At 42.1% G+C, this 124,269-nt stretch overlaps 3 protein-coding genes across 6 annotated transcripts; 2 read left to right on the forward strand and 1 right to left on the reverse strand.

Moving 5' to 3' along the window:
- Nucleotides 1-15,919: 15,919 nt before the first annotated feature.
- On the forward strand, nt 15,920-99,472 carry LOC6507232 (frizzled). Of its 3 annotated transcripts, none has more exons than XM_001956389.4 (5): nt 15,920-17,279; nt 42,935-43,054; nt 49,478-49,672; nt 49,988-50,213; nt 97,840-99,472. In XM_001956389.4, the coding sequence occupies exons 1-5, from the start codon at nt 16,608-16,610 to the stop codon at nt 98,370-98,372; spliced, it is 1,746 nt and encodes a 581-aa protein (XP_001956425.3). In that variant the 5' UTR covers nt 15,920-16,607; the 3' UTR covers nt 98,373-99,472. The 3 variants fall into 3 exon arrangements, with proteins under 3 accessions (XP_001956425.3, XP_044571029.1, XP_032309747.1); XM_044715094.1 differs by lacking the exon at nt 97,840-99,472 and adding an exon at nt 77,729-77,751; XM_032453856.2 differs by lacking the exon at nt 97,840-99,472 and adding an exon at nt 64,594-66,112.
- LOC26513754 (histidine-rich glycoprotein) lies at nt 62,042-62,550 on the forward strand. Its single transcript, XM_014910043.3, has one exon. The coding sequence runs from the start codon at nt 62,144-62,146 to the stop codon at nt 62,429-62,431; it is 288 nt and encodes a 95-aa protein (XP_014765529.1). The 5' UTR covers nt 62,042-62,143; the 3' UTR covers nt 62,432-62,550.
- Nucleotides 99,473-112,246: 12,774 nt separating the features above from the next.
- LOC26515365 lies at nt 112,247-113,907 on the reverse strand. 2 transcript variants are annotated; one of them, XM_032454454.1, is made up of 3 exons: nt 112,892-112,972; nt 112,613-112,841; nt 112,247-112,560 (listed from the first exon to the last, which is right to left on the reverse strand). In XM_032454454.1, exons 1-3 carry the CDS (start codon nt 112,955-112,957, stop codon nt 112,286-112,288), a joined length of 570 nt encoding a protein of 189 aa, XP_032310345.1. In that variant the 5' UTR covers nt 112,958-112,972; the 3' UTR covers nt 112,247-112,285. The 2 variants fall into 2 exon arrangements, 1 of the variants encoding a protein (XP_032310345.1); XR_006507011.1 differs by adding an exon at nt 113,495-113,907 and having other exon boundaries at nt 112,613-113,441.
- Nucleotides 113,908-124,269: the final 10,362 nt, after the last annotated feature.

The raw sequence follows: 124,269 nt of genomic DNA on the forward strand, positions 1-124,269 counted from the left end.
GATTCGGCAATTTCCATTTCGTACCGCAACTAATTTCAACTTTATTATTCGAGCTCGATTCGGGCAATGGTCAAAGGAGTCAAAGGCAATAAATCACTCATACGACAAGTGTGCCGGCGACAAAAAGCGAACTCTCCAAGCGGCGGGATGGAAAGGCGGAAGGGAAAGGGAAATGTCGCACAAGCGTTGTTGGAGAAATTTTCATGGCTGGCTTGCTGTGCGAAGGTCTCGACTTTCTCCTGACTAGGTGGGTTTTACTTTTATTTTACTCTTGGCCAATTTCTCGCTTATTTACGCAGTCGACATGTGCAACACGTGCGCTGACAAATCATCAATGGATTGGAATCATCAGTAGGTACATAGAGGCGATATACCCTTTTCCAGGCAGATAATTCAACACCTGAAACGAAAGCCAGGTTGAAATAATTTATTGACATATTTTGCCTGCCACACACTCGGCTACTTGGCTTTGATTTCAACCCCCTCTCTATTTCATGCCCAGGCGAGCGGAAGCACCCTGTATGCTGGCGTTCAATCACCCGAACACTGAGAGAGAAATATAAGGATTATACCATGAATTACACAATATATGACACATTTTTTAATTTGGATAATTTTGTATTGTGTAGTAAGGAAAGCTCTATTATCTAAAAGGCATTGTCCTTATTTCCGATTTGGCTTTATCGCTGCCTTAACACTTCGCTGCTCTTACATAGATGCGGATGCTTTTGTTGCTCGTATTACACTCACTTAGGAGCAATTATGGCTAATGTCTCAATTAAGCGGCAGTTATGAAAATTATTGACTCCAGTGCACTCCACTCCAGTCCATTCCAGCCCAGGCCAGCCTGGGCAGCCAACTCACGGCGTTAACCTTTCCAGCTTCATGGCTTATTTGCGGAGGCAATTGCGGCTAATAGGTTAAGTGCAACTTTCTGCCACAGCCTTAGTCCTCAGCTGATTAGTGATTAGACGATGTTGCCCCAAGGTGTTGCAGTTGCTGATGATGGTCACTAACCCGGAGACTGGCTTGGATTTCATTTACTTGGCAGTAGAAAAATCTAAAAATAAAAGCCATGCTCGTTGATGGAAATTTAATGGCACTTGAAAGACTTGGCGTGATTTAACCCAAAGGCAATAGTGTCGGAGAAAATTGGTTTTGAAATTTTCCTCAGAAAGCTCAAGCAACGAAATAATTTTTAGATCTAAAAGGAAACAAGAGAAGCCCATTTACTATTCATCTGATATGAATTCGTTGCTAAGATATTTCCAATAAAGCATTCCTCTTTCAATTCAATTTTTCAATCTATTCCCATTTTCCATAATTTAACCCCTCCCGGCCAGAGAGTTTACTGGATAACAGCTTTATTTAACTGGCACTCAATTCATGTTAACTCATTGTACAGATGTTCCTTATGGACCCGACCGGGGTATACGTTTTCCGAAAAATAAAAGAAATCAAGTTGTACAATTTACAGGTTTCTGCCGCATCATGAGATGAGTTCCTCTCACCTTCCATCTCCTTTATGGCCGTAATGTTCGCGGTGATCTATTCAAATTTCATAACATGTGTCAAAGTCAAAGCGAGAGGCAGTTAAAGTTGCCTTGGCTACTCGGTAATACTTGGTGGTACCCCCTGCCAGCTTGTTGCCACTTTTTTTCCTCTCTCCCAGCAGAGGTAATAAGATATGCTTAGCTTTCCTACACAGTCAGGTATTTTATATTTGATTCTATTTTATAAAATAAATTTAAAAAGAGTCTTTAAACCAAAAAAAAAAGACATCCAAGAAGCTTGTAAAAAGTTTAAAGATATTTTCTTTAAAGGAGACATTATTTTCTCGGTGCATTCCTGCCTCGCATTCTCACTGATTGTGATTGGGATGCCTGCAGTGCGGACTTTGGCTACCGTTGGAGTCGCTTAGTTTCTGGTTCTTTTCTTTGCCTGTCTTGGTAAAAAATTTGCCTTAAATTTAATTTTTTTATTCGCTTTTCGGTTAGCCCGCTCATTCATGCTGCCAGGCTGTCTCAAAGCTCCGTTATGGTGTTGAAACCAGTTGGCCCAGTCGCTCCGGCTCCGGCTCCCTAGTCTTACTCCCAGTTGGCAGCTTAAGGTGAGCCGAATAGTCGGGGGGATTACTTAATTATGAAGTGACTTCGGATCCCCATCGGACGCGGGACTCCAACGGGGGAAAGAAACGAGTGGACGAAACGACAGTGACAATGAATAGGATATCTCCTTCGGCTGGAACTTCCTCTTTATCCCCATGTTGGCACTAAAACTTTATTATTTGTTGGTTTCGTACAATTTTTTAAAAGTAAGGTGGGCTTAAAAGAGCGTCTCTTCAATAATATGTATATTTTCTACAAAATAAATAAAATAAACTGTTTTAAATATATAAAGTTTGTAGATTAAATTCAAGTTAGTGATTAAATTCTATAGCACTGTTTAAAATCCTCAAAACATGTTTATTTATGTCGTATTATCCTTCCCAAAGAGTATACCCTTTTCACCCAACTTTGTATAGTTTTTACTTGAATTCCCCATTATTTTTGTCTGCACTTTTTGGGTCTTTGCATTTGTTTTAAGCTTATCAGCTAGTACAAGTATGAAGCACCAAAAAATTGCTGTAAGCTTCGCAAAAAATATGTCATTGACAGACACTTAAAGCTGCTTAGTGGCGTTTCCAGATAGCTGCAACAAAAAAGTTTGTGCTTTGCATAATTTTTGTGGCCCCCGCCACCCACGACTGTAGAACTTGTAACTTTTCCTTTGTGGATTATTTGCATAGAATGCTTAAAGTCCAACGTAAGCGTCAGCTGCTGACAGTGGCAAGTGGCCGGGAATTTCAATTCGCTTTAATTAGATAATTTGTACAGGCCGAGCCGGAGAAGTAGCCTGTCATCTATATTATGCACACAAATATATATCCCCCAGTCCATGGTCAGGTGGGGCCACCATGCCACACCTGGGAGTCCGCGAATTTGCATTGCTAAGCACTTGCAAACATTTCATTATGCAGCTTAGCGAAATATCTAATGCAGCCCAAGGGCGAAACGAATTTCTCTTACACAAGTAATGAATGCAAAAAAGAAAGGAGAAAGCCCTCAGCCAAAGTGCTTTCGGGTTATGGGTTATGAATTCTTTAGCAGACCTAGTTCAAAAGGAGTAAGGACCAAAGCCATGTCATGGTTAGTCCTACTTGACACTAATTAAATAATTGAAAACTACTAAATAAATACTAAACATGCATTTTGAACCTAATTAAATACTCTAATATAAATAAATAATTATATGAATCATAATTAATATACCAATCACATAAACGATTTGTTAAAATACTTGTGCAAAGTATTTCAGGATTGAAAGGATAATAAAGGAAATGCCAATTAATGTCGGATTAATGCGATAGTTAACATGAAAGCAAAATAAAATATTTATACTGATTTTTTACTCTAGTCACCCTTGAGACCACTCCTCTAAAGAGATTACTAGATATTTTTCTATTTTTCCACCATTTTGATGTCACTCCAGTCTTGCATTCTCCACAATCCCATTTGCCATTGTTTCACCCCCTTGGGGGGCACTTACATTGAAAAATTATAACGCAAAGTATTTTCAATTTAGAAAATAAGCAGAAAATGACATGCCATGCATTTTTCTCATTCTTCTCCCACTTTTCCTGCCACTTTCCCCCAATGACCATTTGACCATTTTTTTATTGCACTTCTCCAGTCGTTTTTTATTTTTTTGTTGTGGATTTTTTCTGTCCTTCGTTTTCAGCTTTCAGCATTCTGCATTTTTATTTAAGTTGGCCTTAAAACAATTTTATGACACCGTAAGTACAAAACAAATAAATTCCCTGGTCACTGGCGAGGACCGCACGTACCGCTCCTTCCTCTAATGCCCACTGCATTCATCATCCGACCCGTTGGCCCAGTCCCGCCCATCCTGAAACAAAAGCAAGAATATGATAAATAAAAGCAACGCGGACGAGCAAAAAAATATGGAAAATGCGAAGGACTCAGGGTAACATGCAACAGCAGCAGTAGCGAAAGTAGCCACTTGCTACTTGCAACAGCTGCCCCCGCTCTTGATCTGCAATCAGAAAAAATGAGAAGAAAAATGGCGCAAAATTCCGGGTAATTTGAAGAAGACTATGAGAATATTGAATATTCTTTGTGAATTAAAAAAACTGTCTTTGAAGAATCTAGTAATATTAATAATGAGGTAATTAAATTAAATAAGTTTAAGAGTCTTAACTTAAGAAGAAATTATTCATTTTTAGGTTGAAGTGTTACACTTTTGAAAAAAAATAAAAACTATCTTTGCGGAAAATTAGCATTCTGTTTGTGGTTGCAAACTGGGGATTACCTACCAGGATCCACATTCCCCACAAAGGACAGCACGCCGATCCCTAATACCAGAAATCTCCAGCTCCAAAGTGAAGCAAAAACAATAAAAAACGAGCTCCGCTTGGGACTTCATAGCGCAAATAAGTATGTGTGCTTTTGGGTTGATTTATGTGGTCTGCGCCGAAAGGAGCATCCCACGCAAGCCCACAGGGATATATGCACCGTATAGTCTATATCCCCACATCTGCAGGCTGCACTTACTCGCTCGGTGCCAGATTTCGGTTTCTGTCCTGCGGTGGTGTTCCACTGCCATCCACTGCCACCCGCCACCACCCGCCACCACCCGCCACCACCCGCGAAAAACTTTTAGTATTACAACGCTCTGCGAAAATGCGTTCAACGATTTTCCCGCCACTGCTGCTCTGTATCTGTCTCCCTCGGATCTTCTCCTTCTGTTTTTCCTTTTGGCTTTTATACTTTCTTTTTCATTTTTTTTTAATAAAACACGCAGCAATAAAATTCCAGCTGTGTTTACGTGATTGGAAAACGATTTTCCATAGCGGCAGGCATGAAAAATTTTTCTCAAAATATAAAAAAAAAGAGAAAAATCGAAGAAGAAAATCGGTGAAATTTGTTTTTTTAAAGTCTGGACAAAATGGTGTGAAAAATGCAACGACAAAAAAATATACACCAAAATATTTTCATATTTTTATTACGAGGATTAAAAAGATATTGCGACTGCTGTCTGGTTGTCCAAGTAACTGTGAACTGGGTGGCAGGGACAGGGATACATAAATGTACATATATAGGTATGGGCCTCCCAACCTATAGCCATGCATTCTTAATGACCTTGTAAGTTTTATGAGCACGCTGAGAGCGAGCAGTCAATAAATTTTCATTACCTTAATTCATGTTTTATGCACGCCAAAGTTGAAGTACCAGTCGAAGTTGCTTGAGCTTCCCTCAATCGGGAGTTTTTCCCATCTATATATTAATATATATAGACAAAATTATATATAGAACAGAGTGTGCTATGGTGATGGTCGGTAGTCGGTGGTCAGCTCTTCGCCTCACATGTTAAATCCCAAAATTTATGATGCTGTGGTCAATTCGGAACATATGGCTCCTCGGACCTAGGACCTCGCTTCTGATTCCTTTTCTTCTAGCTGGTTGGCAGCTTTCAGCCATAAATTGCTGTGCTGGGGCGCAAAGAGCAAAAAAAAGGGTTACAAGTGGCTGGTTTTCGGGTCCGAGCTTAGGGGTTAGATTTGAGGGATTTTTATGGATAAAGTTGCCGTTGATTAGATTTCGGAATGTTTGGCCGAAGAACAACAGCTGGCTGGCAAATTATGGAAATCAAATCCAATTTTCTGGGGCTAATAAGATTTTTTGCGAATCTATTGTAAATAACAACACTTATTTATGAAGCATACTATGTAGTTTCATGTGTCAAGCACCGAACAAAAATTTATGGGTCCTGGTGCTTCGAAAAGGGCAGAACATCCTGCCATCCTGCCATGTGTGCCATTTATCATGTTTAATGCCTTTGAGTGATTATGGCAGAAGCTACCTGGCGATGCTCGACTAATATTTTAGCATCAGTCTCAAGCTGTGCCTATAACTCAGGCTAGACGAATTATTTACGCTCAGCCAGGAATTTCCCAGAGCCTGTGGAAAGCCAATGGGGGGGAAAATGAATTGCAAATTTAAAAGGGCTTAGGCTTACTCCCAAAAATGCAAAGTAACTGAACACCCGATATTTTGTCGCCAGTGTTGTCTGACAAATACTCCTTTACAGACACGTGTCTATCACATCGCTTCCTGCCAGTTTGTGCCGAGAACTTTGAGGCTTATTGAATTATCCGATTTGTGCATCAATTGCAGGTCTAATGCGAAAATAGATTGAAGCCAACAAGAGTTGCAACTGCAGACAGACTACAAATGCAAATGCAATCGAATGCTTTCACTGGAAACTCACCTGGCGCAGACAAAAGTTTATGGGGCAAGTTTGGCAATTCTTCTCAAATCAATCGATAAATGAAATGTAATCCCCATGCAGATGCAACTGTAGTTGCATTCGTGTTTTGTATAAATTGTAATGTGCGAGCAGGGCCAGCCCCCCATCCTTGCAACAGATGCAACGCGTTACAGAAAACTTTCTGCCATCCATTCAGTGAGTAAAAATTTGCATCACGCCAAAACTTTTGCTTACATGGATAAAAAAAAGAATGTAATATATAGGGTAATTTCGGGAAACTATTTTAGTTGTAGTTCCCTAAAAAAAATATTTTAAACTTTCCGACTAAAGCAATATATTTCAAATATTTAAAAAGGGAAAATTATTTCAGTCTTGAAAGTGAAACTAGGAAAGCTGTTCTCTCAGGCATTTCGTGGAAAATCAAAAAGGATTCCGCATTTTGTAAGGAAAATTGTTGGAGGAAAACGGAAAATACAAATCGAGTCGAGCAAAAATGTAGGTAGCAAATGCGGCACGTGACAACTGCAACTGTGAAAGTTTTTCCCGCCCCATGGCCCATGGATGGCTTGGCTCCCGCATCGCGTATACGACGTGTGGGGCACTGGGAAATCCCTCGTCGCTCAGCCAACCCCCTGCAGTCGCTTTTTCGCCTTCGCCTGCTTGTTGTCTATTGAGCAATATGTTTTATTTTTATCGCAAATTGGTTGAGTTGCAGGCCGAAAGGGAACGGTACGTGTATGGGGGCGGAGAAAGCCCGGAGAAAGTCTTGGTTTTTTATGTGCATTTAGTGTGTATTTTGGAAAATGGTGCGAGTCTCCGTCGCCGTCGCCTTTGGGGACAAAGTAGTCGGGCCTAAAAAGCATCAAATGCTCAACTTGAGGCAATGTCTTTTTATTTAGCCGTAGGCCATTGACACGCACGGTGTAAAAAGAATTTGTCACTTGAGGGTTGGGCTGTGGTGGTTGTCTTTTGCCACTCAAAGTAGATTACCAGGGGAGTGTACTATATACACATATCTGGCCGGAATTTGTTGCCTTTCAGATAGTTTCGGCTAGGGAGTTGAGTTGCTTCTTCGGCTTCGGCTTCGGCTTGAGGCAAAATTTTAGTTAATACCAGAGCAATGAGGGGATGAAAGTGTCAGCAATATGTTTGCTAAAGTGGAGTGTTTGGATTATGAGCTTTAAAGGTTTAGATATTTATTTCTGGAATTAAAGTTTAAGATATCAGTTGTGATATCACCTTATTAAATTATAAAAACCTATAAACTTGGCCTAGTTTATCTACAGACCTTTGTCTGCCTTTTATTATGCTCATCAGCAATCGTGTTCGAGGCATTCAAATCCTAAACGAAACATTCCTTGGTTTCTCATCCAACCTGACTAAATTGTGGCCCACGCACACACGTCAGTGGATAAAGACCCAATAGCCTAGATATTGGCTGCTCCTGAACAGGGTCTCACGTCGCATTTGAGCCTTTAGGGGTAGGGACGGGCAGAACGATGTCAATGCTAGTTATAGCCCTGAATCGCAGTCGCAATCGGAGCTTGTCGTATTTTCAGCCTGTTTATATATATATTACATACACATATCGGAGGAATTTTTCCAATTTTCCTGATGGCATTTTAGGTGACACAGAGGGACGGACGGCTTCTTGGAGGAGTCATCTCTTTGGTCTGGCTCCTTTTTGTATTTTTTACAGCCTGCCTGGGGTCCTGGCTGTGATAAGCATCAGACAGTAGTCAAAAGGAGTGGAGGAGCAGCGGGAGGCTGCTCCAAAATTGATGGCACATTAAATTGGGCCACCAGAACATGACAACATCGGAGTCTATCAATGCAACATGGCAACAGACACATGGCCATGTCAATGGCTCAATAATGGAATGGGCTTTTTATTGTCCCTCTGGCGGGGGAGCTGGCGAGAAAGGCTAAAAGGGCGGAGGAAGTGTCAAGTAGTTACTTTCAATCCGGCCATATCGTACGGGAAAAACTCAATTTTCTGGCTCATAAATATTTGTTTAAACTCAAGCTCTCTGATTCCCATTTTTCGCCCTCCATCAAATTTTTGTTTACCATTTTTTTTCTACCCATTTCTGTACCCACTCCGATACTCCTTTTTGAGGGCCAACGTCGGGGAGTTTTTATTTTCCGTTTATTGATTTATAATGTTTGCAAAATATAAAAATATTTTCCGCATCAAAATGCTTTGCATATTTTTTCCTCCCACACATATTTGCACTCGTTTCATTTCACTTTGAGATGGAATTGGATTGGTTTGATTGATGGCCGGCATATTAACATATGTATTGCCCTATTTTTTTTAACTTACTCGCTTGCTTTTATTTTTGTCGCTTTGTTTATTATTAAATATTGTTTATTCATGCGCTTTCCCCCGCTGGCCAGGTCCAGGTTCGCTTTTTTGTTATTGTTTTTATATCGACAAGTCAATTTGTAGCCAAAGGGAAATATTTATGTGCAATTAAATATAATTCGTTTTCAATGACTGATTTATGGCTGATTAATAGTCCGGCTCACCTACTTATTTTGATGGAAAATTGTCAATTGAAAAACAGCAATCAATTGGGATTATGGATTATGTGTGATGATAGTTTGGAATGGAATGCTTAAAATATTAAGAGTGATTTAAGTTCTATGTTTAACATGGAAGCTTGTTTTAATTTTTTATTTTTAATATTTTCTAGCTATAATGGAATAATTGGGAGAAAAGAACTACCATTTTCTATTCAACTGAAACGCTTACTTTGTTTTTTAATTACCTCAGTTTTTCCACTTGGCCAATTAATGCTCACTTTTGGACAAATTTCCCAGTAGCTTTGAAGCCATTTTCCTCACAACCCACCCTTGGACCCACAACTAACTTGGTTTGAAGGAAAATTGCATTGTTTACTTTAAATGTGGCCAACAGGGCGGTGGAGGGAATTAAAAGTGGCTGGAAATACGTTTCCCCAGCCGGCTTGACGTTTCCTTGGAATTTCGTATTTGCAGCTTCATTTTGGGCTTTGTTTTTTGTTGCTGCCTCATGGTTGTTGGCCAAAACTGAAAATCCCCAAACAAGCCAAAATCATTAGCAACAAAATTGCAGTCTTTTCCCTCCCCGCTCCGGCTCGCCCATGCGAACTTAACATTTTAATTTAATTTTCGCACAACCAACAGCAACAAAAAAAGTGTACAATTTTTTCCAACTTCGTCTCTGTTGACATTGGATTGTTTTTTGTGTTTCCTGTTTGTTGTTGCTGTTGTTGTTGGCTGGTCGTGCCCCTAGAGATTGGTGGGCGGGGCAGAGGGATGTCTCCTGTACTGGATATTCCTTTGTTTTTGGCTCTCTGTCTCTGGTTTTGGCCGCTTTTTTGTTGGCTGATTTCGGCTTGCATGTCTCGTCCTCGTCCTCGTCCTCGTCCTGTGGCGAATCCTTTTTCGCTGGTTGTCACAATCACGAAAATCCGGGAGGAACACGGAGATCCTTTCTTTTCCTCGCCCCGGCACTGCCTTTAATGCGCATTTGACATGCAAATTTATTTAATTTTCTGCTCCAAATGTTAAGGCTACACCCGCCCCTTCATATATCACCCCCGCTCGGCTGCCACCATAATTTCCCTGTTGCGCTTTTAATTACGCAACAAATTCCTGGATAGCCATGCCACCTATAGCTGCCCCTTGGGAAGCTTACCTCATCCAAGGTGACACTGGAAAAAAATATAATACCTTACGTTATGATTTATTTTCAAGCTTCTCAATATATAGATACTTTTAAGATACTCATTTTTAAAATACAAAAAAAATACAATCTATAAAAAATAAAAGAGTAGAAAATTTTTCGTGTAGGCAGGAAATGCCGGAACACCCCCTCCCTCTTTTCTAGCAGCTTCCGCCTTGTTTCCACCCCGCTTTATCACCTTCCTTTCGCCTCCTTTCGTCCTGTTTAGGTATTTACGCCGCAACACACACATAAGGAAACTTTCCGCCGGATGCGGAAGTGTGTTTATGTCTGTGTGCGTATGACGGCAGCGGTTTTGCATCGCCTTCTTAACTCACCTCAATATTTTTTGCACCCTTGCCTCAAAGCCTCAAAGCCTCCTAGCCTCCACCTCCCACAAACCGCTCTTTATGCCGCAAAAGTTGCCAGACGCCAAAGCCAGACGGAAAAAGCGAACTGAACCCCAAAACGCGTCTCATGTTGCAGGGCTACCCCAGAAATATTTCGAGCTTGTTATGATTATGCCCTAACCTACGTGGGGACGGCCAGGAGAGTCCTTTGGTAGCCAAAGCCCAAAGGAATTACGAGGCCTACTCATAAAAATAAGTATTAGATATGGAAATTTTCAAAAAGAGTTATGGATCTAGTTCGGCTTACATTTAAATTAATATTTAAGAGGCATATGTTCCGCAATTCCAACATTTGATAAATGGTTTAAGAAAGTAATTTGTAGGAAAAAAGAGTATCCCTCTGATGGCTAGTTACCCAATTCGACCTCTACTGTTTACACTCTTCACTTGGCTGAGTGCTTCCGTTTAGAGGATAACTTCAGGTCGAATTTCCTGGGGTTCCCCTTGCAGCATTCCTCGAGTCGCCGTTTGATGTTTAGGTGGGCCACGTGGCGTATGAGCAACGCAACCCTTGGCCAAGGTCCGACCCTTTTGTTTGCCTCCTCCCCCCCACACGTTTCGGCCATCAGGTGGCGTTAATTTCGCAGTCAGCACACGTCCTGACCCTTTGCCCAAAGTTCCTGCCATCGACTTTTTCTGCTGCTAGTTTTGTGTTTTTGGTCTGGCCATTTTTCCAGACGATATGTTGCCGCCGCCATATTTAATTTGTTGCAAGTTGCCACAACCTTAAATGGGGGGAGGAGGTGGTGATGACCAGGGTCGCCGGCCTGGCTTCCGCTTTACAAACTAACTTTTTCTTTTTAACCCGTTTTTTGTTGTTGGCCCTTTTGCCGAGGTGGCAAATGCATCACAACAACGGAATCTCTCTCTCGGCCATAAATTAGTCGTGTGGCAAATTCTCAGCAGAGGGCCATAAAAAAAAAGTGGCAGGAGATTTCGGGCCTTTTCTGTTTACGAGGCAAATGAGTTTAATCTAATTGAAGTGGGCGGGCTCAGGTTTGGGTCCCTGATTTGGGTCTAGGGTCCGGCTTGGGTCAGTTGTGTTAATTGGTCGAGGGAAATGCTAATCAAATTGGCTCAGAATGCATTCAAAGTGGCGGAAATCTTAAATTTTCCCCGGAGAGAGATTTCGTTTAGTTGGATTTCGCTCAGAAGCGAGTTCAAGTTATCCCCAATCCCTCAAACTCTTTAAGGTTAAAATTTAGTCTGGTTCATAACACCCACAACAATGTGTTCAATTAAAGGGTTAAAATCAAATGGGGAGTGGAGCAAGATGGTATGCTCCACTGGATGCCAGCCAAATGAAATAAAGCCAAACCGAACCACATCGCCCAGCCAACCGAAAACTCTGTAACGCCCAATTAACCAGCTTGTCGACAACTCGGCAGTACAGCTTCCACCATCGCTGGCAGCTCCATTCTGCAACACTCCATTTTGCCCCATCCACAGCCCCACTAAACTCCTGGCAAACTCATCGAGGATGTTCTCGCCTTGCATGCAAATCAAATGCAGTTCAAAGTTGAAAATGGGCCGACGAACAACAGGCGAAAAATCTTTGACTCCCACAGCAAAAGTTGATCAAATCTTCGCAGCCACTAGCCCCTGCTCCCTCGCCGGCCAGAGTCGTAAGCCAAATCGCATAAATAACGCCCTGGGCCCAGGGCCCAAAACCCCCACAAGACCCCCGCCAAGCCGCCACCACCACTGTCCGTTAGTTGTCCAATGGAGAGGAGAATATCGCGTAGGTGGGAACCGCACTCACATTTCCATAGCCATTTCTCCAGGCACTGAGAGAAATTATATAAGATATTAGGATATTATTAGGATTATTCAATAGTTAGTTATTTACTTAAAGTATACTTAAAGAACAACTATCTATCATCATGAAACTACAATTAAAAAACTAAAAAAATATTCTCAGTGTCTGAGTTGCCACGCCCACGTCAGGGCACATTTATCACGCATACGCAGCGTATGCTGGTTAGCCAGTTTCGCTTCCCGGGGGGGCGGAAAAGCGGCCAGGCGAGATTGCATTGCCGGCCGCCCAGCGAATTGCAAATTTCCGCAGCCCAAAAGCAAACGCTCGGCCCGAAACCACGGCGGCAGTCAAGGGGCAGCCTTAACCAAATAGAACCGCAGCGAACTCCGGCATTTCTGACCCCCAGCCGCAGGCACAGGGCGTGGGACTAGGGGTGCGGGGTGTGCAATTAATTATTCGCGCGGTCGGATAGGTCATAAAGATGGTGGCAGCGTTGGGGAACAACTTCTGAGGTTAGAAGGTGGCTGTCTGTCGGCAAGAATTGCACCATAACTCACGCCTCGACAAATCAAATGTGGCAGGAAGTGTTTCTTTTGTAGTTTGGGGCAATATTTAAAGCAATTTTGATTGGAAATTCTTGCGAAATGAAACGAGAAACATGGTCTTGGAGGAAAACAGATTTGTTTAGGTGATCTCATCTAAAATTTCAATTATTTTTAGCAATGCCAGGAGAAGTAGGACTTACATTTTTGGGGATTTTTCTATGGGAAATAGATCCCTTTGGAAATACCGCTGTGTCATGCAACAGTCTGGGGGCATTGAACTTAATGAGATTCCGGTTTTCCCTTTGATTGATTGCAGCAAGCGATGCGAGGACTGACCCACGTCCACGTCCACGTCCACCTAAAAAAAAAAGGAGCACTCCCCCACTATCCGGAATTCGTTGGCAATTTTTCATAAAATTTAATTGAGCTTTTGCCCCACGGCTGTTGGTAAGTAAATAAATGTTTTATTTATGAGAAGAGTCTGGACAGTTGGCATGGCGGAAAGCGGCGGAAAAACGAAGGAAAAACCAGCGAAATTCCGCTTCAGGCACTTGTGATTGCCCAAAATGGCAACAAATGATCTGTAAAAATCCGAGACCAAACACTGTAAAGTTTTAATCAAGAGATACACTTGAGGGGCTTTTTCCAGGGGCTTTTACATCTAATTAGAGGGTAGTGAGCCAGCCACCCCCTACAGTGGAAAGTTGACATTTTACGAAAGTTTTCGGCTGCCACGTGACCTTTCTGGGGTTAAAAGTGAGGTTTTCTGCAGTGGGGTTTCCACTAATGTGACTTGAGACTTGAGTTCTGGGTGGTATGAGTGTGGAAGCTCTGGGGGTCAGACGAAAAGTAAATACTTGTATTTTTCTATGTAAGTAACTGAAAACCCTTTTTATGGCTTAGGGCCAAGTCCCTTTTGCATTAGCACACATGAGGGTCCTCGGGGCAGGGGGGCTTGTTTATTTTCTGGCTTGGCATCCGAAACATGACTGAACTTCTGCGGATTGATTTGTTTATCCCTTGTATTTTGTTGGCTACAAATGAGATGTTTTTTCTCTCTGGCCTGATGGGGCCAAAAGTCTCTATAATCACATGCTTGAGGAGCTCCTGAAGAAGGAAAAACGAAAGCCACTCTAATCACTTTGATTGAAAGGGGAAATTAGGGAAACAGAGCTCAGCCTTGGCTGCAATAAAATATTAAAGATTTTTCCAGCTCTAGCTTAAAGCAGGAATTTAATTTAAAGGAATTAGCATATTCTCTATTATGTTTAATTAGTCCGTTTAAGGAATATTAGTAGAACCTTTTATTATCTGTCATTAAAGAAAATTAACAGGAAGAGGTGAGAAAGAGGAAGCATCAAATTCAATTTTACTTTCCCTTATCTCTGCAAGTTCATCTGCATTCCTATAATTATTTTTCTGCTTATTCCATTTTTTAATTACATTAAATTACATATTCCGAAAACAACAACAACAGCAACAAACACTTTCTAACAAGTGGGGGAGCGCGGGAGAGAGCGTCAAAACGTCAAAGTTCGTTCACTTGTAAACATAAAAGAGCGGCAACTGAGAAACGGCAACACACACAGATACAAAGACAAGACACAGATACAACGACAAGAGAACAAGCGGGAAACGGAAACCGAGTGAGCAACAACAATGGAGCCTGGCTTACACTGGAAATAATTTAAAAAATAATTTAAATAATATATGATAAAAATATGTCTGTCAATAATTTAATATGTATGTTAATCTTATTTAAATATAATATATAATAAAAAATATTTTTTAAAATTATCACGATTTCAATTTCTTTCAGTGCACTTGAAGTCCAAGGAAGAATCAGGGGAAAGAGAAGAAAAAAAGGCTTTTTATGTGGCGCAACTTTGGCGCTTTTTATTAAACAAGCCGACGAAGTGTAGAGGCAGAGCGAAGAAACGCCAAGCGAGGAGCTAGGGGGGGGGGGGGGGGGGGGGGGGGGGGGCTGGAGACCCAGCATAATGGGGAGCACCGCCGAGAGAAGACCGAAGAGCGAAGAGCTTAGAATGAGCATTGCCGGCTAAACCGGTAACACTTGTTTACCAGCGAGAGGGAGAGCCAAGTGGGTGCATGGCTCCACAAAAAAGAGAGGCATAAGCAGCGCAAGAGAGGAAGAATGAAGGCCCGATCGGACAGAAGGGTTCCACAGGTGACAAAGACAAAAGACAGGGGGGGCTCCTCTAATGTCATCATTATTGTCAATATAACAAGTTTATTGACTGGCCCCCTCCCAGGGGTGGGGCGGGACAAACAAAGGGTCATTAGAGAAATGCCAGGCATAGGTTCCTAAAGTCATGCTAAAGCGCAGATTAAACGCAAGTTAATGGCTTAATTAACTCTTGGACAAAAAAAGTCAGTGAGGCAAAACATAGATAAAGATAAATGATAAATGCAAGTGCGCAGAGAAATGCTAGGCGATAAAAATTGTCGCTGAAATCAAGGAAATTAATGCGTGCAAGTATGCGGGGGGGGGTTCTCGAGGGGGACTAGGAGGAACTAGAGAGTAATTGCCTTGCTCCGATAGAGGGCTAATGTGTTCTAACGGCATTACCGAGAGACATAAACTCACATTAAGAAGAAGAACAATGCGACAATTAACGGATCTAGATCAATAATATATAAGAGATAAGATATAAGAGAAGATTTTAAAATCCTAAGTTTAAACCCACTTAACTCTTCAATCGAAATTCCTTAAAAAAATATCAAATTATCTAGTCCTTGGAAAACCTTTGGCATCAAAAGCGCTTTTATCCCTATTTATAGCATAATCATTTTAAATTCTAATTAATTTTATCGTCCCACTGCTAACCATTTGTTGATATTTAGACTCTTTTTTTTTCCTCTAATCAACAGGAGGCCGAGAGGTCCTCGAAAGAGGTAGCGGGAGAGACCTACCGCCCGCCAGCATCCAAAACAAATGGTCTAACAACCCTGTCTTTGAATCCTCTCTTGCTCTCGCGCTCTCTCCGCTCTCGCGCTGAATACGGCTGTGGGGGTAAATTCAAGGTCGCCCCCCAGCTGTGGCATACAAGTAGACTGTTATGCCATGGCTGAAGAGAGTGTGAGAGAGAGTGTCCATATTCAGCGTATGGCTAGCCGAGAGTATCTCAGTTTCTCTGAGCGTGGTATCTCAGGACGGGTTTGTCAGTTTCTCAGTTTGTCAGTTTCTCAGCGAAGTCCATGCCGTGCGGGTGTGCTCGCGGATAGTATTGTTGGAAGTCCGGGTCCGTTTTCGAGTTTTGACGTAAACCCCGTGCTATTAAGGGTCTCCGATTCGGTTTACGGTTATATTCGCGCGATATTCCGAGGAAGTGATAACACTAATTGTTTACCGCTAGCCAACAGCGGGATAATCAAAGATTATTTTCGAAAAAAAAAGGCGGTAAAATAAGAGGTCTCTCATAAAAATCGGAAAGCCGGTCCATAAACCGTAGAGAGTCCGAAACAAAAGCCAAACAAACAAGAGATATCAATACAATGTCTCGAAAAATAATAATGCCCCCTCTGTGAAAATAATAGTAATTACCAAACAAGCAAAAAACCAGAAAAAACAAGCTTAAATATTTATTGTTTGTTCATAAAGTTAAATATTTGCCGCCGGCAAATGCCTAAAAAGGTGTCAAGTGTGTCGTGGGAGTGCGAAGGTTGAATATTGAGATCAAATAAGTGAAATAAATAACGAAAAGTTGCCTAAAAAGCCTAAAAGTGAGTCCTAAGATGTGCGGGTTTTAGAGGACGAGGGAAAGGATATCCGAAAATCAACAGAAACCGACTTAGATTTCACTACCAAAAAGGTTCAAATTGAATCCAAAATGTGGCTGCAGATCCTGTTCATTCTGCCCACTCTGATCCAGGGAGTCCAGCGCTACGATCAGAGTCCCCTGGACGCCGGTCCCTACTACCGGAGCGGCGGCGGGCTGATGTCCAGCTCCGGTAGCGAACTGGACGGCCTGCCCCACCACAACCGCTGCGAACCGATCACCATCTCGATCTGCAAGAACATACCCTACAACATGACCATCATGCCGAACCTCATCGGACACACCAAGCAGGAGGAGGCCGGCCTGGAGGTCCACCAGTTCGCTCCGCTCGTCAAGATCGGCTGCAGCGACGATCTCCAGCTCTTCCTCTGTTCCCTCTACGTGCCGGTCTGCACCATCCTGGAACGGCCCATCCCACCCTGCCGCTCCCTCTGCGAGTCGGCCCGCGTCTGCGAGAAACTGATGAAGACCTACAACTTCAACTGGCCGGAGAACCTCGAGTGCTCCAAGTTTCCGGTCCACGGCGGCGAGGACTTGTGTGTGGCGGAGAACACCACCTCGGCGGCCTCGACGGCTGCCACGCCCACTCGCAGTGTCACCAAGGTCACCACCCGGAAGCACCAGACCGGAGTGGAGAGTCCCCATCGGAATATTGGATTCGTGTGCCCCGTCCAGTTGAAGACGCCGCTAGGAATGGGCTACGAACTAAAAGTTGGCGGAAAGGTTGGTTTTCTTAACAGAATGGGATGGGAAGTTAAATTAATTTTAAGTTTAATAAAAATTGGAAATAAAAAGAATCGAAAATTACTTTATTTTTTTATGATTTCTAAAGGGGAAAGTGCAGATACAAATACTATTATTTTCTCAGAATAGATACAAAGTATGGTTTCGCAATTTTTGGGAAGATAATCTGTTCCTGGCCACCTCATGTGGGTCATCGAGTTTTTTATGTCTTCATTTGAACTCCAGACTCAATTTGTAGAGCAGAGAGCTGGCAGAGAAAAAAACATATCCTGTTGCGCCGAGAAAAACAATTTCCAACCACCAGAGCAAACAGCAGGAGGTCCTGGCCAGGTCCTACCGAGCGGCAAGTCGAGAGGGGCCCCAGCCCGCATTCTACCTGCCACAAAAGATGGCCAGGTAGATCGGTTCTTTGGCTTCTCAGTTGAGAACCCGTAGCTGGCGTAGCGGAAAGGTAAACCAGTTTTTTACTCTTTCTCAAAGTTGTGTAATTTGTAATGCCTGCTTATAGATATCCCCACCAAAAAAAAAAAAGGAGAGTAACAAGATACGAAGAATGTTTAATAAGTTGAACTGCAACCCGGGGTCAGCCTGTTGCATTTTCACGTTCTTTAATTAATTATCCGCCCGTTTCTTTCTCAGCGGCGGTTTATCAACAGATTTTCAGACAGATTTCAGATTTTTCGAGATCTGGGTTCTGCTGCCCATCATCCGAGTGATTTTCCACAATTTCGTGTTTGTTTTGGATGAGTAATGATTGGAAATGGGTTTCCAATGTTCCTCCTTACAATCCTCTCTGTCTTTTTATTTTTTTGGCTATTTTTAGCCGTCTTACTCGCTTGTTTATTTGCTGCCATGTGAAGAGCGCATTAAATACTTTGAGGCAGGATAATTCACACTCAGTCTCTGTCTGGTATCTGGCGGATACATGTGTATCTTTCAGCTACTTGGGCTCTGTGCGATTCTGGCTGCTGTTTTTTTTTCTCGCCATTCCCTGATTGGTCTCGTTTTTCCCCGACTGGCTGTGTGTGTCATCAGCCCCCTCCTGTTACTTGCCACAACTGCCTGCCCCCAGCTTCATCATCGCTGTCAGCATCTTTGGTTGTGCCACAGACCCCCGTGCTTAAATGCCTTTCGAGAGCTGCGTGCGAAATTTAGCAGCTTGTTTGCTTGGGATTGCATTTGGGCCAAAACACGAGTGGCTTTGGATGTATCTGTATCTGTTGGTGGTGCTCTTAAGGGCCAGATACATTAGACCAGTGATGGTCTTGAAATAATACCATTATTAAGTATAATTATGAGGCAACTGAAGCCTTCAGGTACTGGTTATGGCACTTACTTTATTAAAATCTAAAATGTAAAGTAAATTTTTCGATTGGCTTGTCAATCAAAACCCTCTTTTCTCCTCCGGATTTCCACAAAACAAAACTCTGACATGGAAAATACTTAATTCGGGAAATCAATTACCCAAACCAGACGAAAGGGTTGTCCTAGGACCTAGTCCTAGTCTTTGCCGAAGGGCCTGACAGCTCCCAACCCTTCTCCTTGGCCTTGGCCTTTTCTTGCCCGGAAAAGCGGGCCAGGAAAATCTGTTCTCGGCTGGCGATGAAACCGAGTGGAAAGCCAGCAGTCATAAGGGGGCACAATCAATTACGGAATCGTTCACACAATTAAAAGTCCTGGCTGGGGGTCTCTGTCTCCCTGTCTCCTGTATCCTGTCTCCTGTCTGAATGAATCAATTTGGGGCCTACAAATAATCCCTAAGCCGAAACCGACTCGCCCTGCGTCAAAAGCGTTCCAAATGAGGCTTTTAATGGTTTTACGATTTCCTGAACAATCCCCCGTCTCTGTTATCCTTTGCCCGAACTAAACTGTTGTCCTTTCGCGCTCTTTGATTAATTTATTTTCGGTTTCTATGGGTGGGGGAGTTGGGTTTCGGGTATTACTGACAGGGACATAATGGGGATTAGCGGGGGAGTAGTAGTATACACATTTAGCCATCAATCGGGCATTGGCCCCGGGTAATTTGTTTGTTCGAAAATGGCTTTGAAAGGATAGGATAGTGTTTGGAAAGGATATATGCCAACTGGAAGGGATACATACTAGAGGAAGGAGCGCGTGTGTTAAAGGGAATAGAATATTAAAGTTTAAGATACTATACTTTAAAAATATCTTCCCTGTTTAGTCAAGAATAGGTCTATTTCTAGTGGTGGTCCTTGTGGTCCTCCTGTCCTGTCATTGGCAGCTCATCGCCCTTAAATTCAGAGTCAAGTCCAGAGATAATCTCTCTCTCCTGGCCAGTTCGGGCCTGTAATTTATCCCTGCCATTGTCCTTAATATCTCTTGTTTCTGTCCTTTGCCATTAAAACTATAATCCACTTTATATTTCACGCTCGGGCTGGTCAATTTACAATCAATAAATGTTAAGCTGCTGACGATTATTTATTTATTTTTGCACGAATCGAGCACGGTGCCTGGAAAAATAGCAACAATAGCGCTTTCAACTCAATTAATTTGCTCGGGGCAGAGCATGTGAAGAGAAAATCTACTTCCGGCTACTTAAGCACAGACAAACATTGAAACCGGAAAACATAGAGTTCGGGGGGATGGGAGGAAGCTATCCTTACGTGCGGATGTCCTTGTAAATCCATAAAAATCACCAGAGAATGGAAAACAATTTCTCCTACACGCTTAACTTCCCTCAGCCGGACTGGACCGAGGCGATAAGATGAGTGAGGCAATGTCCTGCAGGACTACACTATTACTACATGAAGCCAAGTGGCAAACAAGAACGAAAGTATCAAGAAACTGAAAATATTTCCATTGATCCTATTGGGGACCGGAGACCCACACAGAAAATGCCTTGAGCCGGGGCTTGACTTCCCAACTCACAGATTGACAAACGTTGTGTCACAACATTGAACCGCCCACAGTACTATTTTGTTTTGGAAATATATATATTTTTCTGTTCGAATGGGAATTGGTAACGAAATGCTAATGCTGGCCTGGCCTGGCCTGGCTTTGACTTTCGGCTGACAGCGGCCAGTTAAATACGTTTAAATATTTAATTGCGGCCGGCCATTAAATGGCAGCACAAGCCATTTACCATTTGCTTTAATAACTTGGCCAACCGCGCCCCGAAAATCCAATTCACAACTCAGTTGACACCTCATTTTTACCCACACCACGGGCCAACTGATTTCAGTTTGCATTTTTAATTAAAAAAGTACCATTTGAAATGTGACATAGTTGCATAGTTGTGCGATTAAAGTAGGGATTTCATCATTCCCAGCTACGAAAAACAATGTGCTAAATAGGTTTCAGTTTAATAATATTCTAGGAATTAAAAACCAACTAAAATGATTCAGTTTTCCCTGTGTAACTCTCCGAAAAGTATCCCTTTTGTGAATTATTTTGTAAAACTTTTGCTAAACTCTATTCCTGTTCCTCCCGAAAATCCCTCCTTTGTTGGGTGAACTAGAGCATGAAACTCAAACACATATTCCCCCATATTGTTTGTCGTTTTTAATCAGAGAACTAACGCCCTCTTGCCAAACCTCGCCCATCTCCATCTTTTTGTTGGGTCCTTGCCACAGGATTCTTTCAATGAAGTGCCTTTCATTTGCACCTACGTGCACCGCAGTGCTCCACTTTCCAGCCACCAGGCCATACAAAATTTGACACAATTAAAAACAAAGGCAGAGCAGCCAGGCCCCAAAACAAATGTCAACCTCAGACAGAGAAATCCTTTTTTTCCTTTTTTTTTGGAATCTGGGCTCTCCATAGTTACTTGCTGTCTGTTTGGCTGTTTTGCATTGTTCTGTGAAGCGCTGCGCCATTTTGCGATGGCAAAAGGCATCTTACGGATACTTGGGATACATTATGCAGGCCGACTTGCTCCCCACATCTAAGCCGGGGAGTCTGTCTGATGAATTTATAATGCCCATTGTCTGTCTGCAGGAGGCCAGACAATGGCAAACAAAAGTAAAACGAAGTGGGCCCCTCCGATCCCCATAACTTCTGGGCAAATAAACAGAAATATTTGGGTATTCGGGCTCCGAACAAAGATGGCTGACTGACATACTAAGTGGTTCTCCGGTTCTCCGGACCCTCCTGCCCCCGGGGCAATAAACCTCAATATTTTTGAGATTGAAAATGAAATCCTTGGGGCAACTGGAAGTCAGTTAACACCTCACATGCCCAACAGCAAGACTTAATTAAAAACTGGCGAGCAAAGAGACAAAAACGAAGCCACGCAGGCGCACAAAGTCCGCAAATGGAAAAGGCTGCAAACGGGTTTCTTGGGGACAAAAAAAAATGAAATGAAACGGGCCAAACCGAAAAGGCAAATCATAAATTTTATGCTCCAACCGAGTGAAGAAAAGAGGAGCAGCAGCCTGTCCTGCTGGCGTGTGGGTCGATCCGGGTCTATATATAAGTGGCGTACACTGTTCCTATATGGTGTATATGCCGCATGGAGGCCAGAAAAGTTGTTAAAGGTTTATGGAGCATCTTATTTGGATGGTCGGATGGCAGCTGGAACCTTGGAGCAATCAAAGTGGGACTCATTAAGAGAGATCTGCCGGGGAGTAGCCATAAAGATAATGTCCTGCCGTAATCCTTTAAAGAATGTCCGCAATAAGTATTAAGAAATGTTCCAATAAAAAGGCAAATCTGTTAAGGGCAGGAAGTATAAAATAAATGTCCGAATACAAATTAAAAGTAATTTTTATCACAGTAACAGGGATTACTTTTCAGACTTTGATCGTTTGTGGCACATTAGGTTTTAAAACTTTATTTTCAGGATAAGTATTGTTTTGTAAGATACTACATCTCACCATAATCTGATTTAATCTCACAACAAACCTGTAAGATAATAATCTGCGAGCTACCTCTGAGAAAAACTTGTCTTGTCCAAATAGAGAAAGTTCTTCGCTCAAGCTGTCGTGTTGGAGGAAAAAAGTAAAACGATTCTGGAATTTCAAACAAGCAAAAATCATTCAATTAGCGTTAGGCCCGCCACCGCCACTGCCATTGGCCATTAGTTGGATATAATTTAGCTCCTCAGTTATGGCCATAATGCAGCTACTTAAACGCAACTCAAATGTGTGGGGGAGCCAGGGGAGCTGGGATGGCGGATGCTTTACTCAAAAATGCTGACAGTGGCTATTAATTAAAGTGCAGACACACCACACCACACACGGAACTGTGAGTGGATTTCGAGATCCAGATGAACAGCTGAAGACTGATGCGAGAAGCGATCGGGGGCTGGGCCGGCGGGAAGGGTTGGGTAGCGGTCTCCACGGCCATAACAAGACATTTGTAATCATCTTCAATCATAACGCAGACATTCAGGCATGCACACAGCCATCCAAAGTTATGTATCTGTATCTGTATCTGTATCTGTATCTGTATCTGTATCTGTGCCTGCCACTAATGAACCAACTTAAAATTGTCATAACTGTAAATCATCTCGGACTTGTGGGGCATAGATATGGTGTATATGTGGAGCAATCAGTTTAGGCCCTGAGGAAGACCATATAATGGTGGGCGATGGGTTTATGTAAAAAAAGTTTAATTGGATGAGACAAGAGTAACATCCATTCCACCTTTAAACAGAGTCCAGGAGATAAGCAGACTGATAAAGCCGAGAGTCGAGACCCAAAAGTGCCAGCTTGGTGATTGCCATGACGATGCTGATTATCATGCATATGTGGCTGAGAGAGCCAAGAGTCTTTTGGCCCGAACGGCAAAGGCCAAATGGTGGGCAGTTGTGCCTCGGCCCGACCGATGGCCCATCATTCGAAGCTGTGACTGATGTCCGGATCAATCATGCGACATTTGGCGGCACAAATTTGATTGTCGCGTTAATTACAATCGAGGAATGGGAACTGGAAATGGGACTCCACCCAAGGATGATGGAAAATCATCCTGATTTCCTCTCCTGACGAATTGCAATCCCGAAAATGATTTGTGATTTGTGATTTGCGTGGATTTATGTTTATGGCAAGGCCTGAATTGTGTTCCTTGCCTTTGTTGGCCATTATGCCAAATGAAATTTCCCTTTTTGACAAGTGGAAATGTTGTGTTTTCGTGTGTGTCTCTCCGTTGTTGCTATCGAGATTTGCGTGACGCGTCACAAAACTTCGATTGTTCCCCGAATGGCATGGGCAGGTCCTCTTTTGATTTATGTCGGAGCTATAAAAACTAGTTCCCATTGCCATAGATGGAACTGTTTTTATGTTTTTAGCTAAACGCTTCTTATCAGGCAAATTGGTTGATTGGCTGCCAGTCTGCCAGTCTGCCAGTCTGCCGGGCATGAGAGCTTTGCATGTTGATGAATTTTTGGCGTGTGCGTCGCCTAAATCGTGACCAAATTGTGTTAGGTTTATGTAGCCCGGGCTACGGATCCACGGTTTGTGCCATGTTTTTGTCGGCTAAAGAGCAGCCAAACACGATAGACTCGCTTCTCGCTTTTCGGGTGGAAATAAGTCAAATGTGGAATAAAATTTGGGGGGGAAACTGATGATGTGGGTCACGTCGACATGGAAAATTAAACAGGAATAAGTCAAGTTTCGTAGTTCCTGCCTTCTGATTAATTGAGAGGCGAAGGTAGCGACAGACACTTGTTTTCTTTGGCCAGCTAGGCCCCATCTCCAGGCCATTCAAATGAAATATTCAGATACAGCTGAGGCCTCAAAACTCAATCTCTGGCAATCAATTAGTGGCCTCTTCCTCCCTCCGAGAACAAGTGCGACAAAAACCATTTTTCATGCAATTAAGAGTCCAGCAGAGGCCTAGCTTTAATTGAATAACACGAACCAGAAGGATGGCAGAAGTAGCAAAAAATTGTCGTAAAAATCTTTCGGTCCAGCCCAGCCAGAGATGTCGATACTGGACAGTCCTGCTCCCTGCTCTCTACTGTCTGCCTTCTGACACGTGTCTCAAAGTAAGTTTAATTTAATTAAAATTTCTGTATTCACTGCGAGCGAGATTGGCAGAGGGACTGAGGCTGGGCACTGCAGATCATCTGCAGCACGCATCCCGGACAAGCAAACACAATCAGAGCACCTGCAGATACTGGCACAAGTTGCAGTTTCAGCACCCAAGCTACGGGACTCTCATCTCTGCCACAAAGATGCCTCAAGTGCGGTGGGATGAAAGAAAAAAATGCAAAGCCCGCATGACAACTTTCAAGAGTCCTTTAACAGGTTCTGGCTATTTCTTAAAAGGGGTGCTCTGTTTTACAATCTATATTATTCCAAGACATGGTTAGAGTATTAAGAATCCGGCTCTGCCTCTATGCCATCCTTCTAAAATCCTTCAATATTCAAAGTCTTGAACAAAGCTGGCCAGAACATATTCATTCTGTGGCCTTTGCTTGCTCAGCTCCAAAGCAAACAATCCAACAGAAGGCTGATTTTTTTGCCAACTTCCGTTTGCAGGCAGACTTGGACATATTTTTGTGGTCAGGTGGGGCTCCTGTTCCCACCACCACCACCACCTGTTCTCACCTGAGTTGCCCAGCATAACTAGCATTGCATGCCGGCCAAGTCTCCGGCCACCTGTCAGTGGATCGGGTGAAAATTGCTGGCCATGTCGGAGAGGCGAGGTCCTTATATGGACCTGGCATAACGCCTATGGCGATCGAACTATTACGAGAGCATTATTATAATGTCGAACCGAACCGAATCGGGCCATTAATAGCCTCCGTCTGTGGCTGCAAAACTTTTTCGTATGTGCTGTGCCAGTTTTTATGCGAAAAGATTTACAATTAAAGTTGGCGATTAAATTGTTGCGATAGCCTTGCCTCGATTATATTATTTATAGAGTGAAAGCCCCATACCCAGGCTCAAGTCCAGACTCTAGACTCCCAGTCAGACTTTGATTCAATCGATGACTATCTACAGCCGATCGATCTGCGCACATTTATCTTGGGCATTTGGCTTATAAGTGTAACTTTTAGTGCGTAATTTATGGCCACTGCACTGGCTGGAGAGTTTATCTTGAAAGGAAATTTGCTCGCCGATAAAACGATAAACGCTGAATGTTTCCTTCGCTTTTGGTGTTTACTGTTTTCGGCTCCGGTGTGTCAAAAGTGGGCTGGAGCAGAGAGCTGTGAGTTGGAAGTTGGGGTCTGGGAGGTGGACAGCTACTCGTATAGCCAGCAAATCAATTTGCCACGGCTAATATGGGTTAAACGCCATGATTCCTATTTTTTGCAATATCGAATTACAATCCCAGCCGATATTTAGCGCATTTATGTTCCGTTATAATGGTATGGCTCGAAATATGGGTATCCGCTTCGAAGGTGAAATGAATGCAAATTGCCGCTTTAATGGCTCTTGATGGTTGAAAATTGCTTTTTAGGTTCGGCTAGCACTTAATTTTGGGTGTTTAGGCGCTTTTTTTTGGCAGGGGGGGTGGCGATAGATGCGATTTTATTGTTGAGAAATAATGGCTTGAAGCTCGAAGCTTAGAGCCATGACGGAGTCTAGTCAGGAAGCATTTTCAACAAATCGGGAACCGCCAAGAGCTTCGAAGCAGATGAGCTTTGAATTTTAATATAATTTTCTGTTTTTTTCTAGTGTATCTTAGAAACTTCTTACCTCAGTTACTACTGTAGCTAGCTATAGTCTGACATCCAGATTAGATGCACTTAAGCACTCACTTGGGGGCCGAGCAGTAGTCACTAGTCCACTCCTTCGATAGCCACTTCCTGAGCCACTGCGGCAACCCCATCATTTATAACTGTCAACAGTTTTTGTGGCCCGAACGTGCCACGTAAATGTTGGAAAATATACGGCAAACAACGAAATACGTTAACTGAAAAAAGAAACCAACAACAAGTAATATTTAAGCCATCAGCGGAGTTGGCCTGGAGCCTGTGAGGCAATTGCCACTTGACTGGGACTTCGGGTCCACCCCTTCACCAAGCTCAGAGCCATTCCAACTGCAATCCTCGTCCTGGCCACATCGCTAGACAAACAAATTATGGTTACTGTCAATAGACGAGCTTTTCCAAGCCAGGCCCAGACAGTGGAGAAACAAAAAGGGGGCAAGTCGAAGGGGGATTGGCGGGAGATGCACCCACAGTTGCTGCCTCTTGGACATTTGACTGATGTGGCAGTGGAAGAAACGAATTTAGCTGCACTTTTTCTTCTTGGCCATTTTCCCCAGCCTCCCCCTCTGCCACTCCCTCCCCCAGTCCCTGTTTGACAAACTGTGAAAAGTGCCAGCGGGCAGTTTGGGGCAGCAGCCAAGAAATCAACAGGCAACAGACAACAGACAACCGGCAACCGGCAACTTGCAACTTGCAACTGGCAAGAGCAAATCACAGAGTGTGCAACATGTTGAACTCTCCCCGCCAATTGCAAATTCTAAGCCAACTCAATAATTGCCGTAAAGGCAAAAAAAATGCACAAAAATCCACTTTGTTTTTCTCAATTCTCTATTCAATTTATCTAAAATGTTTTTTATCCAACCAAGTTGATAGCCTCAGGTCGTGTTTCAGAGAGCTATTCAGGCCAACGAGTCTAATATGTCTGGCATTTATTTTTAGTTTTCATATCCTGCAGCAGATTTTATTTTTTTATTTATTTTTGTTTCATTTTTGGATTTCAGCAACAGTTTGATATTTTTGTTATTTTAGAGAGTGAATTTGGGGAATAAATAGGATTACAGCAGGACTATATAGGACTATTAACTTATTTTAAAAAATATTTTGGAAGTAAATATGTTTGAAACTATTTTTGTATAAAAGCTAACCTCTTTTTTTTCCCTCCTAAAAATTAATATACTTTTTTCCCAGTCTCTGCCAACAAAACTGCAATTTGCATTTGATGAATGGTTAGACAATGGACCAGAAGACCCGGAGTTAAGTGGAAATCGCAGTCTCTGCCTCTTGGAGCGTGTCCCCGAAAATAAAAGGCGTCAGTGCCAGAGGCACGCCCCTTTTGGCCCCCAGCCCACCTATTTTTCCGGCATGGAACTCCACTCTGTAACCCTCTGTATTCCATTCGTCGGCATAATTAAAAACGTGCTAAGCGTTTTAACGATGTCCGACAACTACGATGATGTTGATGATGATGGTCAGTGTGCCGTCTCTTTCCTCTGGGCTCCATTGTCTCTTTCTGAACCTTTCCCTTCCGTGGCCCTTCCTCTGGGGGTCTCCTTCACTGACTTTCTGACTTTTGTCTCTGGCCAGCGATGATATGCCAAAAAGCGCTTTATAGCCACGATATGCCATGGCCAGCAATAGAATAAATGTTCAATGCACTGCTTCCCTCTCTTTCACTATTGGATCTATCGTTTCTTTCTACATTATTTCTTGAGCTTTCATATTTTGTTTATTTTTTTAGTATTCTTTTTCCCCCTTTGTGTTTTTCTTTGCTATTCAATGATTTGAAAACTGAATTTCCAGTTTCAGATTTCTTTCGTCACTACACTGGGGAGAAAAGAGCCTAATATTATTTAGAAAAATATACTTCTTAAACCTCCTTTCTCCTTTTTAAATGATTTAATTTGTGGCATATATAGTATTCCTCCTCTCAAGTGTTTATGCCACCAGTTAGAGGTGGCAAGGCTGCAGGCTGTGGAGGGGCAAGTGCTCTAATGAGATGAGACTCGGACTCCGGAGTCAGCAAATGCTCTCAAGGCAGCTGGATTTTATTTTTTTAATTACGAAAATTGGATTTTTATGTACAGGAGGGCTCGGACTCGGGGAGGGGAAGCGAAACACTTGACATGTATGCGACGATGAGTGGCCAGCAGGTCGACATCCATTCCAGCTTTCAGCATTCAGTTCCAAATGAGAGTGTTGAGGTCTGGCTGGCCCCCGACTCGACCATTTGATTTTTTATCTCCGGTGGCTTAATTGAGTTGGCGGGGCGGTAAATTGTGGCGCTGCACCGACCACCTCCCCCTCTAATGAAATTAGGTTAAAGCGGTTGTAAATAGGTGAGCGAAGGAAAAACAGACGCCTGGGAAATGGATTCACGTTCTTTCTCCTTGCCCGTCTGAATAAGTGATTCCAGCATCCGTACTGTGGAGATGTAGGGTAAGTATGTGTACAAAATTATAGCCGAGCGACCTGCTTTAAAGTCCAATTCGCAATCCCTGGCACCTCCGGTTAAAACACCTTCAAAGTGAAAGCTCCGAGAATGCTCCACCGCAATTGTCGGTCATCGGGATTGTGGGGCGGACTGACTGAACGAGCTGGCTAAATGCTAATGATAGGATAGCTCCCAGATCGGAGGAGGGCAGTGGGCTTGGTTAGCAGATCGTAACTGGAATGGTATGAAAATCGTGATGAAATTCAGGGGTTTCTTGTAAACGAGAGAAAATTTCATAAACAGCTATGAGGAAATTGGAGTACATTTTGCAGATATCCTTTCTGACATTTCACCTGTTTCATAACAAATCGAATCCTTCAAAATTCTGGTAACTCTAAACGAGTCATGCTGGGCTGCGTCCTGTTTTTGGAAATCGAAAGGAATTGCCAGCCAATTGTTGCAACTTTAAAGCAGCCCGCACCAGCCAGCAGAACAAGCGGGGAGCTCTGTGTCGGGCAGTTTTTTTACCGCATATCATATCATGTTTCGTAACCAGGCGGCCAGACCACAGTGTGTGCTATGGTGATACGACCGAGTTGGCTGGGAATCCACAATCCACTCCTCTCCGAGGTAGTTGTCACCCTGCCAGTGACAACCACACGTAACTTTAGAGCCACTGCAGCTCATAATCTCGGCCTGTGAAAGACACAGAGAAGAGCTTGGAAGGCAAGGTATCCAAGGTGTGCCGCCACCACCATCACCACCACTACTTGTACACCTCTCTGGGATCCATCTTTATAATGAAACGTGTCAATTTACATGAAAATGATTTTTCCCATCTCCCCCAGCAAAGTGGCAACGTGTTCTTGAGCAACCCATTAGGGGCTTTCCTACCTCTCGCACCAGTGTGAGGCTGTGAGGCTTCCCTCCCTTCGGATTCACCTCCTTTAAGTGTTTTTTACGGCACGCTCGAACTTTTTATGGCTGCCTGCATCCTGTGATGAGACTGACTGACTGACTGGCGAGCTCTCCTCTTGTTTATTATTTAAAGCAAATTATCAAAATGCTTTTGCATATCGTAAAAAAGGGATTTTTATGTTGTACATCATTAAGCGTAATAATCTCGCCACTGCGATGCACTCGAGAGGGAGCGAGCCGCAAGGAGTGAGCACTTTTTATGGCTACTAATTTTTAAGCTGATTAAAAGCCATCAAAATGAAATCAGAAATCTTCTTGAGTGATTGTATCCCCTCCACAAGGTGTGCAGAATTTTGAGGAGATCCCAGTTCCAACCTGGCAATCGTAAAAAGTTTCAGACTTCTTGGGGTAGATGGCTGATAGTGGAAAAGGGTTAAAATAAAGCTCTACTATTAAGATATGTTTATACTAAAATTATGAATAAATATTTAAACTAACACTTATTATTTTTCTCTATCATTGCAGGTAAGACTCCCAAGCTTTTGAACCTCCAGCTTGGCCCATCATCGAGTGTGAGTTGCGAAATCCGTTCAGGCCAGAACCCATTCAACCCTAATTCAGGACACCATGAGCCAAGCCTTTGGCATCAGAACTGTCAGAAACTTTTGCCCAAAAGCCAATTGGCAGAAAGTTTCCTCGAGGGGCCTGGCCAGGACCCGAAAAGGGTCACCCATAAATACGCAAATAATTCGGCGAGCCAAGTGTCGGGCCACTCTGTTAGTTAGAATCCTAATAAAAACTTTTATAGAGTCTTACCTGTAAGTCCTTTAACTTGCCTCCTGTCAGCTCGTTTTGAGAGTTGTCCCCATTGGCAAAGTTTTCGCCTCCATTATCTGCAATGAGCCAGACGCACAATCATTATTTCTTTTCTCCCACCCAGCAATTACCAAAAACCAAAAATTCACTTCTAGTTGTCAAAAGTTGGACTCCTGCGTATATATTGTGTCAGATACTAAAGGTTTTGAATCTATGTGGGATTGTCTTCGGTTGAACAAGTTTCAAACAAACATTTTGTTGATTCTTTGTGAAAACTTCCCAGCACCCAGTATCCAGTATCCAGTTCCCAATTCGTAGTTATTTTTTTTGGAGATAGGCATTGTTGCAGGTGGTGCGAGAGTTTCTAGTTTCGAGAATTTTTGGCCGACAACGCAAAAATAAACTTTTTTTGTTCCTCTACTAATTTTTCCTACTGTTCTTTTTTTGGTGGGATGGCTTAATTTGCTTTTCATGGAATGAAATATCCAGAAACAAACAAAATTCGGTCTATCCTTTTTTTTCTGTTTTTATTTTACTGTGTTTTGTTATGCGAGCCATTGACTTTTATACATCCAGAGATCCAGAGAGATGGGAAACCCTAGCCCCGAACCCCATCGACTCTGGTACCAGAACAGAACAGAACAGAACAGAACCGAATTGAAGTTTCTTTCGCCCTCCACCACTGTGTTGTCGTTCTTCTGGCTGGCACTGTTCACGCTCAAGTGAAGCGATGTTGTTTTTAGCTATTGCCTATAAATTTTCCTGTGGTCGTCGGTCTACAGGGGAATGAATGGGATTTCGGGTTGAGTTAGTGTTTGCAGAAGGCACCCAGTATCCAGTCCAGTATCCAGGCAGCGGCAGCGTCATCGGTATCGGTATTTTTGGTGCCATTTTTGGAGCAGCCATCCGTTCATACATACATTCTTCTCCAGCTCGCTTTTTTTTCCGCCCCATCCCCCCAACACTCTGTGGGATTTCGCATTTATAGGTGCGATGGGTAACGCATTTCTGCATGCTCTGTACACCACCACCGCCCACGATATCCAGTGGCTGGATGGCTGGCTGGCTGGTAGCCTCCTAACCCTCGATCCCATGTGTTGACAAATGGCTTAAAGTTTTCGGTCATGGGTCGCGTCGGTGGTAAGCTGCCTTTAATTTGAGGCAATTTGGGGGAGACCAGGGAGATAACGCAGAACTAGAGTCGAAAAAGATTGGGGGGTTGGGGACTAGTTGGGACAAATAATGGGTTGTAAGAGACCTTCAGACTTACTATGAGAGACTGGGATAATATTGCATTGGATCTCATTTGGCAGACACTCCCAGCTGCGATTCTATGAATTCCATGAATTGATTGAACAATTAATCAGTCCCCCCAGATGCCTCAGATTTGTTTAAACACCCGCCTGTCCAAGTTAAAGCTCTGCATTTTTTCCAATGCCAATTTATTCATCGTCTATCAGTACTCTATCTTATTGAAAAGCAGAGCCCCTAAGCCCCGCCAGCGATGACTGATAAATGTGGCCCACGAGCAGCACTCACAATGGATTCAATGCCAAATGCTGAATCACTTCCCCAGGATCCCCGCTCCGGGGCGGGCCGGGCCGGGCCGCGCGGCACTTCCTGGATCAGGAGCGTAGGGCTGAAAAGCGTTTCCTGTCCAAGCGGCAGGTTGGGCCTTCATTAGCAGATAGTTTTCCATGGAGGCAGACCATTTTCCAGCAATTGAATATCCAGGGAGGCCGCACAAAGCATTTGAATGTTGGTCGGTCATCGCATTTTATTTTTTTATTTTTCCTCCTCTCGCCGTTGTTGATGTTCAAGCGGAAATTAATGAGACTGACAGGCTTTTGACGCAATTTGATGCCCCGCAGTGTCTGTTTTTATTTTCCTTTTTTTTTTCTTTTTAACATAAATATTGAAATCATTTATCAGCAGGCACAAAAGAAATTGTGGCTGGACCCGGGAATGGGTCACTGAGGAATGCGCGAAATCAATGAGCGATTGTGTGTCAGGTTCTTTACTCTTCCCTAACAATAAAGGGTATTTAAGCTAATACTTAAGGGATGATATTAACAAATTAGTTAAATAAATTTTTATATATGTTTATTAATTGATTAAAAGGGTCTAAGTAGCACCCCTAAGTTTCTACTTCTTAGTAAGAGTATCTAAAGTTCAACTCTTTTAAAAAATAGTTATCCCAGCTTTTTTTTCCCCTTTTGCTCTGACTCGGACTCTGCGCTATCGTCGTCGACAAAAAACACTCTCATAATAAATGAAAATAAATTCTGCATAAAAAGTCGGCGGCTTTATCTTAGTTTGGAGCTCTCGCCATGGGAGATGCATTGTCCGGCAGCGCGGGAATAAAAACTTTTTCGCAACAAACAACTTTTCAATGGTCATCGGCGCTGTAGTTGTAATGCGAATGCCAATGCGATTATACTGAGCCCGAAAATTAATCAAAGCATTTTGTATTAACTTCGGATCGCGTTCACTAAATTGAATCGGCTTAAAAGGTTCACGCTACTCACAGCGCAACTGAAGTGCTGTGTCGAAAACGAACTGGAAATGGGATTTAAGGCTTCATGTGCGAGCATTTTTTATGAAAAGTGGCGGGCTTTTTAAGAGATTTCCGTCACAAATTCCAGAAAGGCTAATTCATATTAGTGTTAAATGAAAATCCAATTAATCTTAAAGCATTATTCGAAAAGGTATTCTGTGGAATTGTTCACAGACCTCGGGTTAGTTCATCAATTTCGGACGGTCTGCCATTGAAACCCCTAGTTCCCATGTCGGAAGCGAGCAAACCCGCATGGATAATTAGACTAACCTCAGTGGAACTAGGCAGAGCGCTTAGAGAGAGAGAGGCGGGTAGTGGCCCAAAGAGAGAGAGGGGAGATGGCCCTCTTGATCTAGTGGATTCTGCTGGGCTGTCATCGTTGGGAACACGGTGGAAATAAATACGAAATCATTTGTATATTTCCCGGAGTTTCGTAGTTTGTGTTTGCAATGGTGAAACATTTATCGCTGTCGTTGGCCCCATTCCCCCCCTAGAGAAAGAGAGGGTAATAGTCGGGGGGAAAGAGATAGATAGGGACAGGGACAGGGACAGGGACAATGCGGATGCGGACATGGCAAATGGTCTGGCAGGAGAGATGAGTCCGATGATTCCCGATGAGCCTGCCGCTGAGCAGCTAAAAACTTCCCCATGGGCCAGTCGGTTTTGTTTAGACTGCAAACTGTGAGATAAATTGTGGTGTATCTGTATCTGAATCCAGGCGAGGTATATGCAGCCAAAAGCAAAGGTTTTCACTTTAAAAAGGATTGAGTATCATTTCTCATAGTTTTATGATTAAATATTAAAAATGTGAAACGTGACAAACAACAATCATTCCAGATACAGAGAACCACTATTCCATATCCATGAGATAACCTTTCAGTATCTGCTTGAGAAATATTTCCCAGTGTAGAACCCCCACTCCAAAGTTGATTACAAAGCGTTGGCCAGCGTACCGAGAAATGGAAATGCACCACTGCATCCACCAATCCTCCAATCCACTGGCTAACCCATCCTCAATCCCCTGCCCGTCCAAACGTCATCGTTTAAAGTGTTAAAATAAAAGCAAAGAAAGAGCCCTGGACCCTGTTCGGCGGGCCGGGATTTTGTGTGAAAAATTATGGCAGCTGACTGTGAAAAATTGTTGCAAATAGTTTTCAGTAAATGTTTTTCATTTCGCCCCTCCTCCCGGTGTCGATAGTGGCGGCTTTTAGTTAATGCGCACTCGACTTAGCCCAGCCGACGTCAAGAGGTTTCGGTTTATCGGCCCCGGAATGGGGAAGAATATGGAGTCGAGAGCTGGGAAGAGCTGGGGATTATGCAGCCCAGCATCGATGGGATCGATGTCAGTGGCCGGGATGAGAACAAGTGCCTCGCATTTCGAGTGCGAAAGGTTTTGTATCTGACAGTTTGCCGGTGCGTGAAAGAGGGAGAATCTGCAATTTTTGCAATTTGTACGTGATATGATAACCGAGGGTTATCTATCCTTGAAAACGGTGGCAGCAGGGAGCCCTAATCGAATTGATTGATTGCTTTTTTCCTTGTCTTTTATCCCAATCACAGAAAACAGAGTTTGGGATAAACGCTTTGAAATTCAATAAAGTCGAAATCGAAATTTGTAAAGCGAAGAGATTGGCTTACTACGTTTGAGGTTAGTATGATAGGGAAAGAGGAAAGTTTAGATATCATCAGTAATTAGGAAAGACTGCCATTCTGCTAAATGATACCCGAGCTGATGATTCTCCAGCCTCTGGCTAGAAGCTATGAAAGGCGCTCTCAAATACACGCCAATTTAGTAATAATTCCTGGCTTTGAGCAATGACATCTACACATCTCACTACATCTTATGTGAGTTCTCTCCCTTTTTAAAAAAAAATCATAGTCCAATCACGGTTTGATCTTCCATTTCCTAGACGCTTTGTCTCGGCACGAGTATTTCGTTGATGTAATTTGATGCGTTATTATTAAAATGATATATAATTTGCAGCATTAAATCCCCAGCTGACAGCCCGACTGGAGCTTTGTTGACTGTTCTCTGGTAGTACTGAGACTGGGACTGGTACTCTTTAGTCTCCATGGATCCCTGGCACCTGCCATAACTTGTTGTTCTTGTAATTATAATGCTGGATAGTGTCCAGGAGCGAGGGAAACCGGCTCGTCTCGAACGCCTTCGTCTAACTGTACGTGTAGCCTGGCATCTCGACCTGATCGCCATCCCCCTTTTCCCTCTCCGGTTGACCACTATCCCAGCCACCATTTCCATTCCCATACCAGACCGATAGGATCCCCCCACTGAGTAGTGGTATCCCCCATCTCCGTTCCATCTTTGATGTACGTGCATGTACTTCAGGAGCGTCCAGCGCACACTTTTTGCCGTTAGCCGCGTGGCTTGTGGCGTATCTGTATCTCGGATGTTGCATGCCACAGACGCCACATCGCCATCGCTGTTGGAATCATCACCGCCGCCGCCGCCGCCGTTGTCTGCGTCTTGAAATCGTAACAGTAACAGGCTTTATGCAAATTGTTGTAATATTTTGTGGGTTCTATGTTGACTTTTATTACACTGAAATAAAATCAATGGGTGTTTCAATAATCTTACACTGAAATAAGAGGTATACAGATTATAAAATTATCTTTTTTAGACAGTAAAATTCTTGGTTGTAATATTTATTATAGTTTTTTAGGGAGTTTATGTATTTTATTCCACCTGTAGACTCTTTCTCTTCAGGATTTTGTTCTTATTGCGTGTAACCAAAGATTCGGGGAGGGAGAGTGGCTTAATAGTGGGGGGTTAGGTGTGGTGTGGTGTGTGGCATGGGGCATGGGACATGGGGCATGTGCGGCTGGGAGGAGGATGGCACTTCAAATGGACCGTTGGCTGTTATGGGCTTATAGGCGACACTCCATGAAACCAAATTACCGTTTTGGTAGTTTGAATCTGACAAAGCTCATTGGGCATCTCACTTTATGGCCGGCTCCTTCCGCGGGGGGCCAGAGTGGACTATTTACAGTCAACTTTGATATATGGCTAATGATCGCAGTTAAGCTGGGGATTTGTCACAGATGGAAATCTGTGCGGGGGCGGAGTGCATGTCATAAAGGATGCTTTACTGGAGGACTAGGTAGCTAGGAGTAGGGAGTAATATTAGTCACATCTTCTCACTCGCAACTCTTATTTAAAATTTACAAATTCTGTCATTTAAAAGCCAGAATGATGGAATAAATAATCAAAGAATTTTGATAAATTTCCACCATTTTCATGGACAAATTGTCTCGAATATTTCTTAGTCATGCCTTGAGTATCATCGCCGTGGTCCGCCCATCCTCTCCCCCCAATAAGCGGCAGTCACGCCCACTTTAACACGGGTGTAGTAGGCCCCTCTACATCGTCGCCCTGGGATATCGCAGGCATATAAATTTCAAGAGCAGAGCCACCACAAATTTGTGGCCAGCAAACACGTTCCTCTCTATTAAATTTCATAAATTTATTAAATTATGCCCCACCGTCGGCCCAGAGCCGGAGACAGAGACAGAGCCAGAAAAACGAAGACAAAACAGAATACCCGATAAAGTGGCTTAAATATATAGAATGTGGAACAGAGACTGGTCTCTAAGAGCAAATATTGAATAGAAAAAAGGCCAAGAAAAGTCCCACCAACTGAGACGAGTGCAGTCTTCAAAAGTCTTTAAAGAAATGAGGGGGAAATGGGTTCCCTTTTCCACCCGCTCTGCTCATTAGTTGTTGTCATTTCCCGAGCTCCGACAGCCGGCTAAAAATTAATATGTCAAATTATGCACCAGACAGGAGTGGAAAATGATGGCAGTGGAGGGCAGTAGGAGGTGGCATCAGGGGAAAACCGAACCGAAGCGTGTCGAGACAGCATGCAAAGATGTTCTTGCCCCTCGCAGAGCACCTCCCACTTGTACCACTCACTACTCCAAAGTATTCCTCCGTTTGGCAATTAGAAAGAAGCGGCTGAAACGGCTGCCAAAATGTCAAACCGAAAATTTGCTGCGTTTGCGGCTGTCGCATGTCAGTGTCAGGGATAATGCAGGAGCTGGAGCGAAGGAGACGCCAAGGAGGAGACCAAGACCAGGTACAGGTTTTTGGAAGAAAGTGGGAATGTTCTCTCTCACTCTGGGTTCCACTTACTGGTGCCTGTCTCCTCGAGACTGCACCTGCTTCCAGCACTTCAATGGCTTTTAGCCTTCTCGGCAGGCTGCAACATTTTCTTGGCCAGAAATGCTGCTAAAAATACAGTTAGCAACTATTTTGGCAACAATGTTTTAGAACTTTTAATGGGAGATTTTTATCATTTTTTTATTACTACTTCTATTTGTAAATTGGTTTTAAGGTAATACCTATAGAACTCAACCAAAATTAAGTGAGAATCTATAACATATTTTGTAGAAAATATTTCTTAACTAAATGATAAATTATTCCGAAATCAACAGCCTCATTTTCCGCCTTTCCATCAAGTATTCAAGTATTCCTGGCAACTGTTTTCCCCACAAAAGCTTCAATTTGCATTTGACTTAATGCCCCCTGATGCTGACTGATGTTACTGGAGATCTGTTGAGACCCCTCCATGGTATAGCTCCCTAACCACCACTATATACATATCGGTTAACATGTTTAACGTGTATTTGAGGCCGTCAGTTGGTCAATGAGTGTCAACGTCACGTTGCCAGAGTTGCTCCACCCACTACCTACTACCCACCAGCCATCACCCATTCCCCTAAACACTCCACTTGACTGGGAGCTACGTGATGTGCATGGCCGATAAATATTTGTTATATACTTAAATCGGGGGAGAGCAATATCACCGGATATATATGCGTAAAAGTTTTGTGTGGGAAAAGCTTTAACTCGGGTTTAAGTTGGTTTTAAGTTGTAAGCATTTAGTTGACATTAACTGGGATTTGTGTGCTAGAGGGGGCCAAAAAGTTGGCGCTGCCGGAATTGTTTATCGGATGTGATAGCGAAGACTAAAATATGTCTTGCCCGCCAGCACAATGGGATTATTATGATAGATGGAGTGTTTGCAAATGATCCAGAAACAGAGCACAAGGCTTTGGGGTTTGTTAGAAATATTGATGGTAGTCCGATAAGAAATTAATTTCTATTTTTTTAAACATAAAATTATTAAAGAGGAGTATAGCAGTTCCCCTTATGATTACCTTGAATCCGAACGCGACTAAATTATGAATATTTCATGTAATTATTACGAAAATTATGGCCACTCACTGCAACAACCCCTTTTTTTAGTCAATGGCCAGTCACAGGGGCTACCACCTGTGGTCCTTTATAAATATTATATATTATATTCATACGAGCGACGCAACATGAAAAATTCCCTCGGCTTAACACCTTGCATGTGATGTCGTTTTGTTTTGTTTTTACGTGACTTGGCCCGGCTCTTGGACCTGAAATGACCCGACAACAATTCACATATCCCCGGGCCCCGAACCCCGAATCCAGTCCTGTGTCACCTTCTGAATGGGAATGGAGGGAAAAGTACGCAAAAATTTTAAAAACAGATGCTCATTATAAAATATCCATTAAAATTACATGGGCTGTAATCAGGGGCTGGGAGGGGGCTTGGCCAGAGGGCCAATGCCAAGGAGGATGCCAATGCCATTTAGTCCCAGCCCTGTCCTTTGGATCGCCCTGGCACACCTTCCACTTTTCCGTTTCTCTTTTAGGGCCGTCGCTTTCGGCATAATTTGCATGCAGTCAAGTGTAGGCCTTAACAGCAATTTCTGTTTGTCTCCTTGTGCTCTCCTTTATTTTTTTATTTTCTCGTAAGCATTTTATTCTGGTTGGCCCTGAAAGGGTTAAGCGCACAACAACAACAACAGCCACAGAAGGGGGGCGTTAACCCAAAAAGAGGAAATCGCGCCAAAAGTTGTTGGGCCTGCGGTCCCTAAAACCCCGGCTGTTACTCCTCCCCTATAACACGACCAACATATGGACGGGTCGACATTTTATAGCCTCCGGATCGGTTTCATTTTTTTGGCAGACCGCAAAACCCAACACAAAATACCAAGCACCAAAGGAAAAAAATTATTCAGACGGAGACCGAGGCCGAGGCTGAGGCCTAGAGAGGAGCTCAAAAACCTCCAATATCGAATCAAAGTCCTTAAATCCCTTTTTTCCCTTTTCTTTTTTTGGCTTTTAATAAAGTGTCGACATGTGTAATTTGTGAGCGGGAAAGGGGGGTTCATTTTTTGGGGTCTCCCCCAACCAATAATATTAATAAATTATGAGCAGGAATCTTTTTTATTTTTTGTATTTTCCGGCGGCCGCCTTTGTATTCAGCGGTCAGCAAAGAAATTGTGTGACTTTCAGGGAATTTGGTGTCGGACTCCGTTGACTCCTTTTTATGATTATTATTCCGGGTATTTCCGAACATTTGAACTCTTGACCCGAGTGAAAATTTGCTTGTCCTTCCTCATCTCACTTCCTTATTGAATTCAAATTGTTGTTTTTCTGTCCGGGTTCCTTGGTTTTTTTGTTTTTTCGTCCTGCCCGAAGGAGAGCCTGAACAACAAAGCAAAGGCCGATGAGTTGACAGCCAGGTCCTTGGGGACTCCGGTCGTCCTGCCTATATCCTCCTGTTCGAATCCACCCCCAGGACACTCGTCCGCCTATATCCGTCTCGTTTCATGCGCCGTTTGCTCTCTTTTTTCAGCCGCTGCCACTGTCTGTGGCCCTGTCTATTTTGACTTTAACAACGTCAGCAACACCCCCCGAAAGGCACACAACCAAACACAACATATACATACCGTCTGTATAGAGAGAATCATCATTAACGCTGTCCGAGGGTTGTCTGTTTCTGTTGCAAGTGGATGGAGAACCGGGGGAAGTCTGCAACTACGAACTAAAGTGCGTTTTGCCAGAGTTCCTCATAGGTCTAGGCCACACAGTGGTTCTCTACAATCTTTAAAGAGACTCTCTCTAATATATCCTTTCCATTTCCACTGACTTCCAGCCCACTGTTCCTTTGTGAATGACGTGCTCTGTGTTTCTGTTGTCTCATCTCTGGGAGTCGTAATAATTTGCAGCTTCCACCATCATCATCAACACGCCCCCAACTCAAGCATTCGGTGGTCCAGCTGGAAGAGTTCCTGGCTCCAGTCTGCAGTCCCCACTCTTCCATACCCTTTGGCCTTTCATAACTCGCGACGGGCATAAAATTTATCTATAATAAATTAAAAACTCCTTAAATGTTGGCAAAACTTGGTTTATGGCTCTGGCTCTTCTCCATCGCCCCGGCCTTAACCCTTGGCCAGTTTGTTCCTTTTATTCCACGCCATATCCCTTCTTTCCCGCCCATTTTTTGTTTGGTTTTATTTTTGGCCGCCAGCTTAAAAAAAAAATATAACAACTGAAACAAAATTTTCTATATTGTTTTGTTCCTGCAGTTGCCACTTTGTGAGGGCATTGCGAGAAAAGTACACAACTTCCAGATGCTTCCAGAAGACTAGAACATTTTAAAGAATATATTTTCTTGCTGTGTAAGAATTAAATAGTGGCTTGGGCTAAGGTGGACCACTAACTCTGGCCGGGCAGTTTAGACGCCTGTCCGACTTTGGCTTTTCGCTGCTGCTGATGGTCGGATGCTCACGCGGCCGGCATGAAAACTTATGTCGGCGGCCTTTGGGCGCAATTATTTATACATGCCTCATAAAAATCGCAAGACAATGGTGCCCCAGACTGTGGGGACCCAGACCAACAACAAAAAAACGAGTAAAGGGACAGAACCTACAACTACAATGCAGGAGCCTTTAGACTCCTTTTGTTGTTGCCAATGTTGCAACTGGTTGGGGAGCTCTTGAGGCATTTTCTTCTAAAAGGAGTCGCGGCTACAATTACCCATAGAATAGGCCGTATGTTTGATTTTGGTTTGGTAATAAAGATAGATCGATGGATCGGACACAGGATGTGATTGCCGATCCACCAAAGAGATAAAATATTAAGTGGAACGAGGCTGCTAAATATTATGACGATACGAGATGGCGAGATTGGACAAACAATTTAATTAGCCGTGGTTTAGTGACACGAAACTGTATTATTTTTATTCGTTTTTAGTCCCGCTTGAAATAACTTTCTGATGACTTCATAAAACTCAATCACAGTGGCCACCAAAATTGTTTAATCCAACTCCATTTACCGCCTTAGCCCGCTAAAGCCCCCGAAATTACCCTCATCTTTCTGCCACTGGCCATTCGGAATCCCTCAACATTAGTTCATTAAAATTAAAATTTAAATTTTCATCGCTGACTTGGCTTAAAGCTGGCTTAAGCTTGAGGAATAATTTCGGGTAAATGCTGTTGGCCAGGAATGAAAAAATGCGGCCGGCAATTTAGACCAGTTTACTGGCTCCTTTAGAAGCCCTGAGATGGAAAAAAAGCGCTGCTTTATGTTATTGTTGCGGATCTGTTTCTTTATGTGCCCCAAATATGCGTAAATATTGCCCCCGTCAACAGTTTGGTGCGTGTCATCCCATCCCAGCCACAATTTCTTATCGAAGGGAATCGTCTTCCCTCAAATATCCTCCCCAGCAGAAGCAGCAGAAAAACGCAATTTGCGCCGCTAACCTAACGATGATTGCCAAAAACGTCGAAAGAACTGGCAAGGATGTCTACCAGGGGGGAGGATTTTAAATTTTTAATGGGAATTTGAAATAAGGCCCAGACAGAGACAAGTCGGAGGTTGGCCAGGGAAGCAGGCAGACAACACTTTCGGGGCGAGTTTGTTCTTTGACAGAGAAACTGACGATTGCTGCGGGGACCTGGCCTCCGGATCTCCATTCTATTCTTTGCTCTGATGAGTCTGCACTAAAAGAAAGTTATATATTAAATGAAAAATATATAAAAATATGTTATATAAATATATAATAATATAAATATATATATATATAAATATATAAAAATTTTAATGTGGGTATTAATAGCCAAAAAATAGAGACAAACCTAAGCCATCTTTTGTCGAAAGTGGAATAGTAAATCTTATTAAGATTACCAATCGAATGGCTCTAAACACCACCGATTTAAGAATGTTTTTGGAATATATATAACCATTATCTGAACTAGTTTTAATTCCAGTGTCATACATATTTTCCTGACTGAAAAGTAAAGACAATGAGTAAAGTCCAGAGCTCTTCTTTATGGCCAAGTTTGAGCTCACTTCCAGAGACTCTCTGTGGCGATTTTTATGCGACCCCTTCCTTTGTTTTTTCCCGCCTTCCATGGGTTCTTTTGAGTGCGTGCGTGTTTTCCTATCTAAAATTCAAATCTCTTGTGGTTTACAATGCGCCAGAACTCAGAGCTCCCTTTGTATCCACTGTGGCTCATACCCCCGAGTTAGGAAACAACTCTGCAATTGCCGCAAACTGTCAGAAGTTGTGCCACAGTGGGACTTGCTTAGCCCAAAACTCATCCGGAGGTATGCTTTGGAGAGTGATGCGACCTATTAAGGATCTACTGTAGTTGTTTCAAGTGCGTTTGCATTGTTGCCGCACTTCGTAATGCAATTGTCGCCGCCGGGGGTTGATTTCGCCCCCGCTTTCTGGAGTTCAAGGTTGAGCTGGGTTTTCGGTTTCAAATATTGAGTTTAGAGAGATGTCCCTGCCGGGAAAATCTCATTAAACTGCAGTTATTGTTTGAGTCCGGACTCCGGAGCTTGTGCTCTGCAGGAGCACACTTGCCAGTGTCTACAAAGAGATTTTCGTTTAATGGTGGTTGTTCTAGGTCCCTGATGTGAACTCTGAGTATTTGTCGCCCTCAAGGCAGTCAGTGCTCAGCTCAGAAATTTATGCTAATTTGAAGTTGCCATCCGAGTTACTACCTATCTCTAATGGGATTTCGTCAGAGTGGGTTGTCGTGTTAGGGTTTCGAAAGGATTGGATCGATCAGCCCGGGAAAAAGAAGTCCCATCCCACCAATCTTCAATCAAATCATTGCATTCGTATAATCAGTTGGTTTCCTTTTAAATTGGCTTTTCATTGTAATCGATAATGTGCACAATACTCTTGAATTTATCAATCCCTTACCCAGGAGCTTATAACTCATATCCTCGCCCATTAATTTCCCCTATAAGCCCCTTTCCTTAATCCCCTTTAATTACAATTCTCAATCCAATTTGGCCCACATTTAATTTAAGCCTTATTAATTAATCGCCGCCTGTAAATGAATTTCCTCCTTTGTAGGCTTCTCATTTTTGTCTCCTTGCTCCACTCCTCCACTCCGACAATTGACTCATTTGGGTGTCCTTTGTATCTTATTTGCAGGATCTCCATGACTGCGGCGCTCCCTGCCACGCCATGTTCTTCCCGGAGCGGGAGAGGACCGTTCTGCGCTACTGGGTCGGATCCTGGGCAGCAGTCTGCGTTGCCAGTTGCCTTTTTACGGTAAGTGTCTAATACTAATTAATTAATTATTTCGGGTTTAGTTTCTTATCCTTCTTCTTCTTAAGGCGTTTAAATTATAAAAATATCAACAGATATGGAGGCTCTTTGCTGCTCAAGGTATTGAATATCCTTGAATGGCTGAGTGCTTCCATATTTTCCTTAGAGCTCTAAGGTAAACACCTTTCACGGTTACCAACGAGCGAGTCCTGCTCCTCCAGCAAGTCTATTATTCAGGGGATGGGGGGAAAGCGAGGACGAAGGCGTTGGCACTTTAGCAAATCCCTAGCATTGACATATTACCTGTCAGCGCATATTTTTCAATAAACTTGGCAAAACATATGCAGAAGCCATCTCGCACACTCACCCAAGTAAGGGTCCCAGGGCGCTCTTGGCAAGCAGGATATGTGTACCTTTGGCGAAGGCTCCTTCGCCAAGGACTCTCTGCCGTTCGCCTTGGCATGCGGCATACGGCATGTGCGAATGTGGCGAATGTGGGAGGACAAATGGCAGAACAAAAGTAAATTTCAAATATTATTAGAATTACCCTTTGATATTTCGGAATGTCCTGGCAAGCCATCCGCACGATGGCTCTCCCCGCACAATCCGACAATATTCGAATGCCTTCAGGATGGATGAGCTCTGAACTAATATTGGAAATAGTTTTCGCATTGTAATCCTTGCATTTCTGTGTGGGTCAAATCAAATTGAAGATGTGGCATGTGAGTGGGTTAAGCGTGCAAGGAAATCCTTAAAGGAATAAAGGATCACTTTGACAGACAGTGGGATAGGACTATTAAGGACTTCTATTAAATAATTCCCAACTCTAATATGTGCAATTTTCTCGTCTAGTCTCTTTAGCATAAAAATGTGCATAATTTACAGTCAGTTCCACCCCATCGCAACCCATAACCATAAATCAATCAATTGGCTTGTCTAATTATCTCATCTCCCTGGAACTATTCATCATGCGAAAGGTCCTGTCTCATTCCTTTACTTTCGGATATGGAAATCAACTTGTTAGTCGACCGTTTTCCCCCACCATCATGATGGCATCATGGCATTTTGTATCTGTTGGCTTTTTGTTTGGCTCGTGGATGAAATGACGGAAAAAATTTGAATAAAAAATCAATTTATGGGGCTGCCGTGGACCGAGCTTATGACAGGCTCTAATCAACAAGGAAAACAGGGAGTGGGGCAGAAAGGAATGTGCTGCCTGAACCATATCCTGTGCTTATAATTCCCAAGCAATCAAACGGGCGAAAAATGAAAGGAGAGGACGACCCGAAAAAGCACATCTATCAAAGCTGGAGAGGTCCTGACTGACACAAACACACACGTCATAAAGTTGTGCTACATCCATCAACCTATGAGGGAGAGGGGTAGTTCTATTTTTTTTTTTGTTGGATGGGAGGATCCTGTTCGGAAGGTGGCAGGCAGCCTCGGGGAAAAATTTCACTCACAGGACTTGATGTTTTGCATGCTGTTTCAGTGTCGTTCTCTCCATGTGTGTGCCATTGTGATAAATTTTTGTCATTGCATATAATTTGTCGCCCATTGTCAGGGCCAGATACGAGGGGGCGTGGCATATCAGTGCAACTCATAACAGCGAGGCAACAACAAATTGTATGCAAATTTCTAAATTGTTTCTCGAGGATGAACGGGCGAGGACTTTCATTTGGTAGCTCATTCTACTTACTTTTTACGATTATGATTATGTCCTCCGAGTGTTCTCAATCTCATTTTCATTTTCATTTTCATTTTCATCTGCTGGATTTTTGCATTTTTCACGCATTCATCAGTGGCATGTGTCTCGAAAACTTGAAACTACAATTTTAATGAAACAGAATTCATTTAATAATGGCCTTTTTGTTTAGTCCTGCTACTACTTTAATATGTTAGCCCACAAAGGCATTGTTGCTGCCTTGATAGCGTCCTTTCCAGTTCACACACATTCAATATGTGAATGGCTTTTATAGTCCTTTCTCTGGCACTGCCATTTTGCTCTGTTTATATGTATATGGATGTGAATAGTGCTCGATACAGTGCTCTCAATAAATTCGCCATGAAATGTGGGTTGTGTTTGCCCGTGCGGTTGTTTATTTTAATAAACTTTCTCTTTCACCCCATATGTGAATGTGTGGGGATAAAAAATTGCAATGCCATAGAAATATGTCATTGAGAATGACAAACGGATCATAAAAAAAATGTGACACACGAGAGCATTAGAAAATTGCAGTTGATACTTTTGGCCTGGATGGGCTGGGAAAATAAATACCTGAAAATATTTTCCACACACACTCTGGCACATGTTTGACTTTCTGCTTGAACGGCTTCGCTTCTATGTACTCTGTGCATATGGATTTTGCAGTTGACATTCAAGGGAATTTGCTTTTCAATAAATAAAGTGCTCTGCTAATTGAATGGAATGACTGAAATGAGACTCTAAAAGGCAAAATATTTTAAAAGCAATGATGAAGCTGGCCACAAGAATAATTTAACATTTGAATGAAATTGATGAACAAGACTTGCTTAGTAAATTGAATGCTTTATTTGGAATTTGAAAAACAATTTGTGACAAATTCTTTTCATTGCTGGAGGTGCAAGAATGTAAACTTCCGTCCAAGGTAAAGTTACTGAGGGGAGAAAGTAATCCCAACTTTTCCCCCAGCCAATTTTCTATGACAGCGCAAGTTTTTGCTCAGCTTACAGGTGACCTGGGGAAACCTTTAGGGCTTTTCATTTCAAGTAACAAGCAAAATTATAAACAAACACATTTTATTTCAATTTTCGCGAACTAAAACAAATATTTTTGCAGCCACGAACAAAACTTTTCGTGTGACAGGTAGAATTGTCAGGATAGGAAACTTATGGCTACATCTCCTCATGGAAAATGAGAAAACTGGGAGGTGGGAGGTCTGGCAGAGTGTGTGTGTGTGCCACATCAACTGTCAACAATCAACACCTTTTTCATTAAACGCATTAGATGAGATGAGACAATGAGTGAGTTCTGCCCCTGGCCCGCCATTTCCACTTTCCCACTTTCCCGCTTTCCCTCTGACTTGACATTTGTTTTCCAATGAAAAGCGAAAAGGGGAAATGACACGGCGTGTAGTGTGTGTGTGTGTGTTTGCTGAAAGAGCAAATAATCGTAGAGGAGGATGTTTCGGGTGTAGTCGTTGACTTTGATGACTTTTTCTTAATTACAAAACCTGCAGCAGTACAGAAACTCAAACAAAAATAGGAAAAATTGGAAATGGCAGTATGGAGGCAGAGAGAGGCACACCCTGGGGCAGAAACTGAAAGTTCACTGAGGCGCATATTTTGATAGTTGGGTCTGAAGATGATATGAGCAAATATGTCAGCTCATGCTGACTGCACTAACCCACAAATAAACAAATAAAAAATACATCCGAATTATACATAACCCATTTGAACTTTTTCCCTCGTTTCCCGACCAACAAACTTTTTTCGGTTTTCTTGTTTTGACAGTTGCCTTTTGTGGGGCGCCCCGCAAAGTTATTAATAGTTTTAAATATGCACAAAATATTTAATCATTGATATGCATAAAAAATGTTCCATAAACATCAGATGTCAGAAACAGCAAATACGAAACTTCACCGCAAACATTCGCCACAAAATTTATGCCGCAATCTCTGTCCAACCTGACTAAAATGTTTATGTTAATAGTTAGTTATTCTAATAGACGATCCACCTTCCAAAAAACTGAACACTGAACACTGAACACTGAAAACTGAAACTGAAAAAAGACCTGACCATTGTTGTTGTTTTCTTATGCAAATTTATGCCATTTTTGTGTACACTTTTTTTGTTTTTTTGTCTGTTTGTTAGTTGTGAGTTAAATCTAATTTATGCAAAATTCAAAAACTGCCAACCGCTGGCAAAGCTCTCAAAGCTTTTCTGTGGCTTTCAGTTTTCAACACTCCCGGAGCGCTGGAGCAGGAGGAGGAGGAGCAGCGCGGTTTTCGGGGACACTAGAGTGGGTGTAACCACTTTAGTTTTTGGGCTGATTTTAATGAACCGACTCTTCAGAATTTATGAGCGCTAAAAATTGAAATTACCTTTTTTTCATTGGCATGAAGGCGCGGCTCCAGTTAAGTAATTTATTCCAAGTTGCTTGACGAAGATGTTGGAAGGAAATTAAACCAGAGGCTTTAGAAATTCGGAAAAACTAGTCGAGAAAAGTTTCAAGGTGGAAAACTTACCTGAGGTCTGTAGTCTGTAGGAGAAGGTGTGGTTTTTTGTTAATTAATTGAAGTGACATTGGACTTTGATTAACTTTCATTTTAAGAAGGATATCACGATTTCAAGATCTGACGTTCAATTTAATTTTAAGGAATGATTTCCCAGCAGAAGCCTCAGTTTGTTTCTTACATCCAATGCTTGGCAAGCTCTTCTACATTTCCTGCCACAAGTGCCACTCAAACTTAGCGCATCTCCTATGCGAATTTCCTCTAAATTTCATGTGGGTGTGGCCCGAGAGACGGCGAATGTTTTTCCGCCAAGTTGGGGCAACTTCCGCCCTCGGTGACGCATAATTTTTGGGGGCGTGCCAGGCGAGAGGGAACCTGCCAGCCAAATGTTTCAGCATTTGCAGCTTATTTCGTTTCATTTGTAGCTAGTCACACCTACAGAAACGCCCGACCGCCCGGCCCCCCTTTCTGGGCACCCATCATGCGTGCCATAACAAATTGCTAGTGGAAGACGAGGCGGAGGGGCGTGGCACTCTGGTACATCCTCTATTTGTGTTGTTGTCTTTGGGCATAAATAAACAATTCAATTCAATTTCTCAGCTTGTATCTTCTGCAGCGGAGCGTTGTCAACAATAGGAGTTACAAACTGGCTCACAGGCCATACCCCCTCCTGCCATACCATTTACGGAATATATTTTGCATTTCAATGAGGATGGGAGCAGAAGGGGTTCAGAGTGGGGGCGATGCGTAGGTGGAAATTAGATGTAAGCCATGGCTAAGAGAACTATAATTTCGGCCCGAGAGGCGGGCGGAGGGAGAACCCAAAGAAAAACGATTTCCAAGTGAATTAATTTTTTGGGCAAGTACATGGGAAGAAACTATAGAGAAGAAGGATTAGCTTAGAGTTTGACCCTTCTGGTGGTTCTAGAAATACTTCTCAGTGTATCCCTACTGCTAGTGTGGGAGATGGATGATAGCCACGACTTTCAGTCGAGAAGTGCGTTCTGCATCTATGAATAATTCAGAGGTCTCGTCGTGGCAACAATAATACTCACCACATTAATGCAATGCGAACAATTCAAAAGCAAACACAACTGGCACATAGGTACACACACGCACACCCACAACCCAACACCCACACACACGCTTATACTCCCAGCCAACTGTTTCCCTCTGATAGTTTTGTAATGATCAAATTAAATGACTTGGCTTGGCTGGGGTTTCGGTCGGGTCGGGTTTTCTGGTTCGGATTCTCTGGTTTAGACAAAAGACTCCCTGGCCTGGCTTAGTGGAATGATAATGAATTTATTTAAATGGCGCGTAATCAGACAGGCAGCAGAGAAATTGGGCAGTCAGGATACACGAGGCGGCCAGAAGGAAGTCTAATGTGTGAGCTTGCGGTTTGGAAAATGGCCAGAGTGTGTGTGTTTCTCGGGATATGTAATTGCTTTTAAAGCTTTGAGGAATTGTCAGCCATTATCTAGGCTATATATCGGCTTCTCTTCTGGTCTAAACAAATGGTCCTTCTCTCTCTCTCAGTGTAGTCCTGACCAAAACCAGAAGTTCGTCGGGGGGAAAGATTTGATTAGACTTCGGTTAGCCAGACCAACTGGCCATTGCTGATAACTCGAGTTAATGTATGCAACGTCTCAATTAGGCTATTTAGAATATTATTGATTGAGTAAGAAGTTTCAATACTTCAATTAGCATATTTTCCCACAGACCACACTGCGTATGAGCAATTTTCCAACACTGCGTATGAGTAATAAATATTCTTAAAAAACATAAAACAATAGGGTTTCTTTTTCTTTATGAAATTAAGTATCTGCCATCAGTGAGGAACTCCCATTAGGCTGTGATTTAAGCCACCTTTGGGTTTACTTCTGCATCTTTCTGAGATTTCTCTGAAAATGCCATTCCAGCTAAGGACATTTCGGCCATATTCATTAGGGTCAGCCCGGCAAAGAAACAGAAACCTTGCGAATTAAATGGGGCTCGGCTTTTGGAGTAAATGGCACAACAATCGCAATCAGCTAATGTGTAGAGCCTAATGACCAAGAGGCCCTGTCGGTGAAGAGGACCCCTAATGTTTCGTCCCTCTCATATATAAACACTAATGCATTTTTAAGGGAACATCAAAGCATTGCGGGTTAATTAAGGCAAACCTAATTAAATCGAAATTTATTTTTAATACTCACTCTCCCTCTTGCAGGTGCTCACGTTCCTGATTGACTCGTCGCGTTTTCGCTACCCGGAGCGGGCCATCGTGTTCCTGGCGGTCTGCTACCTGGTCGTGGGCTGTGCCTACGTGGCCGGCCTGGGGGCGGGCGACTCCGTCTCGTGCCGAGAGCCATTTCCGCCGCCCGTCAAGCTCGGCCGCCTGCAGATGATGTCCACCATCACCCAGGTGAGGATGCAAACCACAGACACACCAGCCGCAAGCCACTGCGGCGGCTGGCCGAATCACATCTTCAGTCATTTTTAATGAGACGGCTGGGGCTTTTAAATTGGAACTGAGAACTCCAGGCCGAATAATAAACAGACTATCAAGAATATAGATTTTATTGTTTCTATGACTATGACAAGCTCTTTAAAAAGTGGTTATAGTATTTAATTCAAATCAAAATAAAAATCAATTAAAGAGTCTCAGTAACTTCGATTACCTCAAGTCCTCGAACTGATTTCTTCCTTTTCTGAACGATTTATTCTTTTCATCCCACAGGGCCACCGCCAAACCACGTCCTGCACAGTTTTATTCATGGCTCTGTACTTCTGCTGCATGGCGGCCTTCGCCTGGTGGTCGTGTCTGGCGTTCGCCTGGTTCCTGGCCGCTGGCCTCAAATGGGGCCACGAGGCGATTGAGAACAAGTCGCACTTATTCCACCTGGTTGCCTGGGCGGTGCCCGCCCTTCAGACCATCTCCGTACTGGCCCTCGCCAAAGTTGAAGGTAAGTCATAAGCGAATTCATTCCGGAATATTATCGATTAAGCCTCCAGACGACCTTGAACTGCTCCAGCATTAATCTCTGCGGATCCCCATCAATTTCTATCCACACATTCGGCCCAAAAGAAAAAAACACAACCCAACCATGGTTGTGGTCTGAGCCACAATTTCATCGCACAAGACGTAACCGTCATTAGACGTCATTTGTGGCATTAACTGTATCTATTTCTCGTGGCTGGGACCCGGTTTCTATCAGCCAACCCAAAAAAAGCCACGGAAACTTAAGAAAAACCAACAAAAAGTTAAAGATGAAGACGGCTAGAACAGTGGATGTGATCTTAGAGAAGTGGTTTTGATTCAAAAAGATATTGGATTTTTTAAAAGTAAAGGAAAACTATGAATAGAGGTTGCATAGAGGTTCCTCCTTCTTGAACTATTTTCTTTAGATTTAAACCAAAACTAATACCTCCTTCGACCACTGTAAATAAATGCGTGTAGCGGCCGTTTCACAGTCATTTTGTGGTTCATTTGAGAATGGGGGCTTGGGTTGGGTTCGCTTATTTAGGTCTGGATACTGAGATACTTTCGGTGGCACTTAATAGACGGGGAGAAGCAGACTGTCCGCGATTTCTAAACAATTTAATGACCTACGTGGTCGCTGGCAGACACAAAATAAATCTTGACGGCCCAAAAAAAAATGTAAAACGAACTGGGATAGGTGGGTCTAAAAACGGTCACGTTAAAGTGCCGTAAAAATTTGTGGACTTGAGATGATTTGAGCCGGGGTTCGTTTCCTTCTTTATTTTCGGGAGCTTTCCGTTCCCAAAGTCAAAGAACAAGCCCTCAACTAATTCGCTTAACGCGCTGACTGTAAGCCAACTTAGAGGGCCATTCTTTGGGCTCATTTCACATTTTTGGGCTTAATTAGATTGCGGCTTAATGACTCAATTGTGTTTGAGGGCCAAGCTCCTGTGGGCTGCTCACTCCTCCCTCTCTCTCACCCGGTATCTATTGCTCTCTTTCTATACTATTCGGGCCAATTCCAATATGAGCAGACGGCAGTAATTAAATACAGCAGCACATGATTATGGCTTGTTAGGCAAATCGAATGAAAGTCATAGACAATTTGGAGGGTGAGCAAATGGGCACTTATAGTCCGACATTGGATGGGTCCACTTAATGCCCGACCTCGTAATTGGGGGGCTCTAAACGGAGAGAGTTTAGGTGCCGGGCTTAACACTGGCTTTGGGCCGCATTGTGGTAATCAGTTGTGGAATTAGCCGACCATCCTGGGAAATGGCCAGGTTGGATAAGTCAATCAAAGGGTTAAGCTGTGGGCCAGATTTATTTCACTAACTTTGGGTGATAAATACTCTGCTGATACTCTACCCCCCTTTGGACTTGTCGGAGTATTTTTTATTAAATCTAAAAACCCATAAAGCCCCATTATTTTTCCTCTCTATCTCTCAAATTTCAATTACTTTGAATAGCAATTTCCCGACCATCCCTCAACGTAATTGCTTGGCGATGCAAAATTTTTCAATTGCTTAACAAATTAAATCAAAATTTTTCACTCTAGGCGAGACCTCGGCACAGTCACTTGCTAATGCATTCAAAATGCCAAAAGCCATAAAAAGCATATTTTTCCCTCCATGGCATTTTATATAAAAAAATAAACATTAACATCTCAGTCGAAGGAAAAACGATTTATGGGAAAAGACGAAGTCTGGGCGAAAAAAAAAAATTTAAATAAAATGATGACTTAATGCACTGCAAGACAACGAAAATCGTCGTGGTTTGGGGCACTCCTTGAGATGCTCCTCCAAGAAAGTAACTGTTAATGGAAAGGAACAGGCTCAGCCAGTAGTGCACTGGAAAAAAAAAAGATTATATACTAAATACCATAGTTTTTGTACACCTTTGAACATTAAATCCAAGACAATGGCTTACTTTTAGAAGTTAAATTTATATTTTAAATCTCTTAATTTATTAAAAATCTATTATTTTTATAATTTTATGAAAAAAAACAATAGCTGCCTTTTCCCTTCAGTGTAGCAGCCCATTCCGTAACCATTCAACGACAATTAATGTTAAATTTAAAAATACATTATTTTAATGTGTCGTCAGTTCGAGGATGTCTACCGGAGTCCGTTGTAACTTTGGCGTTGATGATGGCGGTACAACAATACACCAACAACAATAACATCAACAGTATGAACAACAACAACAAGGACATGATGGGGATTTGGGTAAACAGAGACAGAGACAGAAACGCTCGAGGCTGGAAGCTCCGGAGCTTTGGCCGCCGGCTACGTGCATTGAATTTGTAATTTGCGCACGTTCGGTGCAAACATTGAATAATGCTCACAGATATACCCCCAGAAAATCCCACTCCCTCCAGCTCCCCTCAAACACCTCCAGCAAAGTAAATAACCAGCAGGATCAGAGGGACGAGTCTGGGCCTGGGTGGGTTAAGGGGAAGTTAACAATTTGTATTGACTGCACAACACGTTGGCAGCTCATTTGATGGATTTCCCCTTTTAAGATAGTGAATGGTGAGGAGTCGAAGCGCGCCTATGAATCACCTGTCCAGCACTGTCCCGTCGTGTCCACCTGTGAGTGTCCAGTTCCGCAGGGATTCCATTTGCTCTGTGCCAGGCATTTTAAGTGTCTCCCAGATGGTCTGCCATTTGCTTTTTGGCAACCAGACACACCAGACATATTTTAATTCAATTTTTTAATAACAAATATAGAATTTAAGGATTCCAATTCACAGTTTTTTCTTTAAAAGTGAACTTTTTTGCTTTAATCTTGTTTTAAAAAAAATCTTAAATATACCTCTGAATGAAAACAGAGCCGACGGCAACAATTTGCCTTACTGGTCTAGAATTTATTACCATTTTGTAGACACGCTTAACAATTATTCTTCATTTATAAGAACGTGAAGAAAGAACGTAGAAAATATGCAAATTAACAGAAACAGAAACAGAAACAGAACGAGACATAAGCAAGCAGAGCAGAGGAAAATTAACAATTTGTTGCGCTTTTGCGAAATTATATGCCTGGCAGTCGTAAGTCCGTCGAAGAGAGTTCTTCGCTCGCCTTTTTCTTTCTTCATTTGTCAAGTTATTAAAGAGCCAGGCGCACGAGGAGGGGCTGCTGCAACTAAATTAGCATAATTTATCCAAGGCGGACTTCTATCTTTTAGTAAAATACAGGAGAGCTTCGTTAAAGTGGAGAACTGGTCTTAATACCCGGTACTTGTGGGGGAGGTTAGAGAGTTTAGGCCTCGTCAGGTGAAAGGAAGTTCTCTTGACTTCATTTGGTAATAGATATTCCTGATCTATTCAGACTAAAGTATAAACTATTTTAGACAGACCTCACTGTATACCATTTAAAAGGGAGTGGCTGAAGAGGAGCCTCCAATCGAGAGCCACTTATCGAATGGCAGAAAAATACTGGTGGATGAATGATTTATGAAACTGAGTGGTTTTAGACGAAAAGAGGAAAACCGGGCTCTCAGCGGGGGAAAATGCAGTTGGAAATGCATTTGGTCAGTCAGCAGGAAAGTCGGCTAAAAATGTTATGCAAGTGCCAGAGGAAAACGTTCAAGGATCACGGAAAAAAAACTTACTCGCCTCTGACCCCCAGTCCTTCGGCACTATATGGTAGCTATCTCTCGATTTCTCGATTTCTACTGCCCTGCCTTTCCAGCACCACCCACTGGCCAGCCCTCTTTTGGAGTGCAAGTGCTCTCTGCATAATCAAATAATGCGCTTTGGCATTGCAGTTTCCATAGCAATCGTGCCAAACATAACCCGCACAGAAATGAAATGAAATGAAACGAAGGAGAATTAGAGTGAGTAGTGAGTAGCAGCAATGAAATGCCAAAGTCGATTCATGGAACTCGGCTCTAGTACCGCATGCGAGTCACATAAACGGACGGAGTCATCGGACGGACATAGAGTCTGAGAAAGAGCCAGGCCCGGATAAAAGATGCAGCATTGGGGACAAAAACTTTGCCTGCAAGGAATTCTTATAAGGGAAAATTAGGTTAGGATTGTTGTCATACCCTGCAAAGGAAATCTAACAATATTTTATGCCAGAAATAGTTGTAAAAAATAAACAAACATGTATCTATTGAAGCCTCTTAATATCCCCCCACAATGGCCGTGCAATTCATAAACCACTAATTAGGCATTTGAAACTTATCTGTATCCATTGTCAATAAGCTCTCAAGTCGATATGCCTCTTAAAATGATTGAAAATCCATCCATATGAAGAAGCACAATGCAGTTGACCAACAGCAACAGTAAGGCCGACAGCAGCAGCAGCAACAGCAACAGCAACATGCAGCATAGCAACACGAACAATGTGCGTTGAATGGCATGTGGCAAAAGTTATGGAGACTTTGGCGCGTAAAACCGGTAGCTAAAATGGCTGAAACGAGGAGTGGGGTGTCGGAGACAGGAAAGGGGGGTCGCAGACGCGATAAAGACAACAGCAAAAAGCGTGAAACGTGTGCGTGAGTAGCAGTAGCAGCAACAGCAACAGCAGCAACATCAGCAACATCGGCGACAGCAACAACATTCAGCGACAGCAGCAGCAGCAACAGCAACTGATACGCAGTTTGAGATACCGCGATGTTGTTGCTACACTGGCTACATGACTACAAGTTGCTATTGCCATTGCCCTGGCCTTACCACCACCAAACTGGCATCAACTTCACTAGCTTTTGCTTCTACAATTGCTATTGCTATTGCTACTACTGCCCGTTGTCATGGCTACTGAAATGGCCTGGGAAAAATATGGCCAAGAGGCAGGGCCAGCAGGGCCAGCAGTGACGAAAGAGAGCCTTTTTCCGCCATTCATTTGATTACTTTTTCAATGGGAGCAGTCTTTTCACTCGTGCAGGAGATTATAAAGTATTACAGGACTTATTGAATATGGTTGCAAACAACTTAAGAACACATTGAAAAAATGTAACTTTTCAATAAATATATTTAAGTTTCAAAGGTTATTTAGCTAAAGGTTATAACAATCTATAGTTGTGGGTGTGGTAGAAGAGGCTCTTCATCTTGATAGAGTTTAAGAAATTTAGTAAAATTTGTATAGAAACCCACAGCACTTGAAAGTCATCATGCGTAGGTCATTCTATAAATATCACAACCAATTAAAGCCTTTCACTCTTCCATTGCCATTGTAAGAGTTCATTAGCTCGACAAAAATATAAAAAATAGGAAAATCATGTAAGAAAATAAACAAAAACTGCCTTGAGGGTATATCAAGTGCGACTTTCAACAGACAATATCATGATTCACGAGGCCAAGGTTTCCTTATATATATTTTTTTTTTGGTCTTTGCTCATCGTTTGGGCGGCTTCTGTTTCTTTTGCCCCGACTCGGAGATTATTTGTTTGATTTCATTTTTATATTTTGTTTATATGTAAGCTCTTGGCATCATTCATCTTAGCGGGGGCAACTACGTGCTCCATTTGGCTAATGTCATTTTTATGAGTTTTTATTCCGTTTTGCGCCATAATTTGATTGTCATGTCTGCCACTTTTTCTTCATGGGCTCTCCTATTAGATAATTGGGCGGCAAGTCTTTTTGGCAAAGAGACGAATAAGCGAGAGATATTCTGCGATATTAGGCCCAGGGGCCACAGCTCGAACTCGAACTGAATAATTATATAGAACTCGTAACGGCTCGGATCATTATAAAGTCATAAAGCTTTTGTCGGCTCCGGTGGTCCAGCGTAGCCACTAATTTGCGGCAATTAAATTCATTAATTCAAATTAATATGATTCGAAAAACATTAAAGCCGAACTTGAGATGCGCCAGAAATCTTTTTCGCCGGAGGGCTGAGGCCGAAACGGAGAAAAATAGCAAAAGGGCCAATGACCAGGAGCGAACAATGGAAACCGTACAAAATGAGGTGGCTAAGTGTGAAGAAGGCCAAGTTAATGATGCGGGAGAGTCGGGGGTCCGAGGCCTAAAAGACTAATGAACGGGGGTTGACGACCATCTGCTTGCTTGAATTTAACTTGAAGCTATTTTATGAATTTACAAAGAGAATGCCTGCGGAATAACCAAAAAGGATCCGCTGTAGAACCTAAAGCATATTGGCAAGGCTATGGGCTACTCTATTGTTCATCCCCATTTACCACGCTTGTTAGGAAAAATCTTGTTCTCAGATTGATGGAGAATCGATCTGCAAATCGATGAAGGTATTCCGCTCAAGAATCGGATTGAAATTGGCCAAAATATGGCCATTGCTGGGGGTCACATAGTGGCTCCATGCACTTTTGTGGATTCTTGAAGGGGATCCTCCAGAATTTTTGACAAAAAATCTAAAAAATATTTTGTTCTCAGATTTTGATGCAGTTTGGTGGAGAATCGATCCGCAAATCGATGAAGGTATTCCGCTCATGAATCGGATTGAAATTGGCCAAAATATGGCCATCGCTGGGGTCATATTGTCCTTCACATGAATGTTTTCCAGGTATTTCCCGCAGTATGAAAAGTCCAGCACGGTACAACATTTTAAGGATCTCTAAAGTTGTATACTTAAAGAACTGACTGGAGTTTCGAAATCTGGCTTAAATCACTTTCCAATAACATTCAAGATAATGTATCCCAGAGGCGCCACCGAAATGTTCATGACTTTTTATCGACCTGCTGCAGTTGTGAAAATATGTGACGCAGCTTGAGACGACTTAAACCTTCGGCAAATTGATTCGATGCCTACCCGAAAGTGGGAAAAAATATCCTCGTGACGGGTGTCTGCCTGCTGTTCTGTTTATTTCTAATATCCTGCGCTCGCAGGCGACAATAAACACGCCCCCGTGAAATTTGCGGGCGAAAATTGTCTTTTGCGGCTGCCATAAAGCGCAGCCGATGTCATTAAAATCTCTTTTCGACACGAAGTTTCGCACGCAGCCATATCGATGGGATATCCTTCAGCCGGGGGCAATTCAAATGTTTCCTGTGGCGCTTGCCAACACCTTTGACCTCCGCACCCACAACCCCTCAACCCCGTGGCGCCTCAACCGAGTGAAAAAGGCTGTTTGCCCGAAATATCTCCCTTTTGTCTAATTTGATAAGGACGAGGAGGGAAAAAAAGCATTTGGCGTGTAAATTGCCTTTGCCATTTCTTTTTGGAGGATATCGTGGGTTAAAGTGCTCAAATCGCTGCTGGGGCTGAAATTTCGGTTGCCGCCTCCTTCGCCTTTGATTTCGCTCGATTTCAATTGTGGAAAAGCAAAAGTTTTCCTAATTACTTTCAGTCATAATTTTTTGCTGGCCTGTTGGTTTTCTTGTCGAGAGCAGAAAACTTTCGCTTAACCCCACCGTGGCCCAGTATAATTTATTGGCGCAACTTCAAAAAAGTTTTCCACATTTTCGGTTTTTTATATTCCCCCTTTTTTTTTTGCCTTTTGTTCCAGACCAACACCTTTAACATGTTTTTGGCAGCCGTGGCGAATAAAAAGTGCAAAAAGTTTCCCACTCTATCTTCCCAGCTCTTAGCCTCCACCCCAGCATGACGCGTTGAATAGTTTTCGCAGTTTTTTTGTTTATTCATGTGCCAGGTGCAAGGTAATGGGTTAATTAGCCCTGTGCCTGGACCACCAAGGGTTAATTAAGTGGCATGAAATTGCGTAGGATAAAAAATCCGATTCCCCATTTGATTAAAAAACTATGAGAGGGTTATAAGAGTGGGTTTGAAGAGTCAAGTATAGGGATCTGAAGAAATTAAGGCTTCTAAGTATGAATTATTAACAAGATAAATCACTTTATGATATGTTCTTTGATTGATTTACTCCAGAGTAGTCACCCCTTGGGATCATATCTGAGGGTGACTTTTGATCGGTCACTTTATCCACCTAATAGATTGCCTGTGCCTTTACTTGAATCACAATTACTCTCCGTACAATAACTCAATCAGAGAATAAGATGACTCAACCTCATAGAGGACTTCTTCTTGGAAATTCTTTGAGCAACCCCCAAAAAATAAGATGCTATCATCCCCTAAAAATCTTGAAAGACGCCCCCTGCCAATATTTATTTTATAAACCTTACAAATTTGTGCAAAAAATATTTTTTTGGGACCGCCATAGAATGCATTAGATGCGAATGTCGAAAAGCGAGAAGGAAGGAAGAACATAAAACCAAAACACAAAGGAACTAACAAGCGGTTACACCACCCCCACCACCGCCCAGTCGGCAAACTCTTTTAAGTGATTTGAACCCGGAAATGCCCATAAATCGATTGGATTGAGGGAAATCGAGGGGTAAGATGGGGCACCTATACGGAGTGCACGTAGGGAAATAATTCCATGAAAAAATCTTAGAAAAAGCCTTACAACCATTTGCAAAATATAACTTGACCCCAAAAGGATATAGAACTTGGAGTACTTTGATTTTAAATAATATTCTTCAAGGATAAGTGAGCACTAGCTTCACGAGACGAAAATTTTCTCAGTGCAAGAGTTTCCTTAGTGGCGGATGCATCAGACTTTATGGGCTAAATGAATGAATTGAAATGGGTGTGGACGAGTGTGTGTTGGTTGTATCGACTTGTGGCACACTTGTCTGGATTTTCCACCCACTCGACCGTTTCCTACCCCCGCTTTCTTGCCGCCTCCTCGCGTACAGTACAATGCAAATAAAAGTTCATTACAAGCTCGGTCCAAGGCGCTTAAAAAAAAAATGTGGTAACCGAGGCTTTTGTTATGTATAGGATATTCTACGGTTCGTCTCCCTTTTTCCAGTGCCCCACTTTGTGTTGTGTATTCTCTGCCTCTTTTATGGTCAATGGCCTCTTTCTGGAGCTTAGGACTGCGGCGGGTGGATGGCCACGACGGATATGGGGAAGAAGTCGAAGAAGCCTCCTGGCCGGAAATGCCATATCCGTGTACGAGTCCATAAAGTCAATAAGGAAAAATGGAAGAAAAAGCCGGTTAAAGTGAGGAAAATTTTGAAAAGCCAAAGGGGAAATAAATTAACAATGAGCAATGATTTTCCAACTTCTGTTTCCTAACATTTATGATACGGATGTCCGGTTGGAAGTCCTCGCCGAAAGCTTCTCCGATCGCCAGGCGCTTTTATTTGGCAGGACTTTTATGGACGACAGCTAACGACAGATATGATATGGCATAAATTTTGGAAAATTATTGAAAATAAAACCATGAGTTTCATCCTCGACAACTGTTGCAGGAGCACATTGTATCATATTAATTGAAAATGTTGCCGATCCGAGGCAATTATCGTAAATTATGCACATGCTCCCGAATCCAAATATTATTATTATTTTTATTACGTGCGTAGGCAAAACAAAAATCAGGAAACGGAGCCACCCTCTGAAGTCTGATGCCGTCTGTGGGGTGACTTGTGCATAATGAAATGTCAACAAATGTGAATGTGGATAATGAGAAGATTTCAAGTTGAGACTGAGGTTAGAACATGGGCTTTGTTTCGGTGGTGGATTTGGGACTACGACTCCCCCAAGCCTTTGAAGTCAACTTGCGGAAATTGAAAACTTAATTGGCAGAGCTGTCATGTGGGTGGAATGTGATTTTCGAGTGATGAAAAATTCACGACACTTTAATTAAATTTAACCGTTCAGTTAAGGCTATTAAATATCGCATATCTTCGCCTTGATCCCCAATAAAATTTAACTAATTCTTAAAAGCCACCATCTGCTAAAATACATCGCCCACAAAAATCCCCCACGGGTGACTCATGAACAGACATAACATATAAATCCCCAGAAAATCGGAGCCAGCCAAATCCCGTAAATCGCAAATTTTCTATGCATTTTTACCCGATTGCAGACTCGGAAGGAAAACGGAACCCCAGCAATACCAGACAGTTGAGCATACATATATGTACGCTATGTGGAGGAAAAAAAAACCATAAAAAATGCAACAGACCATAATAATTTCAACCTTTTTTTTTTTTTTCTTTGAACATTTTGTGCTTTTGTCGCAATCTTCTACAGACTCCCTCGGCAACCACTGGCTGCCACTGCCATCGGATGCAAAGTCTGACTATGCAAAAATGCAGCAGCCAAAAAGCATATAAAATTATTATGTGACGAGGAACGTGGGGAATGAGCACCAGGAGGAGGGACAATGCTCAAAGGCATTTCGGACTCGGCCAAAAATCAGACTCAGCATGTGCACATAAAGCTCAAATAAACTCAAGTTGTTGACAAAGGGGTTAAAGGCCATAATTGTGGCCGTTGGTATGAGGCTCAGTGATAACCGGGCTCCGAGGGGCGCCTCCCGAACGTGCCAGACTGAAAGTGGAATTTTTATTGAATGTGTAAACACAACCAGCGGGGTTGAGCCCAGAGCCGGAGAACTCTCCAGCCGGGGTCTAACTAAAATGATTTTTTCAATGGGCCAATGGGCTAGACAATCCCCACTTTTCATTAAAAACGCTTTGTTGTTTTATGGCTGTGTTAATGGAGTTTTGCTCAGAGTTCCTCATTATCCAAAGATTATTTTTTATCATATGAAGTATTTTATTAAAGTGTCTCTTGTTCCCTTAAATATCCTTGTCAATTACTTTCTCTTCCGTATCGCAATCTCTTGGCTTTGGCTCCCCTTTGTGTTCTTTGAAAAAATGTTTCTTTACCAAGCTAATAAAATGTATTATCAAACTTTGTGCAGAAGTTCTTTCAAAAGCAACTCCATAAAATCAAATTTATGTATTACCTGCATTGCCCCCATCTATTCCGCTGTCTGGTGGCTTTCGTGTCTGCTCCCACAACTGCAGGTTTTGTCCTCTGGCCGCACTTTAAACAAGCATTAAATTGATACAGCAGAAAGTTGGTTCCTGCTCGTCGTCCGGGTGCCTGCCCCTTTTTCGCTCCCAAGACGACACACTCCCCGACACATTCTAATCGCTTTATAACTTCTAACGCAGTTTATCAGAGCCCCGCCGCAGCTCACACCCTCATCCCTTAATTCCTTCGCCATCTGCACGGCCCCCAGCCCACAGCCCACAGCCCACTTCACTCGCCATTAAAAAGGCTCAAAGGCAAAAGTTATTGTCACGCACTGAAGGCAGCTCTCCATGTGGAGTTGTGTGGGTGCACTGAGAAAAAAACTATAAGAAAAAATAATACTTCTCTCCTATTGATTACCTATTTTCATCAATTGATAGTAAATATCATAGTCGAGCTCCCTAAAGTGTAAAAATATTTGTTAAAAAAGAAGACTCTCCGTATCCTCTGTGTGAATCCTGTATTGTAAACGAAAGTCTCCTACCCATCAAGCGAATCTCCTGGCAGAAGCCCTCTGACTTCTTCTCCCTAGAGTCTTCCTGCTTTTTTCTAGTATGTTTTTTTTTGTGTTTTCTCGGCTCTTTTTTCGCAGTTTTCCATTTTTATTTTTCCTCTGGAACTGCGTCTGGCAAACAAGGCGGAAATTATTGTCGGCGGCGCGTCTTGCAGTCACTTTATCCATTTTTTTACTATTTTTCTATGAAAAAGAAAACTTTTATTTGCATCTACATATAATATTTTTCTTGCCATGCCAAATTGTTATTGTGTCTGCGGAATGTTTTTGTTTTGCGACTTTGATTGCATTAGCTATGAATGGAAAGCAGAAAAAGTACCCCAACAAGTTGCTGATTAGGTCGAGTGACTAATTTACAATATAGATTACCAACAAGTATCACCGTTTTATGGCCCATTCGAACATTAGCCAGTGAATCCCTGTGAGTCACTCGTCAACACACCCCCTCGATAAGATAAAACCGCAATGAAAACAATCTTATCTGGAGTGTCGCAGTGAGATGTATATAAATTGGTCATTCTAATAGATTGAAAACCAGTTCGCCTTCTAAACCCAACCACAGCAGTTCGCCACGGAATATATACCAAAGGATTTTTTAAAAGAAACTTAAAAAAAGGATATACAAAATGCCGCCACCACATCACGATCGTCTCTTTGGAATCCACTTGGGCCTGAGCTTGGGTGGCCATGGACACCACCACCACCATCACCACCCACCGCCGCCGCCTCCGATCCACCATCACCACCACCACGAGCCGCCGCACCACCACTATCCTCCGCCGCCGCCGCCGCACCACCACCACCACCACCATGGACCTCCGCCGCCGCCACACCACTTTGATCATCATCATCACCACCACGGCGGCCACTTCGATCATCATCATGGTCCTCCCCATCACCATCATCACTGCTAAGTCGGTGGAGAAACAGAGTGTTTGAGTCTGGGCGAATTTAATTTATTATCAGAACTATTATAAAATAAAATATAATCCAAAAAAATAATAATAAAACAAACTTACAAGTGAAAACCCAATTAGAAAAACTATTTTTATTGAAGTTTCAACAAGAAAGGTTATCATCTAACAAGTAAAATTGTTTTAAAAGTGACTGATTTAATTTTTAACTAAATACTTTAACGTTATATAATATTTGCGTCATTTCTGCAAACAAGAAAGTGTACTCCCCCCCATAACTTATATGACTTAATCGATTGAGTTTTTAAATAGAAATTTATCTTATCTTGATTGATGTGACGAATCCTAATCGGCAATCTTGTCATATAAATTATTCTTTGGCTGTCTTGAGTATAATTCGAGCAAAAACAGTTCTATAGAATTTATAATTAAGGAAATTTTAAACCAATAAGAAGATTAGTTGAAACCGCAGACACGGCAGCAGGCCACCCACCGAAAAACAATTTGCTAAGCCGATAAACTCAAATGAAATTAAATATTATTTCAATTCGATTTAGATTCGCTTCGGGCGGGTCAGACCAAGTGCCTGCCAATTACAAAGCCGTTTCAAAGTGTTTAAACTTTTTTTTAAACATTTATTTTCTGCGGTTGTCACAAAGCGCTAATTAGACAGCAGCTACCATATAGAGTGGGTCTCTTTATGCCCGTATTTTATATATATAGTATTTTTTCTGTGGGTTATGGCCTGTCATAAAATATAAAATGCTGCCCCTGGCGTGGGTCGTATAGGTATCGACACCTGGAAAATATTGGTAATTAAAATTTGCCAGTTGTCGGACAAAAAACCGAAAAACTCGCTTCCATTTCGGCCTGTCTAATAATGTTGTAAAACATGTTGCCATTAAGTAAAGCGACAGACGCCAAAACGCCCCAAAGGCAAGGGGTAAAAAAACAAGAAATATGTGTAGAAAAGTTACTAGATGATTAGGGTTATACCCTATTCATGGCTTTTAGAATAAAAACAAGACTGTAGAAAGTATACAATCTAATTCGAATAAGGCTTTTTAGCAGAAAGATACTAAAGATGTCTCTTTCGAGATGGCCATTAAGTAACACACTATCTACAAGTTCATTTATATAGTATTACTTAGAATATATCCTTACTTCGTTTGAAAGGGTATCACATAACTACACCATCACTATTCCTCCGACAAGCCAGGCTAATGGACTTGGTAGCACTAAGTGACACTCCAACACTCTCTTGAGGTTTTTGGACCAATACTGTCAATTAAGTTTGAAAATTATTTTTTCGGGTCTACCTATCACCGAGTTTTTGACAATTTCATGGGACAGGTCGTCAATTGACGGCCATTTTGGGGTTTGAGTTTGGGTTTGGGGGCACTGCAGTGCCCCGCCCCTCTAAATTGAATAGATGACAATTAACGTCTCAATTCATAAATGTCGTACCGCGGAAAAATCCATTTCTCAAGTCGAGCTGCCTGCTTTTAATTAAAAAACTTATATTACGCCAGTGGCCTGGCCTGATCCATGCTTCAGCCACAAATGGAGCTGCCTGGCATGGCAGCTTCGACTCAAACTCTGCGTATGTATATCTTAATTGTTATTTGTATTTAATTATATGGCAAGTCGGGCCCAAGTTTGCGTCGAAAGTTGAAAATGTTGGAAAAACAACAGCAAGCAGCTAGTAGCAGGCAACAGGCAGCGCCAAAGAAAAAAAGTCAAGTCAAAGTTGCTTCGCTTTTTATTTTCATAATTAAAATGTTTACTTTACATAGTTGGCCAAGTGTAGACTCTGCCGGTATACAGGTAAGCTGATGGCAAGAAGGGAAAAACGTGAGAAGACAATGGGCAGGGAGATGCGCCGCATCCGTCAGATACTATCTGTGATTATGCAAGAGGGCGAAAAAAAGCATGCAATAATAAAAGTGAAAAATTGGCGAAACTGCCGAGTCACAGAAGCGTTGGCAGTCACGCTAATACACTGCCTGTGGGAAAGTAAACACAAACAAACAAATGTTTATTTTAATTAAGGAAACTGATCTCTCAAATGGTCCATGAATTGGCAAACACATCTCCAAAATAGCTTCTTGTATCCCCCCAGTTAATCAAATCACTAATTTGCCAATTTCCTTTTCTTTCAGGTATGTACTCCCGGCAATTCCAGATCATAAACTAGAATTATGAGTTGAGTAAGTAATGAAATGTTCGGCCACAGATCGTCAATCCGATCTGATTACCCATTAATGAGTTTACCCAACTAAAGTCCAGCAAGGCCATAACAGCCAAGTGAGACTGGCTCATAGACCGCAATCAAATCGGGAGAATAAACCCATTACCGATGCTCACAGCACATCATCGGCCAAATGGTGGACTAATCATAAGCCCATTCGCCCGGCAATCAGAGCCAATTTCTGTTATTCAGTTCGCAGGACTGCCCCGATGAATAAATTTAATAAACCCATGAAAAATCAAAAATACGATAAGTACGTCGGGACAACGGGGTCATCCTCCCCCGTTGCTCACATGGGGCAATAAAAATTCCACAAAAAGAGGAAAATGTTCCCATTAAATAAACATACTTGGTACTTGGAGTAGAGACAAAGCCCCGGCCATATGGAGTACGCATTCCGGAAACTACATACTTGTAGTCCCAAACTGAGGCCGCGTGTAATGTCGCTTGTTAGTACTAATGATGGGCCGGACCCCGATCCTTCTGCTCCATCGGGTGAAACGCAAAAATAAATTTGTACATCTGCGATAGAAGCCGCGATATGGGAGCCCGGTTTCTTGGCCAAAAGGCTTGGGCCACGAAGGAGCGCTGCGCTGGCCATTTCGCCTGGTTGTCATAAATTGCCATGGAGCGCCAACAACAAGTTTCCTCTGACTTTCAGGGTTCTCTATTTTATGAATTAGAGATGGCAGTATGATATATTCAATTAGAAATTGATATTATTGAAATGGTTCTTATCTTCAAAATGATTTATGAGTGATTTTGGGACTGTAAAGTTTATTTTATTATTTCTTAAATCATAAACCAAATATTCTTTTCGTGACTTCCTTCTGGAAAACCCATCTCTACTTGCCAGTCAAGACCCCCAAGCCCGAAAAAATAAACAAAAACCAAGCCGACCACAGTCCATTGGATCCCGGCAGTCGCGTCCAGGCTGTAAAAATTAATAGCCAACATAATAAGCGGCATTTTATGACAAGCGTGCACCTTAACATACACATGCAGGCACACCGTAGATACTGTGAGGCCACGCCCCTTTGGCCAGGCGCCCCCTGGATTTTTGGAGACGGTACTTTGGGGCAAGCATTTCTCGTAGTCTCACACGGCAAAAGTCATTAGGTGAGGGATCAGTTGGCCACGCTTCTCCAGCGCAGTCACTTTGAAAATTACGCAAATTGAAAGTTACATCGTTACCAAGCCGGGCTAAATGGGAAAAACTTCCAGCATCCCAGCCTCCGGACGAAACCCCAAACTGTTGGACAAGTTATGAGCTTCATATTGGCGCTACAAGATTTCGCTTTATGATAATTACACGCAGCGTTTTAGATTTGTTTTTATACGATTTTGTCTAGGAAAATTGAAAAACTTTTCGCCTTGGCTGGGATTTCCCAGTGTACGTGAAAATAAATGGGCGATTGCATAAGATGTGATATGGGAAGTCTTTTTTTTCTCTTATATTAAAAAAGCTAATGGATTTTGTGGGCTTTAATTGGAAGAGAGGAATTCATGGATGATTAAGTGGTCACATGTAACGACTTCACGCTGGTTGCGTTCGGATTTGAAACCAAAAATAATATATTTCGCATAAGTCAATAAGTCAAGGAAAAAGTAATCAACAGCTTCTCTAATTGCCTGAAACCGTAAACAGAACTTGACTTAAAATCCACCCAAAAACTGCTTTGGGACTCAAGCCACTCAGCCCAAAGAACCAACCATAAAAGTTAGAGAACTCTTTCGAAAATAGTTAATAGCCAAAGCCTGAGTTTTAATGCCTCGCTTAAGGCCAAAACGAATCTAAATAAATAAGCAGATAAAAAATGGCTGAATCCTAAGCACAATGTTGCCCAGATGGGATGAATTTTAGGTTTTGTCTTAAAAGTTGATTGTTTTTATATGGTCCTGAGTGACAATAAAATTGATTGAGTGATAACTCCAAACGGTAATGGCCAAAAAACAACTGTATGATGCTAATTAGCTTCGAATAAAGGCGAAAACCTAAAAAGAGAATAGGAATATATTATCTTTTCAAGCTTATTACGTTAATAAATCTTTCAACATAACTGATCCGAAGACGAATCACCCAAAACGATATTTGTCAATGTCTGATCTCGGGCCCAGCGACGTCTTCGGGGGCATAAAATGCAAATTAGCTACAAAATGGTTTATCTCTGACCCCTTTCCGTTTTATTCGATTTTTTTTCCAGCCTCCAGCACTTTACATTTTTCTTATCTCCCTCGAAATGCATTTTCTTGTATCTTTTTTATTTATTTTTCCATATTTTTTCGGTTTGTGGCTTGCATTTTTATTACTTGTCAAAATACAATAAAATTTATGGCAAGTTGGCAATATTTTTAACGACAAATGCAGACCGGATTGTGGAGTGCGGACTGCGGAGGGTGAGGACGAAAAAAATTCAAAGAAATCTCCCCATAAATCATCCAAGTGGAGTCTGGGTAAAAAACAAAAGAAAATCTGCAAGAAAATATGGGGAAAAAAACATCGAAAAACAAATGCAGCGCATAAAAGTCATAAAACTGAAATTAGCCGAAGTGGGCGGCACTTTGCACTTTGAAGGTTTGGCTTATTCATACGGAGTATAAACCATAAGCCAAAATATATGCACACATCAATATTAATGGCTCTAAGAAGTGCACCATAAATTTCCTAAAAGATAGCTTTTATTATAAGTAATATTTTTAATATTCTTAAAAGATATTGCTTAAGAGAGAATGTAATTCTTCTCAAAAGTGTTGTTAAAATTTATTGAATTTGGAAAGCAAACATGCCATCAATTATTCTTTCTGAGAATTAATTTTCGCATTTCTTCACATCCGTAAATTGTAGGAAATATTTCTCAAAATATTTATTGGCATCTACGAGCAGCAGATCCATTATTTCGATTTCCTTGAGAGCCTCGAGCCTCGAGCCCAATAATTAATGCCTAAACACTTTTCTTCGTGCTCGGCAGGGCCTCATGATTTTCGCATATTTCTCAAGAGCTTCTCCACATTTTCCCTGTTCCGTGCTCCGCTAATAATGTGAAAAATAAGAAAATGAAAGGCATTTTCCTCTAATGAATTTCCACGTGTCGACACCGCCCTCTCAGTCTATCTCTTTCGGCTTTTATCGCCCCGTCTCACTCCGTTTGCGGTACGTGCCTGCGTGAAAAGCGCATTTAAATGCGGTTGAGGCAAATTAGTTAATAAATCACACGTGGAAAATTGATGAGTTGCCATTTTCCTTCTCGGCCGAGAGGGCGGGCATTTCATTTGATTGTTTACCATTTGTTTGGAAAATTATTTTCCTTTCCACATGTATTTTTCTGGGTTTGGTTCCGGGAAGGGGAAGTCTCAAGGGATCTCGTCTCTAATTAAGGAGAGTTACTCAATTGAATACGAAATTCAGGTTATGATTTTGAGCACGAACCCGAAAGGGCAACTCCGCCACCAAACAATTGAAGAAAATTGCAGAGTGGAAGTCAGGCCAGATAGGCTTGAAAATTTGTTGAAAAGTTCACGGAATCGAACCCTACTTTAAAGTATTAAAAACCCAAATGAACTCATTGCCATTGTGTGAGCAGTGTTCCCGATATCTCATTGTCATGTAGCTGAAATCGCTTCAACAGTCAACAAACTACAACAGCCGACAATCAGCAACTACAACTTATAGGCTACAACACTAACAACACTTTGCATGTGTAGCCGAGGTCTTACAACAAACAACAAAGAACAAAACACACAGACGGACGGACCACAAACACAACAAGAGCAACCAGCCAGCAAACAGCCAAAAAAAAAAGCAGGGGAGCCAAGAAAAAAATATAAAACCAAACAAGTAGAACTTGTCTAGGCCTAAATCCAGTGGTGGAGGGGCATCTAAAAGGGGTTCAATCACAAAGTAAAAAATTTCTAAAATAAGAGAAAGGCTGGACTGAAAATTACAGGCTTCAAATATTAAAAATATTTCGAGTTTATTTAAAGAAACATACATACTGGGCGAATACGTAATATTAGGCGTATACGTTATATTCGCAAACCTAAAAGTATGCAATTTTTTCGCCATTTTATTAAAAAGTTTATGATTGAAAAAGAATTTAAAAACTATAATAAATTAAACCCTATTTGATTTAGTACCCCTTTAACCTTCTATCCACCTCCACCTATGATCATCTCTGGACTGGCCAGCCAAACAAATGTTTCCCTCGAGATTTCTTTGTGTAAGCTTATAAAAATAAGGAGACTCCAAGTTTGGCCTGCCCCAGGCCATTTAAATGACTTTTCTTTGGCTTTATTTGCCGGTTCGGTTTCGCTTAGCCTTATTTCATTTTTTACTCTTGCACTGTGCTCTTTTTCTGGACCAAGTCTGATGTCTAAAGTCAAGATCACAAACGTGATTTGTTGTTGCCGTGGCCATTGCTTTTTGCTCATTTTGGCAAATGTTCCAAAGTCTGTGGAAGATCGTGATCTTTAAACTAAGCAACTCCGTGGCTTAGAGGCTTTGTGATTGTGTTTGCTTTGTTTTCTCGGATGCCTTTTTTGTGCCTTCCTGTGTATGCTGTTGCTGACTCGATCAGTCGTCACTTTGGTTACAAAAGACACAAGAAAGAAACACTCGGAGGGGAGAAGGAAATTTCCTTTGAATAAAACCTAAAACTTGCCCGTGGTTGTGGTTTGTTTTGGTGTTGCTCGACTTATGTTTGTTCATTTATTTTGACAAAGCCTGTGGCTCGTTTCTAAGCCAACCAAAAATTGTGTGGGTGTCGCTGGTTGGCCCCAGTATAGTCCTCTCTATCTGAATGTTTGTGCGGCGCCGCAAAGCAAAAGATTTGTGTGTTTATGTAGAATCAGAAATCCCCCCGCCGTGTAAGCAGCCCCACTGCTGGCTGCTCTCTGATTGATGTGGGGCACATTAATCAAGTCATTGAAGCGGCCGGCTGTTTGATGTTGCGGCCGCAGCACTACGGTCTCCGATTCGATCAAGCGATCTTGTGCCACTCATATCCCAACTAGCTAGCGACCCTCTCTTGCCTTTCTGCAATGGCCACTGGCCAGACGATCGCCAAGTGATTTGGTTTCGTTTACTGATCTTAGTGATCACACGCTCGTTTCTCGCTCGGCGACCGTTTTATGATGGTTTGCTTTTTTGGCCACGTTAATGGGCAATTTGTTTTCAATTAATTGGCTTGTTGTGTTAACTGGCAACTGATTACCCAGCCACAGCTCTGGGGCTACCGTCCGATTGAGCAAACAATTCCGAATCTGCGATCGTGGATCGTTTTCGTTTCACTTGCACTTTTTCCTCAGACGCAGTCCATTGCCCGTCCATTAATAAAGATCAAAGAAAGTCCGAGATGGACAGTGGAGCTTATTCATAAAATCAGTGCACAGAGGATGCGTTATATGACTCAATAACTATTCTTCCTCCTTCATATATGTATCTATGAACAACATATTTCAGCCCCACTGTATTTTTAATAAGTCCCAGACAGGCGATGACACAAGCTCCTCACTATTTCCTATCCCCACCAGACCATGCAAAATACGCTCTATGCCACATTAACAAATAAGAGCAAAAATTTCGGAACGTGGGGCATGCGAGATGCCAGGCAGGCCCTTTTTAGTATGCCGCCATGAACGAGGCTGTCTTTGGGTCGGAATCTCCGCTTTTCTTAGAATTTGTTTAGAGGCAAATGAGGAAATAGTGGCCATAGAACTCATCCATAGAACTCGGAGAACATTTGAAATGGAAATGATTGCCGACAGATCTGAAAACTGAAAGATGAAGATGAATGGCAGATGGGTCTGTGATGTGTCTTTGAAGTTGGAGTGTTTTGTGTTCATTAGCTCGTTGCCACTAATTTTCTTTCTTTTTTCCAGAGCAAACTCTACATATATCTCTGAGAAGTCTTAATTGTTCCCTGAGGTGTTCGGTTTTTTGAAGTTTGAAGATTTAGATTCCAAATGATCAGTTTAGTTCTCAGCAATTTCTAATGAACTTTTTCCAAAAATAAACCATTTTAAGCTTAAATTAACGTGTTTAACGTGTAAGATCTATTGTACTTTTGTATCTCTCACCTACATTTCCAATCGCAACTTAACCTTATGACCACATTTTGTTTGTTCTTACCCACATCCCAAGATACTATCATATTTCCAAGTCGAAGCCACACAAGCTCTTAGGCATCTTAGAAATTTAGTTCCAGCCCAGGTCTACCCCACCCAAAAAAATTAAGGTGTGCAAGTAACTCATAGAGTTAACCACTTTAAGGTGTTCGTTTACATCTTTTTTGTTGCTCTACGAGGTGTTCTTGTTGGTTTCTGTGGACTTTTCGTTCTTTTTTCCACAACTTTTGATGCCTTGGGCCGGGAAAGTGTGAAAAGACACAAGAAAGGCCAGGCCGCGCTTAAGCAAAATCTATACATAAAAGCCAACTTTCTGCACTATAAAAAAAAGACAACAGCACCAACAAAATCTCTTTTACATGACATGGCACAATTTGCAGACACTGTCGCCATGTTATTGTTGTTCCTTTGGTTGTTGTTGGCTTGCCACTTCGACATGTTTGTCTGAGGTTCACTCCAGGTAAACCGAAAACTCACCCGCTGCACCTTGGGGGCACTGCGAAAAAATTATCATTTTTTGTAAATTATTTATTAAAGTTTTTGGCCCAAAACCTAGCAGACAATGCCCTCTACTTTATTCACAAAAAGATATAATATTTTACCCATTTTTATTTAATTTTAAATTTTAATTACTGTGCCATCAGAAACTGCTTGTTTTCCTCTGCTGCTCTCGTGACTCTGCTGCCGCTGAAATTTTACCTGGTCTACCTTAACTCTGTTTACCGACTTCTTACCTGGCTCCGCAGCTTTTCTCTTCAGCGTTTTGTTTATCGCGTGTGAAAATATTTTTTGCGCTTTCTGTTTGCCGAAAACTTTTTGGATCACATAAAAATGTTTAAGTTTTCGGCCAAAAGCGGGGAAGGAGAGCTACAGTTCGACACTGAGGAAGTGGCACTCCAAATAGTTTACAAGAATCGAGAGTGTATCTGTGAGATCCAAAGTGCGTTTTAGAGTTCTTAACTTATGTAGCTTGTCAAGTGATTATTTTGTCATTTTATAAAGAGAGTTAACCATGATTGTGCCATGAGAGAAACATTAAATATTAAATCAAAAACCCATTAATAAAATAAAATATTTGCTTAATAAAAGTCAATCACGGAAAGAAAAACAAAACCAGCAAACATTGCAACGATGGCCTCATAAAGAGCACAAATATGTTGTGATTAAATCAAAGTTTATTAATAAATCATCAACGAAAATTGAGCGGGCCAAGTGGAATGCATTCGATTGACTATTAATTAACATATCGGCAAAGTTCAATTAATTGCCAATCAATCATTTTTAATGAAACAACAACTGCAACAAGTCCGCGACTTGTTAGCGAAGAGGCCACGAAGAATCGGGCGACATTATCGTCTCACAACGATCTTGAACTCGGTGTGGAAAAGCTAAGGAAAAATAAGAAAAAAATCCTAAACGTGCCGGGCGGGGGGAGATGAAGAAATAATGCTGCAATTCTATTGAGCAGCCAGCAACCACGAAACGTGCCCCACGATTGACAAGCGGTTTTGGCCAGGCCAACAGACTCTAAGCCCCCCTGCCTGCCGCAACCACCACCACCAACATTTTTCCACCAACTTTTCCGGCCTGTGGCAGAGTCGCCTGCAGCTGCAGCGACTGTGGCAAAAGAGTGGCCACCGAGCCGAGCGATGCAACAAGCCAGGCCAACAAGAGGCTCAGTTGCGGGTGCCACTGCATTTGGCATTAGCCCCCACTCTCCGCGTTCCCCTCCGGCCGCTGCCGGGCATCCAATCATGGCCAAGATCCAGCCGGGGATGCCTGAGGAAACTGTGACTTTTGCGAGAGTGGGCGGGCAGCAGCGGCTGGCGGCGGGGCTTGTGGGAACAGTTTAAAAAGTCAGAGCGGCAAGTTTGTGGGAAAGGCATAGTTAGTTAGTGGCAGACTGTCAAAGGTGGCAGGGAAAGGGTGGACGAGCTGGAAAACTTTACCCCAAGTTAATGGAAATTAATTAAATATTCAGCAGGGACATGGAAAGTAAAGGAAACTTTAATCTAGCCATTTCGTGTTCTCAAATAAGTCTCACTTGTAAGCAAGTATTAGCACTTGATAGATCGGCTTGGAAATCGCAGCTACTGCTCAATTATAATGCCACGTCCTGCACTTTATTGGCAACTAACTGTAATCTCAACCACTCGCGGCACACAGAGAAACAAGCGACCAGGCAACAAGCTATTAAACTTCTCATTTGGCTAAAAGAACAACCTGCGGGACGGGAGCCTCTCGCCTCGGACTCCTCGGACATATTTCAAACAAATTTATTTGCGCCAGCAATTTACGAGACTCCAGCTACGCCGCCGAGTGGAGAGTGGGGGCTGAGGGCAGCAGAATGGGGCAGAGCTACTTGCAACAGCCGAGTGCAACAAAAGCTGCAACAACTAACGGCAAGGCATAATTAAAATGTTACAACAGCAGGCAAATGAGGAAGCTGATGCATCCACAAGATGAGGGTAGAACGAGTGAGTGGGATGGCGATGAAGACAGGAGGGAGAAAGAGCATCTAGCTTGTAGATAGGCCATGTTGCAGATAGAACACCAGCAACAGCAGCAGCAGCAACAGCAACAACTTTCAACATTCATCTGTTGCAGACAAGTTGCGCATGCGCCCGATGCAAATTAATTTGCAGCATTTTTTCTGCGCCTCAGATGCTTCGTACATGCAGCAAAAATTATGCTAATTACAAAAGTTTATCAAAGTGAGCTAAATTGGTACACAGAAATAAAAATATATAAGGTAATGATGAGGAGATATAACTAGTAGTATTATAAGTAAAGATATCAGGCCAAAAAAGTGCATTTAATATTATTAATATTATTAAAATATGAAATCATCTCTCTCTATACTTTTCTATAATTCTATAAGTTAAATACTTGATTTCCTGAAATTATCTAAAAGGCCTAGTTATATTCAAGTTGTTTCCCTGAAAATTTCTGTTTGGCATCTATGGCTTTTGATGAAATGGAAATTCATCCGCCATGTTGGCCTGCATTTGAAGTTGGCAACAAAGTTGCCTGGCCATGTCCCCCTCTTGTGGAGCTTGTTAAACTTTTGCTCTCTCTCGAAATTGCCCATGTGTGAAATGAAATGCACGAACATGGCTATGGCACTAGAGTGGCCATGGGAGATAGCCAGATTGGGGAAAGGAAGAGGCCACGCACGCGCTTTTCTGCTTAGTTGCGGTGCGTGAGGGAGTGAGTGTGTGTAAGCGAGTGTCTGGGAAATATGTTGATTAAACTTGAGCAGAACTTTTTAATTGCCACGATGTAGTCTTCCCCAGCCAAGGTCTGAGGTGGGCAAAATATGCAAAAGCCAAGGAGTCACAACTCCGAACAGTGGGTGTGGAAAGTTTCCCGACAGCCCAACACGATTTTTGTGGGTCTTTTGGCAAATAAACAAGAGTCTGATTGAAGTGGAGAAGTGGCTTGAAACTTTACATCTCCATTTTCATAATTTTAATAATTCCAATAAATTAGATTAGTAAGCAAATAAGCTTTCAAACTTTTAATAACTTCCACCCAAAAAAAGTTATGATTAATATGAATCCCAATAAGCTTCAATTTATTAAAACACGTGTCAGTTTCAAATTGGCTACACAAGTCGGTCGTAAGTGGCCATTTCTGGCCGGTCGTTGGCACACTCGACCTCTGACCCCCAGCCGAAGCCAAAGTGACTAAAGTTTAATATTTAATAATCCGCTCCAGTGCACAGAGGGCATTATCTGCCCCTCGCCGAGATCCAGCTTCCCTTACGATTTAGTTGTAGCCGTGTAATGATCTATGGCGCCTTAAGTCAAGATTTATGCCTCGAAACCCCGACGATTGGTAGTATAATATGCAAAAGGAAGGAGAGATATAAGCCAAGAAGTAGCAACAACCGAGAGGCCATAAAGCCAAAGAGGCGAAAACTTTTATGCAGAAGTCGAGTGCCTTTTTTATACAATAAAATAAATAAAAAGAGACACAGCGAGTAGGAGGAGGCATAAAATTGTATAAATTTATGAGGGGACCCAGTTTGGTAGTCCCCAACTGCTTGCGTTGCTGTGTTTTTTATTTTAGAATTTAATTGGACATTATATCGCAAATTCTTATATAGGCAAAATCAATGCCTTACCATATATCAAAAGGCGAGTGGTGGTGAGAAAATCGAGGGACATCCAACGGTAATGGCCAAAAAAAAAGTTTGCCATTGTCTGGGCTAGTTTCAGCTGCTTTGGCTTCGATTGTTGCTCTTGGCATTATTTATGGTTACTTAGTCGGCTACTGCCGAGGTGATGGCAGTCGCCTCCGATCCCCCTGCCATAGGCATCTCCCTGGCAATGTGTGAACAAAAAGTTATCTCTCCGGCCATGGGAACGGGAACATCTGGGATGAGAAATCGCACTTAAGCACTTCCAATCGCTTCCTTCTCTGCCTAATCACTCTGCTCCATGATTTAACAAAACACTCAAAAAAAAACAGATTTTCCCCATACTGTCAAACAACTCATTCAAATGAAATAATCGGATAAAATTTCTCCCACATCGGCCTGGCTCGGCTCGGCCTGGCTTACTATTTTTGTTGGCCAGTTGGGCCAAAAAGCTGTCGCATCTAAGGAGCTTTATGCCCAACTCTTTTTTGTTTGTCTGGCTGGGAAGTATGGTGCAAGTCAAAGCCACGCCCACTTTGTGTCGTCTATACGCCCACGGTCGACTTAACCGGCGCCAGTTTTTTAATCGGCTTAAATTATGAATGGCAGCAGAGGAATGGGAAAATCTGTGAATGAAGCCTCCAAGGAGGAGCTCCATTATTATTATTAGCATGTTTATGTTCCGGAATATTCGAGAAGGATAAGGACTAGGCCTAAAACTCCTTAAGAATTGGGCATAGTTTTTGTTTTCTTTTATTTAAAGCTAAAAATACAAATCAAAATCTACGCTTACAGATTCTAGTTTAGTTTTAATTTAGAAACTGACATGATAGTTAATAATTCATAGCCTCGTGCCAAAAAATTTGGAATTCCTTACGTCTTCATTTTCCAGTCCCTTAACAAAGTCATATTCATATCTGGACCCTGGACAATAATGCTCGGCATTAGATGGGAATTATGCTGGACCCTAATTAATGTTGACATGGGATATATTTTTCCCTTCCCCCAGCTCCTGCTAAGCTTTAATGTCCACTGTCCCCAGCTGGAAATATGCAAAAGCAAAGGAGAAATAAAATAAAAATCTGCTAGATTAGTGCGTTAACAAGGGGTCATCAGTTGGACCTTCGGCAAGGGACAGGACCCTGGCTAAAAGCAATGTCTACCCTCGTCCGTATTTGCAGATTATCAGCCTGTTTATGGAGACATTTAATTTTGTGCAATTTTTCTCATGGCCTCATGGCATGGAAAATTTGCCAAGCTTTAACCTCAAGAACAGATTTTCTGCCTCACTATTTTTTTCTTCTGCTGGGCTATAATTAATTTCGAATGTCAAATTACGGCTCGACTCTACTGACAGGATGACAAGTGAAACTTTATACACATAATTAAATAATTTCCTCTCGAGGCACCTTTTTTCGTCGCCACTTCTGTCTGAAAATAAAAGTTCAGAAGCAAAGTCAGAGGGCCTCACCTGGCTGGCAACTTTAGTTGCATAATTTACAATTCTTTCCGTCGCCGTCTTTCAGGTCCCTCATAAATTAAGATGAATCATGAAATAATAAAAAGTGAAAATGCGACAACTAATTAAATTGGCTGGACCTGGCTCCGAGAAGAGGCTTGGAATTGAAAGTGTTTAATGAAAGGGAAAAACTTCAAGACACCAGCATGACATTACAAAATGCTGAAATGAAAAGAACTCTTCAGAGATTTAAGCACTGGAAAATATTAGTGGGAGCTGTAAAATTATTAAAGTTTAAAGATTGAAATAATTTTAACTTTACTACGATCTTGGACCAAATCGAAGCTCATTAATTTTCCAACCATGCCATCAGACTTCTTCTATAGCCAGCAAAGTCCTGACAAAAGCCCCCATTAATGATATTTCATTGTGAGCGCCTTTTCCACGAATTAATTGAAATATGGCCCAGCCGCGAACCGCCGTCCGCCGGCCGCCAGCCGCCAACCTCCGCGCCGGTAGCAATATTGAAAGGGAAAATTTGTTGCGGCTATGCGACAGCATTGTAATCGCCAGAACAAAGGACACATAAATCTGCCCGCCAAGGAATGCGCCGTATTCTTTTCGGTTGTTCAGGGCTGTGGCTTTGGTCATTTAAATTGCCCCCTGACTTTTTGGACTCTGGGATTCCGCCGGCAGCCAAGTGACTTTAACTATGCCGCCGGCTTGTTGCGCCTTGTTAACCCGACCAGAAAGAGTTGCAACTAGCAGCAAAAAAAATATGCTGGAGGAGAAAAGTTCAGAACATTTTGCATACAAGTCTCGTACTGCTGCTGCTTTTCGGTCTTGCCACAGCAGTGCACTTAAAAAATCGTTAAGCATACAAAACAATAAAAATAAATACCTATAAACACTTAAAATGGCACAGTCCCCTGGCTTACCTGTAGCCAGGGGAAGGGGAGAGTCGAGTGAGTACATCAGGTAGTAAGTGCTCGATCCGGAGCCGAGTTGGCCATTGTAAATGTCAAGCAAATTTGGCCCGTTGCATTTCTCGTTTGTGTTTCGTTTGCTCAGATGCCTCAGAGGCCCCTCTCCACTACCACTTTTGTTCACCCCACATTTCTGGCTTAAACCCGCCATGGTAGGGGAGGCCATGGCTGGCCACAATGGCATTAAAGCTTGGGGTCTGGTTTACTCTTAAATCGATAAGAAAAGAACTCATAACTATTTAAAGTTTATATAAAGATTGCTTTAACTTTCCAATCCTTTCAAAACATTTATTGTCCACTCTCTAAACGCATTTCCCCCATCTTTTCATTCCAGGTATGTAAAATTCCATCAAACCCATGCTCGGATTATGCGAGGTGAACGACTCTGTGGCCCCAGAGACCCAGCATTGATTTATGGCACTACTCCGGCTAATTTGCCATAATTAGACACATTAAACATACAAACACAGGCAGCGCAGAGCACTAAATATTTATATATATATATTTACTGGCTGAATTGCCAACATCGATTTGCACTCGAGTCCTCTCGGGCGGCACTCACTTGACATCATAACACACAGAGCACATGGGACCGCAAATGGAGGCAATTAGGCCTGCACTTGAGGTTTACACTTGGCCAGATTTATGAATTAGTTTAAAACGCAATTGGTCCTGCAGAAGCAGAAGCAGGCTGCTACCGAGCCTGCAATTATGCAGTAAACTTAATTTTACTTTGATTCCGCTGAATAGCCGCTGGCCCTGCCACTATAACTATATAAGTTTAATCATAGATGTTTAAAAGGAGCCTGGAGTATACCTTTTTTAAGGGGGAAACAGGTTTTTATATGATATGCACTGAGAAAAATGTCTGAAAGTAAACTAAATAATCTTATAGACTGTTTAGGGTTTTCTATATTTAAAATTCTAATTTATATCTTAGATGTTCTTTAGTAAAAAAGGATATAATTGGAAGCTTATATAGTATTATATTTCTGTGTGTGTCTTCAGCTACTTCTTATGCAACCTCAATCTCAGTCTCGGTTTTGGTCTCAATTCCATTTTCAGACTGCCGGCATCTGAAGTACGGCGCTTACCAATGGGAATCTTTTTCCCAATGTCCATGCACCCAGCTGAACCATCTCCTGATCCCTTGCCACATCACTCCTGCCCCTCGCCCCACAGGCTCCTCCTTTCTTTGCCTCCTTCACTACCCACTTGAGTTGGTATTCTAACGCACTCGAGACTGGTTTCTCAAAAAGCCACTCGAGCTGCCCGTCAAGTGTCGCTGTGTGGCTGGCTGTCAATAGACATCTTGCCATGACTTTTGTAAAATATATATCTCCCCAAAAAACAAAAAAAAACTATAAAAAAGTCTTTAAAAAAATCCATCACATACGAATATATCGGTTTAGTTGCTTGTGCTCACTTGAAGAAATCATAATTATTGCCAGTCAACTTTTTTGAGTGGCCCCAGACTGGTTCATAAATTTACATAAAAGATAAACACTGGCACCACAGAAATTATTGTGTATGGAAAATATATGGCCACTTCGTTCGGTGATCTGAAGCGATCTGAAATGATCTCTTTACTCCATTAGTCATATTTTTTTCTTTTATTTATTGGACCTACATAAGTTGGACAAACGAGATTATTTACTGAGTTTGAATTTGAATTTCAATTTAATTTATGCTGGATGTCAAGGGGATATTATATACTCGAGTTTCAGTTTGAACGAGTTGATGAAAAAACTGTAGAATTTATCATTTATTCTGAATGATTTATTAGAAAATTAGGCAAAGTATATTATTCACCTAATGGAAATGGAAAATGTAGTGGCACAATGAAGCCTTTTGTTGGACTCAATTATGGAAAATAATTCACACAACTTTATCAATAGGCCATTTACGGTATGGACAATGCCGTCCATTAAGACGCCCATTCAAATAAATCATAAAACTGTTGGTTGCATTTGTTTTTGGGATTTTGAAAGTGCGTTTCGCATTACGCGGCAAAACTGAAATCGAAACTTAGTGGCAGGGGCGCACATGGCGCAACATGTGGCGAGGTGGCGACCAATTAAGCGACTACCCACCTAGACTCTAGACTCTAGACTGTAGACTCTAGACTAACCCCACCCAGTCGAGGCAGTCGAGTCAGTCGAATTGGAATCGCAAAGCCAATCCTGAACCCAACCCAACTGCAGCTGTAAATCAACTTTGCAGCCCGAGAGCTCAAGAGACATGCGTGGCAAGAAAGCCAAGTGAAACATACATAAATTAACATCAATAAAGCAGCAGCAGGAGCAGCAACTAAACTCGGCTTATGAATACTGGAAATATATATGCAAAAGTATCTTTTTTTCTGCTGCCGCATATAAATCATTTTTAATGGCCAGATGTGAGAGAGTTGACTTGCTAAGGCCCTTGATTTCCTCCCTTTCACGCCGTGTGTTCATGTCGAACATGTGTATAGTTCGATATGGGGAGGATCCATCTACATATAATATATATCCACATATATAAATGTATCTCAGAGATACTATAAAGATCTTGCATCTGCCAAGTCATCTATCTGTAAGATGCATTTTGCCCCTTGCTGATTTTAGATACAATTTTTCATTGCAGTTAGAAGATATATGTGTTTGACATCGTTTTGCCTTTTTGGCAAAGTGTTTCTTGCCTCAATATGTTTTGGCAACACTTGACAACAGCAACAACTTGTAGCCGGTGCGTGCCACAGTCTGAGTGTCTGAGTGCCTGAGTACCGTTAACTGCAACGTTTAGATACAAATTCCAAGATAACAAATTGTTGTACAACGCTGTGCGTACAAAGTTTCGCCAGTTTCCTTATTTTCCCGATTTTTCCTTTTTCGAGCTGCAGTGCGAAAAATTGCCCAATTGCAGGCTTGGCTTGCTCCATTTGTATCCCCTTCTTTCCGATTTGGCACTGAAAAAAACACATAATTTCCGAGAAAATGAAGGGATTTAATAAATTATCTTTAAGATTGAAATATTTTTAATCAAAACCTGTTAAAATATATTTAGTTCTACAATGCGAAATATTTTTAAAATAATTTTTTCGAAAAGCTTTTGCCTCAGTGATTGGCAAACCCTATCTGTTTCTGCAATGCTGCCATCTTTTTCATCTGCATCTGTCACCTGTCCTTCTCAGTCCCAAAGACTTGGCTTCAATATCCCCTTCTCTTGGCAGTTTTCGTATCGGTTTCTCATTTTTGAACGACATTTTGACGCGAGCATTTCAAGTGCAATTCGGCGCTGGCTTTGCCGGCTTTTGAATTTGGTTTTTGACGTGGCCAGGAGTCGGTAACCGTTAAACGCTCACTTTGCCCCACCTGTCAGGCTGTCAAAAGGTAACTAGCCCACCTGGCAACGGCAAAATCTAGCTGATTAACCGCACTTCAGAGACTGTCGACTGTTCAGGATGGCCTTTGTTGTCTCTCCTTTTGATTCAAATGTTAAATTTTTAGTGCCCCACAAGGCTGCCCCCACTTTGGTGGAGGATGTTGAGGGAAATTCCTATAGCATACTTTGCTGGTATGCATAATTAAAGCAACCTTTCTTGTCCGCAACATTACGGATGAAATAATTTTCAATTATCTTCCATCTTTGGCTGAACTACCCACGATACTGGCGGGACCTTTTCGCCTCTCTGGGCCCCAGAAGTGACCCCAGGTTGGCCCATCGTCTTCATCCCTCCGTCAGCTGGATGACAACAAACGCCCCTCGCTTATCTCGCTCAGCTTGCTGCTGCCAGCTTCCGCAGAGCTTCATTAATTTTGCAAGCACATTAACAGTTTCATTATTGCTTCTGTCTGAATTCCAAGGAGCCCCAGCCCCACGCCATTCCAGCGCCTTTCCTTTCAATTCTTGGCCCATGCCACCCCGGCATATTGAAAAGTTCTGGACTGGAACATCAATCCGGTCGAAACTAATCATTTTTAATAACCAATAATTTATTTTTAATCAAATTTTAATGAAAAGTTAGCCGCCCCAAGAGCCAGGAAGCGGGCAACACATGAAAAATTCAACAAAAGCCGAGTCCAAGGATATGGGCCTGAAGTGGGCCGAACATTTTGGTCAAAAGACTTTCGTGGGCCTTGTCATGCATAAAAATTAGAGTAGAACAGAAGCCATTAATCGATGGTAAGGGGGGTTGTGGAGGGGCGAAGACTGAGGCGTGGCTTGAGATTGAGCCGAAGATTTATTAGCCCCGAGATTGAAGGAGCCTGAGATGCGAGCCCCGCGATAGCCTCGAACGAAGGTCGTGCAGAAATCAAACAACCCACCCGACTTCGCCATCAACATGAGCTTCCAAGTGGACTTCCAGTTTGTTGTGCACTGTGCAAAATACTTCCTTACTTCGTTTTTATCATTAAGATATATATCATCTTGTTATGGATGGTTTCTTTCAGTGCATCTGTGTACAACGACATCGAGTGCGACGCCTCAATCGCTCGGCCCCTTGCCTTAATTAATTTTCCTTTTGCGGCCGCTTCTGGCTCCTGAGCCCTTCTGCTCCTCCCTACCGAGCTCCCCCCCTCGAAAAAGGGTTACACAGCTCATTATTTTAGCCACTACCACCACCACCTCCCCGGAATCCATCTTGGGCTCCTTTTCGTTGTCATCTCGACGCTTCAGTTCAGTTCTGCTCCTCGACACTTGCAATTGGGATCGGGATGGGATTGGAATCGGGATGGGATTGGGTTGGGGATTCTGGAGTCGGGGACCTGCAATTGCTTTGATTGCCCACAACACACAGTGGCGGGGTGTGGATAAGGCGGCGACTGGGGAAAACTGTGGGCGCAGTCCAGTAGGGAGCCACATAGTCACATAGGGCGTAGTCCGAGGAGGTGTGTTCACGAAAAGGGGCTTATTACGAGAAGACTAAATTAATTTCCAATAGGATCTTACTCATAGTTACTAACAGGTGCTACTTAAATCTAAAGAATTAATCCTATATAATATAATCTAATAGTAATAGTTCTATATCTTAACTCTTATGAAGTAACTGCTGGAGAAACATTTTTAGCAACTTTGGCCAGCCGCATTCCTCATCGCACTAACCCGAAAACCAACCTCAGCCCCTGGCCAGCACTTTTACCCATGTTTGGTCATTCTTTTGCGCCTCTTCATTTTTTTCCGTTTCCAGTCCAGACGATTTGCCATTTAGTGGCTTGTTCTTGGGCCTTTTGCCTTCGCAGCGGCATCTGAAAAATGTCGCTGGTTAACTTGCTTTCAGTTTGCTTTGCTTTTCTTTTCTGCGGCTCTGTCTCTGGCCATGGCTCTGTCTTGGACTTTGATTGTCGTCTTGCAGTTGCGTCTTCTGGCTGGCTGGATGGGTGGATGGCTGCTGGAAAAGCCGCCCACTTGCCACTGACCAGAAGACGAGGACGACCACGATGTGGATGATGATGACAATTATGGCCACTGCATCGAGTCGCCCGCCATTGTTATGGGATATCTCAGCCGCCTTTTCCTTTTTTTTTTGGTTTTTTCTGCCTTCGCTTTTCCAAAGTGTCGTCTGGCTGGGGCACTTTTTATGAGTTTCCATTCGAGACAAAGTCATCCCAGGGGAGTGGAGGAGAGGCGGGGGAAGAACCGCAGACTAACCGCCACTTATTACTATTATTTTAAGCAACGTGCAGCGATGAGGCAACAATTATTGCTGGCACCGCCTCTCGTTGTTGCAGACACAACAAAATTGCACTCCAACAGTGAGCAAAAATAGTTTCAATTTTGAATAAAAGATGAGTTAGTATAGGCCATAGGTTTAAGATATTTTTCTCAGTGATCTAACGCTCCATTTCATTTGTAGCCCCAGTTTCCTTTTTTCTTGCCTTTGGACGAACGTGACGGGCAATTAATTAAAAAATTAAAGACCGCCGAGAGGCGCTGGGCAATCTAGTGGTCCATTTCCGTTCCATCAATCCGGCAAGGATGTCACTTCACTACCAGCCGCAAAAATCCTCCTTTCTCCACTTTCGGATGTGATGGCCTGCGTCTGTGTGGCCACAGTTGATAATTTTCCAATGAGGCACATGGGAAATGGCCAAAACATGGCCAGTTGCAGTATGTTTTTGGGCTCCTATTAGGTTGCCTATTAGGCCATAACCATATATGATACCAACATTGATCAGAGAAAGAGAAGGAAATAGGGGGGGTAGAAAGAGAGGGACCATGGTGACAGCTGTTTGAAGATGACGGACAACATTTGAAGTGGACACTGTGTTGTGTAGTCGTCGTCGTTGTCGTCTGTAACTAATTTTGTGGAAAGATAAAACAAACAAGCCAGCTGCTGTAGCTATTTTGGCTCATATTCAGTTTACTGCCAGCTAGTCAGGTCAGAAAGAGGCGGCAACAGGGCCACCGAGAGAGATGGCAGACACACTTCAATACTAGTTGGTGAATTATGAGGAAAAGTAGGAGTAGCAGCTCATTACTAGCCACTGAGTGAGTCAAGCATATGCTAAATTGTGGCCAAGAATAAGAGGTAACACCGAGACGAACCACAGCCAGAGGCAGATACTTTTGGGGGAACGGAGACAGAGATACTGGGGCAAACAAGACCCCCACAAAAGTTCCAATGAAACGAGACAAAACTGGCAAAAAGCAAACTAACGAAATGGGGGTTAGGGGGCAAGCTGGCCTGGATGGCGGGAGGGAGTGTGGGGGGAGGAGGCAGTGGCAAACAGCCATAATGGATGCATGCAACAACAGCAAACAACTTTAGCTACAACAAACGAACGAACGTTGACAACATGGCTCAAATGTCAGGCAATGGTCAACGGCTGTTCACTGAGTTATAAACCCCAACCCGGCTAGGCCCCTCGGCTCCTGGCCCTGCCTGTTACGCCCGCCCCTCTGGGCGCCCTCCGCCGTCTCCTCCGCCATGGAGGCAACTCTTGTATCTATTGTCTCTTTTTTCTGTTGCCGTTCCTGCCATATGTGTCCAACTCTGTCTGCGACTCGGAGTCTGATGTGAATGTTTAGTCAGGGAAGGCCATTTTACATGTGCGGCACTCGGTTCCTGTTTCTCCATGCCCTTCCCTCGTGGAACCCCTTTAAAACAGGCTGCTTCCGCCTGACAAACGTAACATTTTTCGGGGAGTTCGAGCCATTGATGAGGGGGCGTCACATCTCGAATGCAAAGATTCCCAGAGGTGGAGAAGCACACAGCTGAGGGAAAGCTAGTAGCATTAACTATTTTCCAACCAGACGGAAAGGAAATTTTAAATCACCAGATTACTCTTAGAATACAGAAGTGGTCCATAAAGAACTCTAACAGATTTTTAAACAAATGAAAAATCTGTAAGACTTTGAAAACTATTTAAATTCACCTCTACTGTATCTCCATAAATGTAAATGTGTGCTTGGATGCTGGCAGGTAAGGGTCATAACTTCTGCCATAGAAGGACATTAGGACATGATTGAGGAGGACCTGGGAGGATGGTGCAGAAATCATGGAGGGAACACCAGCAAAGTCCAAGAAATTTGCATGCAAGGATCATGTTGTCGGTTGTCCGGAGGAGCTAGGGGAGCTTCTTGGGAATCTGATGGCCGATGGCCGATGTTGAACAGTGTGTACGACAGCAGGCCATGGGAAAATTTGCTGGCTGTTTTCGGGGTTTCGGGTGGCCGGACAAGACACTTGGCACCTGTGTGAAGATGTCCGCAAAGCTGCTTATGACAGTTAAATGCAACATTGCCTCGGATTAGCCGTAAATAGTAGTAATATGTCAGGCTTGTAATTGAAACAATAACAGAGGGATTTCAGTTTAGTTTTATTTACACTCTCGGAAAACAGAGAGCTTTCCCCCACAGCTTGTTATGACAGCTTCGCACTTTTGTGCAACCGCCTGTAAATGGGTTTCAATTCCGAAAGTATAAAATCACAATCTTACGCCAACACACGACAGCACCCCGCCCGTGTCCCGAGAGACATTAAGTCCCCATATTTATGTGTTTAAAGTGCTCGTGCCCCCTTGCCACCCTTCGACTTAACCTGGTTACATGTTAGTTGGCTTTATGTCTTGGAATTTTTATGTCTAATGCACGCCGAGGGCTCCCCGTCCGCCCTCCACCACTCAGTCAGGCCTGTTTATTAGTAGTCGGGCCACCCACTCCAGGTCTTAACATACATATGGGGCTTTTCAACTGCGGTTTGCTATTTTTCCTGAGCATTTTTATGATTTTTCCCCTCTTTCTCCGTCGCTTTGGTTTGTCATAATTTTTGTTTATTTTCCTTGCCACCCGCCGTCACTCGTCGTTTGTTTGCCGAGAAAACAAAGCTAATAGAGGGGGGTGGGTGGCTTATATGGGGATATGTGCTCAGAGCTGGGAGCTAAGGAGCGGAAGAGCTGAAAGCCCGAGACCCAGCACAGCTGTTTCTGCTCCTTGTGTCGAAGGCCTTTGTACGATTTGCTCATCTCGCCAAACTAACAATGCCCGACAATTTCTGTTTGCCAAGTAAACTTTTCAAAACTGTTTGCTGGGTCAACATTTTATATAAATTTTCTATTTATGCAGCTTTTTGGCCGCCATGCTCCGCAATCTCCCCCTCCCCTTGTCACTTGAGTTAATTTCCAACCCGCATGGAGATCTCAGCCGGAAAAGTCGAAACACACAAATTGATTAAACTGTCAAGTGACTTTACAACTGACAGACCAAACACAGGGCCAGCGTTGACATTTCGATTATTAATCATTTGCCAATCGGGCGGACAGGAGGGGTGCAGATAGCTGATATCTCAGTCATCGATGCGGGTTCAAGCCGCCTTCGACAGCGATACCATGTTGCCCAAGAAGCTGGAGTGAGGGCAATGTCATTAATTTCACCCTCAAAGCGGTAATTTAATTTTAAATCTTGTGCTAAGAACTTAAGCAATAAAGTTCGACGCCCAAACTTTATCAGTTCATAACTATGCGAAGGAGTAACCATCTCCTCGAACAGCTTACAAGAGTCTTTCAATTATGTCCTCCAATAAGGGCGCTCCCCCTTATTAACTTTTACGCAAATGAGCCAAAAACTTTTGTGTCAAAACTATCGACAGATTGAAGCTGGGAAACACCTGTTGGTGGTAGTTGGTGGGGCAAAGTTGGCAGCAAGGTGCAGGGGCAACAAGTTCCTCAGTTAGTTTTACGGCTCTGAACTTTTGTGTCTGGCAATTGTGTTAAGTGCGTTTTGAGTCCATTGAAGGGGTCAAAAGCGAACCGAATGCAGTTGGCCCAAGGGCCAAAGTTTAAATAACTTTGGTGGAGAGCGAAGGATTCAATGTGTTACAGCCATTGTGATTTATTTAAATTAACATTTTTGCAACTAAAACTGCGAGTTTGAAGGGGGATGACTAGAAACACAGCCACTCGAGAAGCAGCCAAAGGAAAAGCGTCTCCTCGAGCTCTCAAAACTACTTCAAATGGCAACAATTTCCTCTTAGTTGCCTCCCTGCCTGCTGGCTTCCCTCCTTTTTCCGCCATTCAGACAAAGCAGAACAACAAACACTTCAGATGTTAATTACACGTTACAGGAACAACTCACAAAAGCGTGAAGGCGAAAAGGAAATCCTCAGCTCTTCTGAGGTAGCAGAAAGAGAGCGGTAGCCAGCAGCTGAAAGAGACAGCAAACTGCTCCCGAGCCCCGCTTCACTTGAACTTAATGAGCTCAGCTAGAGTCCGACTAGAGATGTTTTCCCTTCCTTTTTTTGGCCATTGGCCGTTTTTGTTGTGTCCATTTTTGGACTGCTACCCTATAATGATGCCCCAACGTGAAACAAGAAGCGGAAAACCCAAAAAAATACTATAAAATCACCAAAAATAAAGGAGAGAGCCGGAAAACCTAAGCTAACAAGGAACATTTTCAGGATGCTGTGGGCGGCAAAATATAGACGAGCTCATTTCGGCCCTGGGGAACGGTTTATAGTTACGACAAAAGCTTCTTAGGGTATAAGGATCTACCACTCTTGCCACCACTCTCTGGAAGAACTTTGTTTACCTTTGTCTTAGCCGGAGTGTGGCATGTGGCAGGGCTACTCGTTAGTTGCACATTTTGCATTTTGTTGCCTTTTTTGGCCCCGACTTTTGTTTGGCTTTCGAGCGCTGGGGCCACAATTTCCTTGGCATTGTCCTGGCGCCCGCTGGCGATGGCTCCACTCATCAATATTGCTTATTGGCAACAGGGCTTCGTTCTCGGCTTGAACCTACTGGTCCTGATCTTTGCTTCGTTTTTGTTTCTTGCCAGTTATTGTTGGTAGTTGGGAGCAACTCTGGGAGAAAGGTAGTTCCATTAAAAAATCGGTAAAAAATGTTATTTATTTTCTAAAAACTATTAGTTTACAGAAAGTAAAAGTCTTTCTTTCCGGACAGTCTATAGAACACATTTTAGTAATTTTTCTCAGTGAAGTACTCTTTCTCAGTGACTCCTGGCAAGCCGATTCCCTTTCATCGTTTCTAGCCATTCACATAAAGGGGAAGTCCCCGACACAAATTGCGTTCCCGCTTCGTGTTTTTGTTATGGGGGCTTTTGCTTTTTTGGCGCTTCTCTGACTCTTTCCCAGGACACTGCTTGCCGGGTAGTGCCTTTTGTTGCGACTCCCTTTGTACGGTGATTTATGAGCTCTGACATGCATTGCATGTGAGTGGGTGGCTATGCGTCTGCAGAGTACGTGGCTTCTTCCACCCACCGAGAGCGTGCACCACACACCCTGCACCACCCCAACCACCGGCAGGCAACGAACGCCGTTAGTCTCGTTGCGCATACAAATTGGTTTTAGTTATTAATGGTGTGTATAATTAAGCGGGCTGTCTTTTGTTGCCAACTTTGTCTGCAGTTTGCTAGAATGTTTCTTAATAATTTGTGTGGCGCATCCCTCAAGAAGAACTAGTTGCAAGTGGGCGATAAAGCGGCCAGGGAATTTTCCGAATAATTGAAAACGGAAAATGCAACTTTCCCAAGGGACATTGTTGCTTTCTAAAAATGTAAGCTATGAAAATCAGGCAACAAATAGCTCTATTTACTAAATCACTTTAAGGCTTAGTTTTCCTCTCGTTGTGTTTGTTTTTCGCATCAAAAGTATTGGCTTTTAGGCATTGTCCCCCTCCCGATATTTACCCATATTTGCTTGAGTAATTTAATCGCTCAAACCCTTTGACAAATACCCATTAATGATTAAATATTTACCAAATCCGACCCAGCCCTCAAGTCATTCCGCTTGCCATTGAATGCTTCATTAGAGAAATCGTTTACTTTGCGGATCTTTCTGGGGAAAAAGAAATCGGAACGGATTCTGAGCTTTCAATTAAAAAAAGATGCCAAAACCAGAAAGCAATACCTAGACCAAGAGGGGACCTAGTTGGGAGGAAGTTGAACAACAATGGCTTACCCAAAGTTTGTTTGTCTATCAATCAGACTTTCGGTCTTCCGGCTTAACAAATTTCTTTTCATGCAATTGAAACCCGAAACCTTTTTTCTCAACAGAAAGAGGAAAATCTCATTACAAATGCAGGACGAAACTTTTTTTTTCCTTTTTGGAGGTGAGCAGGGCAGGAAGTGTAGAACAAATTTGTTGTGTGTGTGTGCCTTGACCTTTCCCCGATATTTGTTTTCATTTGAATTTATTCCCATTTGTGTTTACGCATCTGACGCCTTCATAAACTTTGATTTCCCTGTGCGGTTGGTTGCTGGAGGAAGAGTAGAGAGGAGTTCTTCATTCCCTCCTAAGACACTAAATGGTAAACAAATGTTGCCCAAGCAACTTTTAATTGAATGTATACAAAGACTCTTGTTGTACAGAGCTCAGATAAAATATTAATAAATTTCCTATAGAGCTTTTTTCACAACTTGCTTGGCAATGGTTGTGGGGTTGAAACTTTTGTCAGCACTTTGAGCAGCGGCCTCCTATGCTTCGCCAGCAGGACGAGTGGCGAAAACAAGCTGGAACTTTTCTAATTTATTTTCCATATGCGTCTTTTGCCAGTGTTAATACATATTATATAATACTTGATATTTTTCTTTGGGCCTCTGCTGCGCTGCGTTGCTTTTCGGTTGCGCTTTTCCGCCCACACTTTCGGAATTTCGGCGCCTTTTGTTCTAAGAACGGCTCAGGATGTGGCGGCAAATATAAGCAAAACTCTTGGGGGAAAACTCTGGAAAAAGTTTGCAGGCATAGGGAGCACAGTGGTTCGGCAGCAGGACATGGAGGGCGGAAGACACTGCTTACCTAGATGGGTTCCTCGTGGGTCTCGACACCGCTGGTGTTGACTGTTGCGGCTGAAGAAAGCAAGTCCCGAAGACAGTGGGGGCATGCCACCTGCTCTCGGGAGTATGGTTGTCCTCCCCGGTGTCCTGTTTTTGTTGCACAACATTGCGGGAAACTTTGTGTTGCATTTAGGCAGAAATCTGATTAGAAAACAGGGGAGGCAAAGGTATTAAGGTAATGTAAATATTTCTAAGCATTTTCAGTCTTATTAATAATAACATTTCATTCCTATCATATTCATAAGTGGTTTTTATGGTTTCCCTTTCTCTTGTGCTACCACGAGTTTGTTGTTTATCTTGTCTGCAGTCTCTGCCACATTATCTTGCCTCATCCAGCCCATAATCATTACCATCCAACTCGGCACCTAAAAATTCGTCACATTTAACGTTTACAGCCGTCATTTTGAACGAGAGTTAAGCGCTTGTACCGCCAGCGGAGAGAACTCGAGCCCAAAACAATTTCCTTAAATGGAATTTCCCCTAATGAACATTTTTCTGCTATGTTTTTTTTCTTGTGATTCTTGCGCAGCGTGATTTTTTATGCGGGGTCGTGTCGTTGGATAATTGAGCTTAAGCTCAGCACGCGACAGCGGCACGAACGGGTTAAGGGACTGAGAGGGTTAAGGATGTGGAAAAGGGTTTTATGGGTCAGCCGCAGGAACCGCACGCGAACGTGGGCCAGTAATAAGAAAACGAGGGAAAAGATTTATTTTGCGATGCTTCTTGCCCGGAAAATGGAAAGCTAAAAATTAAAATGCCAGGCAGGACGTTGGCTTGGGAGGGATGGGGGGGAAAAGAAATTAAAAGGATATTTAGGATTAATTCTGGGAAGCAATCAGAGAAGAAAGGATTCGGGTTTCAGTTATGCCTTTTCTTCATTTCCGCCCAAAAACAGATAGAATACATGAGGAGCCTTCGAAGGATGTTTCTTTGCAGAATTGTTTAAGGATTTATCGGAATTTCCGGAGAGCAGATGAGAACGGGAATTAATTCCCCCCACTTTCTTACTTTTTTCTACTTTGCTGAATAAAAAATTCGCCATATATCATGATTTATGTCAAATGACTCCCACTTCTCCGGCGAACCGTTCGTTTATTTATGGATCACACATCTTGAGCTTAACCCAAAGTTAACCCACAAGCACGTTCCAATTCCATTTCGCCCCCTTACCCTTACCTTCGCAACCGACCGACCGCAAATACCAAAAACCGAAGCAATTTCATAAATTTTAATCCTTTTTTATTGCCCAGGTAGGAGGACGAAGGAGGCGGAGAGTTTGAGGCGGGCGCGGAAAATGGAAAGTGAAATACACAAAACTCATTTCCGCAGCACGTGCGGCGGCAAGGGGTGCCCCGATGGCATAAGAGACACTCTTGTGTTGAAAAGGGAATGAAAAGCTGTGCTCAGCTACCTCAGTTATTTTATACACCAAGAAAAAATATTATATTATATTAATATTTGTATAATTGCAGGCCAGAAACTCTTTAATAATCAGTTATTATAAGTATGGCCAAAAAAGTAAGGCCAAAAATCAAGTTTAGTTTTAGTGAGACAGTTATCATTTTATATTATATAGTTAAATATTAAAAGAAAAGAGTAATATTTTTTGTCAATGTCCTAAAAAACAACTTGAGAGCAACTAACATGAAACTAACTGCATGACCACGACAACAATTGCGGGGTTCAGAGAGACAGGTGAGGCGAGGAGGAGTGAGGGACACAGCCTTTTTGGTTGCTCACTAATTACTTTGCCACCTTCGGCGCATTTCGGAGAGTGCCAGTGCCCACCGCCAGAGGATGCCACACTTAATGTCAAGCGTATGCCCCGAGCTTACTGCCTGCGGTTACCTCTCTCTAAGCTCTGCCACCCTTGCCAGTTCCCCCCACTTCGTTTCTATTTAAATATGTCGAAAAAAAGGAGGGAAGCTGCATAAAAGGAATGCGAAAACAGAAAATGAAGCGACGTGTGGCTGGGAGAGTGTGTGTGTCGGTGTTTCCTGTCGCTGAAAAGCGCTGTCAGAGCGAGAGAGACAAGTACAGAAGTGGAAACGGCGCACTTGAAAAAATTACGTATACGTCATGGTGTACAGGTTATTGAGACAGATCTCTGCATAGTTATGAAATATAAAATGTAACAAAAAAATGTAACACATTGCTTAAATTTAAATTCTTATCAAAAGCATTTTTTATTATTAAAAGCGGCTTGAAAATATTCATTAATCATACGCCCTGTGGTACATAAGTTTAATTTTTAAGAACAAATTTTTATTCTTATATGTGTTTATATGTTTATCCACACATAGTCCAAAAATTCGAGTTAAAACAGCCTAAAATTAATATTATTAGAAGCAAGAAAAATCACTCATACGCCAGGTTGTCCATATATTTTATAAACCATTCTCAATGTTCATGGGAAGTAAAGCTTTTAAAATGAAAATGAATGCATTTCCAAACCATATTTCGATTTAATTTACGGTGTGCTGGAAAATCCTGCCTTAGCTGTCGCTCGAAATTTATGCATCTCTAAGCAGGCTTTTTGGCATTGTGCTCGCAGATGAATTTGGAGATGAGAAGCGGAAGATGTAGGAAGTGATATGTGCGGAGACAGGAATTGGAAGAGTGACACGCACAAAGGAGAGGCTCGAATGGTTTTTTCTTCTAGTGCTCCTAAGTGCGATTTGATGAATGGCACAGGCGAGGTGAAGTGCCCTTTTCTTGTTTGTGATGGGAGTGGAAAAGCCGAAGAACTGAATGACAGTAGACTTGAGAAGCGAGGAGCCAAAACAATTATAAGTCCTAGTTCTGAAAACACAACTAACATAACATATTTGTTCAACAATCAATACAAATTATCTATCCTTTTTAAACTTTATAACTCGAAATATTTATATTAAATAAAGTTAAAACAGTGTGCTACTCACTCTTATGTATTATATCTTAAAAGAAACCTTCTAGCCTAGTCCGACACTGTGGCCCTCCCACCACTTCTCACACATTCATGCCTACAACTTTGAACTTTCGACATCCAATTGTGCCAATGTGTGCCTGTGTGCTTGTAGTATTTGGTGTTAGGGGGCTTCCTCTACATGCAAATTGAAATTGTTTGCCTTGTCTGGGTGTGTGAACTGAATTGAACCTTGGCCAATGTTGCTGCTGCCGCCAGCTGCCGTTGCTCCTAATTGTTGCTGTTGGTGTTGGCGTTTGTGTTGCTGCCGCTGTTGCTGCTGCTGATGTCGACACGTAATATAAATTCTCAACAAATTTCGGGACAGAGTTCGTCGGTACGATACACCCTCCCAGTCACCCAGCCAGTACCCGCCTTTTTGTGTTTAATTTTCAAATATTTGCGAAACTATAAATGTGAAACACCAGCAGCAACAACGAGACTTAACTCATATATATATCACCATTTTCCTACCTCCTTCAACACTCCCCTCTGTGGTTGCCTCATGAACTTTTACTAAATAAAATGTCCAACCACAATGACATTTAATTGTTGCACAAAAAAATGTTATATATATTTTTTTAGGGGGTTGTGGGTTGCTAATGACACTTGTCGCGTGTGCTGATTTCATGTTGCTGTTGCAGTTGTTGCGTTTTCGTTGCATATTCCATTTTGTGTGCTTTACATTTGGCCCCCTTTTCGCGTCTCCGTTGCACATTTCCATATTTAATTGCGCATCTTGATAAGAGTGGCTGGCTGCTGCCCGTCCAGCTCTTCCTCGTTTTTCCCCGTTTTTCTACATCGTTTTGCTGTTGACATTTTCAATGCGAAATTATGCGACACGGCAACTCTTTTTCCTTCTTGCCCCACTTGTTGTTGGCCCCGTCGGTTGCCGTTTTTCTTTGTTATTCATTAGCTGCCATTGCTGTTGACCTCAATTTTTATTGCCTGCCACGTTTTTAATGTCGCGTGTCGCTGCTGTTTTTTTTTGCGTTTATTCGTGCTTTAGTTAAGGCTTGTTTTCGGTTCTTCCTTTTAGTTTCAGGCAACAGGTTGTTGAACCTTAAATTTGGCAAGAAATTCTTCTAAATTGAGAAATTTAAATGTGTCGCTTTTAATGGAAATTACGTGGGAGGTTATAGCATTTCTAGACTGGTTTAAAACAAGAAATATTTCTTTGTGTACTCTTAGGCCCCACCTTATCCCATTCTTTGCATCTACAGCCTTCTTGTTCAATGGTCACGCAACCTTTTTTAACCAACTTATCTTTAAATCCCCCATAAAAGTTCTTGAATTAAATGCGATAGTAAAATACAAATTGCATAATAGACAACTTTTCCCTTAACCCCACACAATGAGCCCCACGAACAGCTGCCCAGCCCAGCCCAGGCCAGCCCAGTCCAGCCCCTTGAGCCACTTATTACCAATGGCAACTTTATGACTCTGTTGTCAAAATGTTTATCTAACACTTGAGAAGCGTTGTCCATAAAATGATAGAAAAAAAAACACATTAAGAGAGCAAATAAACTTTTATTGAGATAGAATTCTCGTTACTAAAACAGATGTGCCCCAGCTTTGTGGCACCACTGCCGCCCCTTTTGCTCGCCTCCGCCTCCTCCGGCGAATGGGTCAACGCTCACATTGAACAAATAGCCCGCGAACGGACAATCATAACGAGGGAGCTAAGTAAGCAGCTCGACAATTGTTTTATAATTATTTTACCACGAGAAAGGGAAAATCGAGATTAAAGGGAAGACCTCCAACTAGCTAGTATTAGGACCAGGAGAGACCCTGTAAAGTGTATACTTTCTCACTTTCCATAGAAAGGAAACTGTTTAGAGGAAAGTAAGAATGGAGAAACTGGGTCGGCTCTTCCTCACATATGTGTGACAGGCCCTCTCAGTTGGCCAGCATGCCCCCGATGCTGCCAATGAGTAGCGGGTAGCATAAAAGGAAAATTGCTTAATTTATGTGTCATTTATCTAAATGGAGCAGCGGAGCACAAGCAATGGAAGACACTGAAAGAGAAAGAGGACCCAATGACTGTCGCCCCGGTATAATATTTTTATAAAGCTCCGCGATAAGCGAGTGACAGTCGCGCGGGTCGCCGATGGCGGGGACTTCTGTGTCAGAGTGGTTGTGTGTGGTGGTGGTGGTGCGGTGCGGTGGTGCCACAGTAATTAAAAATCTTCAACTCTCATCGTTGTTGCTGTTGCTGTTGGGGTCTCTGGCGACAATAATCACCGACAGCGAGTGCAAAAGAGACACAAACCGCTGAACAAGAGACAGAGCCAGCGACGGAGACAGCGACGGAAGGCAGAAGAACATGCGATTAAAATTTTAAATGACAGTTGACAGTTTCATCATCAGCATGTGTACAAGAGTTTTACATAGATATGCGGCAGATAGTGCTCCTCCTCCTCCTCGGCGGAAGGGGCAGGGCTCGGCAACGTCGACAGGAACTGAGCAGTTGAGCAGGTGAAATGTCATGTGGGATTGACTTTGCAGCGGAAACTAAAAAGCAGAAAGGCGGCGAGTTAACGAGAAAAATAAAAGGGCAGCTCTGCATGAAAATGTGTGAAAAGGGAAATAGTTTTAAATAATAATTTCTATATAGATACCATGTAGATAGTTTTCAGAAGACGTAAACTGCAGCTAACATTCCAAGGGAAACTAAAACAAACCTTAAAAATGTGGGGAATCGTCACTTGGCCAACAAAATCAAGGGACAAAGAGCCACTTTCTAATTGGGCAGCATTCCCTCTCATCTGAAGCTGCCTCTTGGCATTCTGATTACACAAAGCTGTACCTTTGTGTCGTTCATCAAAGTGACTTCAGCTCGGATGCCAGCATTCCTGTAGGTATTTGCTCGCCAGATTAACACCTTTTGGCTGTGGACAATAGTATTACCAACCAGAACAAAAGCAGCAAAATGCTGCCTTTGAATCTGCTTGGCCGGGCTGGGGTTCATAATCAAATGCAATGTGGCATTGGCTAAAAATGGAATTCTGCTGTCGGCACTTCATCATCAAGAGGGGGAACTGCAGAGGCTCCTCCAGCAAGGGCAAGGAGCTGGGGCAGGAGAAGTGCAAGTCCTGACTGACTGACAGCTGAAAAAGTCCCCTGAGTCCCCCGCCGGCCCCTTTGGGAACCCGTTTCTCTCAGTGCAACATGCATTCCCCATGGCACACAAAACAATTGACATGCATTGTTGTTGCTGCCTCTGTTGCTGTGGTGATGTTGCTGCTGCAACTCTTTGGGAGACACAGGAAATACATTTCTATCAAAGAAGTTGAAGGATATAAAATAATATTTCTAAAGAAATAAGATATTTAATAAAAATATCTCCTTTTAGTCAACTATTTATATATATTATATATCTAGGACCTATCTAGTTTAATCCCAAAAGTTACTACTTATTTCTCTCTGTTTATAAATGCTCCTGACAGGCTCTCAACTGCAGAACCTCAGGAATTGTCACAGCAAGTTGTGCCGCCTCAGTTTGCCGCAGTTGAGGCAATTTTCCAAAATGCTAAAAAAGCTGAAATAAGTGAAAAAATAAGAAACTGGTTTCCGCCGCTGACTTTTTGCAATAAGGACACGACCAGAACTGGTTCTTGGATGATGTTGCAATGGACCCAGCACCGCTCTTCATTTATCAATACTCGATCGGAGACCGAAAGTCCGGTTTCCCTGCATTGCATTTCATTTGATTTCGTTTCATTTCGTTTCATTTGGATTCTGAGCCATTCTCAGACTCAGATATAAATTAAGATCCATATCGGAAGGGAAACTGGAACTGGAACTGGAGCTGAAGCTGACTTGGTGGTAGATAGTAGTCATCGCAGCGAGAAGAACCGGCAGGTGGCATTTCGTATCGCATTCGAATAGATTTGGCATCATATTTTGTTCCTCAATTCTGATTTATATCCCAGGAAAAAATTTAAATGTGGGCTCAACTCGAATTTTTCGACTGAAGAGATTTCTCCACGGCAGAGTAGAGGATTCCTTTTCTCATGGCGGAAGTTGGAGACTGCCCGCTGTTATTTATTGTATTCGTTTATCGGCATTTTCCCGGTTCTCAACTCGCTTAATTTGCCCGGGCCCCATCTCCTTCTTGAAAATAACACTCCTCGCTCTTTCTGACGCATTTTGAATGGGTTCTCTCGGTTTGTCAGCATGACATGACTTTTATGGTATGAAGTTATATTTCAGGCTTCCAGTCGTAGATATCTTCAAAGGCAGGCGATTTGCGAAGGCGCCATCTGGCGTTCAGAATGCGCACTCAATGGCTATTAATGTCAGGCCATCGATGGGTTAAGGATTTATGTTAGAAGTAGGCCTATAAAAACTGGATTATAATGTTTTGGGTCTTAAGTGAAAACTTTGACTTATTGCTTAATATTGAAAAAAAGAAGACCACAAAACCCACTTAAAAATAAATTTAAATAAAAAACTTAAATCAAACTAGTTTCTTACCTTTAAGCCCCACCGCGAAAAAAACGAAAGTGAAATGAAGCGCATTAATTGCAAGTCTTTACTACTCAACGAGGCATGTCAAATTTTCCCGTGGCAACAGCCTGGAAAACTCCGACCAGTTCCCGACTGAGAAAAAAACCAAAATTAACATGTCACCTAAGCAAAAAAAAAGGAGCTTCAACGAGGGGCTAATCGATAATTTATGAGCGGAAATATGGCACGCCGAACGAATGATGGATTCATTAGGGGGATTCATGAGCGGAGGGGCTATCAGGTGTGAGGTTGGAGTATTGTAACATGTTTATAAATAACGCTAATGAGAAGGGGTACGGGTTGGGGCAAGGAACGAGAAAGGGAGGAGGTGCCGGGCTAACCGCTCGTAAAATGTTTAAACAAGCGGCGCACTGACTTTGAACCGAAAGGGCGGCTGGTTGGGGGCAGCTATCGCCGCTGCCGTTGGGGGCTATCGCAATGTAAATATTTACCCCGAAAGAGGTACATGAAATGGTAAAATTAAACATTGTTTATCAGACTTTCTGCCTTCTCCCCTCGTGGCAATCAACAGTTATGCTTGACGAATATTCAACGCATTTGTTGACATTAAATGTTGTTTGCTTTCGAAAGGTCAACGGGCTAAAAAGAAAGTTTAAATATAAGCCTGATTCATAATCTAATTTTACCTTTAAATACTTTTATTTTTTCCATTAAAAATAGCCATAAAATAACATTATTTTTCTCTTTTTTCTTTGCAGGCGACATCCTTTCGGGCGTTTGCTTTGTGGGCCAACTCGACACTCACTCCCTGGGCACTTTTCTGATCCTGCCACTCTGCATTTATCTCTGGATTGGGGCTCTGTTCCTCCTGGCCGGTTTCATCTCACTCTTCCGCATCCGGACCGTAATGAAAACGGACGGAAAGCGCACCGACAAGCTGGAGCGCCTGATGCTGAGGATTGGGTTCTTTTCCGGGCTCTTCATTCTGCCGGCTGTGGGATTACTGGGTTGTCTGTTCTATGAGTACTACAACCTCGACGAGTGGATGATCCAGTGGCACCGGGACATCTGCAAGCCCTTCTCAATCCCCTGTCCGGCGGCCAGGGCGCCTGGCACTCCGGAGGCGCGGCCCATCTTCCAGATCTTTATGGTCAAGTACCTCTGCTCGATGCTCGTCGGTGTGACCTCGAGTGTGTGGCTGTACTCCAGCAAGACGATGGTCAGCTGGCGGAACTTTGTGGAGCGATTGCAGGGAAAGGAGCCCCGGACCCGGGCGCAGGCGTACGTCTAGTATGAGACGGGACCACGGACGGGGGGCTGGGAGGGCAAGTCCCGGCAGCAGACGCCGGACCAGACCCCGGACCAGACCCCCGATCCGGAGGCGGCCAACGAGAGTTACTTAGAGTTTAGCACGTAGACAGACAGAAACCCCGCCCTCCCACAATACAGTCGTAGTTCGTAGTGGCTTTGTATAAAGTTCATCATCTATCCCCCGGAAACAGAAAAAAAAACACAAAACAACAAAAAAATATGAAGAAAATAAGCGATCAAAATCAAAAGTTACACTAAGCTATTGTTTGAGTTTAAAAAAAAAAGGAAAAATATTAGTGGATACGGAAGCAAGCTTGTTGAACCAAAACTATGCATATAAGTTGAGACTCTAGCTCTAAGTCGAGTTGTATTCTGTAGGCTTTCATTTATTTCACGGCATTCGAATTTCTACCATCTATGATCTTTTTCATTTTGACGCAAGTGCTAGGTTAGACGTTCGAGATCAGTTTTGATTTTTGTGAAAGCTTTAAATGTGCCCTACCATTAATTAATTGACGTATTTAAATAACATAAGTATTACAATTATGGCATTAAACGAGATGTGAGCTTCGAATCGTGCAAGGCTTAAATGCAAAAATTAAATTCAATAGTCACACATTAAACTATTTTCCAGCCACACACACACAAAATAATAATCTCTCTCTCATATACAGTATACCACTCATACACTGCAAAAAAAACCAACTTATGCGCGATGCTCACATCTGGGCTTCATCTATGTATGTGTAGAAACAGAAAAAGGAAACCATAAACTATATGAATGTATTATGTAGCAATAAATGTCCTCCATGTGCTAAACTTAATGCAAATACGATTATTATAATTATAACTGTAACTGTAACTCTAACTCTAACTGTAACTGTAATTTTAAATGTAATTGTATATTTGTTGAACTAATTAATTCTAAACGCGTAATGGAATAATTTTTAATTCAATTTTTTAAATGACGTTGTAGTCATAGCACTTAAGTGAACAAACAAACACAAAAACACGCAAACATTTTGTTGCCACTTTATGGAAATTTTGTACACCCATCCGTACGCCTCAACCACACCTACACCCACTAAATAAGAGTTAAAACTGCCATTTAAATATTTGTAGTCCTGTGAAAAATCACCGAACTAAGGAAGCGGCAAACTCCGGTGTTTGCCAACTGTTGAGCATTTGTTTTCAGCGCATTTAATTGAGTCCTCGAATTAAATTGGCCGTTTATAACTGTACGAAATTAAAGTCCAAGCCAGATTTGTGTAGCATTTAAGCTGATGGAAATGCATATTAATTATAGCTATTATCGATAGTCGGTGTAACATAGCGCAGGTCCTGCGGCAAACGAACAATTATAAGTGTATAAAAACAACATAAGCATAAAGAACACAAACACAACACACACACACACAAGTGGAAAATGCAAAAATAAAAACTTTATTTTATTGTTAAAGACTGAAAAAATGTCAAGTGTTCTTATTTGGATTGAGGGGGGCCTTTCAGCAATTAACATATCATAATTTTCATTAAAATCATGCACGACTGACTTATTCAATTTGAAATATTTAAATTATAACACTTTTACCCCACACTTCTGTCTGAAAAGTTTTCAGGAGAATTTCCATTCCATGCGTGAATGAACAGTAACATAAAGGAAGGTCCTCTTAATTGCATTTGCACCTTTCGTGAACCTGTGAAAATTCCCATTTTCCACACCCCAACCGATTTCAGAGCTAAAACTTTTCCCATTAGAAGCAAATACACATGTCTGTGGTGCAGACAAACTACGGCCACAAAAGCAGCTTGAAATTCAATCATAACTTGCCAACACCCGCTAGCCAAATCCCACTATCGCCCCAGTCCGCTCACCGCCCCCATTTCCCACCAAAAGCACTTGAAACACATGGCCGTAAGCCTTGAAATTTACGAGTGGCAGCGCGAAATCCACGCCCATATAATTTCGATTACACTTGTTTTCTAAATACTCTCCCAAAGAAAAAAAAGCGGCCAAAAAGGAAAACAAGCGGCGGAAAACAAAAGCATTCGAAACACATGTGTTTGCGGTGAAAAGTCCGAAATAAAATCCAGGCATGACTGCACCGAAAAAATAATTTATCACAAAAATTCTATTAAGTAGCATTTCATGTAGCGTTAATGCTAAAAGCCTTTGTTAGTTCAGATAATTTTTGCTCATTTATTTTAAATGCAATTTCATAAAATTACTTTTAGTTGAAGGAAACTTTTTCCTCTGGACATCATTCGCTAAGCTCCTTGGCAACAAATTGCAGTTAAAAATAGTAGAAGCTGTAGTATGTGGAGAAAAATCACTCTGGTTTGCTCACGCAGAGGGACATGTATTAAAGGATATGAAGGATATGGCGATGTTTTACAAAACACGTGTGCGATTTAACAACTACAACAGCCACACACAGAAAACTTTTTAGTAAAGCGTAAAAAAATAGAAGAGAAAACTGCACACGAAAATGGAATCCAATGTTGGGCGGTGAGTTTTGTTGCGTTTTTATGCGACCGCCATAAAAAAGTTATTAATGTGTGGGTCTTATACATCTGTGTCTGTGTGTATGAGCCTGAAGGAAAATAGAAAATGCCGGGTGCACACGGCCACAAAATGGCGCGGGCGTGTGCAGGCGTTAATGTGGAAAAAAATGTTTCTCAGCCAAGAATATTATGAACAGAAATATACCGACAAGATGAGTACACTTTTGAAAAGTCAAAAATAAAATAATGAGAAGTCCAAGTATTCCAAGACTGCAATTCATACGTTCTTACAAATATTTTTAATTTAAAAACATATACTTACGATACTAAAGAAGGAAAGAGTACCCCAACGTCGTCGTAGTTTTCTTTCACTTTTATTATTCTCAGTGCAGTTTCGAAGCCGCTGAATGCGGGCGTGAAAATCATAAAGCAAAACATATGAGTCGACGTGAAGTTACTAAAAAAGAATCATAAACAACGAAAAGGAACTTGAGACAGCAAAAATCGTAGAACACAAATAAATGCTCGCAAAAGGACACGGGGAGTAGTGCGAATATAGGAAACATTTGTGCGGCTGCACGTCCTGAATGTAGAATTTTTCAATAGAGACCGATTTCGATTTGGAATGGTGGAATTTGGAATGCCAAGAAAAAGGAAAAACAAGAAACCTAATAGTGCAGGGCCAAAGCTAATTTATTTGCTATTTTTTTAGCTTATATGACGAAGTATGGAATAAAAGTTCTAAGATTGGGATGGTCATTCTGAACGTTCTGAACAGAATTTCCAAATCTATAGCTAAGATAAGAAGTCAGGTTTGAATGACAAGTCCTTCCCAACCATTTCATTTCAATTAAAAATAATCAAGTACTCTTTGCTATAGTTCTACGCAATTATTCTAAAGTCAAGACAAGCAAACTCAACAATTTACTTCAGATTCAAATACAAGTTTATACGACATGGATGCGAAAATGTGGTCTATCTTGGCGCTTATTGCAATGTGTGCTGGGAAACTATATATCCACCAGGAAGATCTTCGAATTTCCTACAATAAAATCGTTTCCCAGATCAGAAATGAGACGATTGTGGTCCTCAAGAATTTCATGGGCTTTATAAATAAAATGCAGCATAAGATAAAAAAATGTCGGCAAGTTAAACAAAAAAACAAGGAAACTTAATAATCCAATATACATATTTTTTCCCCAGTGAAAGAAACTTAAAACTAACATTGTTCGATTTAATTAATTTTCAATTTGTTCCAACAGGATCGAAGCGAAAAAAAATTTTGGGACCCGAGCGGGAGCTATGTTGTGTGCGCCTGAGGGAGTTTTCAATTTATTTGGCTAATTTCAATTAGCCAACTGCACAAATGGAGACGCAAAGAATGCTGCTGCAGTGTTCTCTGTAGTTTACTTAATTAATGTTGTTCAGGATGGGGCTTAGGGAACTTCGGCCGTTTCCGTTTCCCTCCCCGAAGTAAAGCGACACTAAAAAGAAGCCCCAAAAAGTATGCAACGAAAATAGTACGACAGAGGAAACTCTAGAATCCGATTACAAGAACTTATTTGCGCAGAAAGAGAAATGTGAGAAAATATAACCGTAAACAAAAAAAGAATATTTCCATAATAACACTTAATAATACATTTCGTAATTCTGTAAGTTTTCATAACTTAAAATGTCATAAAGAAACAAGCAGTCATTGTTTGTGCCAAGAAATAATAAAAACTTAAGGAAAGAATTTCTCATTTTTAAATAACAGAAAGCCCATGAAGGCCACATTGAAATTATTCATTCTGCCAATTCTTTTTGCTTTCAGCTTTCGGCCAAACCAATTTTCAAACTAAACTGAACAAAAATATCGACAGCTGGCCTAAACTAGCAATGAAAATTCATTACCAAAAGGGGGAAGCCTGCATCCCCCCGATATCCACTCAAACATTCGCCGATTCCTACTAGCCGAAATCACACAAAAGGCTGCAAGTTTACCGCAAACAAAAGAAAGTTAATTGCCAGGCCAAATAGCAAGTCAGCAGCCGCCCCGCCCCCAACACAAATCTCAGCCCAAGCGGGCCAGGACGTACATGGGGTGTTGGGCCAATATTTGCCTTAGTTATGCCTCCGAAATCAGAATAGCTGATGGAAAACGAAGAGCTGGGCAGCAGCCAGAAGTAGCTGCTAATTTTTCGCCGGGAAAAGTCAATTAAATTTTCCGAAGCGGACGGCGAGGCGAAGGGTTGGAAAACTTTTCGGCGCCGAAAATGAATAAATGATGGGGCATGAATGTCAATCAAAGTTAAGCGCTGCAAAATGAAGACAAACATTCGAAAGGGATTGGATTGATGAGAATTTACAGTGCAAGGAAATAAATAAGTCTATTTCTAGAAGTTTTATATAAGTATTAAATTCAAAATTAAATAAATTGATTATTTTAATAAACATATCAAGTAATATAAGAAGAAAAATATCTATATACGTTCTTATATTTCTTTACAGTGCACAAATAAAACCAAATAGAGATGACTCATGTGTAGGGGGTTGGGGGAGGAAAAAACCGACTTCCATTAGCCTTGGGGGGTGGCATAAATTATTCCCCCCAGCCACGCCCACAAATTGATAAAGTTTCACCATTTCATCCCACCCCCATCCACCTCTCATCCGGCTAATCCAACAATGCCTAATGACAGTTGTCGAAAAGTTTTGGCCTAAAATCGATTCTAATGGCATCGCAAATAATCGAATCGGCTTGTTTATCGAAATGAATAGTTCGCAGAGGGGGAAAGAGTTTGGTAGTTACGGAAAAGTCAAATTTTATAGTTATTGGGGGGTGGCTGCAAATTTGAAAACATTTCTGGCTGATAAAAACCCTTTTAGTCCAACTTTTGTGTGGCTTATTGATAAAGTTGCCGAGCGCTCCAGTGGCGACTAGTTCCTACCCCGCCCTTTCTATGACTGTGATGGCCATAAATCAGCTCGGACCTGGCCCTCCTGCAGAGTGCCTGCAGAAAGGTTAGTCTCCAATGAGACATAAACTATGCAGCAGGTGGCCTCATCTCAAGACACTTCCCACCTTTTCTCCTTCTTTGAGTAATTAAAGCAATTGCGACAAAAGAGCCACAAAAGCCGAACCAGCATGTGGCCAAAAGAGGGGGACTAAGGGGGCTGGGCTTAATCAGATTTATTCTGCGGTTCCCCGACATCCCCGAGAGCTTCACTTAATTGTCATAATTTCTTTTTAGCGCTTTTGGGGGAATGTGTCAAGATTATGCGAAGCCAGAAGGCTGGGGAAGTTGTCAGAACAGAGTTTGGAGTGATAACAAAATTATATAAAATGTCACATCAATTACTTGTTAGGATTAAATAAAAATTAACCATTTTTATTAACTCTTTTTTAATTAATCGCACATCCACGAAATGCACATTATTAAAGCCCACAAGACTGGCCAAACCATTGACCCCTTTTGGACCTTTATGGTATTACCTGCAACATTCATTAGTTTTAAAAGCTCACGAAAAGCAGCCCCCTCAATGAGGCAAAATAATTAAGTGCCTTTCGGTTCGGGTGCCTCCACCAAGATCCGTTGTCCGTCTCCGCCCAATCTCCCCGAAAATAAATATAAGAAAACAAAAACCTAATGAAAACCCATTGAGCTGTGAGTGATCTCATGTCGATGCCGGGCTGTCAGAGGTCAGAACCAATCGAGTTTGATCGGCCAAACAATGAAGACTCATTAACGATCTTAAGAATACTTCATCGACTGGCCAGAATTATGCGCGGGCCAGCGCAAATAAATAATAAAATGGGAAGGAGGCGGTCGAGGAAAAAATATGAAAATAATTTCGAAAGCGGGGAAAAGGCTGAATAAGAGGAGAAACGTACAGTAAGGGTCGTGAGTATAAATTTCAAAATTGTTTCTTGGCCTCGACGCGCGGATCTGATGAAGTGCCCGAGAGTGAGAGAGAGAGTGGAGTGGGGTGGGGGGAAGGCAGCCTCATATGCCACAGGGCAACTTATGGCCAAGAAAGGTGCAGATTGGAGTGGCACAACGAAATAGAGAGGTGGAGAGTGTACACTTGAAATAATTAATGCAAGAAATTATCACAAAAATATTTATTTCGAAAAATTGGCTTTAAAGTTTAAGAAGCATTACACCAAATAGATTTTTAATTAAAACTGTTATTAGGGATTGTGGTTTTTTTTTCGCCAAGTGCCAAAGGAAGCGACGCCAGAGAGCCAGACCAGGAAACCATTGTGCCCGACTGTTCCCTTGGCCATTCTTGATGGTCGATGCTGTGCGGGTGATAAGTAACATGAATCACGTTTTATTTTGCCTTTGGACTTTAACGATGCAGTCGGTCTGGGGCACTGGCACTGGTACTGGTACTGGCACTGGCACCGAGGGAGGCAGGGGTGGGCCAACTTCAGACTGGCTCAATGGATGACTGACTTCGTCTTCGAGTTGGCTGAAAGGTCAGAGCCGAGAGTCGAGGTTTCCTGCAATTTTTATTTACCTTTTGTGTATGAGAACAACTCGGTTCTATTCTTTTGGTGACTCCCCCTGCTAGCCAGCATTCTTTTTTTCTTTCGTTGTGTTGTATAGCTTTGGTTTATTTTGTGGAATATGCTTGCAGGGTTTTTCCTTTTTCTTCCATTTACCTTGGAACGTGAGAATTTAATATTTCTTTTCATTAGCCACGCTCGACTCGATTTTGAGCTTTGGGTCATGGCGGGGTTGGCGCAGGCTCCGCCGAAATGTAGTTCCTGGCGACACTTACAAATTTCATGGTTCCATTCCGGGGGGAGCTCGAGAGCAGCAAACATAAATTATGTCAAACCAGGCCACCAACTAAATTCGTTATGGAAAGCGGGGCCAGGCAGAAAAATAAGCACAGAGGTGTCGATGGATGGTTAAGTGGAATGGAAGTCTTTGAGTGCTTGGCAAATTGAGTTCCAAAATGTGGGAACCTCTCCTTTCTTGTTTTTCAGAACTATTTTTGTTGGGATTGAGTTCCATCTTATCGCTACTTTCAATGTGTCAAGACTTCCAATGCAGCCACAAAAGTTTTTCCACCTCAGTGGCAGTCCTCCTACTCCAACTCCCACTCCCACTCCCACTCCATCTCACAGTCGCCACCCAGAGCTTGTCAAAACTTTCGTTGCTGGAAAACAGAAGTTAAACCGAAACTATTTGCCAGTCACGTTCGTCTTGATAACTTGTCGCCAGCTGGAAATCTACGCTGCATGCGAGACATTGTCGCCAAATCCGCGACCAAGTGTTGCAACACCAGGCAACAATGTTGCATCCCCCAGTCGCCGAGCCGTCGCAGAGCCATAGAGCCGCATAGCCACTCGTTTCAGCAATGGTGCAGAATGGCATCCAGCCGTTGCCCGCGGACTTGGCAGAGCAAATATCAGCCGGAGACAGTCACCAACAGCCAGCAGCAGCCATCAAACGGAGCTTAGGCGCGATGAGCCGTGCCGTCGACATCCGTCCGCCTCCACTCCGGGTACGCCCTCCTTTCCGGCAGCAACTGGGCCATTTTGCATGTGCCACACTGTTTCTGGTCACATTTCGGCTGTCGTCTGGCTTAGCGACTTCCTATCCTTGGCAGGATAATGAAAGGGGAGTTGAGATTAAATTGGTTTCTAGTGAGATCGAAAAATAAAAGCCAAGCTTATATTTTGGGATATGAAAGAGTAAATAAAGGTTTTAGATTCGAAAGCTTAAAGATTCGAAAGGTCACAACCTTATTTGGCCACATGACTGTTTCGAAGTCTTTAAAGATGCAAAAGTATCTGTGGGATGGCCCCTAATACTCTGTTCACGCTGCCAGCCATCCGACCAATCCCCGTTCGGCCATCACATTTTTTTGTTGTTGGCCTGGCTGATGTTCGTGTCCCGCAAGCATTTAGCATAGCATCATCAAGTCAGTACCCCCATCCCGGCACCTCTTCTGGCTGATCCCCGCCAGAAGACGCGGCAACTGCTTTTGGCGTAACTAATTTTTCTCCTGTGTTTTCTTCGGTTCCCGCCACGAGTCTTTTCGGCTGCTTTGCTTCTGCATTATGCATCTTCCAGGGCAAAAATGAGCTGGGCATGAGGATGCTCCTCCTCCTATTCCTCCTATTGTTCCCCAGTGCCGAGCAATGTTTACGCTCGCTACATTTACTTTGCATGGCGAACCGCCCCCTCACTCCGCCAGTGGCCGTCCTTCAGAGTTGGTAATGCCAATTTGGTGCACTCCACTTGCTATTCTTAGATGGCTCGCAGGCGTTGGCTTCTCCGGCTGCTTTTGGTTTTTGCTTGGCTTGGCTTTGGCTTTAGCTCTGGCTCTGGCTCTAGTTCTGGCTGGAGCTCTGGCGTGCTTGATAAAACCATTTACACTGCCAGAAAAAGCACAGAAACTCTCCACTATAATATGTTTCAAAGAAAGACAATTGTTTCAAGTGTAACCACGAAACTTCCCATCCCATCATCAGTCTCCCTGTGTGGAGCTTTCGACAAGCTGAGTTAACTTCATAGTTTTGTGCCCCAAAGCAAATTGAGTGATTATCAGTTGGCCTCACCTGAAGGGGGCTCAGCGGAATAGGGACTTGCAAGTGCGTTCTTGGCCACGCTTTAATTATTGAATCGCTCAGCTAAGCTGGGAGCGAGCATAATGGATTAAAGTCCGCAAAGACTCTTCGCAGGCAGCCATGTTTTTGTTTTTTGACAAACTTACTTTGCATATTAATTGAATTCGTTATAGTTATGGCCAGGCGGCCCATCTCAGGGGAAAGATAAATGGACACGGCCGGGAGATAAATGGAATGTGGTCTAAGGTCAAGCCGTAACTATAAAAATAAATTGGAGAGATGCAAAATCCAGCAAATAGCTTACCTCAAATTAGAAAAAGGTAGCTCTTAAAATGCTTGCCATTTTTATCCAATTAAGCCACAAAAGAATCCAGTTCCATTAAATCACAAGTACCATTTCCATTTTGAATAAAATGGAATTATTATTGCTGAAGAGTGGCAAAAATCCTTATGAGTGGTTGCAGAAAACCTCAAAATGAAATTCGAAATCTCGAGCAGGATTCCTGTCTGGCAAATAGCGGCAGACTTTCGAGAAATGCTGGCAAAAATGTAAACCATAAAATATTTGCAATCACAACGAAAGGACAACAAACCAAATACCGAGCAGCGAAAGGGCCAGCAACTAAATGGAAAACCAAGGGAAATAAATTCCCAATGAACTAGAGAGGTGGCTGGGGCCAAAAAAGCACCAAGAATGCACCGCAGAATCAGGCAAAGTAAGTTCAGTTGCATTAAAGAAATTAAAGTGCCCGACGAGGAGTTCGGGGCTTGGCTCGGGGTTGTCGATCCTTTCGGCCACTTTCAATGCCGCACCCAACAACTTAACAACTTTGGGCCCCGGGCGGAGTTCAGGCGGAGAAAAAAAAGGAGCCAGATGAACGGAGCCATATTTATGTTTTCATAGCCCGAAGTCGGATTCCTAGATGCAGGTTGGCGCTGAATGAGCTCGCCAGCTTCTTTATTACACCCTGGATTTATTTTAAATTAAAGACAAAGGGTATGTGGTATTTATGATGGCGTTTATGTATTTGAAAATGAAATAAAAGAGGCTTCATTAAAAAGTAAAGGCTTTTTGAGACTATTTTTAACTTCAAACATTTTTGAGTTAGGGTATCACTTAGCCAGAAATCTAGAGGCGCGAATACTCACATGCTTCTTGCCCATTGCCTCGCTTTTTGTCAATTCCACATGCAAGACGTTTTCATTGCCAACTGCAGACTGGAATTACTCCTGCGGGGCGAATATAGCCAGCTAGGAACGTGCACAAGGATCCGCCAGGATGGAAGGATTCCAAATGCATCCTGCATGCGGCAGCGTAGAGCAGATAAATGCGATACACGAGGCAAACACGGAGCACAAACAAAAACAAACACAATCCTGCCGCTGAGATAGGCAATGGAGCCGCAAAAGGGGGCAGGTCGGAAATGAAAAGGGGCGGTGGCAGCCTGGCTTACCGTTAAGGGGCGGGCTCCTTAAGATTCCTCAATAAGCTCAGAAACCTTGAAAATAATTCAAATATAAAACAAAATATTATAACTAACATTTAAAAATAAAAATATTACTTTTTCTTAAAAGGTTTGGAATAAAAGTAGTTCTTTTAGTTTTATTTTATAAACTGATAAACAAAATAATATGATTTTATTGAATTTTATCCTTATTTTTTCTCAGTGTCAGTCTGTCCATCTGAAGCTTCACGTTTTCATCGCCAGGAGCCTTCTATCCGGCATGCGCTTCACATGAAAAGTCGAGCAAGTCATCAGAATTCATAGTCGGTCTTTTTTTGTATATCTTGCCGTAAACTCCCCCTTCTTTTTTCTCTCTGCACGCAAGTTGCAATTGCAAGTTGCTGTTTCTGCTGTTGCTGCAGCTTTTGCTGCTGCGTCAAATGCAAAATGTGATTTAATGCCCTTTGGTGTCGCATGCTAATGAGGCAAGGAAAAGTTACTTCTTTCGGCCGACGTTGGCAACTTTTTCCCGGCACGTGCCTGGATTCGAGTCCGATTTTAGGGCCAACTTGGATCCGGACTCCGGACACAAGACAGAGCCCAGAGAATAGTGTGCCTATCGGTGTATGATTGTGTGTTTGTGACGGGAATATATTTAAAATAGTCACATGCTAAATAGTTTCCCCTTTTCGGGTTGAGTTATGAACCGCCTTCATTGCTAATTGTGTGGCAAGTCTTGTGTGTGGGGGAGACTGGGGAGAAAACTGCACTGGACGTGACTGGAAGCGCTCTGGGCAAAGTTCTCGCCAGTTCTTGAAAATATACTTTGGGTCTCCACATATGGGTCGGCAGTAAAGTGTTAAATTTATGGCATGTGCCGCCGGAAAGCATTTCTTGATAATGCACAGCAATCAGAAATATATGCACTTTTAAAGGGGAAAAGTTGTATTTTTATTATGGAATTGTACCGATACAATATTTTAAATTTTTTAATAAAGACTTTGTGATTAACCAATGTTAGTGGCTCTTTATAAGAAAATCTCTTTCCAAATTGTTAATTCCCTCAGTTTACAACTTCCTCAGAAGTTATCTTCCTGTTTTTCCTCTTTCCTAATTTTTGGATAACTTTTCCTTTAATTGCTCCAACAGACAGTGAAAACTCTAAAGGAAAACTGCCGCTTATCGTTTGATTTTCATTGCGAGTGCCCAGAACTTGGACGTTGGAGTTGAAGTTTAAGTGCGAACTGCACCGCAGCGAACAATGAGTTCCAGTTTCGAATTTCCACTGAAAAATGCACTTTTGGATTAAAACAAAGATATTTTATATAAAAAAAACATTGTAAAAAAATCTGTTATTATTAATTTACTTAAGTCAATAGTAGGTTAAATAAACTTTAAATATAAACTTACTCTTTTTTCTTTTAAAAGTTAATCACAATTAAGTGCAAACCAAGAGGAGCTCATTAAAGGCGGAGCAGGAGAAAAATGCGCCACTTGAAGGATTCTTTCAAACTTATCCGCCCACTCACTCAAGTATTCTGGGGAATTAAAAGGATTGTGGGGAAGAGTGGGGCGCAAGGAGGCCACTGGTGTGGGAGGCGTGGCTACTGTCTGTCTCCATTTGTTGACGCCCTGTCAAAGCTGCCTGCTCGGCTGACAAACATTGTCAACGCCCTTGGCCAACGTCATCATCAATGTCAGTGGCAACACCACCCCGGCTCCAGCCCCATCCTGGGGGAAAACCCATATCCTCTTCCCTCCCAGGCATCCCAGGCATCATTCAGCTTGAGTTGAAACTTGTCCTTCTTGGGGCTTCCTTTTTTTTGAGTCTGACAGTCGCGGGACCCGCGATTATTTAGCTCTCCCTCCGAGATGAAGATGGCCATCAATTTCCATAAGTTGTCATAAAAACAGAATGTTGCCACATCTCCTACTATATCTATATGGGCTTTGATGGCCCATTAGAGCAACCAGGCGACACTTTTAATGGGGTTTGATTTAAATTTTATGCGCATTTGTCATTAAAATTATTATTTCGTCCGACAGCTGGTGGCCAAGTGTCGTAAATAAAAGTAACAAGTTGTAGAAGCATTCCAAATAGCTTTTAATATGTATCAGATAAAAAGAGAACTATACAAAGTCATGGCACGTAAATAAATTGAAATATAGAACTTAAATACAAAGTTATTTCATACAAAAGCTACAGTTGTATAGTAATTGGACTCAATTGCACACTAAATTTATCACGTCTGCTCTCAATCCTCTTCAATTATTATGAAATATTTATTTCCACCCTCGGGTATCGGAAATTAAGCCAATTTTAATTAGGGTCCTCGGCAACCGCCCTTGGCTCGCCCCCTCTCCAAAAATTATGTATTTAAACCGTTCGCAATGCAAATTATAATATGCAAATTAATGTAGCACACATTTAGGCGGCTCGGAACTACTCCACCACTTTATGCCACTCGAACTGCCCCACTCCATTATCCCTGCCACTGCGGCAGCCACAGCCCCGCGCCACATCGACTCCCTCGACCATTCATATGGCAGGCACGTAATCGAAATGAGCGCTTAAAAGGATTCCCGATCCATTGCCAGTTTAATTACGTTAATGGGCGGCAGGAGTTTAATGCCAATTTTAACTAATTACTCAATATAATTGCGTATCTGCGTGGGCGGACATTCATAATATATGCCATAGTGGCACACAAATCAGGAAATGAACAAGCTGCAAATTTATTGAGCAGCTTGGAGTGAGCTGTTTCCACTACAGTTTCCGCAAGTATATCAGTCACAGCTTAAAATTAAATATGTCACCCGAACCGAAACCGCACAGGCACACAAACACTCCAGAAAACGCACACAGCTTGGCAATTTCCAAGTGACAATTCTCAGCACACGCCAACAAAGCAAAGCTTCTTTGTTACACTACCAAAAAAAATCATATAAAAGGGTATGAATATTATTTAAAATTTATAAAAAAAAATATAAGAGCTCCCTTAGATATAAAATTAAGGAAGAAAGCTATACGAAAGTGCAAAATATTTTTAATTTAGGTTTCATTGAGATATTTAAGTTTTTTCTTCGGTGCACCCAAAGCAAATGCTATGCAATTTGGTCCTTTGAAATGTGAGAGGAAAGTGTGGATAAAAAGGGTGTACGGATGGCAAGTGGAAATGGGTAGAATGAATTGAAAGAAATGTCAGCAGTCGCACATATTTTTTACTTCGATGTGCTCAAAATATCTTTAGAATAGTCTCCACGGCACTCAAATGAATGTCGTCGTAAGTGGTTCCCTGCCGCGAGATTTGATGTCAGTGATGCTCCAAAAACTGTGACTTAAGAATATATTTTAGTTCAACAATCTAGGATCTAGATACCAAAGAACAATATTTTGATTATAGTTATTACATAAAATCCAAATATAAAAGCGTTTATGCTACAGTGACTTATTTTCGAAGAACTTCGTAATGGAAGCGGACGAGATGTATCATATAGCTCCTTGCAAGGACAAATGCCTCCAGGCTTATTTGGGAATTCCGGCATTCTGCAGAGACCACAGGGGATATAGTTCTCAAGTTTTCTAGCCACGACCAAATGGCAGCCCCTTTCGCGAGAATAAACACAGCACACCGAGAAGTTCTCAACTGGAGGTTCAGTTTTGAAAAAATTGTTGAATCAAAGCGCAGTTTTACTTACTCGGATTGAATTTGAAATCATCTATGAAGCAAGCACTCATATCACTATTGTATTCGGGAACCATTGAGCCCTTCAGTTCAGGATGAAATTGAACGCCTGATTTGATTTTCAGAAGGAAGGTCGACTTCAAAAATTCTGAATTGAGGCACTTGTAGCTGGCTGTCTCGTCAATGGTGCATTTACCGGAATTTTCCGAACTACAGTTTCCACAGAACTGACCAACTATCCACTTAAAACATACGAGAAGTAAAAAGAATCTTAAAACTAAATTATACATACTACCAAACTTGTAATTTTGAAGGTCCAATTAGGAATAAATAATAGTGACGTAAATTTCATTAGCATCTTTTCATTTCAAAAAGCATATTAATATTAATTTTTTAATATATGTTTTTATTAATTAGCTTGTTTTTAGAAAATTGTAAATTTATTTGATAGATTCTTTGTCAAACTATAAAAGTTCTGTATCATATTCTTAATATTACAAAGATATATGTAGCAATGACTAAAGCGGGACTTGTTAACTGAATTTTCTCCGATGAGTTTTTTAAATCGTCGCCATTAAACTGGTCTTCCTCATGATTTTCGGATTCGGGAATAATTTTCGAATAATTCTCCGTCCCATCAGATGTATAATGTTTATTATCAAATGGTTTAAATGACACCTGACTACCTCTCGTTTCCAGGCAACCACATGTGGGATTAGTGCCTTTAATGGTAACAGGGATCCGGCAAATACCACATGGGATGTACTTCTTTAGTTCTTCAGACACGACAACGTGGCAGCCCATTTTGGGAGACCAAACACAGCAAACCGAGTAATTAACTCCTGTAGATCAGACAGAAAGTAAGAAAAACTATTCAATATTTGATTCCACCTACGCGGTGTAAATTCAAATCCCTGGGGAAGACATTTTTCCATATTTTCGCTATAAATCGGGACCTTGGAGCCCATTAGTTGGCTGTGAGGAGTCATGCCGAGCTTTAAGGCGTCCAGGATAACGGAGTTGTGAAACTCTGGGCCGAGGCAGTCGAATCCGGGTTCGGGAATCGTGCAAAGACCCCTATTCTCCTTGTCACAGTTTCCACATAAATGCGAGTACGTGCATTTAATAAGCAACACAAATATAAAAAATGCTCCAAAGAATTTCAACATAGTTACCAACCGTTAATTTTCCAAATTACATTCCAAATTATAAATACAATAATAAATAATTTTCTCGTAAAAAATTTATAAACCTCATTCGAAAGTATTCTAGAAAGTCACAGCCTTCTAATAAAGTCACTGCCAAAAGATCCTCTCGAAAACGATTAGTTTTCAGTTCTCTGGGGAGTTTCATTGGTTTTTTTGTGACTAACTCAATTCCTCGGTGGATCCATCACTCTCCGAGACACTTTCATCTTTTGAATGTCGCTGGTAATGATGATGACTGACATTGTCAATGGAGATGATGATGATGAATCGGTGGCGTGACAAGCGATGCTCGCCATCTCCATACTCGCAGCAATTTCAATTTTGTCTGACATATAAATAACTTTGAGTTTGAAAAGAAATATTAACAGCAGCTGCTCGATAAAACGGGGAAGTTGAGTAAACATGTCTGTTGTGAAATGTGCATAATATTTGACTACGAGGAGCTTTCATCGAAAAGAAGTTTCCCTAAATTGTCGGTGATGGGTGGTCAAGTTGGTTGGGTTTACTTTGATTGATATTTGTTTGCGTTTTGCCCAGAAAGCAATTGAATATAATGAAGTTATCTTTCCGTTCAAGTATTCAATCAAATATTTATCGACCAAACATAGTTTTTCCTTCCAAATCTAAACTCATTTCGGAAATGCAACGTCACTCGAAAATTGCAGCAAGCAAATCTGTGAAACATCCATCTCTATCGGCCGTCATTAAATTATGCATTTGCGCAATCACTTCCTAAAATATGCAAAGGATGTGGGTGGGCTTGGGCGCTGCAACAGGACATTGAGCACGTTCCATGCCTCATTGCGATGTGGCAAGTTTACGCGAATATCCTTCGCAGCCCCTCGCCAGCTCCCTGGGCGAAAAGTTTCGCCAAGGAGCCGGCTCCGCTTGATTTGCACTCATAGCTACGACATCCCCCCCTCCATATATCCTTCGCCAAGCCCCCATCTCTCTGATCCACCTGCCGCGATGTCCTCGTTGTCATCGCTCACATGCCGGAAGTTGATAAAGTGCCTTGGCAAGGCAGAGGAATTCCGCGGCATGTTAGTTCCCCCCCTTCCGCAGGATTTCCACGCCACACCCCACAGAGCACCTGTCGAGTCCCCGGACTGGCGTCTCTTCATTAAAATATTACTCACATGCATCCAGGAGACGGAAATGCATTAAGGCCCACTCCTTCCTGTAGTTCATCCTGACTGCGTATCCGTGCAACAGTTAAGTCCGCCCGTCGCTGCAGTATCATAAAAGCAATCAAAACGGTTGCCTCGTTTCCCTTTTAAAAGCTTATGATTTACGGGCAATTAGAACAAATTATTTGGGATTAGATTCCTAGAAGGAGAATATGGAAACTAAAACAAATAACCAAATCAGATGCACTGATTCATGCACTTATAATGCGTTTATCCCGTTTAAACTTATTTGATAGCAACTATCCAGGTCAGTGCCCGGCACTATCTGCCACTGATTTTCTGTCCATAAATCAAGCATACGCAACGTTGCACCCAAACGGCGATGACAGTTCATTAAATTCCGTTGAATAGCAAATCTCGCATTCGATGCGTGCTAAATCTATATTTTTATGCGCTTTTCGCTCGGATTTTCTAAATTGATGCCCGTTTGTGAGGCCTGCGAGCCGGCGATAACGTTAATTATGCCACATAAATCAGGAAGGTGGTCGGTTAGGCGCATAATTTTTAAACAAAATCGGCTAAAGAATTTAATTCAAAGAAAATCTGATTTCCCATTGGTTTAAACGTTACCTAATACCCCATATAATAAGTTTGTCCAATTAGTTTGTTTTAAACAGTCTTACAACGTGGCACTCCTGCCAGCCAACAAGGCGTATACGCAACCTAATTGATTTCTCAATTCTAAGCTTTCTTGATCCCCAGACGAGTGGACGGGCAGAGGGCAGGGCGAATTGCTCTTCTGATTTCAGACAAATATGTTCAATATAATTGTGGAATAATTTCAATTAAAGTAATGAAACATGCATGCAGCAGAGTCCTCCAATCCGAATTGCAAAATCCCCAACTCACACTCCTAGTGACCCTGCGCCCCGCAAAACCCAATTATGTATGCAATTTGCATTTGTCCTGGACTGAAAAGTCAACTGAGAAAAATAATTCAAGCATAAAAGAAAAGAAATACTACATTTTAAATTAAATTAAATAGTTTAGGAGATGTTCTAGTAGTTATATTTTAAAAATATGAAGCATGGTGTATTAATCAACTGTCTTATTTATTTTTATTGTAGATTTCTCTTTTTATTTATTATTATTTTTTGCTCAAAAAAAGTAGTCCAAAGTGTTGTGTTTTCTAAAAATGAAAGTGAGAAGAGTCATAAGAAAGTCATGGCCCTAGGCCAGAAGAAGAGTATATAAATTTGGTGTCACAGCGAAGCAACATACATACGTACAATGGAAATTGTTATTATTGTTTCAACTACTGCTGCTGTTGCATATTTTACTGCTCTTGTTGTTGTCATTTGTTTGCAAGCGTGTTATTGCGTAAGCGAGCCTTTCTTGTTTATGGTACATTCAACATAAATATATTGCACCCAAAACGAATAAACAATTAAGTGAACAGTGAGTGTCATTGCTTTAATTACTACTGGAAATTTTAGGAGAGAGGAGATCATTCCGGGGGTTTACAATATTTCTAAAATTATTAAAATTTTATGAAGTCTATTAGCCAGTGCGTATGAGTGATATTTAATTACTATGACCTCTGAAAGCAATAGACTGCACTTCCCAGACATTCACCACGCTTAGAAATCCAATTAGGAAAAATATGGAGGTCATACCCTGACCAAAATATGAATGTTTGCAAAATTGGCAAATGTCAACATCAGAAGCCACAAAGTGTCATGGAAGTGAACTGAAATTTCTTGGATTTAATCCAGATTCATCATTTATTACTTGGCACTCGGCTCAATTAAGCAAACACAAAAGGCGGGTGTAAAAGCCCTGTGTCCGTGCCAACGAGAGTAATTCGCTTTAAGCCCGATGCAGCTGACCAATTTAAAAGTTCTCGAAGTGCCAGCTGATTGCCGACAAACTGGAAAAGTTTCCAGCAATGCAGAGGGCGATGGGGCTGATGGATGTCTGTTGCGCTTATCATGTCAATACGTCAAGGAGGACCTTCGCCACAAGCTCTAATTAGCAATTGCCCGGCCCGGCAATCAATAAATTCCATTCATCTCTCCTCGATTGCTCTTCCATTCAACAGAGGCTTAAACATTTCCTCAATTTTAGCTTCGATCGAGCCATGAGCCTTTGTTCATGTTTATGAGATTGGGCAGGGGTCCTAAGACCCTGGCCTCCTCCTTTCTTCCCGCTCTACTAATTGGCTAACGAAATTGGCCAACACACCCAGAAGCCCAAATCTGACCCCCCTTAGCCTTATTTGCATTTGCAGTCTAAGATGGAGATTTATAAGGGCGGTGGGTGCGCTTAAAAGGTCATCTCGGGTTCCCCCGGTAGCCCTCTGATATTTGGCACCTTGTTTACACGATTTGTGGGGATGGGATGGAAGGGGCAGAAGGTCCTTGTCAGGGCAAACCACTTTGATGCCGGTGAAAGGCCAAACAGCTTGGGGCAGAACTTAAGGAGCTTGTGAAAGGAGCGTTTTGAGATTAAGGGGGTCAGTAATGAAAATATTGGTCAGCTTCGATTGATAAAGCCTGTTAGCTGTTTAATTAGAATTGGTTTTCGGGAAATATTAAGGTCCTTGGGCAACTATCCACAACTTCAAACGCGACTCCTATTAAATCTTAAATGGAACTCCATCACCTGCAGTGAGCTTGGCGATTCCCGCACATTCTGCTTCCGGAATTTATCAATTTAAACGGGTTCCTTCATCCGACCGCATTACAAAGCCATTTGAGGGCTTTGGCGCGGCGCTTAATCAACGGAGTCCTGGCTAAAAAGGACATCCAGCTAGCTGTCTCTCCGGTTGAATACAATCCGTAACCCAATCCCAGAGGCGCAGTTTAGCCAGCGAGTTTCCGTTTTGAGCGCCGTAATAAATTTTCTAGCTAGCGACTTGACTTTCAAAGGGGGCTGCCGTTGCAGGAAGTTGGTGGGGGGCGGAACAGGGCGGTACGGGGCAGTTGCATCTCGATCCACGGAGACCAATGCCTCATCTTCCTTTTCGTCCTCCGGCTGTTCTACGGGATGCCGTCGCTCCTTCCCGAATGCCGTCGCTTTGTTACGCTTGATTTACGCTAACAAGACATGAACGAATGGACACGGAGACAGATGTACAGTGGCGGGGCTGAAAGAGGGCGGCAAATCAGAGAATAAAGGGGCCTGTGGTGGGCTGATGAAGGAGACACCCGGAGACATTTTAAATGTGGCGCAAAAGAACGATTACAGGTTGCCATCGTCCGATGGAGGCACTGAACCCACACACAACCGCAAAAACCACAACGGGGAATCCGGTACAGAGAACAGGACTACACGGCAAAAAAACATAGTTAACATAGTTATTTTACATTTTTAAATACTGTCTCTACCTCTTTATTAAAAATTATACTGAATATTTCATCAGGCTTTTCTTTATCTTTTTGTATGTTCAAGAAAACCTTTTTTGTTTCATAAAAATTATTTCCAGAAGATAATATTTATTACTCCTATCAAACTAGAATATAAAACATTTCTCTCAGTGTAAAAGTTTCCTGGGGAAAAGTGCAGCCAATGGGGACGATGTGGAGGTGTAAGCGTTGCCAATTCAAGCGAAAAGTTGGCGCACTTTTCTATTTCCGACCAAAAAAGAGGAAAAGACGTGCCGCCATGAAGATAGAGAAAGATACCAGCACCCAACCGCTGGGGCGGGAGAAATGGTGAAAGGAGAAAGCCAAGAGAGAGTAGCTGGGTGTCAGGGCAATATCAGCAAAGAAAGAAATTCCAGGAAATTACAGGAAAATGAAATAAATGAAGATGGATACGCAATTTGAATAGCATTGGCATTGGTCCTCTGTGGTTGACAGACAGCCCTCGGTTAGATAGAGACGGCAAGCCGGAAGGCGAGAGAGATGGGTAGCATGCTTATATCGTTCGAAGCTCGAACCGATAGGGTTCCAATGAGTGGCATACTTAATGACACAGACAGAAACTTTTATCAAGTTTTCCACTCTAATTGAGACTGAATTAAAGTGCTGGTAAAATGGGGCAAGCAGCAAAAAATGGCCAGGTGGCAATTGTGGTTTTATTTGAGGTTCAGTTCATTATCATTTCCCTGAGATCCTTTAACCAGAACTTGCAACAGAATAAGTAATTGTTCGGAGTAGTCTTTAAGTTGAACCCCTAGAGCTACAAGTTGCATTGGAGAAGCACCCAATATTGCATTATTTTGGGTAAAAATTTAATAAACTCCTTTAGGGCTGCCACCACCCCAAAGGCCACCATTAGCGGGAATATTCCGCTTCCTCTATCCTCAAATTTGACTAATTGTGTAAACACGAGCAGCCAATATTTTGAAAATAATTAGCAAAAATGTTTCCTCATGTTCGCCAGTGGAAACTATGTATGCAGCTTCCCCACCCCACTGCTATTTTCGCTTCTATCCTAACCACAATATCCTGGCAACGTCAATAAAGCTCCATTGTCCATCCTCCCGCTCTTTTCAGAATTTTAGATAGAAGTTTAGCTCTGTTTGCCTGTTATATAATTTTAATATTTTTTAATTGCATTTAGTGGCGCGGCAACTGTTGGGGATTTGTTGAAATTTGTCGGCCAACTGGCTGCAGCCTTAATTTAATTAAGTGCTTATTAGCCATGGCGGACTCTGTTTGCAGCCCCCTCGAAATCCACTTTTTGTTTGCTTGATGGAATGTGGATAGATGCAAGGGAATTGGATTATTAGATTGTTTGCAAACCAGCTGGTCTAGGCATTATCTACCTCTATGCCTAATTAGTAATCCAGCATATGTGTAAATACCCCTCGCCATTATTCGAGTGAACTCTGCTGTGGTAATTCAATTAGCACACTTATTGGTTTTCAATTTAATAATTTTACTAATATTTTACCAATTTCAAAAAGCAATAATGAGCCACTACAGTGAGGTGTAAAAATTCCAAAACATGTGATGGAATTTGCAAAACATTTCTAAATAATTATTTAAGTAATTCGTTTTAAGCGAAATACGGATTTTATTCACAAATCCTTTGAGCTGGTGTTTGTTAAAGCTATTTCAGAAAATCTTTGCAGCAATTAATTTAGTTTTATAAGAAAAGGAACAGTTGAAGAATGACCGCACACTTGTTTATTTATCATTTAAAACTGTGCTCTGTCTCTGTTTCCCGGCCTTTTCGAAAAGTTTCGGTGTTCCACCCATTTAGAGGGAAAGTTTGCCCTTTTCTGTTTGGATAAATGTTGCTAATCGCTTTGCAAGTGCAAGTGGACAAAAAGCCAACTGCTGCGAAACTCATTTGCATTTATTTGCTGTCCATCTCCGGGTCCATTCTCCAACCCTTGCCCCGGAGGATCCTCCTGCCACTAATTGCCCCTGCCTGCGCCTAATTGTTTTTGTTTTTAGTTCGTCCGCCGAGCTTGGCAACACTTTAGGTCATACTTTTGCAGCTCTCGTTTTTATAATTATTTTTGTCCGACTTTTTGCCGCATACAGAGAGAAATTGGAGTAGGAGGCCTGCAACTAATTTCCGCTTTTTGCCACTCGTTATTCACACACTTAATGGCGAATGGAAATGAAATAAACAAATGAAATAACAATAATAAACAACAGCAACAGCCTCGCCGATGACAGCAGCAGAACATATTTTTGCTATTTTTTTTTTTGTTCGGGGTAAGCTAACAAATCCGAAAAAAAAACCAAAGTTGCAGGGAATGACAAAAGAAATGCGTACAAATTACCCCAAAACGCAATGGACAGAAACACAACAATGGCAGCTGCAAAAAACGTACAGTCCAGATTCTTTACAATAAATTTTTATTAAGAAGAGGGATATTATATTGTACTTAACTGACATTGAAACAGAGAATAAATAACAACATGCAACTACTTATGACTTTTTGTTCGATTCGAAGCCTATTCTGTGTAAGGACCATAGGGCGTATACGCAATATTTGTTAAGAAAAAGTGTGCGTATACTTAATATGGTTTTAGTAGTATTTTTTTTTTATTAAATTTGTACAACATTAACCAAAATATATTTTAATCTATAATCTTTTGATTTATTACTTTTGAATATTAATAAGCGCCACACACTGCGTATACTCAATATTTGTATAAGACTGGAAAACTCAAACATCCATGAGAACTGACTGCATATCAAGGTCCTCTTAATTGAAACTGAAATTTTGTTTATGGAAGCTTGACTGTACAATCTGTTTGGAAAAAGTTCTCTGCTGCTGACAATGACAAAAACAACAAGTACAAAACTGAAAGCGAAGGGGAACACCAAGAGGAAGACAAAAAATATGGACACTGACACTTTACGAAGATTTATGCGTTTTAGTTGAGTTCTTTTCCCCATCCCCGGCGACTCCCTCACCCGCTTTTCCTGCCCCCCAGGTCACAGTTTTTCCCGTTCCGCTTGCCGAGATCCGGAGTTCCGAGTTGCGAATTCTTTCTGAAGCAAATGTGAGCAACATTTTTACATCTGCTGTCCTGACACGCCCGTTTCGGGCAGTGGATTGCTGGGTTAAAGTTGAGAGGCTTAAACAAATTGCCATTTAAATTTGCATTAGTCCAGCGACAGTGGCACAGTGAGTGCCAAGAGTCTGACAACCGTAAGGGACAAACTGTTTGCTTAAAACAAATTCTGATTTAGTGTTTCAGTTTGTCAAGGAGTGACATTTCAGATTCGAACATGCCAACAGTGGGACAAAAAATGTATTAACTATAAAAAATATTCTGAAAATATTTCAAACCATTTCCGTTAACAGAAAATTTATAAGCTCACTGTTGGCAGCATGGAGCCTTTTCCTTTGCCCTGAAAACGCATAAACAAATTGGAAAATGTTGTGTAGTAAATTGCACAAAAATATTTACAAACTTGCGGATACCGCAAAAAAGTAGACAAGTCAGAATAAACAAACAAATCGTGCTCTCATATGCAAAATCATATTTTGAATATTTTATATTGAATTTATGGCGCGCACAGTGCCAGCAAAAAAGTAAAAAACTATTTTTTGTTCAATGAATTTATCTGCAGTTTTTCGGGAAATTATTTTCATAGACCAATATATTATTTATACATTTGCTACAAAACGACCAAATTTAAATGTTCACCTGTCCGGGGTCTCAACCCAATCCCCTGTTTCTGGTGGGCACGTGTCGGAAAATTTACGCCAAGACCCCCACCTAGAGTATTGTTGCTCTGGTTTTTGGAGTTGGGAACTCCATATTTGACGCCAGTTAAGCATGAAAATGCCATTTAACAGAGGCCCAAATAAATAAAAAGCAAGTTTCGGAGAGGGGGAAATAAAAACAAAAGCAACACGATAAAATGTGTTGGAAAATGCTCAAAAAAAAACAATGCAGGGGCACCGTTACAACAATAAGCGATGGCAGCCCCGATAGCAGACAGAAACGCGAAAAAACCACACCAGAAAACAATAACAATAAAAATGTCAAAAAAGCAGCCGAGCTTAAATCAAATTAATGTGAGCGGGTCCAATAGGCGCTCGCTGAGGTTATTTTTCTTTTTCTTTTTTATTAATATTTGCATTTTGAATGGAATTGTGACATCAATGCTTCGACAACGAATGATTTTTAAGAAATAATGAATAATTTCTATCCAGTGCCGTACTTAGCAGATTTCTTGCAGAAAGAGTTTGCCAAATCGGTGCTTCTTTCAAGAGACGGGAAGCATTTTTCATAAAATTGGGGGACTCCGCAGATAATTGGATGAAAAATCTGAAAAATATTTTGTTCTCAGATTTTGATGCAGATTGATGGAGAATCGATCTACAAATCGTTTAAGGTATTCCGCTCAAGAATCGGATAAGAATTGACAAAGATATAGCCTTCGCGGGGGCTATATAGTGGCCCCAAGCACTTTTCTTGATTTTCGAAGGGGACCATCCGGAAAATGTGATGAAAAATCTAACAAATATTTTGTTTCCAAATTTTGATGCAGATTGATCGGAAATCGATTTACAAATCGTTTGAAGTATTCCGCTTAAGGATCGGATGGTTATTGGCAAAGATATGGCCTTCGCTTTGGGCCATATAGTGGCACCGTGCACTTTTCTTGATTTTCGAAGGGGACCATCCGGAAAATGTGATGAAAAATCTAAAAAATATTTTGTTTTCAGATTTTGATACAGATTGACGGGGAATCGATCTACAAATCGTTTAAGGTATTCCGCTTGAGGATCGGATGAGAATTGGCAAAGATACAGCCTTCGCTGGGGGCTATATAGTGGCTCCATGCACTTTTCATGATTTTCGAAGGGACCCTCCAGAAAATTTGATGAAAAATCAAAAAAATATTTTGTTCCCAGATTTTGATGCAGATTGATGGAGAATCGATCTACAAATCGTTTAAGGTACACCGCTTAAGGATCGGATGATTATTAGCAAAGATATGGCCTTCGCTGGGGGCCATATAGTGGCTCCATGTAATTTTCATAAAAAAAAAAATTTTAAATAAAATCCACTTTTCAGCTCTCTTCTTATTCGCTTATTTTTTTTAATCCGAACAACTTCCAGAGCACTCCCAGGGTAGAATCTTTAAATCTTGCCCTTTGACCGTAAATGAATAATGCAGTTGGCACACATAAATTACAATCGAACATGATTTTAAAATGTCGAGTAGCCATAATGTGGCAACATAAATCGTTTATAAAACGCTGTTCATGTCAAAATTGATCGTTCGACACTTCAAGGCAGGCACTCAGACATTTTCGAATGGCCGTCGTTTGTTAACAACAATCCGCCATTGAAATTAATGGCTAGAGCGAGAATATTTATAATACAATAATTCGTTTCGGTTGGCGGACTTAATGAGCTTCGAGCATTCGGTTAATTGATTTCCCTGCCGTTTTGCAGTTGCAATTTATGGGGAAGCTTTCTCTACCGATTTTCAATTCGAACCATAAACTAACTGGAAAATACAATAAATCGCCTGACCCGCACCGATCCCGGCCGAAACAAATGGCTTTAATTATGCCAGAGCATTTGTTGCAGGACCTCCCAGGACAATGCATGGCCTCTCTTTTTGGCATCCAGGTGCATTGACCAGGCGACAATGACAATAAATTCCTGGGGCTCCTGCCACCCTTTTAACTCCCACGCCCGGGGGGAGTTCCGGAGGTGCGATGCCAGCCTTAATAAAATGCAAGTGCACAAATATTTTCATCCAGACAGGAGAACAACTCCTTTACCCCGATGTGTCCTGTAAACTATTTACAAGGCGAGGAATTTTCATTTTGCCAAGAGGAATTTGCAAAAACAAAGGCTGTGTGGGTGGTGGGTGGTGGGGCATATAAA

Source organism: Drosophila ananassae, chromosome 2R (assembly GCF_017639315.1).
Source record: "Drosophila ananassae strain 14024-0371.13 chromosome 2R, ASM1763931v2, whole genome shotgun sequence".
In the NCBI taxonomy this organism is placed as follows: domain Eukaryota; kingdom Metazoa; phylum Arthropoda; class Insecta; order Diptera; family Drosophilidae; genus Drosophila; species Drosophila ananassae.

What these genes read in the sequence shown, in the direction of transcription:
- LOC26513754 (XM_014910043.3), top strand. Translation starts at nt 62,144, where the DNA reads ATGCCGCCACCACATCACGATCGTCTCTTTGGAATCCACTTGGGCCTG.
- LOC26515365 (XM_032454454.1), bottom strand. Translation starts at nt 112,957, where the DNA reads ATGCTAATGAAATTTACGTCACTATTATTTATTCCTAATTGGACCTTC. An exon ending in TCAAAATTACAAGTTTGGTA is followed by an intron (nt 112,842 to 112,891) that starts GTATGTATAATT and finishes GTATGTTTTAAG; the next exon opens with TGGATAGTTGGTCAGTTCTG. An exon ending in TGATTTCAAATTCAATCCGA is followed by an intron (nt 112,561 to 112,612) that starts GTAAGTAAAACT and finishes CTGAACCTCCAG; the next exon opens with TTGAGAACTTCTCGGTGTGC.
- LOC6507232 (XM_001956389.4), top strand. Translation starts at nt 16,608, where the DNA reads ATGTGGCTGCAGATCCTGTTCATTCTGCCCACTCTGATCCAGGGAGTC. An exon ending in AACTAAAAGTTGGCGGAAAG is followed by an intron (nt 17,280 to 42,934) that starts GTTGGTTTTCTT and finishes TCTTATTTGCAG; the next exon opens with GATCTCCATGACTGCGGCGC. An exon ending in TTGCCAGTTGCCTTTTTACG is followed by an intron (nt 43,055 to 49,477) that starts GTAAGTGTCTAA and finishes TCCCTCTTGCAG; the next exon opens with GTGCTCACGTTCCTGATTGA.